General features: G+C 46.4%; 1 protein-coding gene across 4 annotated transcripts; it reads left to right on the top strand.

Annotated features, from left to right (window-relative positions):
* Positions 1 to 37,074: 37,074 nt before the first annotated feature.
* Positions 37,075 to 114,371, top strand: klc3 (kinesin light chain 3). 4 transcript variants are annotated; one of them, XM_060855904.1, is made up of 16 exons: positions 37,075 to 37,222; positions 53,219 to 53,468; positions 56,943 to 57,170; positions 59,310 to 59,382; positions 65,378 to 65,603; positions 71,926 to 72,013; positions 74,661 to 74,762; positions 79,815 to 79,988; positions 84,669 to 84,768; positions 86,525 to 86,577; positions 96,809 to 96,876; positions 97,448 to 97,553; positions 101,010 to 101,144; positions 108,600 to 108,730; positions 110,360 to 110,426; positions 111,228 to 114,371. In XM_060855904.1, exons 2-16 carry the CDS (start codon positions 53,232 to 53,234, stop codon positions 111,315 to 111,317), a joined length of 1,878 nt encoding a protein of 625 aa, XP_060711887.1. In that variant the 5' UTR covers positions 37,075 to 37,222; positions 53,219 to 53,231; the 3' UTR covers positions 111,318 to 114,371. The 4 variants fall into 4 exon arrangements, with proteins under 4 accessions (XP_060711887.1, XP_060711885.1, XP_060711888.1 ...); XM_060855902.1 differs by having other exon boundaries at positions 97,448 to 97,556; XM_060855903.1 differs by lacking the exon at positions 37,075 to 37,222 and adding an exon at positions 42,456 to 42,470 and having other exon boundaries at positions 97,448 to 97,556.
* The last annotated feature ends 29,808 nt before the right edge of the window (positions 114,372 to 144,179 follow it).

Genomic DNA, 144,179 nt, shown 5'->3' with positions numbered 1-144,179 from the left:
TGGTCTTCCCCAACATCGTGGTCAATGACTATCCCTCTGCCAACATCACCAAACAGCCAACCTGCCATAACTGCACATAGGCCGGTATCCCATCACCCTTCAATTACATGGACATGGGCTCTGACCAGCCAGTTCAGAGCTAGTCCCTGGAGCGAGGAGACTCTCTGACACTCCTGCTTATATATTTATTTATTTATAGAGTCATAGAGATGTACAGCACGGGAATAGACCCTTTTAGTCCAACCTGTCCATGCCAACCAGATATCCCAACCCAATCTAGTCCCACCTGCCAGCACCCGGCCCATATCCCTCCAAACCCTTCCTATTCATATACCCACCCAAATGCCTTTTAAATGTTGCAATTGTACCAGCGTCCACCACATCCTCTGGCAGCTCATTCCATACACGTACCACCCTCTGTGTGAAAACGTTGCCCCTTAGGTCTCTTTTATATCTTTCCCCTCTCACCCTAAACCTATGCCCTCTAGTTCTGGACTCCCTGATCCCAGGCCTAACCAATGCCCTGTACAGCTGCAACATGACCTCCCAACTCCTGCACTCAATACTCTGACCAATAAAGGAAAGCATACCAAACGCCTTCTTCACTATCCTATCTATCTGCGACTCCACTTTCATGGAGCTATGAACCTGCACTCCAAGGTCTCTTTGATCATATCTATTTATTGATTTATTTTGCTCTTTTTAAAAATCTTTTAAGTTTTTTTAACAGTGAATGAATGAGTGTGTAAAACTTCATTCACGTTCTACCACCAAGAAGAAAGGAAACTCTCAAGTGGCCAGTGCCCTTCACATCAAAGGGCAATACTGTGTGAACACTACTGTTTATATATTTTTTTTGAAACAAGACAGTCCGATCAAATGAATAATAAAACACAGGTTCTCCTGGTTATATATATTTTTCCTTTTTTTCCCCCTTTTTTTTCAACTGAGGAGATTCTCCTGGGATTTTTTTCCTTTTTTTTTGTTTAACCCCACACTGCTGCTTAACTGCAGTAGTGTTTATTTTTCCCCAGCCCCCATGTCGCTTGTGTGTCAGACGCAGTGAGAGAACAACAGGGGTGTAAATCTTTATTTATATTCCACCACCAGGAAGAAAGGAAACACCCGAGTGGCCAGTGACAAGCAGGGCGCTTCACATCAGAGGGCAATGCTGCACGAACACTCCTGATATATATCTGTCAGCCAGGGTTCCCTGATTGACCCCAGTTTAACAACCCCAATCAGGGAGCTCACGGTCAAGAGGATCCACCTGGTTCCGGTCACTGCACAATCATTGCCATTTGTGGGAGTTTCCTGTGAGCAAATTGGCTGCATTTCCTACAAGTAGGGCATGCAGTGGTGCATTTTGGGACGTCCAATGGTCAGGTGAAAGATGCAGACGTTTCTTTTCCCTTTATCCGGAACGCTGGAGCCTACGGATGTGGGAATTTTGCCTTCACCCCTCAATGTTTTTTTTTGCCTGGGGGTGGGATTTGTGGGAGGAACTGTACCGTGTAGATATGGTACAGCCCTCTCCCATCTCCGGATTCAGTATCTGCAGTTTCAGTGATCCACAGTTTACCGGGGCCCAAATATATGACATGGAACATTCCAGAAATAATTCCAGGGAGGGAGGTTTCCCATTTAAATGATAGATTTAACTACTACCCGCGGTAGGTCTTGGAACGAATCACTCACGGATACTGGGGAGGAGACCTGTACTCGCCACATGGACCAACACGTGGTCATCGGGAAATGTTCCTTCCCATGGCATTTTGATTTTTATCCCTACAGTGTGGAAACAGGCCCTTTGGCCCAACAAGTCCACACTGACCCGCTAATAGTAATCCACCCAGACTCATTCCTTCTACCCTATTATCCTATATTTACTCCAGACTAATGCACCTAACCTGAACAGCTCTGGATACTATAGGGTAATTTAGCACAGCCAATCCACCCTAACCTGCACATCCCTGGGCACTATGGGACAATTTAGCATGGCCAATCCACCCTAACCTGCACATCCCTGGGCACTATGGGACAATTTAGCATGGCCAATCCACCCTAACCTGCACATCCCTGGGCACTATGGGACAATTTAGCACGGCCAATCCACCCTAACCTGCACATCCCTGGGCACTATGGGTAACTTAGCATGGCCAATCCACCCTAACCTGTACACCTGTGGACTGTGGGAGGAAACTGGAGCACCCAGAGGAAACCCACGCAGACATGGGGAGAATGTGCAAACTCCACACAGTCACCCGAGGCCGGAATCGAACTTGGATCCCTGGTGCCGTGAGGCAGCAGTGCTAACTACTGAGCCACACCCTGGGGTAGACCTGGGACATTGCTTTTTTTTGGAAGTGCGGGTGGGTGAGGGGCACCGAGGTGGGTCAGGGTCTCCACACTTAGTCCCTGTTGAACATTGGTATGCTTGGCATCTGCGGGGCAGCTGTTGCCAGTTAAGGAATCGCGCTGAAGGACTGAAACTCAGCCAGAGAGAGGGCAGCTGCGGAGACACATGAATCCCGGCCTTCGAGGCAGCTCAGGACCTCCCCCCCCCACCCCCCACCCTCCCCATTAATCCTGAGGTCATGGTGTCACACGCTCGTGAGCTCTTGTCGGGTCGTTGCAAGTTCCGTTTCTGACAGCTTCTTGCTTCCATGGCCAACCGGGGTGGGGGAGGGGAATCGCCAGGCTCATTCGGGTAACAGCTGCATTTGCATAGCGCCCTTTGGCGTGATGAAACACGCCACAGTGCCTCAGAGAGGCACCCCTAAGGTCGCCCATCCAGCCTCCGACGCTCCAGGGAAAACAGCCCCAGCCTGTTCAGCCTCTCGCCGTAGCTCAGACCCTCCAACCCCTGGCAACATCATGTCAGTGAGGCGCATAAAGCACAACACGGTGACAGACACACACGAGGCTGAAGGAGGAGGAGGTTAAGAGAGGTGGGAAGGCCTAGGGAGGGGACTCCCCAGAGCGTCGGGCCCCAGGCAACTGGCCATCGGGAACGGACTGACAAAATTCCGGGGATCTATAAGGTTTTGGAATTGGAGGCACACGGAGATCTCAGAGGGTATCGGGAGGGAGATGAGAATTGAATTGACCAACCAACCCACATGGAGTCATAGAGATGTACAGCACGGAAACAGACCCTTCAGTCCATCCTGTCCATGCCGACCAGATATCCCAACCCAATCTAGTCCCACCTGTCAGCACCCGGCCCATATCCCTCCAAACCCTTCCTATTCATATACCCATCCAGATGCCTCTTAAATGTTGTAATTGTACCAGTCTCCACCACATCCTCTGGCAGCTCATTCCATACACGTACCACCCTCTGTGTGAAAAAGTTGTCCCTTAGTCTCTTTTATATCTTTCCCCTCTCACCTTAAACCTATGCCCTCTAGTTCCCCCACCCCAGGGGAAAGACTTTGTCTATTTATCCTATCCATCCCCCTCATGATTTTGTAAACCTCTATAAGGTCACCCCTCAGCCTCTGACGCTCCAGGGAAAACAGCCCCTGCCTGTTCAGCCTCTCCCTGTAGCTCAGATCCTCCAACCCTGGCAACATCCTTGTAAATCTTTTCTGAACCCTTTCAAGTTTCACAACATCCCTCCGATAGGGAGGAGGCCGGAATTGCTCGCAAAAGTGGCAATAAGTAAAAGAGAATTGATATATGAATGGGAGACTTTCACAACAGCTGAGGATGGCAGATTGAGAGCTTTCCAATTCCCACAGCCTTCCATTCCTCACAGAAGGGATTGGGACTGCTCTATGATTTTGGACCAGGTTTGCAAACAGTTAATCAATAGAACGTCCAGCACTGTGCAAGCTGGGTAGGTTCGCCACAGAAATGCAGGGCTCTGGGTGAGATGGTCTTCAGAGGCACAGTGTGGACTTGATGGGCCGAATGGCCTGCTTCTACACTGTCACTAGTCTATACGATGCTTGCTTGAGCTGTTTCAGATGACACATTGTTGTGGGTCTGGAGTCACGTGTAGGCCAGACTGGGTAAGGGTGACAGATTTCCTTCCCTCATAGGCATTAATGAACTAGATCGGTTCTTGCACCAATCTTTTTTCCAGACCTAGAAGTGTCAGATCACAACTGAGCAACTTTCCCACCAGCAAATCCCTGTGACCTTTAAAAAAAAACGTTTTTATTAAAATATTAACTGCCACCGGTAAGGACCTGTGTAGTCAAGTAGAGATTTACCCATTCTGGGTGATTTAAACATCACAAGGGGAGGGGGCGGCAGGAGTGTTTAGAGTGAGGGGGAAGGGGCTAAATCAAAATGGAGTTGGAGGGGGAAATAAAACATTGCCTCCCCTGTGGTGCCCACCTGTCTCAAAAAACACCATCATGAATTCCAGAACAAAAACAAATTGCAAGAACAGCAGATGCTGGAAACAAAATCGGAAATTGCTGGAGAAACTCAGCAGGTCATGGGGATATTGTAGAGAGAGCTTTACTCTGTATCTAACCCCGTGCTGTCCCTGTCCTGGGCTGTTTGATGGGGATAGTGTAGAGGGAGTTTTACTCTGTATCTGACCCCGTGCTGTCTCTGTCCTGGGAGTGTTTGATGGGGATAGTGTAGAGGGAGCTTTACTCTGTATCTGACCTTGTGCTGTCCCTGTCCTGGGAATGTTTGATGGGGACATTGTAGAGTGAGCTTTACTCTGTATCTAACACCGTGCTGTCCCTGTCCTGGGAGTGTTTGATGAGGAACGGCGTAGAGTGAGCTTTACTCTGTATTTAACCCCGTGTTGTCCCTGTCCTGGGAGTGTTGATGTGGAACAGCATAGAGGGAGCTTTACTTTCTATCTAACCCCGTGCTGTCCCTGTCACGGGGGTGTTTGATGGGGATAGTGTAGAGGGAGTTTTACTCTGTATTTAACCCCGTGTTGTCCCTGTCCTGGGAGTGTTGATAGGGAACAACGTAGAGGGAGCTTTACTCTGTATCTAACCTTGTGCTGTCCCTGTCCTGGGAATGTTTGATGAGGAACGGCGTAGAGTGAGCTTTACTCTGTATTTAACCCCGTGTTGTCCCTGTCCTGGGAGTGTTGATGGGGAACAGCATAGCAGGGAACTTTACTCTGTATCTAACCTCGTGTTGTCCCTGTCCAGGGAGTGTTTGATGGGGAACAATGTAGAGGGAGCTTTACTCAGCACCGTGTTCTCTGAATCTGAGGGAGACTCGGTGGACCTGGAACATTAGCTCTGCTTTCTCTCTGTACAGCTGCTGCCAGCTCATTAATTCCTGATTTTAAAAAAAAATTGCATTCTATTTCCAACACGTGCCAGGACAGGTTTCGAACACAGATCCCCGAAAACATTAACAAAGACAGAAAATCACTGGAAAAACTCAGCAGGTCTGGCAGAGTCTGTAGAGAGAAAGCAGGATGACTGTTTCAGGTTGAGTGACCCTTCCCCTTCGCTCTCTAGACATCCAGTGACAATAGACCCTGCCTCTATTCCTGATGAAGGGCTTTTGCCTGAAACGTCGATTTCCCTGCTCCTCGGATGCTGCCTGAACTGCTGTGCTTTTCCAGCGCCACTCTAATCTCGACGTCCAGTGACAATAGCACTGGGATATCGCACGGCGAGAATCCCTGTGGAATCTCAGGCCTATGTTTTACACAGAGTTAGAGTGACGAGACCCAGTGTATTGCAGACACAGCAACAAGTGAAGTAAGCGCTGGAGCTGAGTGTAACCAGCTGAAACCCAGTAACTATTAGGCTTCAGGTTAGGTGCTGCACAGACACACAGCAGCAAGGCACAGCTGAGCTGAGCAATGGATGGGATATCATCTGGTTGTGGGACAGGTGGCACAGGGGTTAGTAAATTGACTGAAAGGTCAGAGCTATTCCGAGCGCACACTGCAGCCAACTCTCCACTGTATCAGCACACAGATGTTACAGTCACTTTCGCTAACTCTGGTCGCATCTTCGAACATGTTTTTCTTAAAAGGACAGTGTCCCAGTGAGACAAAAGTGTGAGACAAGCTTTATCTTTTTTCCTTCAGGGACGGGGGGGAATCGCAGTTATGAAACTTGTTCCCCTTCACAGGGACGGTGTTAATCCCGGGGAATGTGGCACAGGGTCGGATTCAGCGTACAGCTCCGTCTGCTTATCTAAACTGAAAATAAAACTCCGTTAACTCTGTCCCCCATCAAACATGCTCAGAGGAGGGACAGCAAGGGGTTAGATACAGAGGAAAGTTCCCTCGACTCATTTAAATCAAAATGACCATTATCCCCTTCAAACACTCCAAGGACAAGGACAGCATAGGGTTAGAGACAAAGTAAAGCTTCCTCTACACCCTCCCCATTAAACATTCCCAGGACAGGGACAACACAGAGTTAGATACAGAGTAAAGCTTTCTCTACACTGTCCCCATAAAACATTCCCAGGACAGGGTCAGCACTCGGTTAGATACAGAGTAAAGCTCCCTCTGCACTGTCCCCCATCAAACACTCCCAGGACAGGAACAGCATGGGGTTAGATACAGAGTAAAGCTCCCTCTACACTGTCCCCATCATACACTCCCAGGACAGGGACAGCACGGGGTTAGATACAGAGTAAAGCTCCTCTGCACTGTCCCCCATCAAACACTCCCAGGACAGGAACAGCATGGGGTTAGATACAGAGTAAAGCTCCCTCTACACTGTCCCCATAAAACACTCTCAAGATAGGGACAGCACAGGGTTAGATACAGAGTAAAGCTCCCTCTACACTGTCCCCATCAAACACTCCCAGGACAGGGACAGCACAGGGTTAGATACAGAGTAAAGCTCCCTCTACACTGTCCCCATCATACACTCCCAGGACAGGGACAGCACGGGGTTAGATACAGAGTAAAGCTCCCTCTACACTGTTCCCATCAAACACTCCCAGTACAGGTTCAGCACGGGGTTAGATGCAGAGTAAAGCTCTCTATACACTACCCCCCTCAAACACAGATCCCTATTTTCTCTCTCTGATTTTCCTCCACCGATATTGCCAGACCTGCTGAGTTTCTCCAACAATTTCTAGTTTCGTTATTTGTCAAAGTTGGATTTAGAACTGTCTATGTTGGGTGTGAATTAGATAAGCCACCAAGCCAAAGGTAATGAATGCAGGAACACCTCCAGCAGAAAGCAAAAGGCATTACATCAGAGAGGGGCAGATTGATGGTGGTGCGGCATGTGGGTGACCCCAGCCTGGGGCATTTGACTGAGGTGCTCAGGACGGGCAATCCACTGTTGGCATTGCCCAGGATCCAGGCGCCAATGTGCAGTGGGAGAGAGAGACAGAGATACAAAGAGAGAGATAGAGAGAGACAGAGAGACAGAGACAGAGAGAGAGAGAGAGAGCGAGACAGAGAGACAGAGATACAGAGGGAGACAGAGAGAGAGATACAGAGAGACAGGGAGACAGAGGGGGGGGGAATAGAGTGAGACAGAGACAGAGAGACAGAGAGGGAAATAGAGTAAGACAGAGAGAGAGATAGAGAGACAGAGAGAGAGATAGAGATAGAGAGATAATGAGAGAAAGAGAGAGAGAGAGATAGAGAGAAAGAGATAGAGAGAGAGAGAGAGAGAGGGGCCAGATTACAGCCAGGCCTCACAGACAGATGTCGATCGGTTTAGTGTGAAATCGGAGAGGGATTACGGCCTGACAGGGTGGACAGTCAGCTCAGAGGCAACTGCTCCAAACACACCAACTGGCTGAGGGGGCAGGCACAGGGAATGCAACAGGGCACAATGCCCAGCTCTGTGTTCAGCCACCTGGGAGTGACGACAGTGGGGGAGGGGGTGCACAGAACAACCCCCCCACGCCCCCTCCCCACCCACCGCCATGGCATTCCAAGGTTAGGGAAGGAGAACAGACGCACTCCAGCATTGTCTGGGTGGATAATGAGGGGGGAGAGGAGTGGGGAAGGGCTGGGCGAAAGGGCCTGGCCCTGATGGAAAAGGCATTTTTGGACACTCTGCATCAGTGTAGAGGGAGCTTTACTCTGTATCTAACCCTGTGCTGTCCCTGTCCTGGGAGTGTTTGATGGGGGACAGTGTAGAGGGAGCTTTACTCTGGATCTAACCCCGTGCTGTCCCTGTCCTGGGAGTGTTTGATGGGGGACAGTGTAGAGGGAGCTTTACTCTGGATCTAACCCCATGCTGTTCCTGTCCTGGGAGTGTTTGATGGGGGACAGTGTAGAGGGAGCTTTACTCTGTATCTAACCCCGTGCTGTCCCTGTTCTGGGAGTGTTTGATGGGGACAGTGTAGAGGAAGCTTTACTCTGTATCTAACCCCATGCTGTCCCTGTTCTGGGAGTGTTTGATGGGGACAGTGTAGAGGAAGCTTTACTCTGTATCTAACCCCATGCTGTCCCTGCCCTGGGAGTATTTGACAGGGACAGGGATCCACATAATGTGCTGGTGATCTGGGTTCAAATTCTGCCAGGGTGGACAGTGGAATTTGAAATTTTTGTAAAATCTGGACTTAAGAATCTAATGATGATCAAGAATCCAGTGCTGACTGTTGGGAAAACCCATCTAATTCACTAATGTCCTTTCGGTAAGGAAACTGCCATCCTTACCTGGTCTGGGCCTACCCGTGACTCCAGACCCATAGCAACGGGGTTAACTCTTAACTAACCTCTGGGGCAATTAGGGATGGGGCAATAAATGATGAGCCAGCCAGAGACACCTTTCTGAATTAAAAGAAAATATAACAGGGAAAGGGCAGCAGGTTAGTGTAGGCAGGATAGGCCAAACGGTCTCCTGTGATATTATGATTCTGTCAGAGGTGTGCTGCATTTTGAAAAGATCTGAAGGGGCTGATTTAACACGGAGTAGCAGAGTTCTCCCTCAGGTCCTGGGTAATGTTTATCCCTTACTCAACACCGCTGTTCATTATCACATTTCTATTTGTGGGATCTTACTGTGCGGAAAGTGACTGTCACATTGCCAGCGTTATTGCAACAATGACCACGCATCAAAAGGACTGTATTGAGCCCTCACGGATGTACACAGACTCCCAGACAAGGATACAGCAGCACAGGGCTGCACCTTATGCCCCTACGCCATCACGTAGCCGTGTGGTAGGGGTTTAACCCCATGACAGAGCGCGCCATCGCACAGCACTCTGAGATCTCTGTGCTCCCTGAGATCCAGCCTCTCCCCTCTCCCCTGGTTTTCACTGCCAGTTTCCCAAGCTCTGGAATTCCCATCCCTAAGCCTCCCAGCCTCTCTCTCCTCTTGGACCAAGCCACTCAGCTACCTGTGCCAATAGCGTAGAGGGAGCTTTATGCTGTTATCTAACTTCATGCTGTCCCTGTCCCAAGAGGGTTTGATGGGGACAGTGTAGTGGGAGCTTTACTCTGTATCTAACCCCGTGCTGTCCCTGTCCTGGGAGTGTTTGATGGGGACAGTGTAGAGGGAGCTTTACTCTGTATCTAACCCCGTGCTGTCCCTGTCCTGGGAATGTTTGATGGGGACAGTGTAGTGGGAGCTTTACTCTGTATCTAACCCCGTGCTGTCCCTGTCCTGGGAGTGTTTGATGGGGACAGTGTAGTGGGAGCTTTACTCTGTATCTAACCCCGTACTCTCCCTGTCCTGGGAGTGTTTGATGGGGATAGTGTAGAGGGAGCTTTACTCTGTATCTAACTGTATGCTGTCCCTGTCCTGGGAGTGTTTGATGGGGACAGTGTTGGGGAAGCTTTACTCTGTATCTAACCCCATGCTGTCCCTGTCCTGGGAGTGTTTGATGGGGACAGTGTAGAGAGAGCTTTACTCTGTATCTAACCCCGTGCTGCCCCTGCCCTGTGTTTGATGGGGGGACAGTGTAGAGGGAGCTGTCCTTTGTATCTAACCCCACCCATGGCTGAGGGTCGAATCTGGCTTTTGGCAAATGCTCTAGTTGGTTGCAGGTTCTAGTTAAATGCAATTGGGCTGCTGCCGTTAGCTGGCTAAGATAGAAATGGAACAAAACCTTTAAACAGGCCCCATCCATCACAGGAAACATTCCCTGCAGGATTGGAACTAAAGATAGCTGTGGAAAATGTCAGTCACCGCTTTTATGACTCCCTAATGGTAATGGGATCCCCCTATCCCAGTGGGCGCATTGCTCTGGCATTGTCAGCTCACCCACTCCAGGGCGTCAGTGTCTCCAATAATAACTGAGGCAGATCAGCAGTTACACAATGGTTGGTGATAATGTCATTGGCTTCTTCTAATTGTAGAGGAGAAAGCGAGGACTGCAGATGCTGGAGATCAGAGCTGAAAATGTGTTGCTGGAAAAGCGCAGCAGGTCAGGCAGCATCCAAGGAGCAGGAGAATCGACGTTTCGGGCATTCCTGATGAAGGGCTCATGCCCGAAACGTCGATTCTCCGGCTCCTTGGATGCTGCCTGACCTGCTGCGCTTTTCCAGCAACACATTTTCAGTTCTTCTAATTGTAGCCTGGGTGAGTGGGTTCAAATCCACCTACTGCTATAGGTGAAGCCTTCTAAAAACCTTAATTCCATCTGCTGTCAATCTGACCAATCTATTAACATCCCCCTACGAGGGGGAGGCAATGGTATTATCGCTGGATTGGTCATCCTGAGACCCAGATAATTAATATTTTGGACAATATGTCTTCATCACAATGACCATGATTGTTGTAAAAGCCATGAGGGTCAGAAATATTGTTTTTGGGAAAAGGAAATCAATTGTCCTACCCCAGTCTGGCCACTATGCTTTTTTTTTGTAAACTCACTTGTGGGACGGGGACATCACTGAATGAACACTTCATTTATCCCGTGAATGAATAAAGAAATAAAAATCTACCTCACATCTTTTCCCTCAGTGTCAATTCCCCTGGCCAATCTTTGCAAACTTACACACCGCCCATCCTACATTGTCATTGATGTCACTTAACGAATTTCGCAAACGCTAAAGGACCCAGCACTGATTCCTGTCCTTTGTCACTGCTGTCCAGGCACCAGTCACACAGACAGCCTCCTGCCATCACCCTCTGCCTCTTATAACCAAATCAACTCTGGATCCCTCTCACCAAGCAAAGGTGATGGCCCTAGTGGTATTATCGCTGGGCTGTTAACCCAGAAACTCAGCTAATGTCCTTGGGAGAAAGCGAGGACTGCAGATGCTGGAGATCAGAACTGAAAATGTGTTGCTGGCAAAGCGCAGCAGGTCAGGCAGCATCCAAAGAGCAGGAGAATCGATGTTTCGGGCATTCCTGATGAAGGGCTTTTGCCTGAAACGTCGATTCTCCTGCTCCTTGGATGCTGCCTGACCTGCTGCGCTTTTCCAGCAACACATTTTCAGCAGCTAATGCCCTTGGAACCCAGGTTCAAATCCTGCCACAGTACAATTTGAATCTGATAAAAGTCTGGAACTAAGTGTCTAACAATGACCTTGAACCAATAGTCTTAAAAAATCCCCTTCTGGGTCACTAATATCCTTTAGGGAAGGAAACTGCCATCCTTACCTGGTCTGGCCTACATGTGACTCCAGACCCTTAATGCTTAACTGCCCTGTGGGCAATTAGGGACCAGCAATAAATACTGCCTATCCAGTGATGCCCTCACCCCACAAGTGACTCAAAAGAATCATAGTGGCTAGATTGGGTTCGAACAGCAGATTTCCTTCACTTACAATGTCCTCTTACAACTATTGGCTCTTAGAACAGTCATGGTCATTGTGACAAAGATATATTGTCCAAAATATTAATTAATACCCAGAGTTCCTGGTCTGACTTACAAACGAACATACTTGTGAATGCAATCCCATACAGGGGAGTACTCTTAAAGATTTAAAACCCTTTCTGTACTTGCGAACAGCTACTTTATATTACTTTGCACTCTGTACAAATTCACTTGCAAACAAACTCCAGAACAGAATGAACTCACCACCCAGGGACTGTGTGTATCATTGACAACTCAGATATAGATACTCTGCAAAACCATATCCACTGGGTACAGCCATGATGTGGAAGTGCTGGTGTTGGACTGGGGTCAGAAGTCACGAGACACCAGATTATAGTTCAACAGGTTTATTTTAAATCCTCTGATGAAGGGGCAGCACTTCAAAAGCTTGTGATTTTAAATAATGGTGTTACTTCTGACTGGATACTGCAGTAGTTGGTACATTTGCAAAGAACAAGTTGCTTGGATGGAGTTATGGAACCTAATTTGACATTATTTTATATGTGGCACAGTGGCTAAATGGTTAGCACTGCTGCCTCACAGCGCCAGGGACCCAGGTTCAATTCCACCCTTGGGTGGCTGTCTGCCTGGAGTTTACACATTCTCTCCCTGCCTGCCCAGGTTTCCTCCCACAGTCCAAAGATGTGAAGACTAGACTGAATTGGCCATGTTAAATTGTCCTAACGTGTCTGAGGATTTGCGGGTTAGCCATGGAAATGCAGGGATACGGTAAGGGGGTGTGTCTGGGATACTTGTCTGAGGACCAGTGCAGATTTGATGGGCTGAAAGGCCCCTACCCACTCTGTAGGGATTCGATGCTCATAAGGAGTGGAATTAGGCCATTTGCAAGTGAGTACTGGAGATTAGAGTCTAGAGTATGGTGCTGGAAACGCACAGTAGGTCAGGCAGCATCCAAGGAGCAGGAGAGTTGGCCCACTGAGTCTGCTCCACCACGCGATTGTGTAACAGAGTGGGGTCACATGACTGTGTTTGAGAGTGGATAAACAAATATTAAGATAACTTCCCTGGAGCAATAGCCTTTACCCCAGACCCTCCCTCCTGTCTCTTCTGTGAAAATTCTCTCATCAGGGTTGGTGAGGTGCAAACCCATTGGAAAGCATCATCACCACCAGGAGGATTTCTAAAGGACAATCCGAAACCTGTTCCTCCAGATAAGGGGATCCAGTCGGACAGAACCGGTCCAGGCAGAAACCCCAGAGCCAAAGGCTTTGGAGCTGAAAATGTGTTGCTGGAAAAGCGCAGCAGGTCAGGCAGCATCCAAGGAGCAGGAAATTCGACGTTTCAGGCATAAGCCCTTCCGAAACGTCGACTCTCCTGCTCCTTGGACGCTGCCTGACCTGCTGCGCTTTTCCAGCAACACATTTTCAGCTCTGATCTCCAGCATCTGCAGTCCTCACTTTCTCCCCAATGGTTTTGGAGCAAAGTGAGTTCAGCTTCAGACCAATGTTTGGATGACTCTTCCACCCACAGTTCCAAAGATGTTCAGGTTGGGGTGGATCGGCGGTGGGAAATGCAGGGTTACAGGGATAGGGTCAGGGTGAGGATCTGGGTGGGGTGCTCTTCAGAGGGTTGGTGTGGACTCGATGGGCCAGATGGCCTGCTTCCACACTGTAGGCCTTCTGTGATCTTCAGTTGCCTCTGAAATGGCTGAGTAAGCCGCTCAGTACAGGGACAATCAGGGACGGATGCCAAATGTTGCAGCCTTGCTGGTGACATCCACATCGCGTGAAACAATAAGTTAAAATACCTCAGACACAATTTCATTAAATTTTTTTTAATGATTATCCATTGTGATAATGCTGCTTCTTCGACAAAGTTATGTTGTCCTTGTCAGGAGATCGTAAAAATACAAGTTCCAAAAAAGGTCTATATTTGGATGGGTTTTGGGGCCAGTTTGATTATAGCTAACAGATACTGCCTCAGGCAAAAGGCTTTCAAGTTTAATAAAAACCATTTGTACTTATCTAAGTGTGAAGGGAATAGATAAGATCGAAGAGGAGATGATGTTGCTGGTGGTGGGTGAAAGTGGGAAAAGAGGGCGTTGTCTCAAAATTAGCGGGAGCAGATTTGGGACTGAATGGAGAAGGAATGTCTTCACCCAGAAGGCTTTGCAACTCTATGGAATTACCTGCCCAGAGAAGCAGTTGACGTTACTTCAGTAAACATTTTTAAAGCCAAGGTGGGTTTTTGTTTTGAACAATAAAGGGATTAAGAGATATGATGAGAGGGTGAGTTAGTGGATAATTATTTGAACAGTGGAGGAATGAAAGGTTATGGTGGGGGGGGGGGGGTGGGGTAAGTGGAGCTGAGTTCACAATACAGATCAGCCATGATCTTACTGAATGGGGGAGCAGGCTGGAGGGGCCAGATGGCCTACTCCTGCTCCTTGTTCCTATGCTCTTATGTCCAATGAAAGGGGAGTGGCCAGTTTTCCCAGCTCAGCTCTTTTCTGGTTTGGTTTGGGTTTTAGCAGGCTGGATATTCACTGAAAGCAGTCAGGCAGGTTTGGGCCTGCCAGCCTAGGAAGAATACACATGAAAGAGGGTGGTCCACACTGAATCCCTCTGCTATCTCTCTCTCTCTCTCTGACCTCTCTCTTGTAAGACCCTGTGTTTGATTTTACCTTTTCGTGCCAAGGAGTGTTATGGGGATTGTTGCATGCATTGCGAACAGCATCATTAAGTTGCGATAATCCTTTGGGTTTTTGGAGAGGTTAAGTTATTCTATAATCTGTTCTCTTTTGTTTGTGTTTCATTCGGTAATCTTGCAAATAAATTCTGTGTTGTTTCAACTAAGTGGTTTGACCAGCTGCATCTCACCAGGAATATCCACTTTACACCTGCAACGAGCAAATGGAGGGTCTGGGCTACTTTCTTGCAATGTTTTGAGGGGGTCTGACCTGGTCCATGACATCATTAACGTAACCAAAATGCTGCAAGGAATTGAATTGTTGACAGACTGGTGGGGAGATACAGAATAAGTTCTCTGAATGAAAGAAATAAAAATAGATAAAAGGAATAGGGAGGAAGAAGTTGAAATTCCATAATACTCATTAACCAAAGAAACATTCTTGAAGGAGATCTGCGCAGCATAGAAACAGCCCATGATGCTGTGGCAAACATGATGCTACATTAAACCAATCCCTTCTGCCTGCCCTTTGTCCTTACCCCTCCAATCTTTGCCTATTCATGTGTTTATCTAAGTGTTGCATAGTGTAAGGAGAGGTGTAATAACAAGCTCCAGACTAGAACTGTGGCAAAGATTAGGAGGTGGACATTCTAGTCAGAAACAGACGCCCAGGGAGATGAGGTGATGCGTAAATGTTAATGAGCTTGTGAGGTACTGCATTGCAACCACATGAATGCAAATGAACAGCAGGAACTCAAGTCAACAATGAGCCCAATGCACCCACAGGTTCAAGGTTTTAAATCCCAGAGAGGTGAGGACCCCGTGCTGCCTGACCGAGGGTGTGTCACACTGCCAGGGGAACTGTCTTTCAGATGGCAGCTTGGGATCCCAGCTCCCCTCACAGGTAAGGAGTCAAACCTTCAAGTCTTGGTCAATAATTAATACCCGACCAAGTAAAGCAGGAAATTCAATTCCTCTATGGTGTCTTTGACTTTATCTCAGCACCTGTACCTGCATCTCTTTGTAATGGTCTGTTATATTTTGGGTTTCCCTCATACCATCTCCATCTCTCTGTCTTTTGTCTATTTCTAAGCATGTCTTTGTGTATTCAGAACTCGATCACGTTCGCTGCATTTCCCCCTGTACAACTCTATGTCTCTTGCTCACTAGCTAATTTTCATCTCTGTCTCACTGTCTCTGTGTCTTGCTCTGTCTCTCTCCCTCACTCTATTTCTCTCTGTCTCTTGCCCATTCTCTCCATCCCACTGTCTCTCTCTCTCTCTCTCTCTCACACACACACACACACACACACACACACCTACCTTTCAGTCTCTCCATCTTCATTTCTCTGTTACACTATCGCTCTATGGATCTCTTACCCTCTCTCTCTGTCTCTCTCTCCTCACCATCTCTCTGTCTCACTCTGTCTGTCTCTCTGCTCCCTGTGCCTCTCTCTTACTCTCTCTCACACCCTGTCTCTCTCTCTCTCTCTCTCTCTCCCCATCTCAATCTCTCTCTCACACCCTGTCTCTCTCTCTCCCCTCATCTCAACTTCTCTCTCACACCTGGTATCTCTCTCTCCCCATCTCCATTTCTCTCTCACACCCTGTCTCTCTCTCTCCCCATCTCCATCTCTCTGTTTCACCCTGTCTCTCTCTCTCTCTCCCCCCCATCTCCATCTCTCTGTTTCACCCTGTCTCTCTCTCTCTCTCTGTCCCCATCTCCATCTCTCTGTTTCACCCTGTCTCTCTCTCTCCCCATCTCCATCTCTCTCTCACACCCTGTCTCTCTCTCACTCTCACACTCTCTCTCACACACACCCTGTCTCTCTCTCTCTCCCCATCTCCATCTCTCTCTCACACCCTGTCTCTCTCTCTCACACACACACACACTCTGTCTCTCTCTCTCTCTCTCTCCCCCCATCTCCATCTCTCTGTTCCACCCTGTCTTTCTCTCTCTCTCTCTCTCCGTCTCCATCTCTCTGTTCCACCCTGTCTCTCTCTCACACCTTATCTCTCTCTCTCTCTCTCTCTCTCCCCCCATCTCCATTTGGGCGGCACGGTGGCACAGTGGTTAGCACTGCTGCCTCACAGCGCCAGAGACCAGGGTTCAATTCCTGACTCAGGCGACTGCCTGTGTGGAGTTTGCACGTTCTCCCCGTGTCTGCGTGGGTTTCCTCCGGGTGCTCCGGTTTCCTCCCACAGTCCAAAGATGTGCGGGTCAGGTGAATTGGCCATTCTAAATTGCCCGTAGTGTTAGGTAAGGAGTAAATGTACAGGTATGGGTGGGTTGCACTTCGGAGGGTCGGTGTGGACTTGTTGGGCCGAAGGGCCTGTTTCCACACTGTAAGTAATCTAATCTAATCTCTCTCACACACCCTGTCCCTGTCTCTCCCCATCTCCATCTCTCTGTTTCACCCTGTCTTTCTTTCTTTCTTTCTTTCTCTCTCTCTCTCTCCCTCCCTCCCCATCTCCATCTCTCTCACACCCTGTCTCTGTCTCTCCATCTCGCTCTGTGTCACTCTCTGCCTGAGACTCTCTCTCTTTCTCCTTCTAGGTCTCTCACTGGATACACAGAGGAAAATAAAAGCCCGATTTGCAGACAGAGGTTCGGGACAATGTTACAGGGAGCTGATCCCTTCTCACACATTCTCCTCACTCCGACGCTGCCTCACTGGGACATTAAGACAAACAGAGTAACATGAAGATTCAGAGGATGATTTCACTGACTGGAGAAAGGACAGAAAACTCCCAGATCCCAAACCCGCAGGGTCCATGCACGGACTGTAATTGTCCTCAGGACCTCGGGCCTGGGGAATCATGGAGAGGGAGGACAAAGAAAATGGCAGAGTTCCTACACCACAGAGGCCTCAGCTGGAAAGGGTCTGTGTGTGTGTGTGTGTGTGTGTGTGTGGTGTGTGTGGTGTGTGTGTGTGAGTGTGTGTCTGTCTGTGTGTGAATGTGTGTGCGTGTGTGGCGTGTGTGTTTGGGTGTGTGAGTGTGTCTGTGTGTGTCTGTGTATGTGAGTGTGTGTGTCTGTGAGTGTGTATGTCTGTGTGTGTGTGAGTGTTTTGTGTGTGTATGTGTGTGTGTGTGAGTGTGTGTGTGTGTGAGTGTTTTGTGTGTCGTGTGTGAGTGTGTGTCTGTCTGTGTGTGAATGTGTGTGCGTGTGTGGTGTGTGTGTTTGGGTGTGTGAGTGTGTCTGTGTATGTGAGTGTGTGTGTCTGTGAGTGTGTGTGTCTGTATGTGTGTGAGTGTTTTGTGTGTGGTGTGTGTGAGTGTGTGTGTGTGTAAGTCTGTGTGTGGGTGTGAGTGTGTCTGTGTATGTGAGTGTGTGTGGGTGTCTGTGTGTGTGTGCCTATGTGTGAGTGTGTGTGAGTGTGCGTGTGTCTGTGGGGGGGGGGGGGTGTGTGTGGGTGTGTGAGTGTGTGTGTGTGGGGGGGGGGTGTGTATGTGAGTGTGTCTGCGTGTGAGTGTGTGCATGTGAGTGTGTGTGTGTGGGGCATGTGTGTCTGTGTGTGTGTGTGTCTATGTGTGTTGTGTGGGGGTGTGTGTGTGAGTGTGTGTGTGTCTGTGTGTATGTGAGGGGTGCGTGTGTGTGAGTGTGTCTGTGTGTGAGTGTGTGTCTATGTGTGTTGTGTGGGGGTGTGTGTGTGAGTGTGTGTGTGGGGTGTGTGTGTGTGTGTGTTAGTTAATATGTGAATGTGATTGTGTCTCTAAGTGTGTCTGTCAGTGTATGTATCTGGGTGTGTCTACAAGTGTGTGTTTGTGCGTCAGAGTGTGTCTATAAAAGGTATAATTGTGTTTGTGTCTGTGAGCGTGTTTGAGTGTGTCCACCAAAGCCTGTCTACAAATGTGTTGTGCATCTGAGTGTGTACTTTTGTTTGTGGGTGTGTCATTGTGTTTGTGTTAGGGCAAGTCTACAAGTGTCTTGTGTACCTGAGTGTGTAACCACCTTTGCATTGATCAGTGTGACTGTAAATGACAGTGTGGAAACAGGCCATTTACCCCAACCAAGTCCACAATGACCCTCCAAACGTTATCTCACCCAGACACTATTCCTGTAAACCTGCATTCCCAATGGCATCCTACACATCCCTGAACACTGTGGGGCAATTCCCCATGGCCAATCCACATTAACCTGCACATCGCTGGACTGTGGGAGGAAACTGGAGCATCTGGGAAAACCCACACACAGACAAGGGGCAAATGTGCAAACTCCACACAGACAATCGCCTGAGGGTGAGATTGAACCTGGGTCACTGGCGCTGTGAGGCAGCAGTGCTAACCACTGAGCCACCACGTGTTTGCATGTGTGTGAATTTTCTCTGTGTGTGTAATTGTGTACGTGTGTGCACATGTGTGTTTGCTCATAGAGTGTGGGATGGATTCAACTGGATAGTTTCCCCCTGTAGGCATATTATACACACACACACACACACCCCACACACACACCCCACACACACACACACACACACCCCACACACACCCACACTCACTCACATACACACACACACACACACCCCACACACACACCCACACATCCTCACTCACACACACACACCCCACACACACACACACACCCCACACACACACCCCACACACACCCTCACTCACACACACACACCACACACACTCATACACACATACACACGCATGCACACACACAGATACACACAACACACACACATACAGATACACACAACACACTCACACACACACTCATACACACACAAACACACACACACACTCATACACACACAGATACACACAACACACACACACACTCATACACACTCACGCACACAAACACACACACACTCGTACACACTCACACACAGATACACACAATACACTCACACACACACACTCATACACAAGCACACACGCATGCACGCACGCACACTTTCACAAGCACACACTCACATACACATACACACTCATGTGCGTATAGACTCATGCACACACATTCGCACATACATGCGCATACGTGCTCACACACACGTGCGCGCACACACTCATACACACACAAACGCACACACTCATGGACACACACACTCACCGACACACATGCGTACACAGACATATGCACGCACATGAGCACACACACACACACACACTCACACTCGCGCACATGAGCACACACACACACACACACGTTCTGTTCAGGGCAAGGACAGTGTCCCATTGTGAGCCGGGGGGTGGGGACAGCAGAGCGGGCTCCGAGTGGTGGGTTGGGTGACGCAGTCTGTCTGGCTGATATTCCAGGGGTTTTTTTTAATCAGTTACTGATCAGCCACGGCATCAAGTGTCCGTCACATTCCACATTCCAGACGGGAGCTGCACCCCACCAGCTGTCAGGTTATGAAACTGGGAAGTTGTCTCCTCACCCAGCTGTCCTCACACATCGGGCTGCCTTTCAATCTCAGCCTGCTGGCTTTTAGACTCAACCCAGTTTAACCCTCCGGTGACCAGTGGAGATTCCACACCCCTCCACCCCACCCCACCCCAACTGCCCCTTTGCTGATCGCTCCCCCTTTGGGTATTGCCCATTCTAACTGAACCCACACTCGTTTCCTCACCCTCTTACTTTGCATTGACATAGCACCCTGGGTGCATTGGCACTGTGTCTCATAGGGTCAGAGCAGTTAACGTGCACATGACAGCTCCCACCAGCAGGTTCACTGAGTGGGTTCAGTATTCACCCATCATCCCAAGCCATCTATGCCAATCACGTTTCCCGAACTAAACTCATCCCACCTGCCTGCGCTTGGCCCATATCCCTCTAAACCTTCCATGTTCATGTCGTTACCCTAATGTTTTTTAACTGTTAAGACTGTTTCTGCATCCACCACTTCCTCTGGCAGCACACTCCACATATGAGCCAGCCCCTGTGTGAAAACGTTTTTGCCCCTCTTGAATCTCCCTCCTCTCACCCTAAAAATAGTTTTGAGATCCCCCCCAAACGAACCACGTGTTACTTAGTTCGGTTTTTAAGCATCTGGAGGATTTTGACTTTGGTCCTCACGGACTGTTGTAGTGATGACAATGTGATCATTTGTCTCTTTTTATTGAAACGAAAAGAGTTTTTTTTGTTTGGATCTTACAACAAGCACAAAAAGAAAACAGTTCAAAACAGTACAAAGTTACCCCCTAATTACAGAAATAAATAATAACTAACAACTAACCATTAAATCATGACAATAATAATAGTAATGTGGTTCAGTGAAACAGAATAATAGCCTTTGATAGCATTGATGGCATAAATTTATATATGTTCATGTGTTCCTAAATCTTCTTCTCTGGATATCATATTCATTAAACAGAATCACCGTGGGGTATAAAGACCCTTTTAAAGGGAAACATGAACCAAGCAGACTTGATAGGAAGAGAAATAATGAGTTCATGGAATGCCCTGCCAGTAACAGTGGTGGACTCACCCTCTTTATGGGCATTTAAACGGGCATTGGATAGGCATATGGAGGAAAGTGGGCTATGGTAGGTTAGGTGGGCTTGGATCGGCGCAACATCGAGGGCCGAAGGGCCTGTACTGCGCTGTATTTTTCTATGTTCTCTGTTCTATGTTCTAAATAATGGCCATGGTACCTTTCACATCCATCTGAGGGGGATAGGCAGGAACTCAGTGTAAATGCTGCTTTCGATAAGACAGCACAGTGCAGCACTCCCCAGAGTGTCCGCCCAGATTCAGAGCTCAGACGGGAGTCGGACTCGAACCCACAATTGTGTGACTGAGGGGAGAGCAGTTAGCGAGTTTTTGTGAAGATCTATAGCTCACTCATATCCTTACATACGGATGAGGAAGGACACCACTTCGACTGGGACAACACATCCATCCTCGGGCAAGCCAAACACGGACACGCACGAGAATTCCTAGAAGCATTCCAACCAAACTCTATCCACAAACACATCGACTTGAATCCCATTTACCACCCACTTAGAAAAAGAGCAGGAAATTGCATCACCGTAGGGAATGATGTCACCACGGGAAATGACATCACCAACCCAAAGAAACCCAAACACATAAATCGAAAGTGGGCTACACCATGCGTGCTTCATCCAGAGGCTCACTGAAGATGTTAGGGTGACAAAACATCTGAAAAAGAACCTTCCAGCTCAGCGAGCAAGCTTACACCTAGAGGAAGGTGGTACCACCCAGTGAGCCATGTCTGCCTCCTTCACTGCTCGGTCTCACTGCACTGAGGATAGCACTACACTTTTCAGATAGAGGCCCTGGATGTTATCTTACTGGAGAAAGACTGCAGGGCAGAGGGATCTGGGAGTCACTGTGCATGAATCACAAAAACAATAGGCATCCAAATCCAGCAGGTAATGGTGGAGTCAAATGAAGTGTTTTCTTTCATTTCAAAGGGAGTGGCGTATAAGAGGAGGGAAATTTCCCAAAACTATACAAGGCACGAGTCAGTAAATGGCTGAAATTCTGTGAAGCCTGTCCCCCATTATCCAAGGAAAGATATACAGAGGAATCTTGATTATCCAAAACACAGGCAGGGAGTATTTCGTTCGGTTAATTGAATGTCAGATAACATAGCTGGCCATGCATCGGGACCTTGTGAGTTTGTTCAGATCATCCAAAATTCAGTTAATCGAACACCGGATAATTGAGGTTCCACTGTATCGGGATTGGCAGTAATCCAGAGAAGGTTCAGTCAGCTGATCCCAGGATTTTGTTTTTCTTTACTCATTCACACTCAGGCAGTATTTATTACTGATCCCTAATTGCCCCAGAGGGCAGTTAAGAGTCAACCCCATCGCTGTGGGTCTGGAGTCACGTGTAGGCCCAGACCAGGTAAGGAGGGCAGTTTCCTTCCCTCCAGGGAAATAGTGAACCAGACGGAGTGTCCCAACGATGGATTCATGGTCATCATTAGACTCTTAATTCCAATTCCACATCTGCCACAGCAGGAATTGGAGCCGGGTCCCTGGGATACTACCTGGCTCTCTGGATTAATAGTCCAGTGATAACACCACTAGACCCTCACCTCCCTCATGGAGGGGATTGCCTTCTGATGAAAGATTGAGTGGACTTGACTTGACATGTTACCTCTGAGTTCTGCATATAAACCGATATTTTCCTAGCTACCGTCAGTCCTGAGGAAGGATCCCTCAACCCAAAAAACGCTAACTCTGATTTCTCTCCAGTAGGCTGGGCCTGTGCTCATTGGAGTTTAGATAAATGAGAGGTGACCTCATTGAAATGTACAAGAGTCTTAGGGGACTTGACAGGGAGACATATGGGGAGGTTGTTTCCCCATGTGGGAAGCAATGGTTTTGTGGTATTAGCACTGGACTGTTAACCTATATAATACCCTGAGGACCTGGGCCAGAATCCCACCACGGCAGATGATGGAATTTGAATCCAATAAACATCTGGACTTAAGAATCTATTGTTGGGAAAAGCCCTTCTTTACTCAAGAGTAGTAGGGGTGTGAAACGCACTACCAGCAACAATAGTAGACTCACCATCTTTAAGGGCATTTAAGTGGTCATTGGATAAACGTATGGACGAGAATGGAATAGTGTAGGTTAAATGGGCTTCAGATTGGTTCCACAGGGTGGCACAACACTGAGGGCTGAAGGGTGCTGTAAAGTTCTATTCTATCTGCTAGGATCCTAGTGAATGGTGGTGCAGGCTCAAAGGGGCTGAATGGCCCACTCCTGCATTCACTGTGATTTATCGAGGGGATGCTGCATTGTCAGAGGTGCTGTTTTTGAGAGGGCGTGTGCGTCGAAGGACCTAGGCCCCTCAGACCTAGGCCAAAGAGTGTTCCTTGAAGAACAGTCGGGGAAGTTACCCTCCCCAGTGTGTTGGTGTTAGACCCTGCTGGTCAGGAGGGGGACTTACCCCCAGCAGGTCCCAGCACATGGAGTGTTCCAGTCCCAGGTCAGGCTGTTGCACAGCAGCTAACGATTACTGATCCAGTGACTTAACCACCACCTCCCTCCCTGTAGAATGGATGATTCTGTGGAATGGTTGGGCTTTTGAGGCTGAGTCAGTGCTGATATAAAATAAATGGACAGGCTTTTGCTATCCCGGGGCGTTATGGTTTCTTGTGAGCAGTTTAGCAGAAAATTGACCTTTCCATGTACTGACTGTCAACTATTGCACACGTCACAGATAGGGAGAGACAGAGAGAGACACACACACACAGAATTTACAGCACAGGTCTGTCTAGTCTAAAGGAACCTCCTTCCATTTCTACGTTGTCCAACCCCATTTTGTGAATTCCTTCACCCCCATGAGTGCATCCACCTACATTTTAGAAATAGGGAAAATAGGAGCAACAGAAGGCCATTTGGCCCTTCAAGCCTGCTCCCCCATTCAATAGGATCATGCCTGATCATCCAACTCAGTCCCCTGCTCCTGCTATCTCCCCCATTCCCTTCGATCCCTCCGACCCTGGAGCTTTTATCACTGGAACATATCGGATGGGGGTTTATAAAATCATGAGGGACATAGGTAAGGTGAATGACGAGGGTCTTTTCCCCAGAGCAGGGGGAGTTCAAAACTAGGGGGCGGTACATTTAAGGTGAGAGGAGGGAGATTTGAATAGGACATGAGGGTCAACATTTTCACACAGAGGGTAGTGTGTGTGTGTGGAATGAAGTGCCCGAGGAAATGGTGGATACAGTACAGTCACAATGTTTAAAAGACATTTGGATAAGTACATGAATAAGGAAAGGTTTGGAGGGATATGGGCCAGGCAGGTGGGACTAGTTGAGTTTGGGATTATGGTCAGCTCGGACTGGACGGGCCGAAGGGTCTGTTTCCGTGCTGGGTGACTCTATGACTAACTCCTGGTTGAAAACATTCAATGTTTTGGCCTGAACTTCTTTCTGTGGCAGAGAATTGCACAGGCTTCTCCCCCCCCCACCCCCCCCACACACACACACACTCTGGGTGGAGACATTTCTCCTCATCTCAGTCCAAAATGGCCGACCCTGTATCCTCACAGCCCCTGGTCGTTGAGAACATCCTCGGAGAAAGTGAGGACTGCAGAGGCTGGAGATCAGAGCTGAAAATGTGTTGCTGGAAAAGCGCAGCAGGTCAGGCAGCATCCAAGGAGCAGGAAAGTCGCTGTTGAATACATCCTTCCTGTGTTTAACCTGTCAATTCCTGTTAGAACTTTACAGGTTTCAATGAGACTCCCACATCTCCTCCCTCCACTTTCCCATCCTTCTAAACTCTTAAATGCTTCTCTGCTTTCCACTTCAAGGACTCCCTGCAGAAACTTCTGGAAACATTTTCTATTCTGCCAGTGAGGAAGGACAGCATTAATTTTACGCAATCCAGCTGACAGGAGTTTTACTCATTCCTTAAGAGTTGAGGGATTTCTTTAGCCTACGAACTGGCAGATAGGGTCTCAATTTGACGTCACTTTCGACAGCACCGCACACCCTCAGCACTGCGCGGCGAGGTCAATGCCTGGGCCTCATGTTCAAATCTCCCGACTGGGACTCCCACCCAGCATGGTTCTGACCGACTGAAACTGCTTCCCACTGAGCCACCGACTTCCGGAAGATTCCCAGGGTTGACGTTCTGGTCTACCCTGAGTTGGTTCAACTCAGGTGGACACAGAGAAAGCGAGAGCACACAGGGAAACAAATATGGGGCGAGGGGCCGTATGGACTGCAGATGCTGGAAGTCAGAGTTTATAGATGTGGGACTGGAAAAGCACAGCACGTCAGACAGTGTTGGGGAGCAGGAAAATTAATATTTCGGCCTGAAACTATTGACCATGGAGATTGAGGCCCTGGGTCTGACTGTGCGACATTCATTTTCCTTTATTCTTTCATAGGATTTGCTAGTTGCTGGTCAGGGTTGGACATCTCCAACTGCCCTTGGAGTGGGTATCTGTGGGTCTGGAGTCACACATACACCAGGTCAGATAAGGATCTGTAGTTCTCCTCACAGCCACCCACAGTCCTGAAGATGGGTTACATTCAAAACGTCGACTTCTCCCCCTCCTGATACTGCCTGGCTTGCTGTGTTCTCCCAGCCTCCTCCTTGTCTACCTTGGATTGGAACAACTGCAGTCTTTTTTTGTCTCTAAGCCAGTCACAGCATCCTTATGGTGTGCAAAAGCAGGCCATTCAGCCCATCAACGCCTCACCAACTGTCCAAATAGCAGGCCACCTGCCCCTTCCCCAACCACATGCGTTTCCCATGGCCAATCCAGCTAGCCTGCACATCCCTGAAAACTGTAGGTAATTCACCTTACCATACACAGCATTAGGTTGTAGTTTTGACAAAAGTTTCATGGTTGCCATCACTGAGTCTAGCTCTCAACTTTGGATTTGTTCAAATGGACCTAAATGGGATTTGAACCACATCCACAGAGCGTTAGCCTAGTCTCTTGGACGGCTAGTCCAGTGACATTACCACCATGCCTACCCATTGCTTCTTGGGCCATTGACAGACATGTAAGTTTATGTACAATCTTGACTTTGGGATTGGTCAATGAAGCCATCCTGCTGGGATGGTCTTTGTCTTCTATTGCTCACGTTCACCATCTTGTGGCTGGAGTAGGTAATACCACCTGCAATTCCTCTGTTCACCACAAGGCAGAGCACTGAGTGGCAGAGCAGAGCCAGGAATCAATGTCATCATTTCTACTTTTTACCTCTAGACATTTTGACACATAATGGATCCGAAATCCTTATTTATTTCCCCCAGTCTGCCCAAAATAGACAGCTAGGTGGTATTGTAGACAGTGTACGTGATGGTATGAAATCACAAAAGGATATTCATGATTTGCAGATGCCGGTGTTGGACTGGGGTGGACAAAGTTAAAACTCACACAACACCAGGTTATAGCCCAACAGGTTTATTTGGAAGCACTAACTTTCGGAGCGACGCTCCTTCATCAGGTGGTTGTGGACAGTAAAACTGTAAGATCCAGAATTTATAGCAAAAGTTTCCAGTGTGATGTAACTGAAGTTATATTTTGAAAAAGACCCGAATTGTTTCAATTCAAGACCCAAACAATTCAGGTCTTTTTCAATATATAATTTCAGTTACATCACACTAGAATCTTTTGCGATAAATTCTGTGTCTTGCAATCTTATTCTCCACAACCACCTGATGAAGGAGCGTCGCTCCGAAAGCTAGTGCTTCCAATTAAACCTGTTGGACTATAACCTGGTGTTGTGTGATTTTTTTTAACAAAGGGATATTGGTAGACCCAGTGACTGGGCTAAACTGTGACAGGCAGAGCTCAATGTAAGTAAGTGTGAGGTTATCCATTTTGGACGGGGAAAGCATAGATCAAGTACAGTGCTCTCCTCGCCAGTAGACTGGGTGACCTCTTCGCAGAATACCTACCCTCTGCCCGCAAAAAAGACCCTGAGCTTACAGTTACCTGTCAGCTCAACACCCCACCCTGCTCCCTGGCCAACATCCCTGCCTCAGGCTGGCTGCTGTGCTCCAGTGAAGCTCAGCGTAAGCTGGAAGGACAGCACCTCGTTTCCCCCTCGGGAACCCGGCAGCTTTCTGGACTCAGTGACGGATTCAACAAATTTAGAGCTATGGAGTTAGGCCACAGATCAGCCGTTGAATGGTGGAACAGACCCAAAGGGCTGAATGGCCGCCTCCTATGTTCCTACATGTGAAAGGGAGACACCCTTCAGTCGGGAACTGCCGACACTCCGCGTCAGGGATCGCCTCCGAGATCACACGGATCTCAGTCAGTCAGCCACTCAGGACGATCAGGGTCGGGTTTACTCTCCTCGTTAGGGGTGAGGAGTCAAAGGTCAGGCAGCCCTCCCCCCGCCGTGACTCTTTCTGCCCGGCTGTGGGCCCTCTCCCCCAGGAACGAGGGAAAGGGATGGATGAAGTGGGATGAAATAGGGGTGGGGGGTGGGGGGAAACTACAGCTGGTGGGGGTCGGGGGGTGGGGGACTACAGCTAGTGGGGGTGGGGGTGGGGGGGGACTACAGCTGGTGGGGGTGGGGGGGACTACAGCTGGTGGGTGTGGGGGTGGGGGCGGGACTACAGCTGGTGCAGGTGGGGGTGGGGGGACTACAGCTGGTGAGGGTGGGGGTGGGGGGGACTACAGCAGGTGGGGGTGGGGGTGGGGGGGACTACAGCTGGTGGGGGTGGGACTACAGCTGGTGGGGGTGGGGGAGGGGTGAGACCCTCTGAGTGTTTGAGTCAGCAGCGCAGTGGGCACATGCAGAGTTGGTAGCCTGGGGTGGGGAGGGAATTGGATGGGTAAGAGAGACCAAAGGAAGGTGTTGCGGATGGGGGTGTGGTGGTGGGGGTGATGAGCGGGGGAGATAGTGAGAGTGTTTGAGGCGGGGCCTTGGTGGGAGACGGGTTGAGTGTGTGGGATAGCGCAGAGATGATGGCGACACGTCCCTGGGCAGTGAGGAGATGGTCATTGATTGCAGCTGAGACCGTATTGACCCGGGGCGGGCACAATCCCAGACCAGGTGGGCATGATGGCCTCCTCTGTTGGCCCTGGGCACGGAAAATACCCCTCAGTTGAACTATCCATTCACCAGGATCTCCAGCTCTCTGTCCGCAAGGCCGGGCGCCAACATACCTTCGTTTTCCAAGCTCAGGGCCCCGAACCAATCAGTGCTGCCCTGGAGCACCAACTTGTGACCGAGTGCACGACGGCCTTTCAAGGATGGTGCCTGGCGTTCTGGAATATACCGGCAGTGTCCAGTAGTTCCAATTACAGTGAGTGGGAAAGGCAGGAGAATATTGTTTAAGAGGGCACGGTGGAGTATTTACTGAGGCAAATTTGGCACAAGATCTTGCCAGGTCTCACAGAAAGATACCCGCCCTGAAACTCAACTCAAGTGACACTTGACTAAAAAATGGTAAAATTCTGAATGAACTTTATTGCTGCATGAGTGTGTGAAATGTTTATAAAGCATCACCTTAACGGCCCCATCTTCAGCACAAGATACAGATTCTTCTGGACACGTTCTTAGGAAAATAATTAGAAAAGTAAAGAAACAAGAATGTCCAGCATTACGGATTGTAGGAGTAAATTAGAAACGTTAGAGAAATAAATTTCAGACTAAATGTCCTTCCAACCCACTGACACCTTGCCTCCAGTCTGCACGAGGCCTTGAATCACCTCCGGGCTTGAGTTCCACGCTGAGACCATGTCAGGCCAAAGAATCACCACATGTCACCGAAAGACAGGGCTGAGAGAATGCCATGCCAGGGAGAGAGAACACCACGCCGGGCAGAGAGAACACAACACCGGGTAGAGAGAACACCACGTCGGACAGAGAGAACACTACGCCAGGCAGAGAGAACACCACGCCGGGCAGAGAGAACACCACGCCGGCAGAGAGAACACCACACCGGACCGAGAGAACACCACGCCAGGGAGAGAGAACACTACGCCAGGCAGAGAGAACACCACGCCGGGCAGAGAGAACTCCACGCCAACAGAGAGAACACCACACTGGGCCGAGAGAACACCACGCCGGGCCGAGAGAACACCACGCCGGCAGAGAGAACACCACACCGGACCGAGAGAACACCACGCCGGGTAGAGAGAACACCACGCCGGGCAGAGAGAACTCCACGCCAACAGAGAGAACACCACGCCGGGCCGAGAGAACACCACGCCGGGCAGAGAGAACACCACGCCGGGCCGAGAGAACACCACGCCGGGCAGAGGGAACACCACGCCGGGCAGAGAGAACACCACGCTGGGCCGAAAGAACACCACGCCGGGCAGAGAGAACACCACGCTGGGCCGAGAGAACACCACGCCGGGCCGAGAGAACACCACGCCGGGCAGAGGGGACACCACGCCTGGCAGAGAGAACACCACGCCGGGCAGAGAGAACACCACACCGGGCAGAGAGAACACCACGCTGGGCCGAGAGAACACCACGCCGGGCAGAGAGAACACCACGCTGGGCCGAGAGAACACCACGCCGGGCCGAGAGAACACCACGCCGGGCAGAGAGAACACTACGCCAGGCAGAGGGAACACTACGCCAACAGAGAGAACACCACGCCGGGCAGAGGGAACACCACGCCGGGCAGAGGGAACACTACGCCAACAGAGAGAACACCACGCCGGGCAGAGGGAACACCACGCCGGGCAGAAGGAACACTACGCCAACAGAGAGAACACCACGCCGGGTAGAGAGAACACCACGCCGGGCAGAGAGAACACCACGCCGGCAGAGAGAACACCACGCCGGGCAGAGAGAACACCACGCCGGGCAGAGGGAACACCACACCGGGCAGAGAGACCACCACGCCGGGCAGAGGGAACACTACGCCGGGCAGAGAGATCACCACGCCGGGCAGAGAGAACACCACACCGGGCCGAGAGATCACCACGCCGGGCAGAGAGAACACCACGCCGGGCCAAGAGAACACCACGCCGGGCCAGAGAGAACACCACGCTGGGCCGAGAGAACACCATGCCGGGCCAGAGAGAACACCACGCCGGGCCAAGAGAACACCATGCCTGGCAGAGAGAACACCACGCCAGGCAAAGAGAACACCTCGCTGGGCAGAGAGAACACCACGCCGGGCCAGAGAGAACACCACGCCGGGCCAAGAGAACACCATGCCTGGCAGAGAGAACACCACGCCGGGCAAAGAGAACACCTCGCTGGGCAGAGAGAACACCACGCCGGGCCAAGAGAACACCATGCCTGGCAGAGAGAACACCACGCCTGGCAGAGAGAACACCACACCGGGCAGAGAGAACACCATGGTGAAAGTGAGGATCGCAGATGCTGGAGATCAGAGTCGAGAGGGTGGTGCTGGAAAAGCACAGCAGGTCAGGCAGCATCCGAAGGGCAGGAGAATCAATGTTTCAGGCAAGGGCCCTTCATCAGGAATGGGGTTTTTGACCCATGGGTGTGGTGAGGTAAATGGGAGGCAGTAGGGCTGGGGGGGGCGGGGCGAGGTAGGTGAGAATGCGATAGGGAGATGGAGGTGGGAGTAATGGTGATAGGTCAGAGATGGAGCAGATAGGTGGGAAGGAAGATGGACAGATAGGACAGCCATGAGAGGTGGTGCTGAGTTGAAAGGTTGGAACTGGGATAATACAGAGAGAACACCACGTCAGGCTGAGAGAAAGCCACACTGGGATGAAGGGAGACCTTGCCAGGTCAATGCTGAGGCCAAGATTCTGTCCTTGGATCCACTTCTGCCAGAGTGTCACTTATCTGAGATAGACCATTCTCCCGTAATCAACGCCCTCTCCGATTTATCGAAAACTCCATTCCTTTCAGCAATCTTCACCTTTCAGGTCCCTTCCCCACCTCACAGTTCATATTCACAACTTCTCAATTTGATTTGATTCTATTACGAATTGCAGCGAAAAGTGGTGTTTGGTTTCACCAATCTCTGGTTCCATCTTAAAACACAGAAGAGTGTGAACATAAGGCACAGAACATAAAAGGCAGAAAATGAAGAAATAAAGAAAGACACTTTACAGCCTGTCTTGTTACTGGCTCCATCATAGAACACTGAACGGCCTGGACAGTGGAGATGTTGGGAAGATGCATCTATTGCGAGGAGTGAATTGGACCCGAGGACACAGGCCAAGAGTAAAGTGAAGACCCTTTAGAATGGGGATGAGGAGAACCTCTCTTCAGCCAGAGAGTGGGGAATCTATGGAATTCATTGCCACAGAAGGCTGTGGAGGCCAGGTCACTGAGTACATTTAAAACAGAGATTGATAAGTTCTTGATTACCCAGGGGATCAAGGGTTATGGGGAGAATGGGTATGAAAAACCTATCGGTCGTGATTGAATGGTGGAGTAGACTCGATGGGCCGAATGGCCCAATTTCTGTTCCTGTGTCTTATAGTCACGGGCCTGGTGGCCAGGCACGTACCTCCTTCGTGCCATCATCACTAGAACGAACATCCCCACTCTTCACCACAATCTACCGTTAACTTCTTGAGCTTCTCCAGTCATCTTGGCAACTCATCCTGTCTCTCAGAGACAGCACTATCTGCCTCACCCATTCGTTGTTGCTGCAACTCTCCCTGTCTCCCAGCTCGTGGTGACATTCTCCTGCCTCCCTCCTCTACACCGTAAGACCCAGCTCCTGATTCCCGTCCTCTATTCATCCCACCCTATCCATCCCCTTTCTCTATTCGTTCAGATAGTGTGCCCACTCACCACTGGGTGAGTCAGCATTTATTACCCATTCCTAATTACCCTTCACAGGATGGAGATTTGTTAGAAATCCATCTGTTGTAGGGACGCCCAAACAGCTACTAGGGAGGGAATTCCGGGGTTTAGATCCAGCGACACCGTCGGAACAGGCGATATATTTTCAATTTCTGGATCAGTGGTGCTGGAAGAGCACAGCAGTTCAGGCAGCATCCGAGGAGCAGTAAAATTGACGTTTCGGACAAAAGCCCTTCATCAGGAATAACGATGAGTGAATTGGAGGGGGTGGTATTCTCTCATTCCAAGGTCATGTGTTTGGAAAGTACTGTCTGAGGTGTTCCCATGGATCTGCTGCCCTTTGTCCTTTCAGATGGAAGTGGTCCTGGGTTTGGAAAGAGCTGTCTCAGGATCTTTGGTGAACTCCCACAGTGCATCTTGTAGACGGTACACACCGCTGCTAGGAATGGGGAGAGTGAATTTTGTGAGTGTGGTGCCAATCAAGCGGGGGCTGCTTTGTCCTGGACGGTGTTGAGCTTCTAGAGTGTTGTTGGAGCTGCCCCCATCCAGGGCAAAGTGGGGAGTATTCCCTCACACTCTTGACTTGCGTCTTGTAGATGGTGGACAGGCTTTGGGGCATTATTTGCCGAGGAATTTCAAGCCCCTGACCTGCTATTGTAGCCACAGTGCTTGTGTAGCTAATCCAGTTCAGTTCCTGGTCAATGGTAAACCCAGGATGTTGACCCAGGATGTTGACACTGGGGGGAGTTCAGTTTGAGTAGAATGCAGTGGAATGTCAAGGAGAGATGGTTAGATTCTTTCTTGTTGGAAATAACCATTCCCTGACACTCATGTGTCGTAAATGTTATCAGTCAATTTTATGTCAGGTGCAATCCTCCATCCTCGCCACTCATTCTGATTGTGATTTGGAGATGCCAGTGTTGGACTAGACTAGACTAGACTAGACTTACAGTGTGGAAACAGGCCCTTCGGCCCAACAAGTCCACACCGACCCGCCGAAGCGCAACCCACCCATACCCCTACATTTACCCCTTACCTAACACTACAGGCAATTTAGCTTGGCCAATTCACCTGACCCGCACATCTTTGTGACTGTGGGAGGAAACCGGAGCACCCGGAGGAAACCCACGCAGACACGGGGAGAACGTGCAAACCCACACAGTCAGTCGCCTAAGTCGGGAATTGAACCCGGGTCTACAGGCGCTGTGAGGCAGCAGTGCTAACCACTGTGCCACCGTGCCGCCCACTCGTGGACTGGGGTGTACAAAGTTAAAAATCACACAACAAGAGGTTTTAATCCAACAGGTTTATTTGAATGAGCTGAAAAATGTGTTGCTGGAAAAGCGCAGCAGGTCAGGCAGCATCAAAGGAGCAGGAGAATCAACGTTTCGGGCATGAGCCCTTCTTCAGGGCTCCTAGGAAATTCTCCTAGGTTTATTTGGAAGCACTAGCTTTCAGAGCGCTGCTCCTTCACCAGGTGATTGTCGAGTATACAATTGTAAGACACAGAATTTATAGCAAAAGTTTGCAGTGTGATGTAACTGAAATTAAACATTGAAAAATATCTTGATTGTTTGTTAAGTCTCTCATCTGTTCGAATGACCATGATAGTTTCACTTCTTTCATGTGTAAATCACAAAACTTTTTTAAAAAAGTTACATTCTCAGGTTCACCGTAACAATTGGCGTCAGCCAGATAAGATGTTAAAGGTGTTAGCCCCCTGTGTTCCCTGTCTGTGCCGTAATATTTAGACTGATTCTATCTAAAAAATTAGTTAATAGAGCCTTACATGGATTCATGCAGTTTTTGAGCAAAGTACAATGTAATTCTGTAAGTACAAATTCATCCCACAAACATATATGTGTCTGTGTGCATGAGGGTTTCCAATAATGTGCGTGTTGTTCGTGACCTGCAATACATTATCAATGAGGATGAGCATCTCGCCAAGACCTTCCCCACACCTCCACTGCTCGCCTTTAAACAACCGCCAAACCTCAAACAAATCATTGTTCGTAGCAAACTGCCCGGCTCTCAGGACAACGCCATACAACTCTGTCACGGTAGGCGCTGCAAGATGTGTCAGAGTGTGGACATGGACACCACCATTACGCGTGGGGACGTCTCCCACCATGTACTTGGCAGGTACCTATACAACTCAGCCAACATTGTCCAATAAGCTGCTGGCAAGGATGCCCTGAGGCATGGTACACTGGGGAAGCCAAGCAGAGGCTACGGCAACAGATGAATGGGCACCGCACAACAATCGACAGACAGGAGGGTTCCCTCCCAGTTGGCAAACACTTCAGCAGTCCAGGACACTTGACCTCGGACCTTCGGGTGACTATCCTCCAAGGCGAACTTCGGGATAAGCAGCAGCGAAAAGTGGCCGAGCAGAGGCTGATAGCTACGTTCCGTACCCATAGGGAGGGCCTCAACCGGGACCTTGGGTTCATGTCACATTACAGATGACTACCATTGCACTACACACACAGACACTCCTACACACACCTATACACAGACACTCACACACACACCTATACACAGACATGCACCAAGACACGCACACAGACATTCACACACACACTTACAGACACACACACTCCCAGACTCACACATGCACCTTCTTAAACCTCTTTACACTCACACACACACATATACATTCTATCTCACAGAACTTACAAACCCCCACCCCAGACACACACACACACACACACACACACACACACACACACACACACACACACACACACACACACACACACACACAAAAACCCATATGCACACATATACATAAACGTTTGTGGGGTGAATTTGTACTTGCAGAATTACATTGTACTTTGCTCAAAAACTGCATGAATCCATGTAAGGCTCTATTAACTAATTTTTTTAGATAGAATCAGTCTAAATATTACGGCACAGACAGGGAACACAGGGGGCTAACACCTTTAACATCTTATCTGGCTGACACCAATTGTTACAGTGAACCTGAGAATGTAACTTTTAAAAAAGCTTTTGTGATTTACACATGAAAGAAGTGAAACTATCATGGTCATTCGAACAGATGAGAGACTTTACAAATAATCAAGATTTTTTCAATGTATAATTTCAGTTACATCACACTGTAAACTTTTGCTATAAATTCTGTGTCTTACTAATGTGTACTCCACAACCACCTGGTGAAGGAGCAGCGCTCTGAAAGCTAGTGCTTCCAAATAAACCTGTTGGACTATAACCTGGTGTGGTGTGATTTTTAACATTCTGATTATGGTTCTGCCCAGGGCTTTTCCCACTCCATGCCAGTGTGAGTGGAAGAGAATCCTTCCTCCTGGATGGCATGGTTTCTGCAAGTGTTGTGCAGCAGTTGTGAGCCCATCTGTCATTTGCAGAATTGCATGGAGCGTTATCTGCATTTAAATAGTGCCTTTCAAGCAGTAAAACATCCTCAACTGCTTCATAAGAGCGATTATGAAATAACATTTTACACTGAGCCATATAAGGAGATTTTGGGACCAATAACCAAAAGTCTGGTCACAGAGCCATGTTTTAAGGAGCACCTTTAAAGGAGGTAGGAGGTAGGGAGGGATAGTGGGGTTTAGGGAGGGAATTCCACAGTTTTGAACCCTGAGTCGGTATTTGTGGAACAATGGAACTTGGAGACAAGGGGTCAACATTAGCACACTGCAGCAATACAGCAAGGTTATAGATCTCGAGGAGATAAGAGGTGCAAATGCTTTGAGAGATTTGAACCTGAGGATGAGATATTTAAAATAAAAGGAAGTGACTGCAAGCATTGATACTTGAAAGCAGCGGATGTGACTTGGAATAGGATCCCAGAAGTTCAGAATCACAGGTACATGAAGATGTCAGGTAGGCAATATCTGAAACTACAACATGTCTCACTGCCTGAGTCAGAGGTGACGGCACTGTGTCCTGCACTAAAGACAGGAGTATAAATCCCATGTGACACCTGTAGTATTGTACTGAGCAGGTGCTGCACTGTCAGAGAAGCCACTTTACAGGGAGGTGATGTTAGCCCCACATTTTGCCCTTCAGGTGGACATCGTTTGCCCTCGCTGATGTTTACTCCTTGACCAACGTCCGGAAAGTGGATGAACTGGTCATTGATGGTACGTCATGTGTTTATTCGCGATAAGGCACCAGCAGTCAGTTGGTGGAGGTAATCTAGCTTATCTCTCCACGCTTCAGGCTCACTGCCTTTATTCCTGATGAAGGGCTTTTGCCCGAAACGTCGATTTTGCTGCTCCTTGGATGCTGCCTGAACTGCTATGCTCTTCCAGCACCACTAATCCAGAAGTCAGTTGGTGGAGCTGATCACTCAAAATATCTTCCTGGTAGAACCAGGGAAATGATACACCACACAAAAAGGCCATTTGGCCCATCTTGTCCTTGCCTCAGAGTTCTCTTGGTCATTTTGTCAAAGGGTCAATGACAAGGGGACATTGTTTACAATTAAAAGGTAGGACGTTTAGAGGGGATTTAAGGATATTTAGCACCCAGAGAGTAGTGGGGGTCTGGAATGCACTGCCCAGGAGGGTGCTGCTGGCTTGTTGTGTTCTTCTAGCCTCCTGCTTTGTCTAATTTGGGAAGGTAGTTGAAGTGGGAAACCTCACCCTTTTAAAAAATATTTCAATGAGCATCCAAAGCATCATAACGTTGAAGGCAATGGGCCTAGGCAGCATGGAGTGACCAAAGTGTGTGTGTTACCATGCTGCATGGCTGTTTCTGGGATCTTGCTGTGCCTCAATTAGCTATCACCTTTCCTACATTACACCAGCAATAACACTTTGGAAAATAATGTATTGCAGCTGTATGTGAATTGCTTTCAGGCTGTAAGAGAGAGTTGACACTTGCAGAGCATCAAGGATTAGCATGGTCTGTGAGAAAGGCAACATGACAGATCACGTGACGGGAACGACCTGGCAGTCACACATCATGGAACATAAACCACGTGACCGTGAAGGGGGCGGGCCTGATTACATCACCGCGCCGAACCATGTGACGAGAATGGGAAGCCTTCCAGAACCCGCCCCTACGTCAACCGAGACCCTTGACCACGCCCCTCCCACCAGGCTCCTTCAGACCACGTGATGACATGTGGGGGCCCCACCCACCTCCTGGCCGCGCCCCTCCATCCAAGCCCGCCCACCCGCGCACCTTGACCACGCCCCTCTCACTCGGCGAAATCGTCCTGCCGCCGGATCACGTGATGAGAAGGCACGGCTCAGCCGCACCTCTCCATCCGGGTCCCGCCTTGGCCGCGCCCCCCCTGCTTGGGCAGCCCTTTCCACACCCCTTTGTCCTCACCCCGTCCGCCGACCTGAGCCGTCAGACCACGTGACAAGATTGGACCGCCCTCCACCCCCTGGCCACGCCCCTCTATCCCCAGTCACGCCCCTCCATCCCCGGTCACGCCCCTCTATCCCCGGTCGCGCCCCTCCATCCCCGGCCACGCCCCCAACCCTGGTCACGCCCCTCCACCCCCGGCCACGCCCCCATCGATGAGGTAATGGGCTGTTGGGTGAGCAGGAGCAGTTACCTAGCAACGGGGCCTTGGCGACGGAGGTGGAGCGGGTACCGGCCCATCTTTTCCTTCATCCCGGGTACCACCGGCACCGGCCCCTCAGCTACTGCAGCCCGGCCGCCTGTCACGGCAGATAGACAGCGGGAGAAAGCGAGCGGTGAGTGCAGCTGCAGGGGAGGCCGCAGGCTCCGAACACCCTCAGGCCCCTCCCCAGGGATGGACTAGAAAATACAGGTTATCCATTAACTAGCGCCTAACCAAACAATACACAACCATCACCAGTTAGACACGTAACGTTTGCAGTTTATTATTTACTATTTCATACTTTATAATTTCAATTTATTCAGGATGTAGCCAGGGTTGGAGGGTCTGAGCTACAGGGAGAGGCTGAACAGGCTGGGGCTGTTTTCCCTGGAGTGTCAGAGGCTGAGGGTGACCTTATAGAGGTTTATAAACTCATGAGGGGCATGGACAGGGTAAATAGACAAAGTCTTTTCCCTGGGGTCAGGGAGTCCAGAACTAGAGTTTAGGGTGAGAGGGGAAAGATATAAAAGGGACCTAAGGGGCAACTTTTTCACACAGAGGGTGGTACGTGTGTGGAATGAGCTGCCAGAGGATGTGGTGGAGGCTGGTACAATTACAGCATTTAAAAGGCACCTGGACGGGTGTATGAATAGGAAGGGTTTGGAGGGATATGGACCAGGTGCTGGCAAATGGGACTAAATTAATTCAGGGTATCTGGTTGGCATGGACGGGTTGGACCGAAGGGTCTGTTTCCGTGCTGTACATCTCGATGATTCTATTTAGTTCTGTGTTTTTAAAATTATTGGATTGCTTTTGCTTATTTGTAATATTAATTTTGCATTTCTGTCTATTTAATGCTTGTTTTCAGTTTTTAAATGTCATTTCTATTTTAAGTCTGTTTAAAATGTTTTTTAAATCTCTTGTGATGTTAGTGTATTTTAAAATTTTATTTTTAATATTTTTGTCTTGTGGTTTTTTTGTACTGTTAGAAGTTTTCATTTTACTATCTGATTTTCTTTATGTTTCTATACTATACTTTGTTTAATATTCTTGAGATTTTGCTTTATCTTTGTCCTGTAATATTTTACCTTTTGGGCATTTTATTTAATTTCATTCAGTATTTTGTTTTACATTGATTTATTTTTGGCTATTTAATTTTATTTCATATTTTAATTTTTTCATGAATTTTGCATTTATCATTTTTAAATATTTTTATTTGCTTTATTTTAATTTATTTCTGTTTTATTTATCCTAACTTGGATTAAAATTTCTTCACAGAGAATATTGTAAATCTTTAGCATTCTCTTTACTGGAATGTTGTGGATTATCAGTTGTTGAAAATATTCAAGATTAAAATTGATAGAATTTTTGATTGTGTACAAATTAGGGACTGTGGGGATTCAGCAGGTGATGTAAATCAAAGATCTTGCTCAGCAAAATCTGCATTTTCAAGCAATTATGCGAGTGACCAGCATTTCAATTTAATGAAACTATGTTTGGAAGGAATGACCAGTAATACCTGCTGCTTTCTGGGGCTCAATATTGACCATCCTCCTGGCTGAGAGATCAAACCATCTCCCCATGATGGCTATTGAGTGCAATGGTCTAAATCTAAACAATGCCTTAAACTGTGCCTTCATCAGGACTGTGTCTCAATGTTACTGGACAGCATTGGGTGCAGTTAGTCACTGATCGTCTTCCAGTTAGTGATGTGAGCAGTTGTATTAGGGTGTGGGGAGCATTCTGGTTTGTGAGATGCCCAATAATGAGAATTTTACTGGAAATGGTAGCACAAACTTGAGAAAGTGGATAGCAAATACTCTATTTTTGTCCTCCTTATCTAACCTATAATTATTCTGTTAGTTAACAGATTCACTGACTTAACACCCTAGGCTTATTAAACAATTAGGGAGCAAATTAGATTGTGCTAATTAATTTAATTGCACATCTATTCACTAAATTTGTAATCTCATACCAAATGCATGACACATTCTCTGCCTCTGTCCAACTGCTGAATAAGTTGTGATCATTTCTTTGATTAAGTTTAACTGTTCACCCAGATAATAAACAAACATTTCATTCATCATCAGTTAATCTTTGCCAAATTCAGTGTGGAAAGACAATCTCTGCTGAAAATTTGTAAAGTTATGATGCAAACAATAAATTAAGTGGATTTGTGCCTTTTGAGGATCACTGTGGTTAATGAACTGAAGTCTAATGCAAGTTTTCATCTTTATGAAATTAACTGGATTTTCATACAGTACATCAAGAATTGCTACAGTTCACTAATGTCATTTAGAGAAGGAAATTTGCCAACGTTACCTGGTCTGGCCTATATGTGACTCCAACCCCACAGCTATGTGGTTGACTCTCAACTGCCCTTTGCAGTGAGGGATAGGCAATGAATACTGGCATGGACAGTGATGTCCACATAGTGTGAATGAGTCCTTTTGCTCAAAAAAAGGAAGGCTATTCAGCCTATTAAGTTAAAAATCACATAACACCAGGTTATAGTTCAGCAGGTTTATTCGAAAGCACTAGCTTTTGGAGCATTGCTCCTTCATCAAGTGACAACCACCTGATGAAGGAGCAGCGCTTTGAAAGCTGGTGCTTTCAAGTAAACCTGTTGGACTATAACCTGGTGTTGTGTGATTTTTAACTTTGTCCACCCCAGTCCAACACCAGCGCCGCCAGATCATTCAGTCTATTGTATTTGCACAGGATTCCGAATGAGCTTTTCACTAGCTAGACAGAGACAGGTTGGTCAAATTATTTCTACTTGCAAAGAAGATACAGCATAGAAGCAGGCCATCCATCCCTACTGTTCAATCCTGATGTGACTATGAATACAATAGAAACTACAGTGAGCCCTGTGGCCTCTGAAACCTGCCTTACCATAAAGCATTGTAGTAGATCTACGTCCAAACTTTCCCAACCTGTTCTTTGATTTATTTGAATTCAGTAAAAGCCCTTTGCCTCCTGTCTTTATCTCACTCCGTCCTCATTTCATCAGCACCTCTATATTTCTTTCTATTTCAGGGACTTGTCCAGCTTCTCTTAAATACATGAACACTGTTCAATTGAACCAGTTTCTGTGGTTGTAAGTGTGATGCTGGAAAAGTACATCAGGTCAGGCAGCATCCAAGGAGCAGGAGAATCAATGTTTCTGCATAAGAAATCCTGATGAAGTGCTTATGCTCGAAACGTCGAGTCTCTTGCTCCTTAGATGCTGCCTGACCTGCTGTGCTTTTCCAGCACCACATTCTTGACTCTGATCTCCAACATCTGCCATCCTCACTTTCTCCCAGTTTCTGTGGTAACAACTTCACATTTTTAACCAAAGTATGTTTGTCCCACGCGCTCTATTTTGACTGTCTTCTATTTTATTGTGCAAATCATAAATTACTGGAGGGACTCAGGTCTGGCAACACCTGTGGAGGGATGGCAGGGTCAATGTTTTGGATCTGGTGAACAGTTCTGATGAAGGTCACTTGACCTGAGCTTTGACTCAGTTTTTGTCTTTACGATTCTGCCAGAACTGCTGGGTTTTTGTAGTGATTTCAGTTTTTGTTACAGATTTCCATTCCAGCATCAGCACTCCTTTGTTTTATTCAAATTATGATCATTAGTTTTGGTCTCCATTTTAACTGGAAGCATTTCTCTGTTTATACCCTATCAAACCCCTTCATGATTTTGAAGATTTCTGAATTTTGAATACATGACTACTCAACTAGGAGAAAGTGAGGACTGCAGATGCTGGAGATCAGAGCTGAAAATGTGTTGCTGGAAAAGCGCAGCAGGTCAGGCAGCATCCAAGGAACAGGAGAGTCGACGTTTTGGGCATGAGCCCTTCTTCAGGAGAATAGCCTGAAGAAGGGCTTATGCCCGAAATGTCGATTCTCCTGCTCCTTGGATGCTGCCTGACCTGCTGCGCTTTTCCAGCAACACATTTTCAGCTTTTCTGGAAGATCTTGAAGATCAGGTGGTTGTCACTTGATGAAGGAGCAATGCTCCAAAAGCTAGTGCTTTTGAATAAACCTGCTGAACTATAACCTGGTGTTAAGTTAAAAATCATATAATAGGCTGAATAGGTGAAAAAGAAAAATTTGCATTTATATAGCGCTTTTCGTAACCACTTGCCATTTCAAAGCACTTTGCAGCCAACATAGAACTTTTGAAGTGTAGTCACTGTTGTAATGTATAAAATGCAGCAGCTAATTTGCTCGCAGAAAGTTCCCACAAACAACAATGTCATACATAACCAGATAATCCGATTTCTAGCATTGATTGGCGAAAAGTTTGAGCAGCCCCGAGCAATCTGGTTTATTAACTGTGAAACCAAAACTGGAGAAACTCAGCAAATCCAGCAGTGTCTATGGGGAGAATACACAGTTAATGTTTCTCATCTGGTGACCCTACTTCAGAATGTAATAATCGACATTTTCCCTGTGATCCTGTTGTGGAATGTCCACATCAGGTTAACATAAATAGAAGTAGCATCCGAGAGTAGAATGGGTTCTTTTGTCCTTCTGAACTCAGGATGGGAATTTTCTTCATGGCCAAACGTGATTGTGAATTATGAATTGTTACATGGCTGTCCTTTGTGTTAGGATTGTATTGGTGTTGCAGGAAAAACATACTAGTATGACGCACAAAGGCAGTGGTCTCTGTACAGCTGGTTATAATACTCTAACTGGGTGTAATAATAATAACCTTATTCCCTAATTTGCTGGTATGTGTTTCAGTCCCCATCAACAAAATATGCTGTATCTTCCGAATTGTGTGTACGCCCCGCTGAGATTAAACTCCCACCTTGGGGAATTCCCTGTTTACTTAAGTTTACCTCAACATCTGTTGGGATGTGTGCTATCAAGTTCCTCGTCCATTTTCTCTTTTTTATTTGTTTTCTCCCAATCAAAACAGAATGCTGTCTGTAAGTGAGTGTGTTGACGGTGGAAGGTGGGGCATTCAGGGTAGATCTCCAAATATATCTTTTTCAAGGCTTCTGCACAGTGGTTCTTCGGGGAAACATTAATGCCTGTAGATAGGGAAAGGTGATTTTGTTTTTTAAAAAAATCTAGTTCTGTAAGAGAAGCCTTGCAGAAAAGGAGGTGCTGTTAAAACATCTCTTTGCATTTAATTTACATGCCTTCATTTGCCTGCATTTTGCAAGTTGATGTCTGCAAGGTTGTGCTAACTTGCTTGCCATTTAATCAGTCGTTTTGTGAAGCTGTGACTGAGTATATAATGATATGAATAATAATTATACATTCCAATGTCAGCACTTCTTGTAGAGCTGAGGTGTTTTGCTCGTTGATCTGCTAAGAACGGCTACTTGGCAGCTTCGCCGAGGACTGAGAAGCAAAGCAACTGTTTAGCTTGTGAGTAATGCTGCTGCTTTTTAATTCTGTCATCTCTACTTCGTAGTGGTGGCAATCATTTACCCTGTGGCTTTTATCTTCCCTGGTTTCAAATTGGTATAACAGCAACAGAGTCGAGAGTGTGGTTCTGGGAAAGCAAGAATTCCTGATGAAGGGCTTATGCCCGAAACGTCGATTCTCCTGCTCCTCGGATGCTGCCTGACCGGCTGTGCTTTACCAGCACCACACACACTCGACTCTGATCTCCAGCATCTGCAGTCCTCTCTTTCTCCTTAGCAGCAACAGATCTTGACAATGTGCATGCATGTGCTGTTCATTGTCAATGTACAATGCAAATGTAGAGTCCAGGAAAGCTACCCCCAGTCGCTGCCAAATTAACCGCTCTCACTTGGGTGGTAATGGGGATGAAAATATGGGGTAGAGGACAAGAGGGCAATTTTTAATTTCCAGTTGGATAGCAAAAGAATGGGGTTTGTCTGTGACCGCGTTCAGTCAAATATTCCACTCGCTCAGTTGGTATGCAAGGAAGGCTTCTCGGGTGAAAGACATGGGTTGGCTTATGGTGCTTGTGAAACTGTACTCCAGTCATCAACAGCAGCTGGAGAGGGATAGGGCACAAAACAGCAGGAGAAGGAAATATCAGTCTGCCGATAATCCGTTTTAAATGTGTGTGTGCATCTGTTCTTAACTGAGACTCCTGGCGATAAAATATTCTGGAACGGGCACAGTGTCAGTGTGCATTGTAGCAACTGTTACTACCCAACCCCCCTCCAGAATGTCTCAGCAGAAACACAAGGACCAAGAATGGAAAACAAGTGTCCAAAGAGAGGCCTCTTAATCTGTTGATAATGAGATTCCTGTTGATTTTCTTTTCCCGCAATCCCTCTATTACTGACTAATCATGTTGCGGATGTTCATGGAGTCAATAGCATAAAAATATATTTTTTTAATTTAAAATAAGCTGCTTGAATCTTTATGATACAGAACTTATCATGGGTTTACTAAGGGGAAGAAGGGCAGAAACAGTTTGCAGTTAAACCTGTTTTGCTAACCAGCTTGTTCAGAGATGTTATTACACATCTCTGGAGCAGATGGGACTTGAACCCATTCCTCCCGCTTCGGGATAGGGATACTACCTCTGTGCTGCAAGGGGACCCAATATGCAGTTGTATAATGTCTTTCACAACCCCCGGATGACATTGAGCACTTCACACCTTAAGAAGCACTCTTGAAGAGTAGTCATTATCTCACGCAGGAAGCGTAGCAGCCACTTGTCACACAGCATGCTGCAACAAATCCTTATGAAAGGAATAAGTATACATATCAGGACATCAGGGAAAAATCCACTGCTCTATTTCGAGAAAAGCCAAGGCACTTTTTGCACTTGACCTAAAGAGTAGACAGGGCGCTGGTTTAATGCTTCATTCATTGCATGGCACAGCAAATTTGACAATGTTCACTTCCTCTATTTTGCATTGGAAATGTCAGCCTGCATTTTGTCCTCTGGTCTCCATTATGAAATTTGAACTCTCAATCTCTGACTCAAGTTAGAACGAGACAGCTGACCCAAGGAGCCATAGCACAAAGCATTCTCATTGAAGAGCATCTTTTGTTGTGGTTCTGTTCACCGAGCTGGGAATTTGTGTTGCAGCGTTTCGTCCCCTGTCTAGGTGACACCCTCAGTGCTTGGGAGCCTCCTGTGAAGCTCTTCTGTGATCTTTCCTCTGGCATTTGTAGTGGTTTGAATCTACTGCTTCCGGTTGTCAGTTCCAGCTGTCCGCTGCAGTGGCCGGTATATTGGGTCCAGGTCGATGTGCTTATTGATAGAATCTGCGGATGAGTGCCATGCCTCTAAGCACATCGACCTGAACCCAATATACCGACCACTGCAACGGACAGCTGGAACTGACAACCGGAAGCGGCAGATTCAAACCACTATAAATGCCGGAGGAAAGATCACAGAAGCGCTTCACAGGAGGCTCCCAAGCACTGAGGATGCCACCTAGACAAGGAACAAAACGTCTGCAACACAAATTCCCAGCTCGGCGAACAGAACCACAACAACGAGCACCCGAGCTACAAATCTTCTCACAACCTTTGAGCATCTTTTGTCTTCAAGAATTCTTCTGTTTGGAATGTTTGTGATATCTTTTTCAGAAATACAATGTGTTGAATGGAGTTTGAGTGAACAGTTTTGTAAATCATTCAGAGGATGTGAACATTACTGGCTGGACCAGCATTTGTTGCCCCATCCCTAATTGCTGTGGCGAAGATAATGGTGATCCTTTTTGATCCACTACAGTCTGTATGGATTAGGGAAACATGCAGTGATGTTAGCGGTGAGAGTTCCAAGATTTTGATCCAGTGATTGGAAAGGAATGGTGAATTTTTTTTAAGTGAGATTTGTCAGATTTGGACAGGAATATTCAAATGTTGGTGTTCTTGAGTGTTAGAGGTTGCGTAGGTCAGTTCTGCGTAGCCTGCTTCATAAGTTAAATTAGTCAGTGTGCTGGATTAATTTTAACTTATTCTTTTATGGGACGTGGCGGGATTATTGGCAAGGCCTGCATGTGTTGTTCATCCCTAATTATCCTTGAACTGAGGAGCTTCTGTGGCCATTTTACAGGTTAGGTAGGAGTGAACGGCATTGCTGAGAGTCTGGAGTCTCATTGACCAGACCGGGTAGATCTCCTTCACTAAAAGGGATGTTAGCGAACCAGATCAATTTTTAATGATGAGTTAGCAAATGTTATGACTTTTAGCTTGAAACCAGCGTAATGCTTCAGTAATTTGTTTTTTTTTGGAAGACTCACTTCTGTTCATTGCTTGTCACCTAAGGTTCTCTCTGTATAGGTATGTGTTAGACTTCAGCACATATTTGCAATGTAGCCCATGTAGCCAGTTTCAAGGCTAGTGCCCAGTTACAAGTTGGTAAACATGCATTTGTCAGGTGAAAGATTAAGCTTCACTACTATTGAGTGTAGCATAGTGGGCAAACAAGAGGGTCAACTTGTACGCCAAGAATGTACAAATATTATTCTCATGGCCATAGAAATGCATATTGTTTCCTCTCCAGTCTGTGTAGATAACACTTTGTGGGATGTGGATTAAGCCTAGTAGCAGGATGTTTAATGTGGGCACCTTGTCCGTTGTGTCTGACTCCTCTGATATAAATGTAGCAGTGGGGACATATTGCGTTGTTGGAGTCACCAGTCTTGGTTTGTTCATAATCTGTCTGTTCCGCTGGGCGTTGAAATTCTTCAGTACCAATTTATGACATTTGATATTTGTTGCTGAGAGATGTAGTATCTTTGCTTCTAAAATCAAAATGTTGTGGGTTCAAACCCTGTTTGAGAGAGATGAGCATAAAAGATCAAGGTGGAAATCCATACATTCCTGAGGGAGTATGAGCATAATTCTATTTCATTGAGCTCCACTCTCTATTCTATCCATCTCCCTCAAGGAACGTCACTGTCATGTACAGATGATCTGGTCAATTCTCTCTCAGCTCTTCCCGGCTGCTGTAGTTACCTAAATCATTGTAATTTCAAAGATATTGCACAGCTTGGAGACAATTTAGTTTTTTTTTTAAAAAACCTATCAATTTCAGGCCTCTTTGTTATGAAATATTAATTTGTGTGAAATGGGGCAAATTATCGTTTCCCTCCCATTGACTGTTGAAACAATTCTTTTAAGAAAGTTTGTTTTAAAGTATGGCTTGTTACAGTAGCGCTTTTTGGTAAGGGATAAACAGAGCAGCCTTTGTATAGTTGATAAAATATTGCGTTTTCAGGATAGTCTGTAATACAACCATCTGATGCACAAAACTTGTCTTGCTTGTTTGTCTCAAGGGTTGTCATAGTTATAGATGTACAGCAGGGAAACAGACCCTTTGGTCCAACCCGTCCATGCCGACCAGATATCCCAACCCAATCAGCACTTGGCCCATATCCCTCCACACCCTTGCTATTCATCTCCCCATCCAAATGCCCTTTAAATGTTGTAGTAGCCTCCACCGCTTCCTCTGGCAGCTCATTCCATACACATCCTACCCTTTGTGTGAAAACGTTGCCCCTTAGGTCTCTCTTATATCTTTCCCCTCTCACCCTAAACCTATGCCCTCTAGTTCTGGACTCCCCACCCCAGGGAAGAGACTTTGTCTATTTATCCTATCCATGCTCCTCATGATTTTATCATGTCACATTGGTGAATGGGTGCAATGCTAATCAGAGCTTTATTGGATGGAGTAGTTAAGATAAGATACCACCTGCTACCCTCCTAGTGGCTCACAAGATGACACCACTGACCAGTAGAGCAACAGATTGCTCAGTTCTTTTGTATTCTGGAATACTTCTTTTGGAAACATCAATTTCTTTTTGCTTTGTGAGACATCGGACTAGAGTTTGCAGTCAGGAATTCTCTGCTGAGGTCCTAGAAATGGAATCTCCACTCTATTTGTGCTAGAACTAAACTTTGGTAGGGGAAACAGACCCTATATTGGCTGTTGCAATGGTTTTAACCTGCAGGAATTGGCATCAGGAATTGCTGGAGTAGATATTAATGTTCTTGCACATTAAGTAGGGTCTGTATAACTGTCATGGACTGAAGTTTTTTTTAAATAAAACGTCCAACCATTAAACTGTTCTATGTTAGAAAAACGTTTTCAGCTGTTAGGGAAAGCAACCTTTTGTTGGACTGCTTTGATAGATATAGATTGGGGGCGGGGGATTGGGAGGAGGAAGCTTTAGTAGTTGGTGCATTTTCAGTAGAGCTCTTTGACGTATCCCCAAGAGCTATCATGTCAGAGCATTTCTTAGCTGAGTTCCAAAAGGTTCAGTTATCAAAGCAAAGGTTTCTGAGTTCATAATTTCATTGAAAATTTTGAACATAATTAAAGGGTTCACTTTTGTTTTTGATGTCAAGTCTGAATAGGAGTTTCCTTTTATAAGGAATGAACTACTTAAGACTTAAAAATGTTGAGTGGATTTTATGAATGGGAGTTCTTTTTTTCTTCAGTCGTGTGTAGGAATGAAAATGGTATGGTTCTGTTAGAAGTTTGTTACTTTATCTCTGTGTGGCTCCCTAGGCCTGCCCAAGATGGACGCTGGGAAAGACATTGAGGGGTAGGAGGATGGGAGGTATGCATGTGCATTGAGGCTATGAGGAACAAAGCAGGAGGGGTGCATGGAATGCCTCAGTTGACATGGAGGATCTGGAAATGGGTCAGATCATGTGAACAGTGAGGGCTAGAGATCCTATCAATTTCCAAAGTAACTGGAATGAATTTCCAGAGAATCCAGGCTGACCTTCTAATTAGCCTGTTGTTCCATTGGCCCAACCTTGTGTCTGCTTTTGCCCTGCCTCTAGGGTTGAAGATCTGACTTGATTCCTGACTCCCAGAATCAGGTTTCAGGTTGGATTTTACTAAGATGGTTCCAATGAGTCAGGAAATCTCCTAACTTGAGCTATCCCCTGTAGCTAAACTCCAGCCCAGAATGGTCTGCTTATAGTGTATCCTCTCCCACAATCTCTCTTGTAACGAATTACCCTGTGAAATATCTGACATCATGTTAACCGTCTATGCTGCTGTATGTCCACATAACAAGGCAGTGGCACCACCAGGATGTTTAATCAATGCAGCAAATGTATGCCTGGCATCAAAAAGAGAAAATCACCTTGACATTTTGAGTAGGGCCATTTGCGAGGATCTTGGGAAAGCTGTCATGTGGAACTTCCTCTGCTAAGAACGCCTGCCTGTGATTTTAAACTCTTGTCGCTTATACCCAGCTGTGCATCCCAAATGTTTTCTGTTCTTAAAAATTCTGGTCTTGCACATTTGAACAGTTCACTGTTAAGTAACTGCAGCGGAGTCTCCTTGCTCATTTCATAACATCTGTGTGTGTTGTGATAGTGGAGGGGGGAAGGTTAAAGTGAAGGGAAAATAAGCAATGCCATTTTAACATTCAGTTAACTAAATTTGGGCTGTTTTGAAACATTCACCTATTTCCCTTTCTTTATTTTAACAAGGTCACAACTCCTAAGATTACAGAAAATGCCAAAGACTGACAAACCCCTTTATATGTTTTGGATGAGTCCTGTCCAATTGCATTAGACAGTCTGTCATTTCCATTCCAGTGCTGTCCCCTGGTTGAGAGGGTTGCCTGCAGGATAGGTTTTAAGTACTCAGTGGTTCCAGTATGCTCAAAACAATTTTCATTCCTCCAGGGACTTTTTTAGTAGGGTGGGAAGTGGGAAAGATTTTTTGATTCAGATGGTGGAAGCTGGGTCTAGTGAAGAAGAATGATCATTAAACTTATCCATGTTTTTGCACAACACCCAAAAACCTACTCCTTCTTCAAGGATCATTGGATAGCCACGTGTCACCCGGGGGTTGGTGGTGCTCAGTCGTTGTGAACAGTAGTCTCTACAATACTTGATCTACTCTGTTGTGATTTCCCAACTCCTCAACATTAATAGCAAGCAGTAGGCTATTTACCCCTCCCATTTATCTCTCCACCCCCGAGACTTCCAACCTCATTCCTGATGAAGGGCTCCGGCCCAAATTGTTGATTCTCCTGCCCCTCGGATGCTGCCTGACCTGCTGTGCTTTTCCAGCAACACACACTCAACTTTGATCTCTAGCATCTGCAGACCTCACTGTCTCCTATTAATCCACCATGTTTATACAAACAGAAAGTTCTGGAGAAATGCAGTAGAATCTGTGGAGAGAAACAAAGTTGATGTTTTGAGTCCAATATGACTCTTCATTGGATCATTCCTATCCTGTTCAAGAAAGTGCAATTCGACTCAAAATGTTAATTTTGCAACCGTCTTCACAGATGCTGCCAGCCCTGCTGAGTTTCTCCAACACTTTTTCGGTTTTTATTTCAGATCTCCAGCGTCCGTAGTATTTTGCTTTTAAGTTTGGAAAGTCTCTTCACCAGAGCAATCCAAAAACCTCACTACCCTGCTGTTTCCTCATTTCCCCAATGTTTTTCTCCACCCGGAATGTCTCTTCATTTTTTCCTTTATAATACACTGGTCTTTGGCTCATTTCATCCCTAGTTCGAAAACTTCAGTCTTTGACAACTTTGTAAGTGAAGTGTTTTATCCTCAATCTCTCTGTCTGTCTGTCACTGGAGGGAACGCGATTACAATTGGAAACGCCGCTGCCTGGCCAGAATCATTAAGTAGCACCGACTAGGAGATGGTAAAGTCTGTAGATGTTGGAGATCAGAGCTGTGTGTGTTTTTGGAAAAGCACAGCAGGTCAGTCAGCATTCAAGGAGCAGGAGAGTCGACATTTCAGGCTGGAGCCCTTCATCAGGAATGAGGCTGGGAGTCTCATGGTGAAGAGATAAATGGGAGGGGGGGTGTGGGGCTGATCGAGAAGGTGGTAGCTGAGAGTGCAGTAGGTGAATGGAGGTGGGGGTAAAGGCGATAGCTCAGAGAGGAGGGTGGAACCGACTGATTGTAGCTGTAACCTTATTGATACCTCCAGCCATTTCTAATTATGAATTATCAGACAAATATATTTCAAGTGCATTGTGATTACTAAAATGCAGAGCTAGACAGCCAGGTTATTTTCTGAGCACAGCTAGTTTTTAACAAAGTTATAATTTCTGTGTTTTACCAGGTGAGGTGCCTGGGGACCTTGCTGTCTGAGACACTCGGTGTAAGCACTGAGTTCATGATAAAGTTTATTTGGTAGCACTCTCAACTTTGATCAAAAGGGTGGCGTGGTGGCTTAGATGGGTAGCATGGTGGGGTGGCTTAACAGTTAGCACTGCTGCCTCAGCACCAGAGACCCAGGTTCGATTCCACCCTCGGGCAACTGTCTGTGTGGAGTTTGCACATTCTCCCCACATCTGCATGGGTTTCCTCTGGGTGCTCCGGTTTCCTCCCACAGTCCAAAGATGTGCAGGTTAGTTGGATGGGCAATTTATCATGGCCAGTAGTGTCCAGGGATGTGTACTCTCTGTAAATTAGACATGGGGCATGCAGGGATAGGATAGGGTTGGTGTGGACTTGTTGGGCTGAATGGCCTGTTTCCACACTGTCGTGATCCTATGATTCTAAGTTCACATCCCACTCCAGGGCTTGATTACAAAAACCAAGACCAATGCTCCCTGTGCCAGTACTGATGGACTGCTGCACTCTGAGATGCTGTCTTTGAGACAAGTTAAACCGAGGCCTGGCTTTTTCAAGGTAAATGATCCCATTGTTCTATTATTGGGAAGGGAAGGAAAATTTTTGCTTGATGTTGTGTCCAATATTTATCCTTCAGTCTGGTCTAGATTATCTGGTCGTTAATCACCTTTTATAGAAATTTGCTATGTGCAAACTAACCGTAACTCCTTTTCATGGGGCATAAAGTGTACTGATCTGCAAATGCTCATGAATAGGATAGCCAAGTTAGCAACTCATCATTGTAGCTTTGCAAATGTGGGGCAGCATTGTGCTATTTCTCACTGAAACCTGGTGATTTTAAAATACCCTGATGTTAGAGGATAATGTTATATTTGAGTCAGGCTCTTTATTCTTCAATGTTCACCTTTTGAGTCAGGATTTTATCTCGTGGAAGAGCGATAGGTAGAAATGAATGGTCCAGGGTTTACACAGAAACTGGAATGGAATGGCAGAAAGCACCTTAATGTACCCTTCCATAACTCATGATGATGTAATCTATCAGGGATTACAGTAAAGTAGAAAGAGTTGCAAAATGAAAATTAACACAGAGGTAGCAGGGTGAGGAACTTAACCTATTTACTGTATGTTCATTCTTTACTATTGCTTTCCTCAGCCACTCTCTGCAGTTAATATTATAAATAACTTTAACAATGTTACTACAGGTGATCAGGGTAACTCTGACCTGCGTACTGCCTTTCTCTGCTTTACTTACTCAAGTGTCTACCACATCTATTTGTGGGTTCCAGTTCTGATTTGGGGACTTGAGCACAAAAGTAGAGGCTGACCCTCTATTGCCCGCACTGAGGAGGGCTACTCTGATGAATAGATTAGTCTTTTGCAAGTGGTAGTTTCTTGTCCCCTAAGACCAGACTGAAGATCCCACAAAAGGATTTCAAGGAAGAGCAGGGGATTTATTCCTGGCCTTTTGGGCTGACGTTAATCCCTCAATCCATATCACTAAAATGGATTATTTGGTCATCCTTCTCCTGTTTATAGGAGCATACTGTGTACAAGTTGGCTGCTGTATTTCCTACTTCGTAACAGCATTCACATCGCAGAGCACTTCGGAACATCTCGAGATTGTGAAAGGCAATATATAAGTGCAAGTTCTTTGTATACTGCTCCACAGTCAACAGTTCCTCTATTGTATTTAGTGTTTGCACATCTTCAGCTGTTTTACCTGGAGAAGTCTGAGGTAAATCACACTAAAAGCAGTTTATTTTTCACTTTCTGCCCCGCTGACAATTATGTCTCTCAATGTGGTAGGAGACAACATTTTATTTTCAAAAACATGTTGTTATTGTTTGTAATGACAACAAATTTTAAAATTTAACGGTGTTAGTAGAACCACAGTTATTGCCCACCCTTTTTGTCCTAAGGCAGTGGTGTGTATGTAATTGCACTTTACAGTACCTTGCTGTAAAATGGCTGCCACTAGTCCATGATTGCCCTATTGTCTTGAATCCTTCAAGATACAATAAGATGACTTTTAAATTTAAAAGTCTTTCAGAAATTTAGGAATGAAATTTCCGCTTGACCCTTGTTCCCAGGTCATTCACCATCTCCTAATTTTATAGCCCCCTGTTGTGAAGGAGCTGACTTCCTACACTTTTAAATTTCCCTTGCCCTTCATTGGATTTGAGTGTCACTGACCAGACTAGCATTGGTTGCTCAACCCTCGCTGACATTGATTGGAATGGCTTTCTACTGTCATGTCTAAGGCTAGCCCAAAGAGACAAACAATCTGAGGATTCACATGTAGGCCAGACCAAGTAAGGACAGAGATTTCCTTTGCTAAAAGGCATTAATAAGTCAGATAGGTTTTTGACAACAATAAACAATAGTTTCAGGCTCGCTATTGCTGAGACTAGTGTTGTATTCAGATTTTGTTTTGTTGTGAATTAGGGCCAGACTGTTGAGGAGAGATGTTAGGATGGGAGATGTTTGGAACACTGCTGTTTGTGGATCAGTTGTTAATTTTAAATCTGAGGTAAACTTTTGTTAAACAAAGGCCTTAAGGAGCCTGGGCCAAAGACTGGTATATGGAGTTGGGCCAGAGATCAGCCATGATCTCATTGAATGATGGAACAGTCTTAAGGGGCTCATTGGCCTACTCCTGTTCCTGTATTCCTAACTGAATTTGAGGCCTGACATAATGGAATTTTAAACCTGTGTCTCCAGAGAATTTGTCGGTAATAATAATTCAGTAATAATACCGCTATGTCACAATGTTCCCTTGACTGCATTGTTTGATCTCTAGGATCTTGTTTACATGGGCATTCCCAAGTATGGGTGAAGTAAACCATTTCAGTTAGTTTTTGGCTTATGAACAGTTTATCTTTATTTTTCTTTTCCTATTTGAAGATCAATTTTAGCTGTTTGTTCTCTTGCTCAACTGAGATCAGCTGACTTACTCTAAATCACAAGTACAGTGAGCAATGCATACATTCATTAAACCTTTTACGAAATTTGAGGCATTTTCTCTTCCGTTGAGGGAAGATCACATTAATGCAGATGAATAATTAATTCCCACTAATGGACTTCACCTCCTGCACACAGGGACCATAGCGTCATGTCCACAATGGTGCAGTTAAATGAGAAACTGAGTACAGATGAGATCATTACCAGCACCAAGCAGGTCATCCAAGGGCTGGAGGCACTGAAGAATGAAAACAACACCATCCTACAGAACCTGCAGGAAACACTGCATGGTCTGACTGAAGATGAAGAAGCTCACTTGGTGGAAGAGAAGACTGGCCTCATCCAGAGGTCACTGGAGATGATTGAATTGGGGCTAAGTGAAGCACAGGTAAGACTAAAGACTAAAGATTAAATGACGGGTTGGGAATGCATAAAAGGGGTTTGTATTCCCTGGAATTTATAAAAATAGAATGGTAACATGGCATAAGCAGGCCTTTCAGCTTGTTACCATGCTGGCTGTCTGAAAGTGATTTAGCTGGCCCCCCGACCTCCCTTAGGTCTCTTTTATATCCTTCCCCTCTCACGCTAAACCTATGCCCTCTAGTTCTGGACTCCCTCACCCCAGGGAAGAGACTTTGTCTATTTATCCTATCCATGCCCCTCATGATTATATAAACCTCTATAAGGTCACTCCTCAGCCTCTGACACTCCAGTGAAAACAGCCCCAGCCTATTCAACGTCTCCCTACAGCTCCAATCCTCCAACCCTGTAAATCTTTTCTGAACCCTTTCAAGTTTCACAACATCCTTCCGATGTTGGCCACTGTTGGAATATTGCGTGCAATGTCCTGTACAGCCACAACATGACCTCCCAACTCCTGTATTCAATACTGTGACCAAGAAAGGAAAGCATACCAAAAGCCGCCTTCACTATCCTATCTACTTGCAACTCCACTTTCAAGAAGCTATGAACCTGCACTCCAAGGTCTCTTTGTTCAGCAACACTCCCCAGGACCTTACCATTAGGTGTACAGGTCCTGCCAAGATTTACTTTCCCAAAATGTAGCACCTTGCATTTACCTAAATTAAATTCCATCTGCCACTCCTCAGCCCATTGGCCCAGCTGATCAAGATCCCGCTTTACTCTGAGGTCACTGTCCACTACACCTCCAATTTTGGTGTCATCTGCAAACTTACTAACTGTACCTCTTGTGCTCGCATCCAAATCATTTATTTAAATGACGAAAAGTAGTAGTGGTCCCAGCACCATTCCTTGTGACACTCCACTGGTCACAGGCCTCCAGTCTGAAAAACAGCCCTCTACCACCACCCCCTGTCTTCCACCTTTGAACCAGTTCTGCATCCAAATCGCTAGTTCTCCCTGTATTCCATGAGATCTAACCTTGCTATCCAGTCTCCCGTGGGGAACCTTGTCGAACGCCTTACTGAAGTCCATATAAGATCACCTCCACTGCTCTGCCATCATCAATCCTCTTTGTTACTTCAAAAAACTCAATCATGTTGACTATCCCTAATCAGTCCTTGCATTTCCAAATACAAATCTTATCCCTTAGGATTCCCTGCAACAACTTGCCCACCACCGATGTCAGGCTCACTGGTCTATAGTTCCCTGGCTTGTCCTTAGCACCCTTCTTAAACAGTGGCACCACGTTAGCCAACCTCCAGTCTTCCAGCACCTCACCTGTGGCAATCGATAATACAAATATCTCAGTAAGAGGCCCAGCAATCACTTCTGTAGCTTCCCACAGAGTTCTAGGGTACACCTGATCTGGTCCTGGGGATATATCCACCTTTGTGTTTCAAGACATCCGGCACTTCCTCATCTGTAATATGGACATTTTTCAAGATATCACCATTTATTTCCCTACATTCTATGTCTTTCATGTCCTGTTCCACAGTAAACACTGATGCAAAGTACTCATTTAGTATCTCCTATGGCTCCACACAAAGGCCGCCTTGCTGATCTTTGAGGGGCCCTTTTTGCTCCCTAGTTACCTTTTGGTCCTTAATGTATTTGTAAAAACCCTTTGGATTCTCCTGAATTCTATTTGCCAAAGCTATCTCATGTCCCCTTTTTGCCCTCCTGATTTCCCTCTTAAGTATACTCCTACTGCCTTTATACTCTTCTGAGGATTCACTCGATCTATCCTGTCTATACCTTACATATGCTTTCTTCTTTTCCTTAACCAAACCCTCAATTTCTTTAGTCATCCAGCATTGCCTACATCTACCAGCCTTTTCTTTTACCCTGACAGGAATATGCATTTGGATACAGAACTGGCTCAAAGATAGAAGACAGAGGGGGATAGTGGAGGGTTGTTTTCAGAGTGAAGGCTTGTGACCAGTGGGATGCCACAAGGATCGGTGCTGGGTCCACTGCTTTTCATCAGTTATATAAATGATTTGGATGTGAGTATAAGAGGTATAGTTAGTAAGTTTGCAGATTACACAAAAATTGGAGGTGTAGTAGACAGCAAAGAAATTTACCTCTGATAACAACAGGATTTTGATCAGATGGGCCATTGGCTGAGAAGTGGCAGATGGAGTTTAATTTAGACAAATGTGAGGTGCTGCATTTTGGGAAAGCAAATCTTAGCAGGACTTATGCACTTAATGGTAAGGTCCCAGGGAGCGTTGCTGAACAAAGAGACCTTGGAGTGCAGGTTCATAGCTCCTTGAAAGTGGAGTCAGAGGTAGCTAGGATAGTGAAGAAGGCGTTTGGTATGCTTTCCTTTATTAGTCAGAGTATTGATTACAGGAGTTGGGAAGTCATGTTGCGGCTGTACAGGACATTGGTTAGGCCACTGTTGGAATATTGTATGCAATTCTGGTCTCCTTCCTATCGGAAAGATGTTGTGAAACTTGAAAGGGTTCAGAAAAGATTTACAAGGATGTTGCCAGGGTTGGAGGATTTGAGGTATAGGGTGGGGCTGTTTCCCCTGGAGCGTTGGAGGCTGAGAGGTGACCTTATAGAGGTTTATAAAATCATGAGGGGCATGGATAGGGTAAATAGACAAAGTCTTTTCCCTGGGCTCGGGGATTCCAGAACTAGAGGGGCATAGGTTTAGGGTGAGAGGAGAAAGATATAAAAGAGACCTAACAGGTGACTTTTTCTTGCAGAGGGTGATAAGTGTATGGAATGAGCTGCCAGAGGAAATGGTGGAGGCTAGTATAATTGCAACATTTAAGAGGCATTTGGATGGGTATATGAATAGGAAGGGTTTGGAGGGATATGGGCCAGGTGCTGGCAGGTGGGACTAGATTGGGTTGGGATATCTGGTCAGCATGGACGGGTTGAACTGAAGAGTCTGTTTCCGTGCTGTACGTCTCTATGCCTCTGACTTGTGCTGTCTCTGGACTCTGGTTATCTCGTTTCTGAAGGTTTCCCAGTTTCCAGGCGTCCCTTTACCTGTGAACATCTGCCCCCCAATCAGCTTTTGCAAGTTCTTGCCTAATACCTTCAAAATTAGCCTTCCTTCAATTTAGAACTTCAACTTTTAGATCTGCTGTCTCCTTTGCCATCACTATTTTAAAACTATTTGGAGTATGGTCCTTGACCCAAAAGCGCTCCCCCACTGACACCTCAGCCACCTGCCCTGCCTTATTTCCCAAGAGTAGGTCAAGTTTTGCACCTTCTCTGGTAGGTACATCCACATAAAGGCAATGACAAACTCCAAACTCGTACTGAATCAAACTTTGAATCTGAAATATTTACCGTTTAATGTTTATTGTTTGTTCAAAGATTCAGGAAATAGAGAAGCCATTGACATCCGTTTCTGGAGAGGCTGGGAGCGTTTGGATTTGAATTGCCCGTACGTTTTAACTCTTGACCTGTGTTTCAGGTGGTGACCGCTCTGTCTACCCATCTGAGTACAGTGGAGGCAGAGAAGCAGAAGCTACGAGCTCAGGTGCGCCGGCTGTGCCAGGAGAACCAGTGGCTGCGGGATGAGCTGGCTGGCACCCAGCAGAAGCTGCAGAAGAGCGAGCAGATGGTGGCACAGCTGGAGGAGGAGAAGAAGCATCTTGAATTCATGAACCAAATTAAGAAGTACGATGAGGAGGAGGCAGCGGTATGTTGCTGAGCAGTGTCGCAGTTAAATACTGGAAAGAGAAGAAATTTGCATGGGATTTAGGGAGGTGGATGGAGGACTGAGATGAATTGAAGCTATTTCAAGGAGCTGGTATGGGCATGATAGACAGAATGGCCTCCTGTGTGGAATGGATTTCTGATTTGAATGCTTCCATTTTCTCTGGTTGGAAGGTGCTGACTACGCCAGATCTCTGATAGCACAGGGGCAGCATCCCTCTGGCCAATTCTTCATTTGTGAACTTGGCGCCAGTCTTTTCCTTCGTTATGCAACATAGGTGTCGCAGGCTGGGCCAGCGTTTATTACTCATCCATTGTTGCCCTTGAAGGGGGTGGTGAGCATCAGCGCATACTCTGCACTCTTGTAATGTTCATGTTCGTATCATGTCTGTATTTTAAAGTGTACCTCTTATTGGGCTGGAGGGCTTATAGTGCAGTGAATTGGCCAAATGGTCAATGAAAAGATACTGGTCCCACCATGTGTGACTAATTCTTTTTGTCCAACAACAAGTAGCAACTTTATTTGATAAGAATGTAAAAGATTTAAAGTAGGACTAGCAATTCAGCCCCTCAAGAATGCTGTGCCATTCCATCAGATCATGGCTGATCTGCCCTTGGCCGTGAGTCCTCTTTCATGCCAGCTCCACAACTCTTCAATATTTCAAAACTCTATCTGCCTCCTTTTAAATATTTCCAATAATCTAGCCTCCACATCTGAGATAAAGAATTCCATTCATTTACTGTCCTCTGAGAAAAGAGATTCTTTTGCAGCTCAGTTTTAAATGAGTGCCTCCTGTAACTTTGTCTCCTAGTTCAAAACTCCCCCATTTGTGGAAATATCTCAATATCAACATTGTCAAGTCACCCTCAGAATCATACATGTTTCAGTCTTCTAAACTCTGATGAATGAAGACCAAACCTGTTTCACCATGCTTGATAAATCAGCCTCATCATTCTCGGAATCAGCCTTGTGGATCTCTTTTCAAATGCCTCCAATGCCAGTATATTGTGTTTTTTTTTAAAATATGAAACTAAAACTGTCCACAGTATTCAGTTGTAGTCTTACCAACACCCTGTACAGTAGTAACAAGACTTTGTTTTTAAAAAGCTCCAACTCCCTCAAGGCAAAATTTCCATTTGCTTCTTAATCGCTTGCTGTGCCTTTATGCAACTTTTGTGTTTCATGTGCATTATCACCCAGATACCTCTCTCTATCTGTGTATGTGTGTGTGTGTGTGTGTCTCTCTCTGTCTGTCTGGCTGTCTGTCTGTGTCTCTCTCTCTCTCTCTGTGTCTCTCTCTCTGTCTCTGTGTCTCTGTCTCTCTCTGTCTCTGTCTCTGTGTCTCTCTCTCTCTCTCTTCCCCCTTCACCCTTCACCCTTGGAGTCTCTCTATTTAAATATTAGTATTCCTTTTGATTCTTCCAACCTCCATGAAGCTCCATCTGCCAAGTTTTTGCCCACTCGCTCAACCTATTTCTGATACTGATTGTCACCATAGTCTGTCCAGAACCATAGGGGCTGCTCTCTCATTAAAGAGGTGAACCTAAGGGCCACCACACCTCAGGCGAGGGGAGAGGTTGAGAAGGCAGGACCTTCGTGGTGCTCTCAACTGGTGTGGGAATTGAGCCTGGACTATTGGCATCTTGTTGCATTGCAAACCATCCAGCCAACTGTCCTTACAGATTCCTTATGTCCATTTTGTAATGGCTGTCCACATCGCCATCAACAGTTGTACAACTAACAGCCGCTAGACTCTTCCTAGTCTGTGATTCAAAAATCACTTTAGCCTTCCCCATTTCATTTACAAGCTCCTCAAGACGTTTAGCAAACAGTTGGACATAAGTGGATTGCTGACTTCCCCTGCTGACCCCCTTCACCTTCCTCCCTTCGCTCTGAAAATATCACCATGTTCCAGTGGCTTTGGAAGACTGACATGCATCCAAAGATGTTATTTTTAAAGTATGCTCATATTTGTTCTTGCTACTGATGGGCTACTGAAAATTGAGTTCTTTAGTTCTGAGGCACAGGATATCTGCAGTGTATTTTGAGGTATAGCCACATTGTAAAGTGTTTCTAAACTTCTCACGACTGTTCTTTCTGATTTCCTTCTCCATTTGACAGGAAGATAAAGACAGTGTATTCGCCAAGGTTCCACTGGATGACCTATTCCCGAATGAGGATGAGCAGACTCAATGTATGTATTATGTATATATTTCAGGAACTGATTTTAAAATTCTATTGCCTTCTCTCTTTAGATATAAAAATTCAGCATAGAGTCATAGAGATATACAATACAGAAACAGACCCTTTGGTCCAACCCGTCCATGCCAACGAGATACCCTCACCCAGTCTGGTCCCACGTGCCAGCTCCTGGCCCATATCCCTCCAAACGCCTCCTGTTCTCATATATTCATCCAGATGCCTTTTAATTATACCAGCCTCCACCATTTCCTGTGGTAGTTCATTCCATACACGTACCACCTTCTATGTGGAAAAAGTTGTCACTTTATCTTTCCCCTCTCACCCTAAACCTATGCCCTCTAGTTCTGGACTCTTTCTCCCCCGAGCCCCCCCCCCCCCCCCCCCCCACCATCTCAGAAAAGAGACTTTGTCTGTTTATCCTATCCATGCCCCTCATGATTTTATAAATCTCTAAGGTCACCCCTCAGCCTCCAACACTCCAGGGAAAACAGCCCCAACCTGTTCAACCTTCAATCCTTCAATAGCTCAAATCCTCCAATCCTGATAACATCCTTGTAAATCTTTTCTGAACCCTTTCAAGTTTCACAACATCTTTCTGATAGGAAGGAGATCAGAATTGCATACAATATTCCAACAGTGACCGAATCCATGTCCTATACAAGCGCAACTTGACCTCCCATCTCCTGTAATCAATACTCTGACCAATAAAGGAAAGCATACCAAACGCCTTCATCACTATCCTATCTACCTGCAGCTCTCTTTTCAAGGAGCTATGAACCTGCATTCCAAGGTCTCTTTGTTCAGCAGCATTCCCTGGGATCTTACCATTAAGTGTATAGGTCCTGCTAAGATTTGCTTTCCCAAAATGCAGCACTTCACATTTATCTAAATTAAACTCCATCTGCCACTTCTCAGCCCATTGGCCCATCTGATCAAGATGCAGTTGCAATCTGAGGTAGCCTTCTTTGATGTCGTCTACACCTCCAATTTTAGTGTCATCTGCAAACTTATTAACAGGGCCAGTTCTGTATCCAAATGACTAGTTCTCCCTGTATTCCATGAGATCTGACCTTACTAATCAGTCTCCCATGGGGAACCTTATCGAATGCCTTACTGAAGTCCATATAGATCACATCTACCGCTCTGCCCTCCTCAATCCTCTTTGTTGTTACTTCAAAAAACTCAATCAAGTTTGTGAAACATGATTTCCCATGCACGAAGCCATGTTGACTAACCCTATCCAAATAAATGTACATCCTGTCCCTAAGGATTCCCTCCAACAACTTGCCCACCACCAATGTCAGGCTCATTGGTCTATAATTCCCTGGCTTGTGCTTACCACCCTTCTTAAACAGTGGTACCATGTTTGCCAACCTCCAGTCTTCTGGCACCTCACTTGTGACTATCGATGATACAAATATCTCAGCAAGAGGCCCAGCAATCACTTCTGTAGCTTCCCACAGAGTTCTAGGGTACACCTGATCAGGTCCTGGGGTCTTATCCACTTTTGTGTTTCAAGACATCCAGCACTTCCTCATTTTTAATATGGATAGTTTTCCAGATGTCACCATCTGTTTCCCTACATTCTATATCTTCCATGTCCTTTTCCACAGTCTCCGACCTCCCTAAATCATGTGCAAGTCCCCCCGTTGTTGTTCTGATTACAACACAACTGACGTGAACTGCCACTTCCAGTACGACTCCTTCAGACAAAGGGCTCATGTGAAACACGCCATCAATTCCAGCAAAGTGAACGCGAAGCCTTTTTGGAAAAATGCCAAAAGCAAAGCGGATGAGTTTCTGCACCTGAAAGATGAAAGATTTTATAAATTATATCAAGGCATCTCACAGAAAAAGGGTGGAGATAGTTGCAGGAGATTGTCTGCAAAACACTGCAGTTATTTATTTCCATGTTTGATATTGGTTAGCTTTGATGAGGGCATGAGATCAGGGTGGCTGTCTCACTTAAGCTTTTTAAAAATTTATAGATTGTGTTTTTCCTGTCTTTGCTGAACAGTCTCTCTTGACCTAGTGAACGTTCCTCTGCAAAATATTGCTGTCAGGGTTTTGGGGTGATGTTGACGAAACCACCATTAATTGCAGGTAGCCTGAGAAGGTGGTCATGTTCCAATCATTATACAGTTGAGTACCTGTCTGACCACTTCATTAAGAGCCAATGACATGACGTAATACTAGAGTCAAATACTAGTGAACACCAACTAGCCACGAAACGACACGACCAGCTATCCTTAGTAGCCACACACGCAGATGACCAGCAACATGAATTCGACTGGGACAACACTACTATTATAGAACAAGCCAAACAGAGAATAGCCAGGGAATTCGTAGAGGCATGGCATTCATCCGTAGATTCTATCAATAAGCACATCGACCTGGACCCAATATACCGATCACTGCAATGGACAGCTGAAACTGACAACTGGAAGCGGCAGATTCAAACCACTATAAATGCCGGAGGAAAGATCACAGAAGCGCTTCACAGGAGGCTGTCAAGCACTGAGGATGTCACCTAGACAGGGGATGAAACGTCTGCAACACAAATTCCCAGCTTGGCGAACAAAACCACAACAACGAGCACCCGAGCTACAAATCTTCTCCCAAACTTACAGTCAAATATAATCCAATTAAAAAGTTAAGAGTAACTACAGTGAGCTTTGGTCTCTTTGGAGAGTGAGTAAAGAGCATCAATGGAAAATAAGGAAATGGTTTGAGTTGGTCAGATATCTTGCATCTGTCTTCACCCTGGGTGATACAAGTAATTTCCACAAATAACTTTTCAAAATTCCCTTGATTCTAGAGAAGTTTCATCAAATTCTCTATTCAAGAACAGAGGTAGACAGAAAGCAAGAAACCAACCACAGACCAGTTAAGCTTGACATCTGTCATAGGGACAATGTTGGAATCGGTTATTCACAGGGTTTTCGCTGGCCAACTGGAACTTCTCAGCATAATCAGGCACAGTCATCATGGTTTTGTGAAAGGAAATAATGTGATTAATTTATTATTGACGAAATAATAAGCAATGTGTTTCCGGGAGAGCTTCTGGATGTGTTGTACTTGGATTATCAAAGGCACAGAGTATGAGCTCATAGAGTGCAGGGTATATATTAGTATTGATTAGTGAAAGGAAACACTGTATGGGCATCGATGGGACATTTTCTGGTTGGTAACATGTAACAAATGTTACCACAGGCGTCTGTGCCAGGGCGTCAACTATCTATACCCTGTGCTAAAGACTTGGATGTTGAGACTGAATTATGGTTGCTAAATTTGCTGATGATGAAAAGATAGTTAGGAATATGTGGGGAGAATATAAGATGTCTGTCAAGGGATATAGATAGGTTGTGGGTAAAGCTTTGGACATGGAATTTAATGTGGGAAATTGCGAACTTGACTTCTTTGGCCAGAAGAATATTAAATATAGAGAGGTAGCAGAACTCTGAGAGGCAGAGGGATCTGGGTGTCCCAGTACAAGAATCACAAAAGTTCATTTTTAAGTATGAATTATGAAGGCGGCATATGGAATGTTTATTGCAAGGTGAATGGAATCTAAACCCTGGGACATTTTGCAGCAATTGTATCGGATATTAGAGAGATCGCACCTGGAACACTTTGTGCAGTTTTCGTCGCCTTATTTAAAAAGAGACTGAATGAATTACATCAGACTCTGGATCTGTTTGTCTGAGGCAGCTCCTTACCACCTTTTCAAGGGCAATTAGGAATGGGTAATAAATACTGGTCTAGCAAGCAATGCCCTAAATTCTGAGTGAATCCAAACAAAACTGCAGTTTGAACAAGATTGTCTCAATGCTGGGGTGAGGGGCCCACCTTATGAGAAAAGGTTGGATGTAAATACCAATCCGGTGGAGATTTGACTTGGTAGATGCAGAAAGGGACGCAGTTTAAAAATAAGGGATTTCCCATTTAAGACTGAGATAATCTTCCTTCAGGCGGTCATGAATGTTTGGAACTCTCATCCCCAGAGAGCAGTCGAGGCAGCGTCATTGAATATTTTTAGGTAGAAGTGAATAGATTCTTGACCAAAAGGGAATTAAAGGTTATCGGGGGTTAAGCAGGAAAGTGGAGTTGAGGCCACAGTCCAATAAGTGGTGATGTTATTGAATGGTACATCAGGCTTCAAGGGCAGTATTGGCTACTCTTGTTCCTAATTCATAATGGAAGGACATTGTCTCCTCTAGATCCTAAATATTCTTGTTCTGAAATTCCTTGAAGCAGAAAAAGCAGATGCTCTATAATTGAACATTCAGTACAGAGTACTGACAACATCGGGGAATAGGGTGGGGCATTGGAATTCATGTAGAAGTTCAGCCATGATTTGATTGAATGCAGGAGCTATATGGCCAACGTGAGGACTGCAGATGCTGGAGATTTAGAGTTGAGAGTGTGGTGCTGGAAAAGCACAGCAGGTCAGAGCAGCATCCGAGGAGCAGGAGAATCAACATTTCAGGCAAAAGCCCTTCATCATTGATTTTCCTGCATCAAAAGCCCTGATGAAGGGCTTTTGCCCGAAACTTTGATTTTCCTGCTCCTCGGATCCTGCCTGACTTGCTGTGCTTTTCCAGCACCACTCGAATTTAGACTTGCATGGCTAGATGGTTACCCTATATCTTTCAAAGGTGTGAGTGAAGTGGTTTAGATTTTGTGACAACCCATACTTAGCGTGAGGTTTCGTTTGGTGTCACCCCACAAGTTACTGGTTTGATTGCTTTCAATTAGATTTAGATTTTATGTCGTCATTTCCCAGACTGAGGCTTGAAATCGGACATCTGAATTATTATCCTCCACCATAACTACTCAGTATCATGCCTGGACATCATCTGTGTCAAAAGTTGATGCTTAATTCCCCTGATGGCTTGTTAGTAGAGGTGTGGAATGCTATTGTGGCTTATCTACCCTTCACAGTGAAGATGACAGCGCACATCAAATAGATTGTTTGATTTGAGTTATGAACAAGTCACGGATTTGATATTGAATCTTTTTGCGTTTTGTCCTTGCTTCTGATATGCACTAGCTTCCAGTGTTGCCTATTCTTTATTTTTCATTTCATTGCACCAGGGGAGACCCTGGGAGAGCTTCTACTTGGCTTTGAAGTCAGTATCAAAACTCCTGATAAGCTGCATGTACCAGAAAGGTTCCATGTTTAATCCCTTTCTGTGCTGAATTAATGAGTGTTGGCATTGGGACTTGCTTCTCTTTGACAAGTTGGTGGTGAATTACCTTCTTCAACTGTTACAGTCCCTGTGATGTGGGTGTACCAACAGTACTGTCATGGGAGTTTCAGCGTTTTTGACTTAGTGTCACTGAGATATATTTTAACTTGGGACGCTGTATGATTTGGGGGGGTAAACTTTCAGATGGTGGTGTTCCCCTGCACCTGCTGCCTTTGTTCTCTTTTAAGTAGTGGAAGTCACACTTTTGGGAGGTGCTGTTAATGGAACTTCGGCTAGCTGCTGTAGTGCTTCTTAGAAATGGTCAACACTTGCAGCCTCTGTGCACCTATAGTGATGGAAGTGAATTTTAAAGCTGGTGAATGAGGTATTCATCAAGTTTTGGATAGTATAAAACTTCTTGGGTGTTGGGGCAATTCTATTACACTCTTAACTTATGTCTTGTGGACTTTTAGAAGCCAGGAGATGCATTACTTTCTGCAGGATTCCCAGCCTCTGACCTGCTCCTGGATCTTCAAAGTCTATATGGCTGATCAGTTAAATTCTGGTCAGTGGTCAGTTTAGACTGAGTATATTGGCTCAGCTGTCTCTGACTGAATAATCTGTCAACATTTGTTGCCTAAGCTACCAGCCATCTTGGAAGAGGGAGGAATAAGGACAACCTGTGAATCTTGCAGGGAAGGAAGAAAGTTTAGTGTAAGAAGTGAAATGTTCAATGATCAGCAGAGAGGAGTCTGGGTACTGAAGTGTTTTGATTTGTGTCCTTGTATATTGCAGTGCACCAGCAGCACAGCAGTGCAGCAGCAGCAGCCCAACAGGGCGGATATGAAATCCCAGCACGACTGCGAACACTGCACAATCTGGTGATACAGTACGCTTCACAAGGCCGTTATGAAGTGGCTGTTCCTCTCTGTAAACAAGCACTGGAGGACCTGGAGAAAACATCAGGCCACAACCACCCTGATGTGGCCACCATGTTAAATATTCTCGCCTTGGTATACAGGTATGATTAACTTGGAGCTTACTTAACATGCAAATATTAGGGGCAATAGAAATGAGAACTTTGGGCAAATCTCCTTTTAATGTATTAATTTGCATAGTATAGGTTATGGAGGGAGTTCAGGAACCTTACCCAGCAAACTGAAGAATGGAGTTTGCATTTGCTGCCCTTGTTCTCCTGAGCAATTCTCTTAGTTCAAGGTTTCCAAAAGTGGTGATTGGTTCCCAACTAGAGTCCTGAGCTGAGCTTTTGGGGCTATTATCACTGAAACAACAGTAGTTGCCCTGGATCCCCCTCACTCTCACAGGTCTCTGCTTTCCCATTCCCTTGTTTTCATAATGTTCACTGAGAACCCTCGAAGTGGGATCATGGTGAAAGCAGTTTGGGAAGCTTCATCACGGCTCATCACTTTAACTTGCTTGTGTTACTCTGATCCCGAGTGAACATTTAGTACAAATGCAGAGTGTGCAGAATGTATCAGATTTCTGCATCTCTCCTCTCTCTTTTTTTTGTTTTTACTGACTTATTTGCATGTTGCCTGTATTCATTGAAAAATATTTTCACAACCAATATTTCCTGTTTATTTCTTTTGATACAGCACACCACTGCACCAATAGCAAGGGTAATGATTTTTTTTAAGTGAAAAAATGTGACACCCCTCAGGATCTGATATAGAGTTCCCAAGAATGTGTCAGTATTTGCAGGAGGACGTTGGAGCGAGTCAGTATTTCTAGACAGCAAGTTGTTCACCTGTGTGGGCACCTCTGTTTGTATCTGTGTGTGTCCATATCCATGTGCATGTGTCTAAGTGCTTGGCTGTGTATGCTTGAACATGTGTCCACAAGAATCAGTGCTTTTCATCATTTATGAAGATGATTTGGATGAGAACATAGGAGGTATAGTTAGTAAGTTTGCAGATGATACCAAAATTGGAGGTGGAGTGGACAATGAAGAAGGTTACTTCACAATATAACTTCACAATGATCTTGTACCAATGGGCTGAGAAGTGGCAGATGGAGATTAATTTAGATAAATGCAAGGTGCTGCATTTTGGAAAAGCAGGACAGGACTTGTACATTTAACGGTAAGGTCCTGGGGAGTGTTACTGAGCAAAGGGACCTTGGAGTGCAGGTTCATAGCTCCTTGAAAGTGGAGTCACAGGTAGATAGGATAGTGAAGAAGGCGTTTGGTATGCTTTCCGTTGTTGGTCAGAGTATTGAGTACAGGAGTTGGGAGGTCATGTTGCGGCTGTACAGGACATTGGTTAGGCCACTTTTGGACTATTGCGTGCAATTCTGGTCTCCTTCCTATCAGAAAGATGTTGTGAAACCTGAAAGGGGTCAGAAAAGATTTACAAGGATGATGCCAGGGTTGGAGGATTTGAGCTATAAGGAGAGGCTGAACAGGCTGGGGCTGTTTTCCCTGGAGCATCGGAGGCTGAAGGATGACCTTTATAGACGTTTATAAAATCATGAGGGACATGGATGGGATAAATAGACAAGGTCTTTTCCGTGGGGTGGGGGAGTCCAGAACTCGAGGGCATAGGTTTAGGTTGAAAGGGGAAATATTTAAAAGGGACCTAAGGGGCATCCTTTTCATACAGAGGGTGGTACGTGTATGGAATGAGCTGCCAGAGGATGTGGTGGAGGCTGGTACAATTGCAACATTTAAAGGAGGGGTATATGAATAGGAAGGGTTTGGAGGGATATGGGCCAAGTGCTGGCAAATGGGATTAGATTAATTTAGGATATCTGGTCAGCATGGATGAGTGGGACTGAATGGTCCGTTTCTGTGCTGTATATCTCTGGCTGTAATTTTCATTGTATTTCTACAATACAGCTGTCTCTGTGAATTGTCATACAGAACTAAATATAGTTAGTATGCTAAGAGGATCATGAATACCTGAAGGAATTAGTTATGTTCAGGGGTTTACAGAAGGTCATCAAGATTTTGAAAGGCTAGCCCGATCCACAAATTGGATTAGTGCTTTTCAATTCACTTAGAGGCATATTGCATCGTTTCTAATATATGTCAAGAAGCAAATGTTGATCTTAAAAATAATTTTTAACATGACACTTGTTACTGAAGATGCTTTTACATCTTGTTTCTGTGATTCTTTTACCCGTTCCATCTCAAACCTGCCAACATGGGTGGCCCACGTTCTTCATTTCAATGTAAAGTCACTGGGACTTCCTCAGGCCAGCAGCTGGGATGCAAACACCATTGTAAAGGCAGCTTTAAGCCACGTGGGACAGAATGTAGCAAAGAATGAAGAACCCCCTCTGCCCCACCGTGTGAGGGCTTCAGGGCAGGATGAAGGCAAGGCCAACCACCACCTTCAAGAAGGGGAGGGGGTGGGGAAGAAAGATTCTCCAGCAGTAAGAGAGCAGGTCACGCCAGGAAACTCTCTTTCTTATTGCAAATGTTGTTCTATTTTCTCTGCTGTTCATATTTTGTTTCCTCTCTTTCTCTTCCCATCTCCCATCCCCCTCCTAAGAAGGCTCGTGCAGCATGTCTCAATGACTACTGCCCAGTGACCCTAACTTCATTGGTCATGAAGTGCTTTGAAAGGCTGCTCATGGCATTAATCAGCTCCAGCCTCCCCACTACCCTTGACCCACTCCAATTTGCCTATCGGACCAACAGATCCACGTCAGATGCCATATCACTTGCCCTTCACTCCTCCCCAGAACATCTTGACATTAAGAACAGCTACATAAGAATCCTACTCATTGACTACAGTTCAGCCTTCAGCACTATTATCCTTTTGAGACTGATTACTCAACTTAGCGATCTCAGACTCAGCCCCACTCTCTGCAGCTCGATCCTCAGTTTCCTGACCCACAGGCCACAATCAGTGAAGATTGGGGACAATATTTCATCGTCACTAACACTCAACACTGGAGCCCCCAGGGGTGCGTACTCAGCCCCCTACTGTACTCCCTGGGTACCCATGACTGCATCACCTAATACCAGACTAATGCCATTTACAAGTTCACTGGTGACGCCACCATAGTTGGTTGAATCTTAGAAGGCGATGAAACAGACTACAGACAGGAGGTGGAAGACCTGGAAAAATTGTGCACTGAGAACAATCTAGCTCTCAGTGCTGGCAAAACCAAGGAACTCCTTATGGACTTTCGGTGGGATGTTACTCATGACCCCCTACACATTAACAGCACAGAGGTGGAACGAATGAGAGTGTCGAGCTCCGGGGCCAAGAGCATTCTGTCTGGATGTATCACTACCTAATATGGCAACTATACCATTCAAGATCGGAGATGGTTACAGAGAGGGGCGAACTTTACCCAGACAATCAGAAAGGGCAACCTCCCATCTATAGAATCCATCTAACAGGCCCGCTGTCAAGGAAAGGCTGCCAGTATTCTCAAAGATCCATCCCACCCTGGCAATGTTTTTCTGCAAACTCTACTATCAGGGAGAAAACACGCACGCCCACGCACACGCGCACGCGTACACGCACACCAGCCAGTTTAGAAACAGTTTCTACCCTACTATTGTTCAAATATTGAATGGACTCACCAACTCTTAACATTCGCCTGTACCTGTGTTTTTGTTTCTGCTGCTGTTTACCTTTTATTTCCTTATCTATGCTACTTGATTCTGTGATCTGCCTGTATTGCTCACAAGACAAAGCCTCGGTACAAGTGACAATAAATTCAATTTGATTCAATTCCACATCTCCAGGATGAGACTGTGCATGCACGTGGGCTGCTGCCAGAATTTTGCCAAGATTAATATCTGCTTCTCATTGTGCTCCCAAAGACTGAAATTATTACGTTTCCCACCTCCACCTCACCCAATTACTCCAGATTATGGCATCATTGTAAAGTGGGGAGATCAGATTGGAACTTTAATTCTTTGGTTTGCTCTGGACTTCTATATCACCAGGTGTGATCGGTTTGCTTTAGTAGGAGTGGGCTAGGGCTTTGTTACTGGATTTCCATACCTAATGGTATCATGGGAACAACTTCACAGTGCAGACTGCTGCCCTTCAAGACGGCATCCCATGGTCACCATTTTCATCTTAAGAGCAACAAGAGGTGGAGAGCTTTAGAGAATTAATTCCAGAGTTTGGGGCTAAGGCAGCTGAAAGTGAATAATAGATCGATAGAAATCCAGGATTGGGAGAGTGTTCAAGGGCTATAGATTATAGAGATGGTGGGGGGGGGGTGGGGGGGTTTGTGGATTTGGTTCACTCACTCAGTCAGTTCTTCCCAACTGTTGCAGTAACCCTCCACTGTATTAGGGAAAGTTACATTAACTGAAGTCATTGCCCAGGGGCTGTTACTGCAGTTGTAGGTGTAGGGATAGGTTAGGCTTCCACTGTCAGTTCCTTCACTAATCCAGTGTCACTCTTGTATGAATTTTTTTCTCTTTCAAGGGCACGTGTTCAGACTTTCTCGGGGGCTGCTTTTATTTGGGTGGCACAGTGGCTCAGTGGTTAGCACTGCAGCCTCACAGCACCAGGGACCCGGGTTCAATTCCCGCCTCTGGTAACCGTCTGCGTGGAGTTTGCACATTCTCCCCGTGTCTGTGTGGGTTTCCTCCGGGTGCTCCGGTTTCTTCCCACAATCCAAAGATGTGCAGGTCAGGTGAATTGGCCATGCTAAGTTGCCCATAGTGTTTGGTGCACTAGTCAGGGGTAATTGTAAGGGAATGGGTCTGCCCTTCGAAGGGTCGGTGTGGACTTGTTGGACCAAAGGGCCTGTTTCCACACTGTAAGGGAATCTAATCTAATCTAATTTTTGGAGGCTACCTTTTGTTTTTGTTTCTCATTAGCTCATTTATTGGGTGGTGCAGTCACGAAGTAAAAATACTTCTGTTATTTGGACTCTTACAAAGCAGAATTAGAAGAATTCAGCAATCTCATCAATAATTGTTGCTGCTCAATTAAACTAAATGTCATGTTACACAAGGAAAGCAATTCTCTAGAAATCTCTAAAGCAATTTTCTAGAAATCTCTAAGTACCAAGTGTTTAAATTAGTATGAAATGGGCATAAGTTAACAGTAAATTATTTTTAAAATAATTGAGATATGCCTATTGACCATAAATTCCCTGTCAACTGGTGAGGTTGCAATTAAATGGTTGCATTAATTCACAATATATGAGATGCTTTGAGTTGTGATAACACACAAATGTGAGTTTTTATGATTTAAAACTTTTCAGTAATAAATTAGCCACTCAAATCGTAAGGTCCTGGGGAATGTTGCTAAACAAAGAGACCTTAGAATGCAGGTTCACAGTTCTTTGAAAATGGAGTTGCAGGTAGATAGGCTAGTGAAGAAGAAAAGAGAGGACAAAGATGTAAAAGGGGGAACTTTTTCACACATGTATGGAATGAGCTGCCAGAGGAAGTGGTGGAGGCTGGTAGAATTACAGCATTTAAAAGGCATCTGGATGGGTATATGAATAGGAAGGTGTAAGAGGGATATAGGCCAAATGTTGGCAAATGAGACTAGGTTAATTTAGGATATCTGGTCAGCATGGATGAGTTGGACTGAAGGGTCTGTTTCCATGCTGTACATTTCTATGGTTCTCTGACAATATTATTCACAACAGCATCCACTACAAATGCATTGAAGTAATTAAGACTTCTATCTCCCCTTGGCAGTTGCCTCCATCACTCTGCACAACTCCCCCCTCCATTTCCCAACCCCCACATCTAAGCTACCCTGGGATGCAGAGAAATATCCTACCCAAAAGTTAATGAATTTTTGTAATTCTCTAGCCTGAAGGATTGTGGATGCTCCGTTGTTGAATATATTTGAAGCTGCAGTGGCCAGATGTTTTGTCTCTTTGGGAATCGAGGGAAAAGGAGCAGAAAGGAAAGTGGAGTTAAAGGCCAGGGTTGTGTTGATTAGTGAAGCAGCTTCTCTGGGTCAAATAGTCTACTCCTGCTGCTACTTCCTGTATGTTTATCTGGGGATGGGGCGGTGAAGACAGCCCATCACACTATATGCAAATGCTGCTCTCTTAAAGGATGCTTTAATTTGAGAGTTATTACAAATGTCACACTCTGTCCTTGTAATGAGGGAAAGCAGCCCTTTGTATCTCGGTGAAAGTCCAAACACTCGGTTTTGGGAATGTAAATGTCCGGAGGCAAGAATGATCCCTCAAACCCATCAGCGCTGTTTGCAAATTACAGCTCCACATTGTTGTTTAATTAAAAACAGAATGCTTTGTTTGTTGCCTGCAGTTTCTCAGCTGCTGCAAGGAAAGGCAATAGCAGAGTCTCGGTAACCCTAACTTCCACCATTCTCAGAAATCCTCCTCATGATCCTTTTCCCTGTGTTTTACAGAGATCAAAACAAATACAAAGAAGCTGCAAACCTTTTAAATGATGCCCTGACAATCCGGGAGAAAACTCTGGGCCAGGATCATCCAGCGGTCAGTTTATTATTTTTACTGTTATACTCTTTAACTGAGCTGCTTAGTAGAGTAAATTACTTGAGCCAGAAAGGTTGGATTGTCAGCCAATACTGCAATTGTACTTGCATAGCACATTTAATATAGCAAAACATCCCAAGACTACTTTCAGCTGCATTATCAAGCTAAATTTAACGCAACAGTTTCTCAGTAGTTAGTACAGCTGCCTTATAGCACCGGGGATCTGGGTTTGATCCCACCGTCTGGTGACTGTCTATCTGGAGTTTGCACATTCTCCACATGCTGCGTAGGTTTCCTCTGGGTGCTCCAGTTTCCTCCCACAGTCCAAAACTCTGCAGGTTAGGCAGATTGGCTATGGGCAATGCAGTGCTACAAGGACAGGGTAGGGGTGTGTCTGGAGAGTCGGCGTCGACTCAGTGGGCCAACTTCCACACTGTGGGGATTGGATGACAACACATAAGCTGTATTAAGGTCCAATGCCTAAAGCTTGGCCCAAATAGTCGATTTTCAATGAGGTGAGTGCAATTAAAGAGATTGAACTACAGAGCTTGGGCACAGACACCTGAAGGCAATGATGAGTCAATTAAAATTGGGGATGCATGATGACAGGATAGGAGGAGTCCAGGGACCTTAGCAGACTGTAAGGATGGAGGAAGTTAGAAAACTATAGAAACACATCACCATGATGGATTTAAACCCCAGGATTGACAGGGTGCAGACAGATGGTTGGTGCTATGCAGGGATGTGGTTAAAAGAGAAGGACGTTGCATCCCTGAGTTTTCTTTCTTCTCTGGAATGTTGTTCACACTTGCTGAAGTACACTCCATAGAGACAGCAGCAAATCTTTAAAGCACCACGACATCCCGTGCTGCCTGAGTTTCAGCAGCTGGTACTCTCTCACCTCCTTGGTGCAACTGCAACAAGTCGACCATGTTTTCCAGTATGACAGTACCAGTGCACTGCTGAGAGAGTGCTACAGATCCCATAGAGTCATGCACGGAAATAGGCACTTCGGTCCAACTCATCCATGCTGACCAAGTTTCCTAAACGGAGCTCATCCCATTTTCCTGCATTTAGCCCATATCCTCTAAACCTTTTTTTTTCTATCCATGTACCTGTCGTTAAAATGTTGTGACTGTACCCTCCTCTATTACTACTTCTGCCAGCTCATTCTATATGCACACCACCCCATGTGTGGAAAAGGTTGACTCTCAGGTGCCTTTGAGATCTGTCCCCTCGCCTTAAACCTATGCCATCTAGTTTTGGACTCCCCTACCCAGGGGAAAAGAGCTTATCCACGCCCTTTTATATTTTATATATTCATTACGTTTTCTGAGTGATATGTAAACCAAAGTTCTCTCAGATGATACAAACAGTCCAGTGAGTATTTGAAGAAAAGCAAGGGGACGCAAGCAAATTCTTCAACTAGGAATAAAAGCAGATTATCTGGTGTTTATTGTATGAATTTTGTGGCATCTTGCTGTGCCCACATTGGCTTCTACATTTCTAACTGTTTCAAAAGTAAATAAATAGGCACCTTTGGTGTATCAGTCTTTTTTTTAAAGTTTTTTTTTAACAAAACATTATGTAGGTTAACCTAATGTCTCCTGACCTGGCAAATGCTTTCAGGGTAAAGAGAGGCTTAGCAAGGTTCGATTGGAGAGTCAAACCAGAACTAGGATCAGATGGCGACCAATAAATCCAACTGCAAACTCAGGGGAAGCTTCTTTACCCAGAGAATGGTGCGAATGTGGAATTTGTTGTCACAAGGAGTGAGTCATTAAGGTGAATAGCATAGATGAATTTAAGGGAAAGTTTGATAAATACATGAAGGAGGAGGGTGTGGAAGAAAATGCTGATTGGGTGAGTTGGCGAGACATTGAAGAAGGCGCATAAGATGCCATCTGTTGAGATGAATGGCCTCTTTCTGTGCGTTAATTACCAGAGACATTGCAGTGGTTGGTGTAGTGCGGAGTCGGTTAACTTTCACCTGACCAGCAGCAGGAGCCTGCAGTGATGGTGAACACTTCTTGATTAGGGAGGGAGGTTTGGAAATAGGCTAGTGTTGTAGCTAGCAGGTCTATGTGAGATCACTTGTTGCAGGCTAATTCCTCTGACTGATGATCATCGAGGCCAACGGTGACCCTTATCGAGGTTTATAAAATCATGAGGGGCATGGATAGGGTGAATTATCAAGGTCTTTTTCCCCGGGTAGGGGAGTCCAAAACTAAAGGGCATAGATTTAAGGTGCAACAGGAGAGATTTGAAAAGGACCTAAGGGGCAATGTTTTCACGCAAAGGGTGGTGAGTGTATGGAAGAGGAGGATGTGTACAACTATAAAATTTAAACAGCATCTGGGTGGGTACACGAATAGGAAGAGCTGAGCGAGGGGTATGGGCCAGGTGCTGAGAAACGGGACTGGATTAATTTAGGATATCTGGTCAGTATGGATGAGTTGGATCGAAAGGTATGTTTCTGTCTGTCCATTTCTTTGACTCTGTGATGACCCCTTGCTGAACTGCATGCATGTTGGGCTCTGAACGCTGTAAAAAAAAGAGCCGTTTCATCTTCAGGATTGGGGAAATTCCAGAAACTAGATTAAAAAGCGTCGTGTTCTAACCTGGCTTTTTAATTCCTCCTGTGCAGGTGGCTGCCACTTTGAACAATCTTGCTGTGCTATTTGGCAAGCGGGGTAAATACAAAGAAGCTGAACCGCTGTGCAAGAGAGCTTTGGAAATCCGAGAAAAGGTGAGGGGGAGGCGGTCGGAGTAATGGTAATTCACAGCGGTAATAATCCAGCTAATACCTTCGGGACGTGGGTTCAAATCCCGATTGACATCTGGCGCAATCTACTTCGAATAAAAAAAATCTAGAAATGAAAGCTAGTCTCGATGGTGGCCATGAAATGAGTGTCATAAAACCTGTCTGCTTCATTAATGTCTCTTTAGACAAAGAAAATCAAACATCTTTACTCGATCTGGCTTGCATGTGACCCACAGCAATGGACAACTGCCCTCTGAAACAGCCTATCAAGCCAATTAATTCAGGGGGAATTGAGTTTGGCTAATAATATTGCGTGCAATTCTGGTCTCCTTCCTATCGGAAAGATGTTGTGAAACTTGGAAGGGTTCAGAAAAGATTTACAAGGATGTTGCCAGGGTTGGAGGGTCTGAGCTACAGGGAGAGGCTGAACAGGCTGGGGCTGTTTTTCCCTAGAGCGTCGGAGGATGAGGGGTGACTTTATAGAGGTTTACAAAATTGAGGGGCATGGATAGGATAAATAGGCAGTCTTTTTCCTGTGGTCGGGGAGTTCAGAACCAGACGGCATAGGTTTAGGATGAGAGGGGAAAGATATAAAAGAGACCTAAGGGGCAACATTTTCACACAGAGGGTGATACGTGTATGGAATGAGCTGCCAGAGGAAGTGGTGGAGGCTGCTACAATTGCAACATTTAAGAGGCATCTGGATGGGTATATGAATAGGGAGGGTTTGGAGGGATATGGGCCGGGTGCTGGCAGTGGGAGTAGATTGGGTTGGGATATCAGTGACTAAATGCTCTGACGCTTGGGACAACCATCACAGAGGTGGGAGGTGGGAAACGCTTTCTGCCTAAAGCCGTTCAACCATAGTACACCAAGCGGCTGGACATTGTAGGACCCCACTGGCCCTAGCTTACAAAGAACGTACATTATAAATCAAGAGCATCGAAAATTTAGATTTAGATTACTTACAGTGTGGAAACAGGCCCTTCGGCCTAACAAGTCCACATGACCCGCCGAAACGAAACCCACCCATACCCCTACATTTATTCCTTACCTAACACTACGGGCAATTTAGCATGGCCAATTCACCTGGCCCGCACATCTTTGGACTGTGGGAGGAAACCGGAGCACCCGGAGGAAACCCACGCAGACACGGGGAGAACATGCAAACTCCACACAGACAGTCATCAGAGGCGGGAATTGAACCCGGGTCACTGGTGCTGTGAGGCAGCAGTGCTAACCACCGTACCACCGTGCTGCCCACAAATATATATTGATGTCCCTCAGAGTGGGACAAGGTGTACAGAGAAGAAACTGCTGCACTTTCTGTAATTTTCAATATGAATCGTTTTGCCCCTGGGCTGTATACCTGACGTGGTATGTATTTGTTTAATATTCTAGACAAAATGTTTTGCAATGTCTTTTTTTAATAAATTTTATGAAGAATGAATAAGCCTTGGAAACAGGGGTTGCAGGTGCATTCTCGTAAAATGCTTGCTGCATTATTCTCCCAGGCCAGGCCTTCCCAAACCATGGGGTGCAACCTCGAAGTGTCACAAGTTGAGATTTTGGGGTCTTGAGTTACAGAGTCCTAGAGCTGAACAGCATGAAAACAGACCCTTTGGTCCAACTCGTCCATGCCAACTGAATAACCTAAATTAATCTAGTCCCATTTGCCAGTATTTGGCCCATATCTCTCTAAAAGCTTCCTATTCATATACCCATCCAGATGCCTTTTAAATGTTGCAATTGTACCAGCCTCCACCACTTCCTCTGGCAGCTCATTCCATACACACACCACCCTCTGTGTGAAAAGGTTGCCCCTTAGGTCTCTTTTAAATCTTTCCCCTCACACCTTAAAGCTGTGTCCTCTAGTGTTGGATTCTCCTACCCCGGGGAAAAGACCTTGGCTATTCTTTCCCATCTATGTTCTCATGATTCTATAAATCTCTATAAGGTCACCCTTCAGCCTCCGATGCTCCAGGGAAAACAGTACTAGCCTATTCAGCCTCTCCCTATGGCTCAAACCCACCAACCCAGGGCAGCATCCTTGTAAATCTTCTCTGAACCCCTTCAATTTTCATAACATCCTTCCTATTGCAAGGAGACTGGAATGGAATGCAGTATTCCAAAAGTGGGTGAATCAATGTGCTGGGCAGGTGCAATATGACCTTCCAACACAGTACTCAATACACTGACCAATAACGGCAAGCATACCAAGTGCCACCTTCCCTATCCTACCTACCTGCGACTCCTCTCTCAAGGAACGTATACTGAGGCTACAACAACTGCTTTCAAACATGGACTTGATTTCTGCAAGGCCCCTTTAAATCCTGGTGATTCACTGGTGGATGTGGCCAGATAATACAAACACAAAAAAAGCCTGTAATAAGGTAGGTGTTCATATTCTCGGACGGGGAAGCCTCCACCACATCCTCTGGCAGCTCATTCCATACACGTACCACCCTCTTTGTGAAAAAGTTGCCCCTTAGTCTCTTTTATATCTTTCCCCTCTCACCCTAAACCTATGCCCTCGAGTTCTGGACTCCCCCACCCCAGGGAAGAGACTTTGTCTATTTATCCTATCCATGCCCCTCATCATTTTGTAAACCTCTATAAGGTCACCCCTCAGCCTCCGACGCTCCAGGGAAAACAGCCCCAGCCTGTTCAGCATCTCCCTATAGCTCAAACCCTCCAACCCTGACAACATCCTTGTAAATCCTTTCTGAACCCTTTCAAGTTCCACAACATCTTTCCGATAGGAAGGAGACCAGAATTGCACACAATATTCCAAAAGTGGCCTAACCAATGTCCTGTCCAGCTGCAACATGACCTCCCAACTGCTGTACTCAATACTCTGACCAATAAAGGAAAGCATACCAAACGCCGCCTTCACTATCCTATCTACCTGCGACTCCACTTTCAAGGAGCTACAAACCTATATTCCAGGGTCCCTTTGTTCAGCAACACTCCCTAGGACCTTACCATTAAGTGTATAAGGCCTGCTAAGATTTGCTTTCCCAAAATGCAGCACCACGCATTTATCTGAATTAAACTCCACTTCTCAGCCCATTGGCCCATCTGGTCCAGATCCAGTTGTAATCTGAGGTAACCCTCTTCGCTGTCCACTACACCTCCAATTTTGGTGTCATCTGCAAACTTACTAACTGTACCTCTTATGCTCACATCCATCTTTGGGCTGTGGGAGGAAACCAGAGCACCCAAAGGAAACCCACGGAGAAGGTGCAAACTCCGCACAGACAATCGCCCGAGGGTGGAATTGAAGAGGTCCCTGGTCCTGAGAGTCAGCAGTACTAACCACCAAGCCACCCTGTGACCCCTTAGAATTGCTTTCCTGTCGGATTTTAAAAATCCCAGACAACTTTCAGCCTCACCCAATTGAGGCCTTAAATGAGCAGCCTACAAATTAGGTTTAAAAATGAATATGCCTGTTTTCCTCTTCATGCTTTGGGGGTATAGTTAGCAGCAGGACTCCAGAGGTGCATTGTGTACAGCAATTAGAGCCATAACCGTAACTGGTTATGTTATCTCGGCACTTACTTGTCCTTATTAATTGAGGATGAGAATCCCCCCCCCTAAATTAAAGCATATTTATAATATTACATCCTTGATACTTTCCTCCCCTCCTCCTCTGAAGCCTTTCGACATCAGAGTGACTTGATCATTAGTCAATGTATATGTCAGAGTTTATGCATGTGTGTGTTGAATGTGAAGACGAGCACGTGTGTGTGTGTGTGTGTGTGTGTGTGTGTGTGGGTGGTGTGGATATTTATGTTAGAATGTGGAAGTGTTCAAAGGTTGTGAGAAGCTCGGGTGCTTGTTGTTGTGGTTCTGTTCGCCGAGCTGGGAGTTTTTGTTGCAAACGTTTCGTCCCCTTTCTTGGTGACATCCTCAGTACTTGGGAGCCTCCTGTGAAGCGCTTCTGTGCTGATTCCTCCGGCATTTATAGTGGTTTGAATCTGCCACTTCTGGTTGTCAGTTGCTGTCCGCTGCAGTGGCCGGTCTATAGGGTCTAGGTCGATGTGTCTGTTGATAGAATTTGTGGATGAGTGCCATGCCTCTAGGAATTCCCTGGCTGTTCTCTGTTTGGCTTGCCCTATAATAGTGGTGTTGTCCCAGTCGAATTCATGTTGTTTGTCATCTGAGTGTATGGCCACTAGGGATAGCTGGTCGTGTCGTTTCGTGGCTCGTTGGTGTTCATGGATGCAGGTTGTTAGCTGTTTTCCTGTTTGTCCTATGTGGAAGTGTGCGTGCTTATCTGCATGTCTGTTTGCATTTGTGTGTCTCTGTGTGTTTGCTCACTTGTTGATTGGGTGTGTCTGCATGCACGCGCACTTGTCAGTGTGTCTGTCCCAGTGTGTGTCCATGCCCAGTTGTCAGTGTGCATCTGTGCATATTCTCATGCTTGTCAGGGGGGTGTGTGTTTGCATGTGACCCGTCAGTGTGTGTTAGTTGCATACCTGCCAGCATGTCGTGTGTGTTGTCTGAAAACAAACAATGGAGTGTTGCACTGCCAGGTATTCACCTATCCCATTGATGTTAAAGATTCAGAGAGCAGAAATAAAGAATAACTGTCATAACTGGTGCGAGGGACAGAGATTTAAGACCATTGGCAAATTAAGTGAGACACACAATTCTTTTATTTTACCCATCAAGTTAATTTGACTTGCCTGATAGGGAAATTAGATTTGGTCATAACTTTCAAAAAACAGTTGGATATAGAATTCCAAATAGAATTTCAATGAAAGCAGGACATGGAGTGATAATAATTAGAAAAGTGTTTCAAAGAACCATAAAGAGTCAAACACACTATCTGTTGTGTGACTGTAAGAACAGAGAGTTATCGTGGTGTATGAACCAGTGTTCTTCTCTGAACCAACATTTCCAGAAGTAAAGCCATTGCATTTCAAAGCAATTCATGATCGTGAGACACTTTCCGATGGGTGTATGAAGCATTGCATGTGTGCAAGTCATTCTTTAGAGAGCTTCACTAACTTTGGTGTTCTGAATCCTCAGGTACTGGGCAAGGACCACCCCGATGTAGCAAAGCAACTGAATAATCTGGCTCTGTTGTGCCAAAACCAGGGGAAGTACGAGGAGGTGGAGTATTACTACGAGCGGGCGTTAGAGATCTACCAGACCAAGCTGGGATCAGAGGATCCTAATGTAGCCAAGACGAAGAATAACCTGGTGAGGAAATCAACTTGCTTTAGTTCTCTGGAGAAGAGAGAAATTTGCAGTCAGTCATTTCTGTTCTTCATGTATGAGCATATCTGACTGAGTGCTAGGAGCAACACAGCCTATACCAATCTCTCTATCCTCGCATGATATCCATAAATATACATGACGCACCAGGATGTCCGTCATCAGGAGGGCACTTGAAGATAGGCAATACATGTTGGCCTGGATAGTATCGCCCACATCATCGAACATGAGAAGGAAATCAGTGGCTGAATTTTATCCCTCTTGCCCATAGTCACTGAGAGCATTCATGGCACATTGCCAGTCAGCAAATCTGGCACAGACTCGGCACCATTCCAAAGATCTCCCTTGGTCAGTATGGCTCAGTATTACATCTAGGTAAAAACAATGACTGCAGATGCTGGAAACCAGATTCTGGATCAGTGGTGCTGGAAGAGCACAGCAGTTCAGGCAGCATCCAACGAGCAGCGATTTTGCTGCTCTTCCAGCACCACTGACCCCGAATCAGTATTACATCTGTCTGAGAGCGTTCCTGTAATTTATTTTAATGGAAACAGGCCAATCTCAAAGAGCCATACTAGAGTTTGCCACGAAAGAAACCGGAGGGAAGTTGGGAGAAATTTCTATTTGGGCAAACTTTAGTGGAGTAATAAAAATCAGAAGTTGCTGGAGAAACGCAGCAGGTGTGTGGTGAGAAAGCAGAGTGGATGAGTTAGACCGAAGGGTCTGTTTCCATGCTGTACATCTCTATGATTCGATGTTGACTGTGGAAAGCTTTTGAAGCATGCAGACTGTTGTTATCTTTTTAAGAGAGAATTAGATCAACATTTCAAGGGATCTTTGGGGAAAGTGCAACTCATTGAATTGATTCTGGTTGCTGAGGAGTGACCTTAGAGAGGTATATAAAATCATGAGAGGCATAGATAGGGTAAATGGAGAAGGTCTTTTCCCTGGGTGAGGGAGTCCAGAACGAGAGGGCATAGATTTTGGGTGAGAGGGGAAATATTTAAAAGGGATCTAAGGGGAAACCTTTTCACGCAGAGGGTAGTGCATATATGGAATGAGCTGCCAGAGGAAGTGGTGGAGGCTGGTACAATTACAACATTTAAGAGGCATTTGGATGGGTATATGAATAGGAAGAGTTTGGAGGGATATGGGCCTAATGCAGGCAAATGAGACTAGATTAATTTAGGACATCTTGGCATGGACGGATTGGGTCTGTTTCCATGCTTAATGACTCGATGGTCATTCTAAAGTTGAATGGATTGCTGTAAATCCCTCCCGTTTTTCAATTTTATTTAGATTAGAACTAACCTTACTGAAGTAGAGTGCTGTTAAACCACAGATTTTCCACCTCGAATCCAAATTTGATTCCTGCAGAGATCAGTTGATTAAAAGGCACCTTTCTCTGTCGATCATTAAAGTTCCCATGTGGGATCAGTTTGGAATAATCTCTGTGCAGTTTGATGTGGGTATGATTTGGCTGCGTCAGTTGTGATTCATTTGTGAAATTGCACTCTTAAAAGTTCTTTTGTGGGATGTGTGCGCCGCTGACCAGCCCAGCAATGGTTGCCCGTCACTAAATGCCCTGGAAATTGAGAATGAGACGCTTTCCTGAACCCACCTTGTTAGTGCATTTGGGATGTTTTATGTTAGGTTTAAACACATTGTCCGGGCAGAGTAAGTATTATCCAGGCTTGAATGACCTGGATGAGCAGAGCTTAATGCTAGCACCAAAAAAAAAGCATTGAGCTGCTACCTTCCAGAAGATATTTCATTTGGTCCTGATGTGATAGCACACTTTTCTCTTTTAAGAAACTAAGTTAAAGTTTCACAGCACCATGGTAGTTATGTTATTGGACGCGTGATCCAAAGACTATCGATTTTAGAGATGTTAATTTGATTCCTAACTTGGCAGCTGGGGGAATTTAAATTCAATTAACTAAATAAATTTGGTAATGAAAACCAAGTTCCCAGCATTGGTGACCATGAGTCACAGAATTGATGAAGTTCATAAGAAAGCCATTTGTCCTAGCTTTCTGACTGAGCATCATGCCCTATTGTGCCAACCTCCCCCCACCCTTCCACTCCCTGCATATTATTTCTATTTAAATAATCATCTAATGCCCTCTTGAATGTCTCAATTGAACCTGCCTCTATCACACTTCCAGGAGAAAGTGAGGACTACAGATACTGGAGATCAGAGCTGAAATTGTGTTGCTGGAAAAGCGCAGCAGGTCAGGCAGCATCCAAGGAGCAGGAGAATCGAAGTTTCAGGCATGAGCCCTTCTTCAGGATGGGGCGCATGCCTGAAACATCGATTCTCCTGCTCCTTGGATGCTGCCTGACCTGCTGTGCTTTTCCAGCTACACATTTTCAGCTCTACCACACTTCCATACAGTCCATTCCAGACCTGAACCACTTGCTACTCATAAAAGTTTGTTTTTGCATCACATTTGCTGCTTTTGCAAATCACTTTAAATCTGTACCCTCTCGTCCTTGATCCATTTATAAGCAGGAATAGTTTCTCGCTGTCTACTCCATGAGGTCCTCTCATGGTTTTGAACACGGCAGTTGAATTTACTATTAGCCTTTTCCTCTGAAAGGAACGCAGTCCCAACTTCTCCAACCAACAGACGAAGTGGTGGGGGCTGATACAATTACAACATTTAAAAGGCATCTGGATATGGGTTTGGAGGGAATTGGGCCAAATGCTGGCAAATGGGACTAGATTAATTTAGGACATCCAGTTGACATGGATGGGTTGGTCCAAAGGGTTTAATTCGGTGCTGAATATCTCTATGACTTAATGACTCTACTGGATTCTTAAAAAGGCCACCTAGTTCCCTACTGTCCTGGAGGGAAGGAAATCTGCCATCCTAACGTGGTCTGGCTTTCAAGTGACTCCAGACTCTTCAGCAATGTGGTTGGCCACTAGCTGCTCTCTCAAATGGCTTGGAAAGACTTTCACTTCAATGACAGTTAGGGTTGAGCAACAAATGCTTACCTTACCAGAAAAGATTGAAGGGAAAAAACAAGGTTATGTAAAACTCCCGCAGCAATATCCTGGAGCTGAGGTGACTGAACTCCAACAACCTCTGCCATCTTCCTTTTGAGCCAGCTATGACTCCAACTATTGGAGAGTCTTCTTCCTAAATTCCAGTGACTGTAGTTTTGCTGAGGTCACTTGATCTCGCAATCAGTCAATTTTGACCTTGTTGTTGGTCACATCTCACCACCCTGACCTAGAAATATATCTCTGTTCCTTCAATCTAGCTGTGTCAAAATCCTGGAATGTCCTCCCTAAAAGAATGCTGCCGTTCTTCGCCAGGCCCACAAATGGACGAGAGAGATTCAAAAAGGCAACTCGCTATCACCTCCTTAAGGGTAGTCAGTAATGGGCAATAACTGCTGACCCAGTTAGTGAAGCCTACTCCCTAAAGAATGAATAACCAAGAGGATTTTGTGTTCACTTCAGAGGTGGACACCACATATGTGCCAGCAATGCCCATGAATACAATGGCATCATGATTGATGTTGCTGGGTAGGGAGGTTTTCGGCTATAAAGAAAAACTGGATAAGATGGGACTTTCTTCACTGGAGTGTAGGAGGTTGAGGGCTGACCTTAATGGAGGTTTATAAAATCATGAGGAGTAGAGGTAGGATTAATGGCAGGTGTCTTTTCCTTAGGATGGGGGAATTTCAAAACTAGATTTAAAAAAGACCTGAGGAGCAAATCTTTTATGTAGAGGGTATTTCGCATGTGGAATGAATTTCCTGAGCAAATGGTGGATGGAGTCAGTTATAACGTTTAAAAGACACTTGGATAGGTACATGAAGATGAAAGATTTGGAGGGAAATTGGCTAGGGGCAGGCAGGTGGGACTAGTTTAGTTTAGGATTATATTCTTTGCAGACTGGTTAGACCAAAGAGTCTGTTTCTGTGTTGTATGACTGAGATTAAACAAATCCCCAATTAGAAAGCTCCTCACCAAAGCCTTAAAACCCAATTATAAATGGGGTGTGAAAGATGTTATGTATTTTTGGGAAGGTGGGAGTTGGAACTGAAACTGCAGCAAGAAGCCCTTGGTTTCACTGTGTTGTGTGTGACAACAGGAAAGGAAGAGGCCAGGGAATTTAGACCTTGGATGAAACCATAAAAATCAGAAGATGTTAGTGACAGCAGTATTATTCAAGATTATATGGGTTGATGGTTTTGTAATGGTAATGTCATTTGACTAGTAATCCAGTTGCCCAGACTGGTTCCAATCCCAGCACCATGCCTGACTGAATTTGCAGTCAATTAATCAATTTTTTTTTTGAAATCTAAAATTGAAAGCCAACATCCGTAATGTTGACTGCAGAACTATCATTGATAGCTGTAAAACAGCAGTTCCTTAGCTGGTCTGGTTTACATGTGAGTGCAGACGCACAGCAATGAGGCTGATTCTGAACCACCCTCTGAAATGGCTTATTGTGACCACTCACTTCAAGTGCAATTGAGCTGACTTTGCTAGTCACAGTCACTTCCTGTGAAGGATAAATTGCAAAGGAGTCGCCTTGCAGGGGACATTTGTCATGTAAATAAAAATCCAGTTTGATTGTAGTTTGTGTAGATAAGTTTTTCCCTGAGTCTGCAGATCTCTAATTCTCACCTCCTGCGATCTAGGCTTCCTGCTACTTAAAGCAAGGAAAGTACAGACAGGCTGAGGCTCTGTACAAGGAGATCCTGACACGAGCCCATGAGAGAGAGTTTGGCTCTGTTGATGGTAAGTTAAATATTACAAATGGACTATTCCTTCTGACTCCCTAGGGCTAACAAGGTAGTAATTTAAACAGAAGCTAGTGATAGCATTGAATCAATAGCATAAAAGTGCACACTCTCTTGTGAATTGGCAGGTATAAATGTTTGCTGTAGGTGGTAACCATTATAATAATATGCATAAATCTTAGAAAACATGAAGCTAGATACAGATCATCTAGCTAACTCCCTCCATAACAATTGTACAATCTACTTTGTCACTGACTGCCCTGACGGATGGGGGTGTGTGTATGTGCGTCCGCCAATCCCCAAATATAGTAAAGTTGCAGAATAGTCATCTCCGATCAAACCTATCACTACAGGAAACTTATTCCATCTCACCTGTTCCATTGTGTATGTCAGCATCTGCCAAATCCATGACTTTTACCACTAAGAGGGACATGGGAGCACCACCACCTCCAAGTCACACTCCAACCTGATTTGGAATTATATTCTGTTCTAATGCAGTTACTCGGTCAAATTTGTGGAACTCCCTTTTGAACAGCACTGTTGGTGGACCTGCACCGGGTGAACTGTAAAAGGGTGACTCACTACCACCTTCTCAAGGACAGTAAGGGATGGGGAATAAATGCTGGCCTAACCAGCATTGCCCACATCATGTGAAAAAAAACTAACACTTTGTGTATCTCGCTGTAATATCAAACTCTAGAAGTTATTAAAGTTTGAAGTACAATACAGTACAGTAGCACCTCGACATACGAACAAATCGGTTTATGAACAGCATTGTACATAAAATTTTTCTTCAACATACGTACAAAATTCAAGGTACGAACGAAGGTACGAGCAGTTCGTCTTTGGCACGTGCGCTGTAAACATGGGAAAAATTGATTCAGTTCACGAACCAGGTCCCAGAATGGATTAAGTTCGTAAGTCGAGGCGTTACTGTATTTTAATCTATGATGTCTTCGTGTCTGACAAGAAATGTCCAAAATAATCTGACTGTAGTTAATGTTTTTTTAAAGAGGAAGATCTAATTTCTTTAACATTGTTTTGCTTCAAGTCACAATTTTCAAGAATATGACTTCTTTGCTCGCCATGCACACATCTGCCCCAGGTGATCTCTGGGATTGCAGATTGGTTGTGATAGGGAAGTCAACTAGGCCTGTATTCACTAGAGTTCAGAAAAATGAGAGGAGATCTGATTGAAAGGAATAAAATCCTGACAGAACTGGACAGATTGGATGTGAGGGGGGTGACGTTCCCCTTGGTTTGGAAAGTTGTCCAGAAAAGGAGTCACTGTCTCTTTTATGACGTAAAGCATTGAGGACTGAGATAAAGACAATAAAGAGTGGTGTACCTATGAAATTCTCTACCTTATGAAGCTATGGAGACCAAGTCACTAAATATATTTAAGAACTTAAACAGATTTATATACACTGAAGCCTTACAAAGAGATAGTGACAGAGTCAAAAAGACTGGTGTTGGAAAAGCACAGCAGGTCAGGCAGCATCCGAGGAGCAGAAGAATCGACATTTTGGGCAAAAGCCCTTCATCAGAAATGAAGAGGAGATGGTGGCAGTATAGTGTTGAGTTAGAGGATCAGAGATGACCATATTGAATGACTCAATGGGCTGAATTTTCCCTATTTTCTATGTTTCTACGTATCAGTATGTAAAGATTCGCATGAATTAAGTGCACCCATAATGAGGTGCAGAAAAGTCAAAGTGAGAATAATGTTGAATCTATTATTGCATCCTGTGCAGGTGACAACAGACGGGTGTGGATAACGTCTGAAGATGGGGACGATTCAAACAAGGTAATAGCCACGCATCCATCGCAATATTCAGCCTCCGAACTGTTTCTGTTTCCCCGCTGTGGTCGCTGTAAGCAACGCCACGGGAGACCAGTCAGTATCTATCAGAGAAAACAAATAGGAAATAAAGCCACAAATGCTGCAAAGTTGAAATAAAAACGTAAAATTCTGCAATTAGCAAAGATGGAGAAGTGTTTCAGATGTAGGCGTTTTGTGAGTCTTCTGTTTCACATCCAAAATCTTGACCAACATTTTCTTAGATTTGTTCTGCATTTTCCAGAGTCTCTTGTTTGGTTGTCTCTCCCTGTTTTTTTTTGTTTTGCTTCTGATTTATTTAATTTTGGAGTGGAAGTTTTGTTTTGCTCTGATTTTTTTTTTTAACTGACCCTTCCGTGCCTGTCAATGCCACAATTGTTTATAGCCCACCTGTTTTTCCTGTGTAGATTGACACAACGGGACAATATTTTTTGTATGCAGCAGAAATATTCATCAGCTTTTCAGCATATGATGAGCAAAGTGCCCAGCTCCCCTCCTGCTTAAAGATCAAAACCCTTGGATTTCCTTCCATCATAGAAGGTCACCGGGATTTTCTTTCATCACAGGAAGAGTCTGGAGCACACTACTTGGAAATGTGGTGAAGGCAGGTTCAGTTGATGGTGAAGGAGACGAAATTGAAGCATTCAAGAGGGAATTACAAAAGACAATGCAGGCTTATGGAGAAAGGACGAGAGTGACTCCAAACCAAAACGTTTAGGGAGCTGCTGTAAGCACATTGGACCAACTGGTCTCCTTTGCACCATAACAATTTTGTGATTCAGTCTCATCGCCCACTAATCAGATGGTTCTGCCAGAGGGCTGGTACAGGCAGGGTGGACTGTATGGCAGCCTCCTGCACTGCACACGTGCGAGGTGTTTAACTGCCTTTCGACTTTCAAGTCACCTCGCCTGATCACTCTCCACCTTCTGCCGTTGAAGGAGAGAGAGCAGAGAGTCCCACGATCCAAAGGGTGGATTGACCATTCTAAATTACCCATCGGGTCTAGGGATGTGCAGGCTACATGGGTTAGTTGTGGGAAATGCAGGGTTGCAGGGATAGTGTAGTGAGGGTTGGTTTGGGTGGTAGGCTCTTTGGAGGATCAGTATAGACTGGATGGGCCAAATGGTCTGCTTCCAAACTAGTGATTCTATGAAACAAAGAGTCCGAACCCATTTTAACTCCCATAAAACTCCTGTTAACACTGTTGTGGAGAATTGGGAGCAGACAGAATCAAAGTTTCAATGCGTCACTGTAGAGCAGGAGATCTACACCATGTCTCCTCAGGATTAGTGGGTTTTAATCTGTATCCTTATATACTTTCGTTGCACTTCTAGTCCTGGGTACAACAAATGAGATAATTTTACATTGGACATTTTTAAAAAAAAAAGAATCCTAAAAATCTTGGCAGCAGTCATGTTTGGACAGTCTATCTTCAGGTATTTTGTTTTGCATTATCGACATGTATGTTGATCCTAAATCGCCCAGGGACCGCTGGTCCCCTGCCAGCTTCAAATTGTCAATCAAGGTGAACTGCAAGGACAGAACTTATATCGAGCCTAATATACCTGGAGCCAGGCAGTGAGTGAATAGAGTAGCAGCCTTGACCTGCTTGCGTGTGGTCTGAATTCCAAGGTCCAAACTCCCAAACTGAAATAAGTAATGAGCTGAACTCCAGGCAAAGGATCCTAGGGCAGAGCCAGAATTGACTGACATGCAAGGTACAGGATCTAGTGCTGAAATGAGTAAGTGGCCCTTTAAGTTTCAAAGTCCCCAATCTTTGGGCCAACACAGCTTCAACCTTTTTAATGTAGTTGAAAGTGGCCATTCTGATCACTAATGCATAGTTCATGTTTAAGCTGAGAAGATGGTAAAAGGAGGTCCATAAAGGTGGTTCTGAATCTGAGGGCTGGGAAAGATCAGAAAAACTAGAACACTTCAGCCTTCGAAGGGGGATCCTTGCAAAAGCAGCTATATTTGGGGCGGCACAGTGGCTCCGTGGTTAACAGTGTTGCCTCACAGTGCCAGGGACCCGGGTTTGATTCCAGCCTCAGGCAACTGCCTGTATCCAGTTCGTACATTCTCCCTGTGTCTGTGTGGGTCTCCTCCAGGTGCTCCGGTTACCTCCCACAGAGCAATGATGTACAGGTTAGGGTGGATTGGCCATGCTAAATTGCCCATTGTGTTCAGGGATGTGTAGGTTAGTATGGATTGGCCGTGCTAAACTGCCCCATTGTGTTCAGGGATGTGTAGGTTAGAGGTAAGTGTAGAGTAATAGAGTAGAGGAATGGGTCTGGGTGGGGTACTCTTCAAAGGTGGGTGTGGACTTGTTGAGCCAAAAGGCCTGTTTCCACACTGTAAGAATTCTATTCTATTAAACAGTCAAGGAAGTGCTCCTGGCTAGCACAATCCTGTAAAGTTTGATTGTAAGGCTAGGGGCACAGATTAAAATGGTTTAGGAGAGAATTTCTGGTTATGTTTTTCGGTCAGTTTTAAATTCAGACCACTCAAGTTTTTTAATAAGCATCCCATACACTGAAGCCAAATGTTCAAAACCCAGGTGGTTGGTGTGGTACATAAAACAATGTACTTTTGTTTCTGGGAAGTATAAGCAATGTAGTGATCTTGTAGATTTTATTCATTCAAGATGCAGATGAGTCGAGCAAGCTCATTTTAATGTGTAGAAAATTACTTTGTGAATAACCTTGACCTTTTTGCAGTGGCATCTGGATATAGGTTTGCTCACTGAGCTGGAAGGTTCATTTTCAGATGTTTTGTCACCATACTAGGTAACATCTTCAGTGAGCCTCCGGATGAAGCACTGGTGGTGTAGCCCGCTTTCTATTTATATGTTTGGGTCGATTATGTCATGTCCTGTGGTGACATCATTTCCTATGGTGATGACATTTCCTGTTCTTTTTCTCAGGGGGTGGTAAATGGGATCCAAGTCAGTGTATTTGTTGATAGAGTTCTAATTGGAATGCCATGCTTCTAGGAATTCCCGTGTGTGTCTCTGTTTGGCTTGTCTGAGGGGATGTGTTGTCCCAGTCGAAGTGGTGTCCTTCCTCATCTGTATGTAAGGATACTAGTGAGAGAGGGGCATGTCTTTTTGTGGCTAGTTGATGGCATACTGAGTTGGTGGGAGTGACAGCAGCAATTTCCATCCAGTAACATTTTTGAAAGCTAGGGAGCCATTACTATAAAATGGCCACCAATAAATTCATTGGGAAATTCAGGGGAAACATTAGCCAGAGAGTGGAACTCGCTAACACACGGGATAGTTGAGGTAAAACAGAATTGATGTTTAAAGAGATGACTAGACGACCAATGAGGAATCGAGGTTATGTTGATAGAATGAGGTGGGGGAGGACTTTCATTGTAGTGATTGGAACCACTGGCAGGTGGATCTCATTGACTGGGAATCTTGATTGGGATTGTTAACCTGGGCCAATCAGGGAGCCCTGGCTGACACATAAACAGGAGTGTCAGAGAGTCTCCTCGCTCCAGGGTCTAGCTCTGCGGTGGCTGGTCAGAGTTTGTGCACTGTGCACGTGTAAATAAAGAATGACTAGGATAACGGCCTCTCTGCAGTTATTTCAATCATGTAGAGATAAAACTGCATGAGCTGCTGATGTGCCGTAAACTGTACAAAAATACCCAATTGTAAGGACTTTAGCTCAACTCAGTCACAAATGGCAAGACTCAACAGTCAAAAGCATCCAAAACTAATCTGCATCTGGGCAAACTGGTTTTAATTTCTGCTCTGCAATTTTCAGCACTTGACAAAATGTGTCTGTCTTACTGTAGGCATTTGAAAAGTCGAGTTGTTTGTCTGATGCAGTGTTTGTGCTACTTGGATCGTGTTATTTTGTGAAGTGTTGTTGTTCTGTCAACAGTAATGAGGTTTCTCTGTTCTTTCACAGGTTTTGTGCAAAAGTGCTTCTAATACTTAAAAAAAAAGTAATTCTGTGTTTTGTCTTGCTACCCTCACCTCAATCTAGGTTGGGTTGTACCATACTGTGTCCATCTGCAGGCAAACCACCCGCAAGATGTGTCAAATGTCACTAACGTTTGTATCACAAAGATCCCATGATGATTGACACTTCTTTATGTGACTGTGCCTTTGTGTTCTAGTCGAGGTGAGGGCTCTTGGTGAGTCAGGTGGGTTTCCATGAATCAACCCAATAGTTGTCACGATCATTCCTGAGACCAGCTCTACATTCCAGTTTTATTAATTGAAATCAAATTTCATCAACTTCTATGGGATTTGAACTCTGGTCCTCAGAGCATTAGTCCTGGCCTCTGGAAAATTATACCTGTACCACTGCCTCCCTTCTGGTTAGATGCAAAGGGAAGCTCTCACTGCTCTGGCTCAACTTCAGAATAGCTTCCTTTCACTGCCCTTGGCTTCATTTTGTTTTCCATTTTCCCACACAGGCAATCAGGTCCCTTTTCTGAGCGACACTATTGAACCGTTCACACGAGGAGCTGGACTGAGACTCCATTCACTTTGGTTGTTCCCAACTAGAGGTTTTCATTCTCTCTGTTTTGAGCTAAATCCAAACCCAGACTGGAGTGTTCATGAGCTGGTCCCCTAACTAACCACTGCCAGCCAATTCCAGGGGCTCACCATGGCCTCCGTTTGTCTCCCCATGTTAGAAAGTGCCTGTTCATCAGCTGATGTGGTGGCAGGCCAGGTGCAGTCTACAACTACCTGTCTGAGCAGTTGTGGTTGTGTTCTCTGTGCTTTGTCCATGCTCTCAAGAGTGCTGCAGTCCCCACAAATGGCATTCATGAGTTACCTTCCACTCTAAATTCCCTCTCCTCCCTAAAGTTTTGATTTCAGTTCCAGTCCCACCATTCACAGGTGACCTCTCTTCGCCCAACTCTATGTCAAGGCCTGGCTGCTGTGCTGAGACAGTTTTTATCCCAAGAACAGCATCAAAACCAACTCTGTTTCCTCCTCGTGATCCGGTTGAATAGCAGAGCAAGCTCGAGGGGCTGAATGGCCTCCCATGTTTGTTTTCCTGTTCTTTCTCAATGAAAACCAACTTAACATTTTCAGAAAGATTATTTTTTGATGGTTGGGAAATAACACTGAGTTCCCCATCCTCCCAGTCTTTGTCATTGGATATGAATGAGCCTGTTAGTAGCACTCCCGTGACAGCACATTAATGTGCTTAGTGCAGACCAGGAATCTGATCAGAGAGCTTACAAGGTAACTGGATATGAGAATCATTCCATTCTGGTACAGTGCTGAACAATTATCAACCTGATCGGTGTCCCTTTAAATTACTTGGAACAACACATTGGCACAGTGGTTAGCACTGCTGCCTCACAGCGCCAGGGACCAGGGTTCAATTCCCACCTCGGGCAACTGTCTGTGTGGAATTTGCACATTCTCCCCGTGTCTGCGTGGGTTTCCTCCAGTTTCTTCCCATGGATGTGCAGGTCAAGTGAATTGGCCATGCTAAATTGCCCGTAGTGTTAGGTGCTTTAGTCAGGGGTAAATGTAGGGGAATGAGTCTGGGTGGGTTGCTCTTCAGAGGGTCGGTGTGGACCTGTTGGGCCGAAGGGCCTGTTTCCACATTGTAGGGAATCTAATCTAATCTAAATAGTCAGGTTGATAATTGTTCAGATTAGAGTGGATGCTGGAAAAGCACAGCAGGTCAGGCAGCATCCGAGGAGCAAATGCCGAATAAAGGAAAGCAGATCAAACGCATTCTTCACTATCCCATCTACCTGCGACTCCACTCTCAAGGAGCTATGAACCTGCATGCCAAAGTCTCTTTGGTTTGAAGATCATGACCAATGCTCCTTGAATGCTGCTAGACATGCTGTGCTTTTTCAGCACCCACTCTAATCTAGATTCTGATCTCCAGCATCTGCAGTCCTCGCTTTTGCCTGATAATTGTTCAGCACAATCCCATAATAAGGCTTCTCATTGCAGGAAAGTCACATTACATCACCCACTCAGTGCCCCACAAGTTGCCAGAATCTGAAATCTGTAAACGTGTACAAAAGTCCACTTTGGCATCACTGTGCTTGTCGACATACGCTAACTGTATTTTCTCTTTTTTTTTAAGTGTACTTTAGGAAGGTATTTCTTGAACTGCCTCTTTCTCTGCCTGTCGGGACTCTCCTCTCCAATTCGCTGTTTCCTTATGCTGTGTCTGCACTATGTTATTGAACCCCTTGAGGTCTAGCTCACCTGATTTTTCAGAGCCAAAAACACAAATCCTAAGTATTTTATTATATGATGCCAATATTTGGTCCCTGGCAGTGGAAATTCTAGTCCCCTGACTCTCATTTCGAAAGTCAACTATAACAGAAACAACGTTCGGCATCACTGTCAACAACAGCCTGAGCCTCTGCTGTGATTACTCTTCGAGGTTTTGGAGGTACAGGGAGTATAGAGTCATAGAGATGTACAGCATGGAAACAGACCCTTGGGTCCAACTAGTCCATGCCAACCAGATATCCCAACCCCACCTGCCAGCACCCGGCCCATATCCCTCCAAACCCTTCCTATTCATATACCCATCCAGATGCCTTTTTAAATGTTGCAATTGTACCGGCCTCCACCACTTCCTCTGGCAGCTCATTCCATACACATACCACCTTCTGCATGAAAAAGTTGCCCCTCAGGTCTCTTTTACATCTTTCCCTTCTCTCACCCTCAACCTAGTTCTGAATGAGACTAGTAAATGAAGTTTTAGCTCCACAGTGTGACCGCTACTTGTTTTGGGGAAAGAAACCCATAGGCCAACAGATGACACAAGAACAAGTAAATTTATTTAGGAAGCAATTCACTCGGCTAATTCCTGAGATGTGAGGGAATTTGTAAGGAAAGATTGAATGTGCTTTGAGCCTTTACTCCTTGGAGATTTGAAGAATGAGAGGTGATCTTAGTGAAATGTAGAATTCTTAAGGCGAGCTTGGCAAGGTAGGTACTGACAGGGTGTTACTCTTCATGGTGGAGATTTGGACCTGCGGATACAGTTTAAAACTAAAGACATTCTCCCTGTTAAGTGGCAGATGAGAAGGAATTTATTCTGAGAGTCATTGATCTTTGGAATTCTCTACCTCCAAAAGCAATGGTGGCTTGGGCACTGAATATATTCAAGGCTGAATTAAGCTGTCACCACAGAGCAGACGGCATTATGGGGGCAAACAGCAAAGTTGAGTTAAGGCTTCAAATAGATCTGTCATGATTTTTCAAATGATGGAACAGACCTGTTAGGTTAAATGGTCTATCCCTGCTCCTGTTGGTCATGATCTTAAACCAAAGAGACCTTGGCATGCAGGTTCATAGCTCCTTGAGAGTGGAGTCGCAGGTGGATGGGATAGTGAAGAATGCGTTTGATCTGCTTTCCTTTATTGGTCAGAGTACTGAGTACAGGAGTTGGGAGGTCATGTTACGGCTGTACAGGACATTGGTTAGGCTACTGTTGGAATATTGTATGCAATTCTGGTCTCCTCCCTATCGGAAAGATGTTGTGAAACTTGAAAGGGCTCAGAAAAGATTTACAAAAATGTTGCTAGAGTTGGAGGATTTGAGCTATAGGGAGATTTTGAATAGGCTGTTTTCCCTGGAGCAACGGAGGCTGAGGGATGACCTTATAGAGGTTTATAAAATCATGAGGAGCATGGATAGGATAAATAGACAAGGTCTTTTCCCTGGGGTCAGGGAGTCCAGACCCCAGGTTTAGGGTGAGAGGGGAAAGATACAAGGGGCATCTTTTTCACACAGAGGGTGGTACGTGTATGGAATGAGCTGCCAGAGGAAGTGGTGGAGGCTGGTACAATTGCAACATTTAAAAGGCATCTGGATGGGTATATGAATAGGAAGGGTTTGGAGGGAAATGGGCCAGGTGCTGACAGGTGGGACTAGATTGGGTTGGGATATCCGATCGGCATGGACGGGTTGGACCAAAGGGTCAGTTTCTGTGCAGTATGTCTCTATGACTCCGAGTCTATCTGCAGATTAGAAGTGGGGTGGAAGAGTAAGGATGGTGAGAAGACCTTGTTTAAGGATCCTGGAAAAGTAGGGAAAGGTGAGATAGTCTTGAATACAATACAGGGAGCAGGTAGTGTAAAACGTTTGGATATTAAGAAATAGATGTTTGAACAGATTGTCCTTTTGTGCTTGACTAAATCCACAGTGGAATATGGGTCCCCAGCTGATGTTGCTCTTGAGGTTTGGGCATGCAATTGTCTGCACCCAAGAGCAGCTCGAGGGAGATCTGCACACAGTACACTTCAATCTGTTTCTCGGAACTGAATTGTAAAGTTAGGATTGGTGCTGTAAAGCTCGCAGCTTTGCGATCTGCAGCAAGACTCCACACTCATTGCCATTCGACCCTTGCAAATAGCTGGAACAGCAGTGTTGTTGCTGGATGCTCATTGTGAAAAACTGATTCCTTATATTTCGGCACTTTGTCTCTGATGTGGCAGTAATACAATTCTAACTGGCATAACCTTGTGATGATTTTAACTATTATTTTGTAAGGTTTTTTTTTAAATGGAATATTTTATTCTAACTTTTATTTGCCCGAAATAAAGATGAAAACAGATTCTTGGGAACAGAAAAGGGCCCTTCAAGCACACTCACCTCTACTTCCATTCAACGGGATCATGATTGATCTATCACAGTCCAAAGATGTGCGGGTCAAGTGAATTGGCCATGCTAAATTGCCCGTAGTGTTAGGTAAGGGGTAAATGTAGGGGTATGGGTGGGTTATACTTCGGCGGGTCGGTGTGGACTTGTTGGGCCGAAGGGCCTGTTTCCACACTGTAAGTAATCTAATCTAATCTAATCTATCACTCAACTCAACTCAACTTACTGCTGTGGGTTTCATTTCTCCCTAAGAAAAATCTATTTGTGTCGACATTTTCCATTGAATTCCCCCCACCCTGCCTCAACAACCTTTAAAGAAGAGCATTGCCCACAAAGCTTTCTGACTTTCCCCTTGAGCAAGCTGGCTGGAGGTGCTTTTAAATCAACCTGTTCAGGTGTTTTGCAGCAGCTGGGAATTGAACCTGGACTTTCCGGCTCTGAGGTAGGGATGCTACCACCTTCAGACTCCTTCCGAACCTGGCTGTAGTTTTACGCTTACGCCCCTTTGTCCTGGACTTTGTCTACCAGATGCATTGGTTGCTCTCTTTCCTCGTTAAATACTTTTAATCATCTTTAAACATCTCAGTTAGATCACCTTTTAATTTTTATACCTGCTGAGACAATGGGGGAGTGTTAAGTAGAAAGTGATAAGGTTCCCTGATAAACATGTAGTTTCCTCTCCGTTTATTAAGCATTTTATCATTTCTCTTGCATACTCCAAATTTCTTAATGGATAGTGAATTATTGTGAAGTGATTAGCTTACATAATTAGATATGATTGTTTTGCTTGCAACCCAATGATACAAAGCAGCATCATGAGTTAAACTCTGTTGGTTACAAGAGAAGCATTGGCCATGATGGAATCTTTCCCACTTTTGCATGTCCTCCAGGTTATTTCTGATAGTGTTAGGGACTGATGAGAGTATCTTGGTCAGTTGAGATAGCTACCTGATAGTTTACTCACAGCAAGTTCTCTTCTGTTTGTGTCTCATCTCTCACTTCCTTGCTTGGTTTGGTTTCCATCCAAGTTTTAATCTTGGGACCTCTGCTTCTATGTTTCAAAATAATTTGTTCAAGAAAAGTTGAGCAAGGATTTAGCAGGACCATGGTTAAAGCCATTTCTCCTCCCTTTCCCCAAACCTTTGCTGTCATTCATGGTTGATCTGTATCTCAACTCATTTTTGAAGTGTCTCTACTTTAATCCCTTCCATCTTGTTTTCTCTCTCTCGCTTTCTCGCTCGCTCGCTCGCTCTCTCTCGCTCTCTCTCTCTCGCGCGCTCTCTCTCTCTCTCTTCTTTCCCCCCCCCAGCTTCCCCTCTATGTGTCTGTGTCTTTCTGTGTCTGCTTCTCTCTGTCATAGGCACATGGTCTCTCGGTCTCTTTTGCTCTATTTCTTTCCTCCCGCTAGCTCGCCTTTCCTTCCTTGCTTCTGGATCAGTGGTGCTGGAAGAGCACAGCAGTTCAGCACCACTGATCCAGCATCTGCAGACATTGTTTATACCTAGTTTTTTCCTTTCTTGCTGCCAAGTGTAAATGAAATGGGACCCTTTGAAGAGGATTCCGCATTTTCTTACATTTAGGGCAGACTAACTCCTGCGGACAGCTACTGGGAGCATCTTGAGCCTTCAGTCTACTGCACAGCCTCCAGGTACTCTTACTTCAGCTTCACTTTCAATATCATCTCATTTTGGTATTGTGGGAACCCAAGTTAGATTTTTAACTATTATCTGTTGTTGATGAAAAGTTCAAATTGTCAGAATTCAGTCAAGGGGGTGGAAAGACAGAGTGAGAATCCACATTGGCAAGTCCTGCATATTCGATCTCTGTGGCTTTGTGCTGCTATGATTCTCACAATTTCTGTTGGAAACCAAGCTGTCTGTTCTTGGTATTGTCAAACCCCTCCAGCAAGCGAATCCAGCGCCTCAGAAATATATTCCTGTTGGTTTTTACATTATTGTGCAGACCTCTGGGTTCTGTTAACATCGAGCAGAGCACAGAGAGAAACACAATGTGAAAGGCAGCCGACCAACCACCCTATGTCTGATCCAAGGCTTACGTCTTCCTCACAATGGCGGGGGGGGGGGGGGGTGTTTATCGGAATGATGGCGGGAGTGGGAACTGGGATCATTTGCATTATAATGCGAAATGTGTGCTAATAATGTTTTTGTTCTCTTAACTAGAAGCTGGATTTAAACATTGACAGAATCTACCCTTTTCAGTGACACCGCAGGACTGCCAGATGGTGACAGAACTCTGCAGTTACAAAAGGAAGGGACTGAGATTGTTCTGATCCACAACAAAAGGGACCCAGGTTCTCCGCTGAAGGTAGTTGTAACCAGCCCTGACCCAGTTCTAGTCGCCACTTTGCTAATCCTGAAACTGATGTGGTAATTCTCCTGGGAATTGGTCCCAAATTGTTGCCGTCCTTTTCCATCTCAGTGTCAGATTACACAGTAAATGGCAGGACCAGTGCATGCTGCCAATTGTGACTGGCAAGGTCAGCTTTTCATCAAATGTGTTGTGAACCAGACCAGACCCCCTTAAAATATATTGAGAAGGTAGCCTACACCCTAACTACTAATTTTAAAAGTAAATGTGAGGTGCTGTGTTCCAGATGCAATTCGATTAGTCAAATTCTTGACATTAGGCAAGCCACAGTTTATTCAAACACTAGTTAAAATACAATGAAAGAAAGAGGAACTTGGAATAATTTAACTCTGTTGGAAAACTTATCAGAATAATAGATTATTTTACTACTAAACAGTAACTTTTTCAATATAGTAACATCCCATAAACACAACTTTGGCAAAAGGCATATTCAGAAAACAGAATTGTCTCATAAGCATCTCCTGCAGCAGCCCAAGATGAAAAACGTCCAAAGAAAACTCAGGAAGAGAAAGAGAGAGTGTAGCAGTCAGGAGAGATTCATTGCCATCCAGCCCTGCTGAGACCCCAGCAACAACAGCTAGGGTTAGCTAAACCTAAAATCCCTGGTTCTATGGGGAGCTTGACCACACCCATTCAGGCTGCTTCTATTCTTCTGGCTCTACTTGGGGAAAAAAAATCCAAAGTTTCACAATTTGCTTATCTTCTCATAGACTGTTTGTCACCTGTCCCTTAGTCTCTCTCTAAAATAAATGAAGACCAAACTCACCTCTTAAAGCCCCAGTATTGCCACACATAAATGATTAAGCTCATGACTCCGGTGTTGCCGTTTCCCCTCATGATTCAGCCCTTTGGTTTCACACAAGAAACAGACGATCATTTGGCTCCTTGAGTCCATTGTCCCTTAGTTAACCTGCAGTGTGGCTCCATTTGGCCTTCAATTATCATTCCACCTGTGACTTTTCAGTTTAGGGGAAAGAGTTCCAGGTTTCCACTCTGTTCTGGGTGAAGAAGATCTTCCTGAAATCACCCCTGAATAGCCTGGCTCAAGTTTTAAGCTAATGCCCCTTTGCTTTGAACTTCTTTGCCCATCTGCTCAGCAACTAGTTTCTCTCTCAATACTGGGAAAGTTTTTAATCACCTTTTAATCAATTACACCACTGCTTTAATCTTTTATACTCCAGGGAATGCTATCTTAATCTGTGCAACCTGTGCTCATTATCTAACCCCATAATCTCCCTTTTCTTTGGTGAATGTACACTGCACCTCTTCCAAAGCCATAGTAATGGATTTGTACATCATAGAAACAGTCCCTTCAGCCCACCATGTCTATACCAATCAACAAACCCCAGACTACATTAATTCCATTTCCCTGCACTTGGTCCATAGCCTGCTATGCCTCGGCTTTTAAGTGCTCATCCAGATGCTGCTTAAATGTTGCGAGAGTACCTGCCCACACCACCACCTCAGACAGCACACTCCATATTTCTGGCACCATCTGGGTAAAAAAGATTTCCTCGGGTCCCCTCCAAACCACCTCCTCCTCCCCTTAAGCCTATGCCATCTAGTGAGTTCGCCCTTCCTGCAGGGCAGTGCAGAGACACAACGCCGAGCTATCAAGTGTCGAACTGAACCGTGGATACCAGAAGGAAATACTGAGCCCAAGTAATCCAGCTTGGGCAACCATGTTTGTTTTAGCCTTCCTGTACTAGGACTGTGGAAAAAAAAGTCATGTGGGCGGCACGGTGGCATAGTGGTTAGCACTGCTGCCTCACAGCGCCAGAGACCCGGGTTCAGTTCCCGACTCGGGCAACTGACTGTGTGGAGTTTGCACGTTCTCCCCGTGTCTGCGTGGGTTTCCTTCAGGTGCTCCAGTTTCCTCCCACAGTCCAAAGATGTGCGGGTCAGGTGAATTGGCCATGCTAAATTGCCCGTAGTGTTAGGTGAAGGGGTAAATGTAGGGGTATGGGTGGGTTGCGCTTCGGCGGGTCAGTGTGGATTTGTTGGGCCGAAGGGCCTGTTTCCACACTGTGTAAGTAATCTAATCTAATCTCATCTAATCTACCTGCTTCTAAACTATGTCCAGTGACAATTCTTCCTCCCTAGATGCAAGATGGACAGGTAGACTTTGGGCTAAGCAGTGAAGCCCTTCCTGTTGAATAGCCAACTTACTATTGAGACTTGCATTTGAGGAAGATAGAAGAGTATTGTCTTGTTGTACTCCAATACCAGATGACACCTGCATTTAAGAGAAATCTGGCAAGTTGGTGCAATTATCTTCTGTAGTCCGTGTTGGGTAAATGTATCTAATCTAGATACTAAAGAGACACATGTATTAATTACCCAAGTATGTGTGACTGGATGACACTTAAATGTACCGCAGAAATTAATTATGTTAACACAACAGAGTAATCAGACACTGAGAAGGAATCATTTACCTTGAATTAAATGGAAACTGAATAAGCCTTGCACACTGCCACAAATAGTGCTGTAATTGTTCAAGAGCTACAAAGCACAAGGGTCACAAACACAGGATGTAATCCTCTCCTACTGAATATAGTTGCTCAGTTACTGGTCAGCCTGTATCTTGGCTCACTAATCACAATTGTGGCATATCATCACTAACCTTCACTGTGCCTGTACTTCATTGCTGAAGAAGGGTTTATGCCCGAAATGTCGAATCTCCTGTTCCTTGGATGCTGCCTGATCTGCTGCGCTTTTCCAGCAACACATTTTCAGCTCTGATCTCCAGCATCTGCAGACCTCACTTCCTCCTTCATTGCCTTTGGGCCATGCCAACTCTGTGAAAGGCACGAACGAAATGCAGGTTCATTCTTTCTCTGCTTGCTGTCACATACTTCCTTTTTGCTTTCTTATTGGATTTTATTTGTTTACTCCTTCCCTAACTGTGGGCACAGAGGGCAAACTGTGGCATTGTAATTTCCACCCTGACTGTGCTATTAATCCAAAAGCCAAGGCTAATGTTCCAGGGAAATAGGTTCAAATCCTGGTGGATTTTAAGTTCAGTTAAGAACCAATCTGAAATTGGAAGTTACTCTGAACAATAATGACTGTTGATTGTCATTAAAAACCCATCTTTGGGGAAGAAAATCTGCCTTGCTGTCTGAGTCTCCAAGCCACAGCGATGTGGTTGTTGCTTAACTGCCCTTTGAAATAGCGCCACTCAGTTCAAGGGCAATTAGGGATGGGCAGCAAATGCTGGCCTTGTCATCACTGCCCACATGCCAGAAATACAGATATACACCCCCCAGGTATATCTATCAAAGGGACACATGAATACAAATGTGTCCAGTTAGTTGAAGTGACATGGCAGCATGGCACCTGTCCCTGGTGTCTGCAATGCCCACTTACTAATCTATCTGTGTTCCTGTACAGGTACCAGGCAACACACCTAACACTGGTCCCTGGAGGCAGCCCTTCCACTGTGACTACCTGGATGCCACCACTGTGATGTTTGCAAATGGGCCAGACGGCTGCGAGGAAGTGAGTATGGGGCTGGAGTGGAATGGGGTAAGTATGATTTAAAAATTCAACATAAAGTACCCTGCTAGTACTGGAATAATCAAAAACTTAAGGCCCGACTTTTACCATGTTGGAGCAAGGGTTTGAGGTGCACCCAGGTTGGGATGGGGCGGTGGTGTCACAGAAATTAACTCCTGTGTTGATGTGATAGCTGGTCAGTGCCAGGCTTGTTCCAGGTGAGTGTATCCTTCAAGATACAGTGCAGAGTACAGGGAGTCCCGACTTGTAAATATTTGTACTTAGGAACACTATCTCACACAGGGGTGTAATGTTAAAGATCCAACAAGTGAAAGTTTCCTGGTAGTTACGAATGGCTATTTTATATCGCCTTGCATTGTGTTTTCACTTGTATACAAATCGACTTGCAAATGGACTCAAGATAGAACTCATTCACCGCCTGGGGGCTACCTGCAAAGTGCTAAGTTTGGGAGGTAAAGTGGGGAAGTTAACTTGACTCTTGCTATCATTATCATTCATCTCCCACTGCCATAGCCTTGCTAATATCTTAATCACAAAATCCCAAGGGAGGGACTTGAGGCCCAGGATACAGGAAACCAGCAAGTTTGAGAAGAATGGAAGGGAATGCAGGATAAATGTGAGGATTAGTAAGTTTAAAAAGCCAGAAGTGAAAGCCACTGGAAGAAAGGAAACAAAGAAAAACCTGGGATAGGAGCGTAAAAAATTACAGATGCTGGAAATTTGAAATCAAAACAAACATTGCTAGAAGATGCGAGGTGCTGCATTTTGGGAAAGCAAATCTTAGCAGGACTTATACACTTAATGGTAAGGTCCTAGGGAGTGTTGCTGAACAAAGAGACCTTGGAGTGTAGGTTCATAGCTCCTTGAAAGTGGAGTTGCAGGTAGATAGGATAGTGAAGAAGGGTGTTCAGTATGCTTTCCTTTATTGGTCAGAGTATTGAGTACAGTGTTGGGAGGTCATGTTGCAGCTGTACAGGACATTGGTTAGGCCACGGTTGGAATATTGAGTGCAATTCTGGTCTCCTCCCTATCGGAAAGATGTTGTGAAACTTGGAAGGGTTCAGAAAAGATTTACAAGGATGTTGCCAGGTTTGGAGGATTTGAGCTACAGGGAGAGGCTGAACAGGCTGGGGCTGTTTTCCCTGAAGCATCGGAGGCTGAGGGGTGACCTTATAGAGGTTTATAAAATCATGACGGGCATGGATAGGAGAGATAGATAAAGTCTCTCCCCTGGGATGGGTGAGTCCAGAGCTAGAGGGCATAGGTTCAAGGTGAGAGGGGAAAGATATAAAAGAGACCTAAGGGGCAACTTTTTCACGCAGAGGATGGTACGGGTATGGAATGAGTTGCCAAAGGAAGTGGTGGAGGCTGGTACAATTGCAACATTTAAGAGGCATTTGGATGGGTATATGCATAGGAAGGGTTCGGAGGGATATGGGCCGGGCGCTGGCAGGTGGAACTAGATTGGGTTGGGATATCTGGTTGGTATGGGCAAGTTAGACCGAAGGGTCTGTCTCCGTGCTGTACATCTCTATGACTCTGTGATTCTACTCAGCAGGTCAGGCTGCGTCGACAGAGAGAGAAACAAAGTTTGTATTTTAGGATGATAACTTGTCATCAGAATGAAAGGAAGATAATCATTTGGTAGTATAGAACTAGAGTATTGCTGATAAGTCATGTTTTATCAACAAATGTTGGCTTCCACTGAGGGCAATTCACAAGAAATTTCAGAGTAAAAGGGTAAAAAACAGTGTGGAAGTAAATTGCTGATTGGTTGGCAAGTGGATTCTGACTGAGGCATTGCCATGGCGAATGCACCCGCCAATGATAGGTGATAGTTAACCGCCAAGTTTTATTTGCATCCTAAAACAAGGCAGGTTGACGTTGATTGATCAAGGTGTACCCTGAGAAATCAACCAGAGCTGTCACCAAATTTTAAGTTGAAATTGATGCAATGTGTGTAAATATTCTTTCAGTCTGCAAATAACAGAGCCCTGTGTGTTAAAAATGTTGCCAGTCCACCACACTGCAAACCCAACTAACACTCCTAAACTATTTGTACACCCTCAGGACTATTTAGCAAATGGCGTTTGGTAATGAAACCATGTCTAATGTTGGGCACTGTTTTGCAAACAGGGTCTGACCGGGTGCAGTGAGCACCTTGCTTGATGCAAACAGCCAAAGATAGAAGAGAGGTAGATGGAATTGTCCAAGCACTCTGGGTGTGCTTATACCAGACAGACTGCAGCTCACCCACCACAAACATCAGTACTGGCCTAGCCAGCAAAGCCCACATTCCTTGAATACACGTAAAAAGTAGTTTTTCGGCCAGGAGGAGCGGGGTAGGGGGGGGAGGTGGGTCTGTCCGTTTCACTCCTCTGCTCTTACCCTGTAACCCTGCAAGTGTATTTCCCTTAACTTCCCATCCAGACTCCTTTTGAAATCATTCATCATCACCATTTCCACCTCCCTCATAGGCAGATATTCCAGCCATTACCACTCGCTGCATAAATATCTCTCACCTTCAATCTGTGTCCTCTCTTTCTTCCACCAGCAGCGAATAGCAACAGTTTTGCTTTCAAGAGTATAGTGCTGGAAAAGCACAGCAGGTCAGGCAGCATCCGAGGAGCACGAAAATTGACATTTCGGGCAAAAACCCTTCATCAGGAATGAGCCCTTCCTGTTGAAGGACTTTTGTCCAAAACATCTATTTTCGTGCTCCTCGGATGCTGCCTGACCTGCTGTGCTTTTCCAGCACCACCCTCTTGACTCTAATCTCCAGCATCTGCAGTCCTCACTTTTGCCTTACAGTTTTGCTTTGTTTATCCTTATCTAAATATTTCATAATTGTATGCACCCTTTGTCAAATCCCTCCTCATACTCCTTTTCTCCAATTTCTCACAGCTGGCATCCTAGAAGAGTTGTGCAGATATAGGCGTAGGAATTAATTCTATATCAGCTTTGCCTTTAAACAGGATATAAGCGTTGTTGAGGGGAAAAACGCTGAGCACAATTTGAGGGAACCAAACTCATTTTGTTTAGAGTGTCAGCCATGGAGGGGTTGGGGGTGCAGTGGGATGGTGGGTGGGGAAACTGGAGTCTTAATTTTTGCTATAAGTATATGGGAATAGATAAAGAAGCTCTAAAATTAAGCCAACGACAGTGAGAGTGTGGGGAAGACAGAATCTTCCAAGGAATTGAAATGAATTAGATTTTTAACACTTCATTAAAGTGCAGGAAGGAGATTCAATCATTGTGCCCCAATAACTGGGGGTCTAATCTGAGGAACCCACAATAAAAGCGTAGATTGGCTTTGGATGTTACTGGAGATTGTTGATTTAATGGAGAAAGTGAGGACTGCAGATGCTGGAGATCAGAGCTGAAAATGTGTTGCTGGAAAAGTGCAGCAGGTCGGGCAGCATCCAAGGAGCAGGAGAATCGACCTTTCAGGCATAAGCCCTTCTTCAGTAATCCTGAACAAGGGCTTATGCCCGAAACGTCGACTCTCCTGTTCCTTGGATGCTGCCTGACCTGCTGCACTTTTCCAGCGACACATTTTCAGCATTGTTGATTTAATACTAGCCGTGGCTCCGCTGTCAGCACTCTTGCCTCTGAGTCAGATGTTTGCGAGTTCAAGTCCCACTTTAGAAACTTAAGTACTTAGCACACTCAGAGGTGTTGTTTTTAGATAAGATGTTAAATCGAGGGCTTACCTGTTCCCAAACAGGTAGAAAGTCGATGTGACTCAGTTTTGAAGGAGAGTCTTCCCTGGAGACTTAGAGCCATAGAGATGTGCAGCACAGAAACAGATCCTTCAGTCCAACTTGTCCATGTCCCAACCTAATCTAGACCCATTTGCTAGGACTTGGCCCATATCCCTCTAAACCCTTCCTTATTCATATACCCATCCAGATGCCTTTTAAATGTTGCAATTGTACCAGCCTCCACCACTTCCTCTGGCAGCTCTTCCATACACACAACACTTTCTTTGTGAAAAAGATTTGGGCTAATATTAAACCCTTCGTCAATAAATGTTCTGGTCCTTATCTCAGGTGGTTGTGGGAGTTTTCTGTGTGTAAACTGGCTGCCACATTTCTCACCAACATAATAGTGGCTACAGTTTAAAAAAACATCTCCATTTGCTGCAAAGTGCTTTGAGATGTCTGTTTTGGATAGGAAGAAAGGAAAGACTGAATTTAGAAGATTAGAAGGTAAAAGCCTCGAAGGTGGCATTGAGAAATAGCCAGATAGCCACAGACAATGCTTTGGTATTCCCAAGGACGGGGCTCTATCAAAAAAATGACAACTTTAAGTTTTCTTCATTCACAAAATATGGGTGTTAATGACCAGGCTATTATTTATTTCCCATCCCTAATTGCCCTTGAAGATGGTGGTGGTGATCTGGTGATGATAAAGGAGTGGCAATGTAGTGACAAGGGGAACTTCCAGGTAACAGTGTCGTGGGTTTGGAAGGTAGTGTCAATGGAATCATCGTGAGTTGTTGCAAGGTTTCTAGTAGATGATACACACTGCTTACATTGTGTATCCAATTGGAGGAAAGACTTAATAAAAAATATTATTACTACACATTGTGTAAAATAATTTATTGTAAATAGCTGCAGTGCGTTAAGCATCTCCCTTTAAATTCTAGGACATTTGGTATAAATTTGCATTAATGATTTAAAAAAATTGCTTCTGCATTCTTGCTGTGTTAAGATCCCAGAGGTAGCATTCTTCCAGCACCTGGAAAATGGACAGGTGTCGATGAGCAGCCCAGGCAGTGGATCGAAAACTTGCCTGGGATTGTAAACTGGCAACTGATCCACAACCAGTTACTGCCCTCGCCAAAGCACAAGATTTATCAATTCCCCCATTAGATGTGTTCAGGCAGTTCTGGGTGGGCATTGGTCATAAATACAAAAGCACTCCTATCTCAGCCCCAAACTGTCAATCTAACAGTGCAGAAAATAGAGTCAAAAATGCCACACCGAGGTACGTGATTTGGACACAAAGGAGCTTTACTCTGTATCTAATCCTGCGCTGTACATGGCCTGGGGATATATGACAGGTACAGTGTAGGGAGAGCTTTACTCTGTATTGATTAATTGCTGAATCTGCCCTGGGAATTGTTGGAGACCGTATGGGTCGAGGTTTACTCTGATCCCAGTACTGGTCATGAGGTGAACGGGGCAGCCGAAACCCTGTGAGGCTGCAGGTATAATCATTTTTGTTTTGGGATCCAGTCTTCTGGAGTTCTTTGAGGAAGTAACACACACTGCGGATGAAATGGAAACCAGTGGGCATACTGAGCTTGGATCCCCAGAAGGCATTTGATAGAATGCCTAAGCAAAACTTAATGACAAAAATAAAAGCTCATGGTACTGGAATAATATTTGTCATAGTGAAGATTGGCTGGCTAACAGGACATTGAGAGAAGGCATCAATGGTTCTTTCCCTGGTTGGCAAGAGGTAACAAGTGGGATTGGTGCTAAGATTGAACTATTTATTATTCATGTAAATGATTTTGGATGAAGAGGTTTTTGGTGTGGTTGCTAAATCTGCTGTTTGATTCAAGGATAGTTAGGAAAGTAAGTTGTGACAAGGACATAGGGTACAGCAGAGGCTCATAGGTAGCTGTTTGAGTGGAGAAACATCCATCTAATGTAGTATAATGTGGGGAATTGTGAAATTATCCATTTTTGACAATAAGGCATACTATGCAAATTGTAAGAGATTTCAGAGCTCTGATACAGAGGGATCTGGTATGGTAATGCACGAATTACAGAAGGTTAGTGCAGAAGCTTAGTATGCACGTACAGCAAGTAATTAGAAAGGCTAAAAACTAACTTATTGTGTAAAATAGAGAGGTTACGCTTCACTTATGCAAAGGCACTGATAAGGCCACATCGAGTGGATTACACTCAGATCTTCGGCCACCACAGTTTTAAGGACGGATGCAAACGCAGTTCAGCTAAGTTTTTCCAGCCTAAAAGCCAGAATGGGGAAAGGTTAGGCAGGGTAGGCCTGTACCCACGAGAGTGTAGAAGATGAAGATGAGACTTGATTGAAACAGAAGATCCTGAGAGGGTTTGACAGGATTGATGTGGGGAGCATGTTTCCTCTTGTTGGTTAATCTGGACTAGATTCAATACTGTATCTGTCAGACATCCTAAGACAGCTCTAGCACAGGGTTAGATACAGAGTAAAGCTCTCTCTACACTTGCACCTGTCAAACATCCCAGGACAGGGACAGTGTACAGTATACAGTTTAACAATTAGGAGTTGCTCACATTAAGAGATGGAGGTGAATTTGTTTCTCACGGAAGGTTGAACACACTTCCTTAAAAGCTGGTGGAAGAGGAGTCCTTGACTATCTTTTTAAGGCAGCAGTAGCTGGGTTCTTGTTAAACAAGGGATTGAAAGGTTAATGGGGCTAGGCAGAAATGTTTCCTGAGATTAAAGTCACATTGGCCAAGTTATTGTGTGACCAAGCACACTCAAGAGGCTGAATGGCCTACTGCTTCCTGAATGTTCAAACATCATATCTGATTGAATTGACAAACTTGTTGGCTGCTGGGCAGGAAAACTAGCAGTGGGATCTCCTCTTGCCCGTCAGTTGGTGAGGCTGGTGTGTGATGGGGAGAGGGTGTGGTGTGGAATCAATATATCATAAAATTGGGTCCGTCAGTATATCTGTTTGTAACGCCTACTGCACCAGACTCAGTTGTGTTTGTTGAGCACAAGAAATAACTGAACAAACATTATTTTTAAAAACTCTGTTATGATCCACTCTTTCTCCAGCCACATTAACTCCCTTTCTTTTCTCTTTTTCAGTCTCTTCGATGCAGAGACCTTCCTGATACTAACACTAACCACCATATGAAGACTGTATAACATCTACCTCTGTTCCTTCCCTCCCACTCTGTGACTGATGGCCTTTTTTGTGTTAAGATTCAAGGGGTGGGCGGGAGAGGGTGTGTCATATACTGTACATATAATGCTTGTTTTTACTGCCTGTAATGTATTGAGTGTCTGCCAAGTGACTGAGTAGGGATAAAGCTGAATTAACCTGGGCGTATGCGCTCTGAGAACCTGCCTCAGTTGAAGGTGACTGTAAATAGACCTGTTAATGCAAGGTGTTTTTTCTTAAGGGTGTAATGAGCAACAACTAATTAACCCCGTATAAACTGTTCTCCTGGGAAGCAAACAAGAAAGTCTCCTAAGATTTAGTGGTCTTAGCTGTTTGCTGATGAATTGCATAAGGCAGCTAAGTGTGTACCTTCTTTACTGAAGTGAAAACTGATTTTACAAACATATTTCTACCAAAATTATTGTTCTTGAGGGATGTTTGTGAATTTATTTTCTTCCGAATGTTTTGTTTTAATGTTTGACCTGTTGAAGGTTGGCGGGATATAATGAAGTGATGCAGTTTTCTTTTTCCCCTTGGAAAATATTCTGCTGCAGGACACGCTCGGGAACCTGAAGCGCAGCGGATCCTTCACCAAACTCCGCGAATCTATTCGAAGAAGCAGCGAGAAGCTTGTCCAAAAACTGAAAGGGGTCACAGCACAGGACACCAGGCTGAGAAACCCAGGGTACGCTCAGTCATCCCCCTGATTTACAGGCTGGAAACCCCCATTCCGCTTCCTCGAGGTCTCTGTAAACTCCACCACTCCCACAAGTCTCCTGTTAGGCTGTCCTGGGAGTGTTTGATAAGGACAGGACAGAGGGAAGGATTTTCTGTATCTAATCCTGTGCTGTCGCAGTCCTGGGAGTGTTTGATGGGGGACAGTGTAGAAGGAGTTGTACTCTGCATCTAACCCTGTGCTGTTGCAGTCATAGAGTCATAGAGATGTACAGCATGGAAACAGACCCTTCGGTCCAACCCGTCCATGCTGACCAGATATCCTAACCCAATCTAGTCCCACCTGCCAGCACCCGGCCCATAGCCCTCCAAACCCTTCCTATCCATATACCCATCCAAGTGCCTCTTAAATGTTGCAATTGTACCAGCCCCCACCACTTCCTCTGGCAGCTCACTCCATACCCGTACCACCCTCTGTGTGAAAAAGTTGCCCCTTAGGTCTCTCTTATATCTTTCCCCTCTCACCCTAAACCAATGCCCTCTTGTTCTGGACTCTCCAACCCCAGGGAAAAGACTTGATCTGTTTACCCTATCCATGTCCCTCATGATTTTGTAAACCTCTATAAGGTCACCCATTAGCCTCCAATGCTCCAGGGAAAACAGCCCCAGCCTGTTCAGCCTCTCCCTATAGTTCAAATCGTCCAACACTGGCAACATCCTTCTAAATCTTTTGAAGTTTCACAGCATCTTTTTGCAAGCAATATTCCAAGAGTGACCGAACCAATGTCCTGTACAGCTGCAACACGACCTCCCAACTCCTGTACTCAATACTCTGACCAATAAAGGAAAGCATACCAAACACCGCCTTCACTATCTTATCTACCTGCGACTCCACTTTCAAAGAGCTATGAACCTGCACTCCAAGGTCTCTTTGTTCAGCAACACTCCCTAGGACCTTACCATTAAGTGTATAAGTCCTGTTAAGATTTGCTTTCCCAAAATGCAGCACCTCACATTTATCTGAATTAAACTCCATCTGCCACTTCTCTCCCCATTGGCCCATCTGGTCCTGGGAGTGTTCGATGAGGGACAGTGTGAAGGAACCTTTAGTCTGTAACTGACCCCATATCCTGGAGTGTTTGGGGTCAGTGTCAAGAGATTTTATTTTCAAATTAAGAGTAGATGGAGCTGTACTCTGTATCTGACCCCATACTGTCCCTGTTTTGGGGCTATTTGTTGGGCATAGTATAGAGGGAGCTTTACTGTTAATCTAACCCCACGCTGACCCTGTCGTGGGAGTCTTTGATGGTGACTGTGTCAAGGGAGCTTTTACTTTCAGTTTAAAAGCATAGAGGCAGCTTTACTCCATATCTAACCCGGTGTTGCCCCTGTTCTTAGTCTTCCCGTGGAGTGTTTGCCGGCACCTTCCAAGTGTGCATGTTCAGTACGACCTCCGTTCCTACTTTTACTCTGTATCCTATTTAGAGTTATCCATCGCTTGGCATTTTGATGGTGCTGGGCTGGAGGTGCTGGAGGCTGTCAGTGAGTTAATACCCTGGGAGCTTGTCAGGGACTGGCTGGTGAGGCTGGGAACGGGACAGCAAGACTAATATTGAAGTCCTGTTTGTTTCCCTTGCAGAATGAAACGAGCAAATTCGCTGAATGTTCTGAATGTGAGCAGCAGAATGCCTGGAGACACATACCAGGTAAACTTTATCACGACAATACCATGTCTTTGTACAGGCAATTGATATTCCTGTTGATAGTCCTCCAACTCTTAAAGTTATTTGATAATACGGTCTCTCAGGCCTCGCAGCCATCTCCCCAGGCTGAGGAGATAGCTGCAGCCTCTGTGTCTGAAAGCACAGGCCCTGGGAGCGGCTGCTCACTGTTCACATAGCAATACAGTACTGAGTGAGTGCAGTGTGGGTCTGGGCCCACAGTGCAGTACTGTGTGTGTGCAGTGTGGGTCTGGGCCCACAGTGCAGTACTGAGTGAGTGCTGTGTGGGTCTGGGCTCACAGTGCAGTACTGAGTGAGTGCTGTGTGGGTCTGGGCTCACAGTGCAGTACTGAGTGAGTGCTGTGTGGGTCTGGGTCCACAGTGCAGTACTGAGTGAGTGCTGTGTGGGTCTGGGCTCACAGTGCAGTACAGAGTGAGTGCTGTGTGGGTCTGGGCCCACAGTGTAGTACTGAGTGAGTGCTGTGTGGGTCTGGGTGCACAGTGCAGTACTGAGTGAGTGTTGCGAGGGGCTGGATCCCACGGCCAGAGCAGCACTTGGAGTCCCTGAGGACCCTTCGATTGTGGGTTTAGGTTGCACCCCAGCCCATAAGCAGGAATCTCTGGACCACTGTTCCCAGTTTTCTTGTTTGTTCACAGAATATGGATAATACTGACAGACTGTGATTTGCTTCCTTTCCTTAACTGGCCTTGTAAAGGTGGTGATGATCTGGCTGTATCTCGGTTGTATTCACAGCCCACTGTTTTCTCTCTCTCCCTCCGCTGCAGCAACCTCCCAGCAGTCTGACGGATTCCCGCATTCTGAGCACCAGCCACACTCACTTGGCACGTCGCAGCTCTCTGACCGACTCGGGCTAGGACACATCAGGAGCGTCTGAACTGACTCAGGACTCTGCCGTGTATTCTCCATCTGCCCCTCCCAGCTCCCCATCCCACAGCGCAAGTACTCTCCAACCCCCTCCTGGAACCGCACTCGCAGACCCTGGTGTCCGGTGCAGCCACACCCCTTCCTTCAGCTCTGAGGGGTTTGTCTGCATCGTGTAGCTCCTTAACGTCAATAGCACAAAGACCATTCAGCCCCTCCAATCCTTGCTGTCGCTTACACTCCACATCAATCTCCCAGCTTTCTTCACATCGTACTATCCCATCAACCGATTCCCTTCAATTCCTTTCCCTCGTGTTTTCATCCAACTTCCCTGGATCTATACTTGAAGATTGAAAATATGTAGCACCGTATAACCTTGAATCTTTTTTGGGTAATATCCTGTATTTGGAGCCTCTGCTTTCCTCTCTGTGCCGCTGTTGCAATTTGCCCCTCTCTCTCTCCCCTTCATTTGCGTCAAATTCACAACCAGTTATTTTTTGAAAGTGGAAACAGGCCATTCAGCCCTGCAGGTCCATACTGGTGTTTTTGCCATGCCCAAGCCTCCTTCCACCCCATCTCCCCTCATCCTATTCCTTACCTCCTCGTACTGATGTAACCCCCTCCCAAAATGCCCCTGGGACGCCCCAAGATAGCGAGTCCCACAGTCTAGTAGCCAAGTAAATATTGTGCTGAGTTATCAAGGGACATCCATCCCACTCCTGATCACTGCTGCTGACAGGGCAAACAGGGCCATCGCTTGGATCTCTTTCCAGCCCTTTGAGATTTTCGTCATGACAAGCGTTTATGGGCACTGGTTCCTGGCTCCCAGTTTGCTCCTCCCCAGGGCTTCTCATCCTACTGGAATTCCATAATTCCGAACCTAGAGGCAAGTGCTTATCCAAGTTAATCAGCGAGGAGTCTGCCCGGACTGAGAGTCAGTTTCACTGTGATACCTGCGACTTGCTGCAGCAAAGGGTCCCATCTATCCCCACCCTTGGTGGGGGTTGGGGAAAGCCCAACACATCCCCACCCTCAAAAGGGATTGGGGGGGGGGCAGTGGGGAAAAGAAACAGTCACGTTCTGATGAAACGGAGCTCCATTCTGAAGTTTGCAACACGGGTTGGACCAGTGTGTCTCAGTCCCCACTTTACTGGATTTGCCTTCTGATCTGCTGGAGTCTTTACAATGGCAACCCCCCAGGGAGGAAACCACCTGGCAATCTGAAATTGAAACAGTAGGGCACCCAGTCACCCCCAGCTGGTCAAGGAGTATCTGAGCACGGGGTGGTGGGAACGAGAGGTGGGAGTTGTGGGTGGGGGGGATGTGGATACAAAGGAAAATTCAAGTTGTCAGCAGAATTCTCATCTCTTATCTGTCAGCCCTAGGGGTAAAAATGGCACTGATCTGAGACATCAACACTGATACACTCTCTCCCCCTTGTTTTCCAACTTTCTCAGTGTTGGTTGGGGAAGCACCGCGCAGCTCCTGCTCGGTTTCCCCTCGCCCCGTCGAAATCTCGAGGCAGCCTCTCTGCTGCCATTCGTGCTGAGATTTGTCACCAGCCGACGTCGCTTCGCTCCCTGTACCCGAATGTCAAGCACTGTAAGGTGTGCCGCAGTCACAGAGCAAGCTCCTGCAGGTGAGCTGCCAAGCGCCCGGAACGCCAGCGCATGTCCAAACTCTGCTCCAGGCTGCTCCAACTCCTTTTCTCGCTGAGATTGCAGCGTCTGATAGGAAACAGTGTCTGAAGGAGCATCTCCCCTCATTTGCACCTGAATGTTTAACCTGCCCCTTATTGTTGCTTTGAGATAATGAGCTGAAAGACCCACAACGGGACTGGCAGCATCCACCTCTGCATCTCCTTCAGGGAAGCCCAGTAGAATCAGGCCTCGTCCTCCAATGGAGACCGTCAGGCTATTTAACTGTATCCTGTGACATAATCCAATCAACCCACCATTCCTGGGATCCCCTTTGAAACACTGCCTCCGTACCCAGGGAACACCCATTAAATACAGTGTCTCTCTCCCCTGGAAATTACAGCATACTCCCCAGAGGGGGCTCTGTAATTGAATACTCCCCCTAGGAGCTCAGTAAATGCTGAGACACTCAGGACAGCCCTTTCCCCATTGGGGAAGATTCAAGTATCCAGAAGGAAAGGTATACCTGCCCCTCAGTCTGGGGCATTCCCACATTATCTGACTCCATTGATGTACTTGGGAGGGGCCATAACAGTGCGCCCAGGTAGCTCTTAGCCTGTTACCTGTATAAAGGTTAATCCATGAGCAGTTTTGATGTTTAGAGAGATCTCTCACAGAGCACAGGGTCTTCACAAAATGTCTTGGAGGCTTTGCCTGGACGACTCTATGCATTTCAAGGTGGGCGGGTGTTAAATGCAAGTGCCTCTGCGTGAGAGACGGTATGAGCGCACAGGTCACCTGGGCCAGGATGGGGATGGCGGCGTTTGGGGTGGCTCTCCCATTGAAGGGTGCCAGAGTCTTTGAGTCAGGAGAGCCTTTAAGCTGCGGTGAATCGGTGCAGAGGTGTGAGTGCAGCCCACAATGTGTTGGAAGGGAGCCTCCTGACGTAAGGAGAACTTGGGATACGTCAAAGGATGTGTATATGTAGGGTCGCAGGGAGGAGGGGGATGATGCAGAATGGAGTTGCTGGCAAAATGGAACTGCAAGTCATTTAATGGTGGTGAAGCCGAGGGGGGCCCTATTTCTACAAAGCAATGTTTTGTGCAAGTGTTTGATTGGGTTGAGAGAGACGGGCGTGCCTCAGTAAGCACTCTTTCTCCGTTTTACCAAATACCTATACATTCTGTCTGTAGCCACATCAAGGCCATTTGGAAAATATTTTATCACTTCCTCTGGCCCCTCAGGGCCTGAGCTTTTAGTACGTCTCTGGTTAATTGTTGTGAGGTGTCTAGTCGTGTTCTGCATACTGTACCAAACTCCTGAAAATTGTGACTTTTTTTCAATGTTATTTATGTTTTGAGGAACAAGAAATAGTACAATAAAAATTTACTTAGGATTTATTTTAAATAAAAGTGGAACCATGATTTTGCTGATGTGTCCAATCCATGCCCGGTGTAGGAATGTTTTCAGTGAGCTCGCAAGAATGATTAACGTAAGTTGGAGCACTCTAGCTGGCCCTAGTCTGCAGGTGGAGACTGTAATCAATTGCTGCTGCTTGTCGTCTTCACCATCCCTGGGCATTGGGAGATCTCAGCAACAGAGGGGACAGATGCTGAACACTTGACATCATCTGAACTCCTCCTCATTGTCAACTCCAATAGAAGCAAGATACTGCAGATGCCGGAAATCTGAAATACAAACAGACAGGGCTGGAGAAACTCAGCAGGCCTGGCAGCATGTGTGGAGAGAGGAAAAACAGGAGTTAACGGCTCCAGGCCAGTTGTCTTCAAAAACCTGGGGCTGGGCTTCCACCATGAGGAGACACTGAAGGGAGTCTGTCAATTTTAATTTAAATGGGCAGCTCCTGTCATGGAGCGTGCACATTAACATGTCTGTGCCACATATATCTCTTAAAGAAAAGCCATAAGCAAAAGCCTGGAAGATAAATTATAGTGAATTTTATCTTTGTTGAGCACTTCTCTGTTGGTTATAAACATAATGCCCTTTAGGTTTGGACAGTGAAGCTGTTTAAGTAGAAGGTGCAGTTGGAGGCAAAATGTTGTGTGACAAATACTCAAGGAATTCACCTAGCCTGAAGTCAACAAGAAACCTGGATCGTAGCTGTTCATTGTTAAAATGCCAGTGGGGTGTCAATCAAATGTCAAAATCTGCTGCTCAAATCTAGCCTGCTAAGCCACAAAGGTAACTCACTTTTTAAAATTTGTTCATGGGATGTGTGTATCACTGGCTGGGCCAGCGTTTATTGCCTGTCACTAACTCCCCCCTGGAGCCCTGTGGTGAGCTGCCCTGTGAACTGCTCCAGTCCGTGTGCTGTGGGTTGACCCACAATGCTCTCAGGGAGGCAATTCCAGGATTTTGACCCAGCGACACTGAAGGAGCGGCGGCATATTTCCGAGTCCGGATATTGAGTGGCTCGTAGAGGAATCTGCAGGGGGGTGGTATTCCCATGTATCTGATGGACCTTGCACTTCAAGGGATTAGAGGTCATAAGTTTGAAAAGGGGCTGACGATGAGCCTTGTGTATTGTGCACTATATCTTGGCGATGGTACACACTGCTGTGACTGAGTGTCAGAGTGGATGTGGTGCCAGTCAATGGGTTGGTGTGTCCTGGATGGTGCCGAGCTTCTGGAGTGTTGTTGGGGTTTGCATGGCTGCAGACCACGTGCTGTAGGGGGACACAAGGCCCTTTAAGAGGGAATTCCTGGGTTTTCACCCAGCGACACTGAAGAAACGACCATATATTTCCAAGTCAGGATGGTGACTGGCTTGGGGGGGGAAATTACTGGGTTGGATGGTGTCTGCTTTTCCTAGCCATCCCTCTGGAGCAGGGCTTTACAGTGTGAGGGTCGAGACTGCCATTATTGTGGATTGCAAGTTCTGAGGTACAAATGGCCAACTCCACCCCGCACTGGTAGCCTTCCGTCTATCAGTCACCAAAGGGTTATGGTACTTTTCAAATCTCAAAATAGAGTCACACCAGGGACAGGTTTGGGAAACACAGTTCCAGGGGCTAGAGACTACAGGTTTGGGGCGATGCTGTTAGTGGAATTATTGCTGACACTTTTTTGCCCAATGAGAATGGGGTTAGAGGTCAGAGTTGGGGCTTGTAGGCTCAGGTTTAGATTAGATTACTTAGTGTGGAAACAGGCCCTTCGGCCCAACAAGTCCACACCAACCCGCCGAAGCACAACCCACCCATACCCCTACATTTACTCCTTACCTAACACTACGGGAGATTTAGCATGGCCAATTCACCTGACCCACACATCTTTGGACTGTGGGAGGAAACCGGAGCACCCAGAGGAAATCCACGCAGACACGGGGAGAACGTGCAAACTCCACACAGTCAGTCGCCTGAGTCGGGAATTGAACCCGGGTCTCAGGCGCTGTGAGGCAGCAGTCCTAACCACCGTACCGCCCACCAAACCTGCACAACCTTGTTAATGTGAATATGATAGACAAGAACATTATCCCTTTAAATGTGAATACTCTCTCCAGGTCAACTTTATTCACCAATGCCCTAGGCTTGAATGTACTGAAAGGCAGCAAGTTGTGCTTAACCTTCTTAAAATCACTGGTCAGTCCTTAGCTGCAGTGTGGCTCTCATTAGGAGAGATATTGGGGTCTTGGAGGAGGACCAAGTGAAGTTGGAGTTTACAGGAATGAGAGGTCACCCTATTGAGGCACAGGATCCAGTGGGGACTTGACAGGATGGATGCTGCAAGGATGTTCTTACTCTTGGTGAGAGCCTAGAATTTGTGAGCACTATTTAAAAAATATCTCGATCTAATTTCAGACGAAGACAAAATATTTTATTTTGGTCTTTACAACTCTTCCCAGAGAGCAGGGGGATGGGGGTCATGAAGGCAGATAGAGAGAGATTGTTGACCAACGAGAGTGTGGAAGATTATCAGGGAGAGGTGAGAATGTGGAATTGAAGTCCCAATCAGACCAGCCATGATCTCATTGAATCATGGAGCAGGCCTGAGGGGGCTGAATGGTCTACATCTGCTCTCAATGTGTGTTTTCATACTAGGCTGTTACCAGGGTTAAACACATGCAGTTACTTCCCTCCCTCTCTCCCTAACCTTTTGTGCTCTGTGATGCCCTGAACGGGATTTGTGTGTAAATTAATCGTTTGGAAAACACAGATGATTTACTGACTGATTAATAGATTTACAACAAAAAAACCACAAGTGATTTGGTGATGGGGGAATAAAATGTTCAACTGTGTGTAAGAGCCCTTCTGGATTTAAAAAAAATGAATTAAGAGCAGAGTAGAGAAGATTGAGGCAAAATTAGATCGAGATATTCAAAATCATCAGTTTTGAACGAAGAAACTTTTCAACTCAAACTTTGATGGTTGGTAGTTGGAGGACAGATTTTAAGAAACTTGGCACAAAATCAAAGTTGGCAGCTTTATTTTTAATGTGGTGTGGCCATACCTCGCACGTAAGAGTAGTGTGGTATTGAAGTTCCCGCACATCTCTGCAACGGTTCCTCGGGGCAGAGTCCTCAGGCCAACTATCTTCAGCTGCTACATCATTGACCTTCTGTCCGTCATAAGGTCAGCAGTGGGAGTGTTTGCCAATGATTGTGCAATGTTCACCAGTTGTGGTTCCTCAGATCCTGAAGCAGTCCATGTTTAAATTCTGCAAGATCTGGATAATATCCAGGCTTAGGCTGACAAGTGGCAAGTAACATTCGCACTGCACATACGCCAGGCAATGACCATCGCCAATAAGAGACAATAGACCATCGCCCTTAGAATTCAAGGGGTTTGTCATTAAATCCCCCACTACCCACATCCTGGGAATGCCATCAGCCAGAAACTCAACTGGACAAGACTAGACCAGAGGCTAGGACCGCTATAGCAACCAGCTCTGACTCCCTGAAGCCTATCCACCATCTACAAGGCATAAGTCAGGACTGTAATGGAATACTCCCCACTTGCCCTGGATGGGGGCAAGAACCTTGACACCATCCAGGACAAAGCAGCTTCGGCTTGATTGGTACCACATCCACAAGTATCCTCTCCATCCACCACCGACGCTCGGTAGCAGCAGTGTATTATTTATAAGATGCACTGTAGCAACTCACCAATTTCCTTCGACAGCACCTTCCAAACCCGCGGCCACTTCTGTCTAGAAGGACAAGGCAGCAGATCCATGGGAACACCACTCCCTGCAAGTTCCCCTCTGAACCACTCACCATCCTGACTTGGAAATATATCACCGTTCCTTCAGTTTCACTGGGTCAAACTCCTGGTATTCCCTCCCTAAGGGCACTATTGGCCCACCTACAGCATTGGCACTGCAGCAGTTCAAGAAGGCAGCTCTTCACCACCACCTCAAGGGCAACGCGGGGATGGGTAATAAATGCTGGCCCAGCAGCGGTGCCCACGTTCCCATGAGTGAATTTTTGAAAGGTTATGATGTAGAATGCACCATATGAAATGGTGTTGGAAGCAGATAACTTTCAAAAGGGAATTGAATAAATCCATAGGAAGTAAACATTGTAGGACTAATTGAACAGCTTAATTACGTATCTCCTTAACTCAGACCAAGTCCCATTTACCCAGCACCTCTGTGCTACTGCAGCAAGTAACTCACCACCTGACACCCCAAAACTGGGCGCCTCCTAGCAGAGCGCTTTAGGGAACATCTCCGAGACACCCGCACACCCGCACCAATCAACCACACTGCCCCGTGGCCCAACATTTCAACTCGCCCTCCCACTCTGCCAAGGACATGGAGGTCCTGGGCCTCCTTCACTGCCGCTCCCTCACCACCAGATGCCTGGATGAAGAACACCTCATCTTCCGCCTTGGAACACTTCAACCCCAGGGCATCAATGTGGACTTTAACAGTTTCCTCATTTCTCCTTCCCCCACCTCACCCTACTTTCAAACTTCCAGCTCAGCACTGTCCCCATGACTTGTCCAGACTTGTCCGACCTGCCTAGCTCCTTTTCCACCTATCCACTCCACCCTCTCTTCCCTGACCAATCACCTTCATCCCCTCCCCCACTCACCCATTGTACTCTATGCTACTCTCTCCCCACCCCCACCCTCCTCTAGCTTATCTCTCCACGCTTCAGGCTCACTGCCTTTATTCCTGATGAAGGGCTTTTGCTTGAAACGTCGATTTCGCTGCTCGTTGGATGCTGCCTGAACTGCCGTGCTCTTCCAGCATCACTGATCCAGAATCTGGTTTCCAGCATCTGCAGTCATTGTTTTTACCCCAAAACCTGTCCATCTATCAGGCACATGTCAGAAGTGTGAGGGAATACTCCCCACTTGCCCTGGATGGGGGCAGCTCCAACAACACTCAAGAAGTTCGACACCATCCAGGACAAAGCAGCACCCACTTGACTGGTGCCACACCCACAAACATCCCCTCCCTCTGCCACACCATCTCCTGGTTATAGTCACTCTTAATATTTCTTCACAAACCCCTCCATGATCTCACCCAACTTTGCAACCCTCTGTAATCTCTGCATTAATCTAGCTTCTTGGACATCCCTGGGTTTACTCGCACTGCTTCCAGTGCCTTCAGCTGCCAAGACTTCAAGATCTGGAATTCCCTCCCTGAAACCTCTCAATCCATCCTCTCTCCCAGACCCCTGTTGTGCATCAGCTTTGTTTTGTTGAAGATCACTGTGGGATGCTTTATCGCCTCAAAGGCGCTGTGTAAATGCACATCATTCAGAGCTGATGCCAACTGATTAGTTGGTGCGATCGGAGACAGCACCGATAATTATTTCCTGAGGCTTTCTATCCGAAGGGAGCACAGACGCGGATTTAACCATGTCTCTGTTAGAGCAGTTCAGACATTCCTTGACACAGAGAGGAGATAAATGTTGAGATGGGAGAGTCAAGGAATTAGTCAGCAGGCAAACTGAACAGAATTTGCTCTGATCGGATGACTCACTGGCAACTGCAAGCTTAATTTGATTCTCACTGCCAGTTTGACGTCAAAACCTCTGAGTTTCTTTGCAATACATTCCTTCATCCATTACTTTGTCAGAGGTATCAACCCAATCTAAATTCCGGTGAAATTTGATCGGGCACCAATATCAAGAGCAATTTTGAGTTTTCTAACACTATCTAGCTATTTGGTATTCTCAGTCTGTCTCACAATTTTTTTCTTGCTCTCCCACTCTGTACTTGAGGCATTTTATTTGTCTAATTGACTGGTTGTCTCTCTCAGACTCTTGTACCTCTCTGTTTCTTCCCTGCCTCCCTCCTTCAGCCCTCGCTTTCTCCATCTCTATTAGCTGTGGTTCAGTGATTTTTCCCTCAAGAGTCTTAGAGATGTGCAGCACTGAAACAGACCCTTTGCTCCAACTTGTTCATGCCGACCAGATATCCTAAATAAATCTATCCCCTGTGCCAGCACTTGGCCCATATCCCTCCAAACCCTTCCTGTTCATAAACCCATCCAGATGCCTTTTAAATGTTGTAATTGTACCAGCCTCCACCACTTCCTCTGGCAGCTCATTCCATACACGTACCACCCTCTGTGTGAAAAAGTTGCTCCTTAGGTCCCTTTTAAATCTTTCCCCCTCACCCTAAACCTATGCCCCTCTAGTTTTGAACTCCCCACCTCCCCCCCCCCCCAACCCTGGTGAAAAGACCTTGATTATTCAGCCTATCCATGACCCTCAAAGTCACCCCTCAGTTGCCGAAGCTCCAGGGAAAACAGCCCAGCATATTCAGCATCTCCCTATAGCTCAAACCCTCCAACCCTGGCAGCATCCTTGTAAATCTTTTCTGAACCCTTTCAAGTTTCACAACATCTTTCCGATAGCAGGGAGACCAAAACTGCTTGCAGTATTCCAATAGTTGGAGATTTTTGGAAAAGGTTTGTAGCTGAGGTTGTAAGTTTGCTCACTGAGCTCAGTGGGTTAGTTCTCAGATGTTTCGTCACCATGCTCGCTAACATCATCAGTGAGTCTCCAGTGCAGCGTTGGTATTCTGTCCCACGCAGTCTTTACGTGTCTTGGTCAGCCTAAATGATGAAGTCATTCAGGTGATATCATTTCCCATTCTATTTCTGAGAGATGGGGTGCAAATCAATATGTTTGTCAATGGAGTTCCAGTTTAAATGCCAGGCTTCAAGGAATTCTAGCTACCCTCCTGTACATCAAAGACATCTCAGAGAGACCAACCAGACTATTCTGGCCCCTAGGCAACATGGTATCCCACAAACAACATATCCCACAAACATGGTATCCCACAAACAAGATCTCCCACCAACATGGTATCCCACAAACCTACCACCACACTGAAACAGCTCCTGATGAATCTCAAGGACTGCTAGAGGAACAACTGTCATTTACAAAATACCCTGCAAGGACAGCAACAAACATTCCATTGGACAGACGGACAGGAAACTAGCCACCAGGATACATGAGCACCAACTAACCACCAAAAGACATGACCAACTATCACTAGTATCCTTACACACACAGACGAAGAGGGACACCAGTCTGACTGGGACAACACCTCCATCCCGGGACAGGCTAAACAAAGACATGCGCGGGAATTCCTAGAGGCTTGGCATTCAAACCGGAACTCCATCAATAAACACATCAATTTGGACCCCGTTTACCAACCTCTGAGGAACAGAACATGAAATGATATCACCCACCACAACAGACTGCGAGTCATAAACTGCATGTGGGACAGAACACCAGCACTTCCCCGGAGGCTCACTGATGATGTTACCGAGCATGGTGACGAAACATCTGAGAATAAACCAACGACTCAGCGAGCAAGCTTGCAATCTATTATAATAGTGGCCCAACCAATGTCCTGTACAGCCGCAATATAACATCCCAACTCCTGGTACTCAATGCACTCCTAAGACTTGGGGGGCCCAGTCCCACTCCAGAGACTGGAGCACCTCATCATTTAGACGCGCCACACTGTCAGAGAAGTCGTATTTCAGATCATGCGTTCAACTCTGCCTTCTCCAACAGACGTAAACTAACCCTTCACACAAGTCAGAGAGGAACTAAAGGATTCCACTCAGTAGCCTGGTCAACCAACATCAGCAAAATTGGCCATTATCACATTACTGTTCGTGGGATACTGTCAGATTTGAAGCCAGAAGTAGGGCATTCAGCCCATCAAGTCTGCTGTACCATTAATTGAGATTGCAGCTCATCTCCTCATCCTCGACTCCACTTTCCCCATAACCCTCTATTCCCTTCCTGATTACAAATCTACCTCAGCCTCGAATAAACTTAATGACTCCATGTCTACAGCCCCTTCTGGGGTGGCATGGTGGCTCAGTGGCTAGCACTGCTGCCTTGCCGCACCAGGGACCTGGGTTCGATTCCACCCTCAGGCGACTCTGTGTGGAGTTTGCATGTTCTCCCCGTGTCTGCGTGGGTTTCCTCCGGGTGCTCCGGTTTCCTCCCACAGTCCAAAGTTGTGCGGGTCAGGTGGATTGGCCATGCTCAATTACCCCGTGATGTTCGGGGATGTGCGGGCTAGGTGGATTGGCCATTGGAAATATGGGGTTACAGGGATAAGGTGGGGGGTGGGAGGGTCGGTGTGGATTCAGGCTGTATTATCTGCTTCCACACTGTACGATGTCAGTAAATAAAAAGTTCTACAGCTTTACTTCCCTCTTTTATTTTTAAGAATTTGATTCCCTACAGTTTGGAAAAAGGCCCTCCAACCCAACAAGTCCACATTGATCCTCCGAAGAGCACAGCAGGTCAGGCAGCATCCAAGGAGCAGTGAAATTGACGTTTCGGGCAAAAGCCCTTCATCCCAAAACGTCGATTTCGCTGCTCGTTGGATGCTGCCTGAACTGCTGTGCTCTTCCAGCACCACTGATCCAGAGTCTGGTTTCCAGCATCTACAGTCATTGTTTTTACCTCCGAAGAGTAGTCCACCCAAACCCATTCCAATTCCCCTACCCTATCTTTACCCCGACTCACGCACCTTCCACGATGGGAAATTTAGCGTGGTCAATCCACCCTGACCTGCACATCTTTGGACTGTGGGAGGAAACCAGAGCACCCGGCGGAAACCCACATAGACACGGGGAAAATGTGCAAACTCCACACAGGCAGTCACCTGAGGGTGGGAATCGAACCCAGGTCCCTGACGCTGTGAGGCAGCAGTGCTAAGCACTGAGCCACTGTGCCACCCTTGACAGAAAAAATTCCTCCTTATCTCCGTCCTAAATGTGCAACCCCTTATTCTGAGACTTTGCCCTCTGATACTAGACCAGAACGTGCTGCACATAAATTGGCTGTCCCATCTCCAGTTAAAAAAAGTAACTTCAAAATAAGTTGATTGCAGTAAAGAGCTTTGGGACACCCTGGAGCTTTGAAAGGGGCTATATCAATGCAATGTTTGATACCATCGGTCTCCGTGTTTTTTCGCTCTTAGTCTCTGGCGCTCCTTCTCCCCCACCTTCTCTGCCTCCCTCTCCTTTTAATGTTCTTTTAGTGAACAAACCAAAATCAGATCAAACGCTGGGATCCAGAGGACCTTAGTGTTTTATTAATGAGCATTGTTGGCTTGGCTGGCAGGTTATTAGCACGTCCCTCTAGGTAGTTAAGAGTCAACCCCATCACTGTGGGTCTGGAGTCACGTGTAGGCCAGACCAGGTAGGGATGGCAGATTTCCCTCCCTGGAGTGAGCCAGATGGGGATTTGTCCCTAACAATCATTTTGTGGCCATCGTGTCTCATCATTGATTTCAAATTCTGCCATCACCATGGCGAAATGTGAAGCCAGGTCCCCAGAATATTAGCTTGAGTTTCCGGATTAATAGTTTAGCGATAATACCACTTGGCCATCCCCTCTCAGAGGATTCACGTTGTAACATTCTGAGAAAAATTCACTGTCCCTCCCCTCCCCCCAGTTGAACATCAGTCCCTTAAACCGGTGTTAAGTTTGGGGGAGGGATTTCCAGCAGCTGCCCTGCTTGGGAACCAGTCTTCAAAGCTTCAACATTTGAGAATGTTCTGGAAGGAGCGAACCATTTGAAAGTAAGACAATTACAACATTTAAAAGGCATTTGGATGGGTATATGAATAGGAAGGGTTTGGAGGGATATGGGCTGGGTGCTGGCAGGTGGGACTAGATTGGGTTGGGATATCTGGTTGGCATGGATGGGTTGGACTGAAGGGTCTGTTTCCATGCTGTACATCTCTATGACTCGATGAGTCAGAAATCCTAGCACTCAGGGATCTGAAGGTCTTGCTCTTTGTGTGAATCATCCCTGTCTGATTCAATCATGTATTTTGCTGAAACGTAGAAAATTGACTGAACCAGCCAAACATGGGCTACCCTCTGAACCCACTGTCCACCTCTGCCTCGGTGGACCTGTGAATGAAGCTCATTCAAGTTCATCTCCAACTGTAGTTTCAATACAATGAATGTTTCTACTGTTTTAGCTCAGGTTGTGATGGCTGTCAGCAGGGGTTCGATCCCCACACCAACTGAGGTCATCTTGATGGTTCCACCTTCTCGACCTCCCCCCTCACCTGAGGTGCGGTGACCCTCAGGTTAAACCACCACCAGCTTTTTGCTCTCTAACGCTGAGAGAGCGGGACTGTCACGACTTTAACTATGACCCTTTCAGACAGTGATTTTGGTGGACCCTCTGGATGGCGATAGGCCCAGCCTGCTCTGATGTGAGAATGTAGATTCATCCAGCACGGAAACAGACCCTTCAATCCAACCAGTCCGTGCTGACCAGAACCCCAACTAGTCCCACCAGCCTGCATTTGGCCCATTTCCCTCCAAACATTTCTTATTCATGTACTAATCTAAATGTTGTTTAAACGTAACTGTATCCACGTCCACCACTTCCTCTGGATAGTCTGTGTGTAAAAACGTTGCCCCCCAAATCCTTTTTAAACTTTCTCCTCTCACCTTGAAAATGTGTCCACGCGTCTTGAAATCTCCCACTCTTGGTGTGGAGTGTGTGTGCGTGGGAGTGTGTGTGCGTGGGAGTGTGTGTGTGTGGGAGTGTGTGTGCGTGAGAGTGTGTGTGCGTGAGAGTGTGTGTGCATGAGAGTGTGTGCGCGTGAGAGTGTGTGTGTGTGTGTGTGGGAGTGTGTGTGTGGGAGTGTGTGTGTGTGGGAGTGTGTGTGCGTGGGAGTGTGTGTGTGCGTGGGAGTGTGTGTGTGTGTGGGAGTGTGTGTGCGTGAGAGTGTGTGTGCATGAGAGTGTGTGCGCGTGAGAGTGTGTGTGTGTGTGTGGGAGTGTGTGTGTGGGAGTGTGTGTGTGTGGGAGTGTGTGTGTGTGGGAGTGTGTGCGCGTGGGAGTGTGTGTGTGCGTGGGAGTGTGTGTGTGCGTGGGAGTGTGTGTGTGTGGGAGTGTGTGTGTGTGGGAGTGTGTGTGCGTGGGAGTGTGTGTGCGTGGGATTGTGTATGTGTGGGAGTGTGTGTGCGTGGGGTTTTGTGTGCGTGGGAGTGTGTGTGCGTGGGAGTGTGTGTGTGTGTGAGAGTGTGTGTGCGTGGGAGTGTGTGTGCGTGGGAGTGTGTGTGCGTGGGAGTGTGTGTGTGTGAGCACTCCCACCTCATACACACACACACACCCTTATCTACCCTCGGGATTTTATAATGCATATCCACTCCTGAAAGGAACACTCCTAACTTTTCCATATGATCCCAATAGTGTGGAAGCAGGCCATTCAGTCCATGTCGAACCTCCATAGAGCATCCCACCCAGACCCACTCCCGTATCCTATCCCTGTAACCCCATATTTCCTACAGTGAAAAATCACACAACACCAGGTTATAGTCCAACAGGTTTAATTGAAAGCACACTAGCCTTCGGAGCGACGCTCCTTCATCAGGTGGTTGTGATAGTGACAATCACCTGATGAAGGAGCGTTGCTCTGAAAGCTAGTGTGCTTCCAATTAAACCTGTTGGACTGTAACCTGGCGTTGTGTGATTTGTCCACCCCAGTCCAATACCAGCATCTCCAAACCATATTTCCCACAGCTAACCCACCTAGCCTGCACACTACAGCACGGCCAATCCACTCTAACCTGCACATCTTTGGACTGTGGGAGGAAACCAGAGCACCCGGAGGAAACCCACGCAGGAGAACGTGCAAACTCCACACAGTCAGTCGCCCGAGATTGGAATCAAACCCGGGTCCCTGGCGCTGTGAGGCAGCAGTGCTAACCACTGAGCCACCAGGTTGTGGGGGGGCAAAATTTAGCACAGCATCACATTTGGAGATTCACTGATGTCCGCCCCCTCGTGTGGATGTTTGGAGGGGGAGGAGTTGCCTGTTGTTGTACAAATGTCTGGCGTTTGTCCTCACCGATATCCTGGAGGGAGACATGTATCCCATCCCAGAGACGGAAACATCAAACACAGCAAGCTGACAGTGCAAGTGAAAGACATCTCTTTGAGTACAAAAGTGTAATATTGATTTTATTTGGAAAAAAAAGAGAATAATTTATACACTTAAAGTCACCTTCAGTGGAAACGGCACAACGATTGTGCCTTGAACAAACACTGCAACATCTCACTGTCCCAAACACCCACACACCACAGCAACGGCCAAACTTTGACAATCCCCTCCATCCCAAGGCATCTCGAGGGGGGTCACAGTTGAAGACTTCAACCCATTCCCATGAACATCCAGTTGCGAATATCAAATAGACCTAACATGGGGAAGGGGGGTGGGCAGAGAAAAGGGGAGGGGGTAGAGGCAGTGTTGACCAAGACGCAAGTTTCATCGCCTAGGGGTTGGGGGGTGGGATTGGAGTTACCACCAATCCCCAGATGACTGCAATTTGGACTCTGTTACAGAGTGGGGTGCACAGCGAACATCAGACCACAATGTGGACCAAGGGCACAGACTTGGCAGAACAAACAGGTCAATTAAAATAAAGGCTTCCACTGTCATTGGCTCCAAGAGAGACTGAACGTCTTCTGGCAGATGGATATGAGATCAGTCCCACCCCTTGGTGCACACTGTGTCAGACCAGGAGTTATCCTACTCACGTTCAGACCAACACACACACCTCCCACCCATCCCCCCCAAACCCAGACTTTGATAGATGCCAAACACCCCAACACTGATCTGGTCCGTTCCGCACTCATCCTCGGCATCTGGCGTACATGCGGCAGGTCCTCCAGCCCCAGGAGGTTTCGTGCGGGAGTTGGAAGACCGGGTGTCGAATGATGGCCAGCACAATGGATGGGGAAAAGGCAAGGTTTGTTCAACATGGTCCAGCAGGTCATCAACTGGGAATGGGAGGCTGCTGGAAAATTGCTTCTATCGTTTCTTGATAACTTCTGTTCGTTGAAGGGATGTGGGCACCATTGGCAAGGCCAGGGTTTGGCACTCATCCCTGATTGCCCCTTGAACCGTGTCTTGTTCAACTAATTGGGCAGGTAAAAGTCAACCCCATTACCGTGGGTCTGGAGTCACATGTAGGCCAGTCCAGGTAAGGACAGCAAACTCTCCCCCCACCCCAGTGCAAAAGGCAGTAGTGAACAAGATGGGTTTTGAACAGTTTGGTGGTCACTATCATTGAGTGTGCCTTTCAGTTCCAAATTTTGTTCACTGAATTTAAACATCATCCTGGCCTGGGCGCAGAGGTTACATATCCAGTTACATCACCCACACCCCCCCACACACACTCACACACTCACTCCCTCCTGTACCCAACCCATAACCAAATCTACAGCCAACCCCATACTTATCCCACACCTAAATCCCACACCCAAACCAGTACTCACAACCCATACCCACATTCACACTCCACACCTCATGCTCACAATCCACATCTCACACTCACGCTCACACTTACACTCACACACTCATATTCCCACACACATACATCCTCACACTCCCACCCCACACACACACTCCCACCCCACACACACACACTCCCACCCCTCCCTCCCTCACACTCCCACCCCACACACACACACTCCCACACACACACTCCCATACACACACACTCGCATACACACATTCCCACACCCACACTCCCCACTCACACACCCACACACCCCACTCACACTCCCACACATACACTCCACCCCTCCCTCACACACACACACACACACTCCCACCTCACACATACACTCCCACCTCACATTTCCATACACACACACTCCCACCTCACATACACTCCCACCCCTCCCTCACACACACTCCCACCCCTCCCTCACACACTCCCACCTCACACACACACACTCCCACCTCACACTCCAACCTCACACACATACTCCCACCTCACACTCCAACCTCACACACACTCCCACCTCACACTCACACTTCCCACACTCACCCCCAAACCCAACACAGACCCTAGAATGGGTGGTCTCCTGTGACTCCTGGTCTGGGCAGTGTGTACAATGGACCAAGTTTGCCACAAAGTTCAAGGAGGTTCTTTGAGATCTCCTCTTCCACCCGCACATCCACCGGGAATGGGGCACTTGGGAGCAGGAAGGTAAACGCTGCTGTTCCCTTTGTCTCAAGGATTGGAAGAAAAGACAGCAGTGTGTTCTGCACAGAGGACGCTCTCCTTTCTCCCAGCTCCTTGTATTAACCTCCCCTTCCCTCTCCATGTATCACATCCTCCCTAAAACCCACCCACTCTGGGCAGGGGGAGGTAGGATAGAGGCATCTGCTCCCCTAGGCAAGACACGAGCTGACAAGCAGACGCTGGGGTGCATGACAGTAAAAGTCATTGTCCATCAACAACCACATGTGCATTTTCCACTAGGAATCCTGTTGACACTATCCCTCCCCCCTCTTCCAGCCACAGTTTGGGGCAAACAACTCCCTCTGCTGCAAACCAGAGAGGGGCTACTTTACAAATCTTAGCTGGATCAGCTCAGTATCTGAAGGATAACCACAGAGTTTACAGATCCTACGATAGATTACATATTAGACATGCTTTGAGGTCTAGTATGATAGAATCTGAGACTTAGACATAGGATACAGCTTTAAAAATAAAAAAAATGTCCATTGTTTGGTGTGGTCTTGAATAAAATGCTTGTTTTTTTAAAAAAACCTGCCATTTTTCACAGAGGTGACAGGACCAGCTATTTCAAGTTCTATATATTCCTTCTGAAAGTCCACAACTGAAAAGGTCTCCTTTCCACTCATGTATTTTTTTTTGCAGATTTGGCCACAACGGACGATCTGGTCTTAAGCTATCTGAGGGTAATCGTCAGGACGGTAGGTGGAGAGTAGGGTTTGTAGTGGCAGAGGTGGTGTCAGGAACTATAGAGGCCACAGACTGATAGAGAGAGAGAGAGAGAGAGAGAGAGAGACGGCGAAAGTTGGGGAGGTCCCAGGGAGAAGGTGAGATTTTCATTTGAAAGGTGGTGAGTTGTTGTTTGATCAGGAACACCTTGCCTGAAAGGGCAGTGAAAGCAGGAGCTTTCACACAGGGAATTTGTTAAGCCATTTGCACAGAAATGGGCAAAGGATCATTACCGTCTGAGGGATGAGATTCCTTCTTGTTTTCGTCTTAAATGGGTGAGTCTTTATTCTGAGGTGATGCCCTCTGGTCCTAGACTTACCCACAAGGAGAAACAATCTCCCCGCATCTACCTCGTCAAGTCCTCTAACAATCTTGTATGTTTCAATGAGATGGTCTCTCCCAATTCCAGTGAGTACAAACCCAGTATAGTTAACCTCTCTTGAAGACAGTAGCCTTAGTGAGTCTAGAGTTCGGTGCTGGAAAAGCACAGCTGGTCAAGGTAGCATCCTGATGAAAGCAGAATTCCTGATGAAGGGCTTATGCCCGAAACGTCGACTCTCCTGCTCCTCGGATGCTGCCTGAAACCTGCTGTGCTTTTCCAGCACCACGCTCTCGACTCTGATCATCTGCAGTCCTCACTTTCTCCTACCCGTCCTAGTGAACTTTCTCTGGGACACAGTAAGGACTGCAGATGCTGGAAATAGACGTGAGGCTGGAAAAACACAGCAGCTCAGACAGCATCCCGAAACGTTGACTCTCCCGCTCCTTGGGTACTGTCTGACCCGCTGTGTTTTTCCAGCCTCACGCCTATTGACTGAACCTCCTCAGGACTGCCTTCAAGTATGTCCTTCCTTAGTTACAGATCCAAAACTGATCATAGCATTCCAGCCATGATCCAGCCAGTGCCCTGGATAGTTTTATACTGTGTGGGACTAGATGCGTTTCTAAAGGGATAGCATGGCTAAGAGGTGCCAAATGGCCTTGCCTTTTTCAGAGGGATGGGGATTTTCTGATAAACACAGACCATTTTTTGAGGAAAAACAGTTTTTTCCACTCTCGGCCAGAGTTGAACCCCTGCAGTAGGAGTTGCCTCTATCAGTGTTTCGGTCCACCACACTGACTCTTGGGATAGCAAGACTGAAAAGGGAAGAGAGACTGGGTGGGTTAAGATTATATTCACTCAGGTTTGGGGGAATGAGGGCGATGTCTCGTAGAAACCTGTAAAATTTGTACAGGATTAGACAGGATAAACGCAGGAAGATTATTCCTGGCAACCAGGGATGGAGGTCACAGTCTAAGGATAATGGGGAAGGACTGAGATGGGGAGAATTCTCTTCACCCAGAGAGTGGGGAATTCTCTTCACCCAGAGGTAGAGGGCAAAACATTGAATGTTTTCCAGAAGGAGTTGGATACAGTTCTCTGAGCAGAAGGACCGAAAGGGTGAGGAGGAGAAAGCAGGAACTGAATTGGATGAAAGGCCATGAATGGGGGAGCAGGCTCAAAAGGCCGAATGGCCAAACCCTGCTGCTATTTTCTACGTTTCTAACCCTTCCACTGCAGAAATTTGAGAAGGGTTGCTTTTCAAGGACAGGACAAGACGTGAGGCAGCTTTGTGAAGGCGTCCACCCTGGCTTTGCTATGCTGCAGGAGAACCTATTCACCACCAGAGGGCCTAAGCGAGCCATGGCAGCCCTTAAAGCGAATGTTGCATCATCTGAAGAGAAGTCTACCTTGTGTTGGGTTCATCTCCTTCTCTTGGGGGGGAATTTGGCTTCACCTGGGAAGACCCCAGAGTTTACTGTCAAACCCTCTGAGATGGGGAGAGTGGGCATCCTCAGGGACTTTAACTTCGATACCACTGCCTGGGTCTCACTCGGGCAAGTTCTTCAGAGACACCCAGGCTGGTCTGGGACTGGAGTCACTTACAAACCCACACTGGGCTCCAGAGACTAAGGCATTTCTTTCCCACAGATCGTCACTCGGCGATCATTAGTTAGTAAACCCCCAGCTATCGAGGGAGGCCCGTGCTCTGAAAGGGCCAATTTTCACAAGGACACGTGTCTCAACGTGAATAATTCCACACGTTATGGCCACCACCGGCTGAGAACCTCAAAAATTCGAGCCGTAAGAGCCAATGGGAGGCTCAGTAAGCTTGTGTTGTGAAGGTCAGAGGTCACGGCTGTGGGCGTAAGAATTCAAGATGGTGCCCATTGCCACTTTTCAGAGGAAATCCACAGTCCACAGGAGGAGGGTTAGCGTGGAGAGATAGTTGTTCTTTCAGAAGATGTGCCCATCTCTTATTGCCCTTTTGGAGGGCAGTTGAGTTACCCCATCACTGTGGGCCTGGAGTCACGTGTAGGCCAGACCTGGTAAGAGTGGCAGATTTCCTTCCCGAAAGGGACGCTGGCGAAGGCTTTTGATGACAATTGACGATGGTAGTCATGGTGTCCGTGACTAGCTTTCAACTCCCCCTATATATTAATTCGGTTTGGATTCCACCATACGTCCCTCAGAACATTAGCCTGTGCCTATACCACGGGGCCGCCATCTCCCCATAATTTAGCGAATCCGTAGCGCAGAAACAGGTCGTTCGGCCCATCTGGACTGGGTGCTAAATTCGTGCTCCCCACCAGCTTCCTCCCTTGGACTTCCTCAGTCTCTATAATGGCGCGACAATCGTCTGTGAGGTGAAGCAGAGGTCTGTCGCAGATTTCAGTCGATAATCCTGAAGGTAGAATCACAGCCCGTGACTGAAAATCACGATAAAATAAATGGACAGTGCGGGAAATGAACTCAGAATTCTGACCAAGACCCTTGAACCAGAGTAGCAGACTGGCCTGTCAGCGAGGGAGTCACAGCGTGAGATGAAGGAGTGCTACCATCCAAGTGGCACTGTAATCGTTGCCATGTTTAACCTTCTTTTTCTTATTGACACCCATAGTTCAGTTCGATTTCAGACATGGAATGGGCCGAGGATGGAAACGACTTGTCCAATTATTGTAGTCCTGTTTTCAGTTGCACAGCTCAGTGAGTCAGTCTTGGCAACTTTTAACCACCTTCAGAGACAGGAGACCCTTTTTAAAAAATTTGGGAATTCGGCATCGCTGGCAAGACGAGGCTAGTTGCCCCCTTGAGAAGGTGGGGGTGAGCTGCCTTCTTGAACCGCTGCAGTCTGTGTGCTGTGGGTAGACCCACAATGCCCTGAGGGAGGGAATTCCAGGATTCTGACCCAGCGACACTGAAGGAACGGCGATATATTTCCAAGTCAGGGTCAGGAGTGGAGGGGAGAGGACCTTACAGGGGCTGGTGATCTGCTGCCCTTGTCTTTCTAGGGATTAAACTTTAACAATTTGGAAGGTATTGCCTAAGGAGCCTGGGTGAGTTGCTGCAGTGCGTCTTGTAGATGGTACACACTGCTGTTACTAAGCAGCTAGGGGGGAGGGAGGGGATGTTTGTGGATGTGGTGCCAATCAAGCCAGGGCCGCTTTATCCCTGGATGGAGTTGAGCTTCTTGAGTGTTGTTGGAGCTGCCCCCATCCAGGGGCAAGTGGGGAGTATTCCCTCACACTCCTGACTTGTGCCTTGTAGATGGTGGGACAGGCTTTGGGGAGTCAGGAGGGGAGTTACTCACTGCAGGATTCTGAGCCTCTGACCTGCTCTTGCAGCCACTGTGTTGATGTGGCTTATCCAGTTCAGTCACTGCTCAATGGCAACCCCAGAATATTGATAGTGGGGGATTCAGGATGGTAACACCATTGGGCAGATTCAGTGATGGTAATACCACTGAGGGATTTAGTGATGGTAACACCATTGGGGCATTCAGTGATGGTAATGCCATTGGGCAGATTCAGTGATGGTAACACCTTTGGGGCATTTCATAATGGTAACATCAATGGAGCATTCAGTGATGGTAACACCATTGGGGCATTCAGTGATGGTAACACCATTGGGGCATTCAGTGATGGTAACATCAATGGAGCATTCAGTGATGGTAACACCATTGGGGCATTCAGTGATGGTAACATCAATGGAGCATCCAGTGATGGTAACACCATTGGGGTATTCAGTGATGGTAACACCATTGGAGCATCCAGTGATGGTAACACCATTGGAGCATCCAGTGATGGTAACACCATTGGGGCATTCAGTGATGTTAACATCAATGGAGCATTCAGTGATGGTAACACCATTGGGGCATCCAGTGATGGTAACACCATTGGGGCATCCAGTGATGGTAATATCAATGGAGCATCCAGTGATGGTAACATCAATGGAGCATCCAGTGATGGTAACACCATTGGGGCATTCAGTGATGGTAACATCAATGGAGCATCCAGTGATGGTAACACCATTGGGGCATTCAGTGATGGTAACACCATTGGAGCATCCAGTGATGGTAACACCATTGGGGCATCCAGTGATGGTAACACCATTGGGGCATTCAGTGATGGTAACACCATTGGAGCATCCAGTGATGGTAACACCATTGGGGCATTCAGTGATGGTAACACCATTGGAGCATCCAGTGATGGTAACACCATTGGGGCATTCAGTGATGTTAACATCAATGGAGCATTCAGTGATGGTAACACCATTGGGGCATCCAGTGATGGTAACACCATTGGGGCATCCAGTGATGGTAACATCAATGGAGCATCCAGTGATGGTAACACCATAGAAGGATTCAGTGATAGTAATGCCATTGAATGTAGCAGGGAGGTGGTTGGTCTCTCTTTTGTAGGAGATTGGCATTGCCTGGCACTTGTGTGGCACAGATACTAGTCACCACTGATAAGCCCAAGCCTGGATGTTGTCCAGATCCCGATGCACATGGACATGGACGTTGCACAGTAATTAGCAGCAAGAAGCCTGGCTGGAATGACTCGAGTTCTTAGGCACTTACAGGGAGTATTGTCACCTGTACTGGGAACAACGGCTGCCAATGGGGTTCACCTTGCGGTTGTCAGGTGCAAAGCAAGACTCGACTGTCCAGAGGTTGGTCCATCAAGGGTCGATTGTTGGGTCGATGGTAGCCGTCTCACAGATGACAAGGAGACGGGGAACAGGACTGAGTCTGTGGGAGTTATCCTGGGAGTGAGCAGGTGAGCCATGAATGACTTGGAGGGTGTTGGCAGGATGGGGAAGGGTGGGTTTGCAGTGTGGGGATTGGGGTGGGGGGGTAATCTCTCACTTCAGACTCAGTCAAACCCTACTCCCGAGGGTCAGCTTAGGGTCAAGAATATCTCAATGAAGGCCAGAGCCTAGTCTTCATCAACCAACCACCGCTGGAACCCAGGAGACATTCCCAGTTCCCCATGAGCCATAGCTGATTCCCTCTCCCTCGTTCAGCGCCCCCAACCCCCCACATCCCGGTGAAGCACCCCTCACTGGTTGTGTCCGTTCTTCCCCTCCCTCACAGAGTGGATAGGTACAGATAGGTTGGGGGAGGGGGGGGAGTTAGGGATTGAGTAAATTGATACGTCTCTAGGGGGAGAGTGGCACTGGATTCTCGCTCCCTCGGCAATTCTGCACCACCCGGGAGGATCAACGAGAAACGGAAATCATCTGTCGCCCCGTGTGGAAAAGGTTTGGTCCACACCCTTACCGCCTGCCCCCACCCAACCCCCTTACCCATGCCTGTTGGGATCTAGCGACACCCTCCCTTCCCCCACCACCCAATCCCAAATCTGAGACCCCTCTTAGCGACTCCCTAAGATCCCAGCAATCTATCCCACCCACCACTCTCCCTACACCCCCACTCGCCTCAGGAAGCCAATCCTCCTGGGTGATCGACCGGATCTCCACCTCCACACTCCAGCGGAGCCAGATCTCCCCGTAAAGGGAAGGGGGGTGGCGTTGTGCCCTGCCTCCCCAACCCCCTCCCCTACCCCACTTTGTGCTTTCCCAACACTCGTCCCTCGCATGGGGCACAAGGGGGCATGGGAGGGGTGGGGGTGAGGGGGAGGGGGAGGAGGGTTGAGGGGTGGGTGTGAGGGGTGGGGAGGAGGGGTATGGGGTGGGTGTGAGGGGGAGGGGGAGGAGGGGTGAAGGGTGGGTATGAGAGGGAGGAGGGGAGGGTTTGAGGGGTTGGTGTGAGGGGGGAGGGGTGAGGGGTGGGTGTGAGGGGGAGGGGTGAGGGGGAGGGATTGAGAGGTGGGTGTGAGGGGCAGGGGGAGGGGTGAGGGGTGAGTGTGAGGGGGGCGGGTGTAGCTGGAGGGGGGAGGTGGGGGGCTAATGGCGGAGGCAAAGATTGGTGACAGGCCAACTCAACCGCAGTCAGGAATCTGGAGGGAACGGGGCCCAGTCGGATCCCCCTTTCCAACGCGACCTCTGGAATTCCGAACTCAGGCCTCTGTGATCTCGGAACACCCGGATAAACCGTGGGCCCATGTCGAAGGCAGGAACGATCTCAACGTCGCTCGACCTCAGCGGAGTCTCCAGTTCGCGCACCGCCGTTTCCAGAAGCTAAAGCCTGGGGCCTGGTCGCCGGTTTCCACGGAGACCAGGAGGAAGGCCCAGGCTCCTGGGAGTTTCCAGTTCCATTTGTTTCCGGACCCCCACAGCCATCTTGCCATGACCCCCCTTCCCCGACCACTCCCTCTCTGTCTCTGTTTGCCCTTCCACACCTCCCAGGCTCAGGACGTTACAAGGTTGTGTAAATGTATACAAATATAATGACCAGGAGATTGAGGATTGTTCCACTGATCCCGAGCATGGCCAGAATCCTCTCCTCCTTGTCTTCATCCTCAGGCTCTGGAAGGCAAACAATCCTTGTCTCCTCGATGTGTTCGACGATCACCATCTTTACGAGATTCTTAAAATCGAGGCCTTCCCGATCTAGAAGGAGGGAACAACACGATAAGAAGCTCAGCAAATCAGATCCGGGCCCTGTCACCCAATGGAGAATGGGGTTGAGAAACACGTCAACCATGACCAAACAGCGGAGCGGACTCGATGGGCCAAGCGGCCTGATTCTGCTCCGAGATCCTACAACCCTTGTTCTCTCGTCTTCCCCGTGCCGCTGCAAGTTCGGAGGGGAGGGGGTGGTGCAGCTCATCCTGAGAACCAGCCGAGTCCAAAGATGTGCAGGTTGGGTGAATGGGCCGTGCTAGATTTGCCAGGGGTAAACGTAGGGTAAGGGGAACAGGTTAGGGTGGGTTAGTCTTAGGAGGGTCGGTGTGCACTTGTTGGGCTGAAGGGCCTGTTTCCACACTCCTGACCCCACCCACCTAATTGGCTGGCGGTAGGCTATGCAACATTGAGAGGCATCGCCCAACTTTTTCCCTCATCTGAAACGCCCACCGATAGAGGAAGGTGGTTGGTGGGGGGGTGCCGTGTTGTGGGGGGATGGTCATGGGGGTTGGTGCAGGGGGTGTCTGATTGTCTTTAATCTTCACTTCCCCAAGACCGTCCCTTCCCTTCCAAAATATTGACCAACCCCGGGGCCTTGCTAGACTGACCCCTCACCCCTGGGAGCTAAGAGGGGGTGTGGGAGGTAAACCCCAAAACCTGTGTTTCCACTGGATTGGTTCATTAACTTGAAATGTGTGTTGGGGGTGGGTTGGGGGAAGGGGTGGGGGGTGGGGTGGGGCTGGGGTACTATACAGACAGGTTGTGGGTTCAATATGTTCCATATGGTAGGGGAGGGAGCAGGAACGGGAAAGGTGGTGATGGAGGGAGTGTGGAGAGAGAGAGAGCGAGAGGGAAAAGTCACGGGCAAGTGAGGGAGGGGAGAGGGAAGGGTAGGGTAGAGAGTGGGAGGAGGCAGCTGCTGGGAGGGGGCAAAGGTGAAGAGTCAAGGGGTTTTGGAGAGGGTGATGGTGAGGGAGCACAGGGGAGGAAGGGGAGGGAGGGGATGGGAAGGGGGATTGAGGTGGAGGGAGAGGGATGAGGATGATGAGGGACACAGAGGGGAGGGAGGGGGTGAACGGATGGGGAGGGGGATGAAATGGAGGGGGAGGGAGGATGAAGAGGAGGGGGACACAGAGTGGAAGGAGGGGATGAAGGGATGAGGAGGGAGGGGATGGGGAGGGGGATGAGGTGGAGGGAGGGGGATGAGGATGATGAGGTACACAGAGGGGAGGGAGGGGCTGAAGGGATGGGGAGGGGGATGAAATGGAGGGAGGGGGAAGATGAAGAGGAGGGGGACACAGAGGGGAAGGAGGGGGTGAACGGTTGGGGAGGGGGATGAAATGGAGGGGGAGGGAGGATGAAGAGGAGGGGGACACAGAGGGGAAGGAGGGGGTGAAGGGATGAGGAGGGAGGGGATGAGGTGGAGGGATGGGGATGAGGATGAGGGGACACAGAGGGGAGGGAGGGGGTAAAGGGAAGAGGAGGGAGGGGATGGGGTGGGGATGAAATGAATGGGGGGACAAAGAGGAGGGGGACACAGGAGGAGGGAGGGGCTGAATGAATGAGGTGGAGGGAAGGGGGATGAGGATGAAGGGGACATAGAGGGGAGGGAGTGGGAGGGAGAGGGGGGCTAAAGGTGGAGACAAATGGGGGGGTCAAAGTGGAGGGAGTGGGGTGAGGGTGAGAGGGATAGAGGGGAGGGGGAAGAGAATGGAGGGAAGAGGAAGGATGGGGTGGGAGGTGGAGATGGAGAGGGAGCAGGTGGGAGAGGGAAGAGAGGAAGGGAGGTAGAGGGTGCAGTGAAGAGGCTAGAGGGGGAGGGACAGAGCTGAGGGAGGAGGTGGAGGGAGATGTGGAGTGGGGTAGGGAGGAGGCTGGGCCGGAGAGGAGGGGGCAGTGGACTCGGTAGTCCGGGATTCTCACTCGCATTGCAGCCCCCCCACCCCTCCCCCCAGGTGCTGAAGGGAGTGAGACTGTGATGCCTTCTGCAGTGGATCAGCCCCACATTTCGTGCACTGGGCTAAAGGACACTGGGGCCAGGGAGGAGATGGAGATGCATTCCTGAGCTCCCCCACCCCATCCCCGCTACCCCCCCTCCAACCTGGAAAAAGTTAGGTCACAGGAACTGTCTACACCTGGAGCTGCATTTGACTGGCGCCCTGTTTAATTTAGAGACCAGCCTCCCCCTGCATAAACAGGAAGCACAGATACAACCCGGGGGTGGTCACATCATGGGAATCCCTTCAGCACAGAACCAGAACTGGTTTCGAGCCTCCTTCCCCACCTCCCCCAGACCATGTTTAATTCAGCTTATCAATTCCACACACACACACAGGGGAGAGGGAGAGCAAGATCCCAGCAAATCAAGGGGGGGGGGGGGTAAACTGACAGCAATGGGCTTATATTTTCCCCCTCAGAGGAAATGACAGTGCAGCACAGAGACGGGGAGATGCAGAGGCGAGGGAATTACTTGCAACTTTCGGATGGTCCCCCCCCCCCACCCCCCAGTCACAATACTGCAACAGCAGCGTTAATGTTCTACCGCATAAGAGGGTGTTCGGCGTGAACTGGCCCCTGCAATACTCAAGACTGCAATATCTGCAGCTCCATTTTGCACTGGCCCACGGTAACAGGTGTGAAAAAATATCTAACATTCACTTTAAAAAAAAATAAGGAGGTTTTCTGAGGGGGTGTGTGTGGGGCTGGGGTGGGGGTGTCACTTTACCAGGCTACAGTGGGGGTCATAACAACACCTCCCTGCTTCCAGATTCAAAATGTGATCCGTTCCTCCAGTGACAGAAAATCCAGCACCCCCCCCCCCCCACCCCCAAGAAAGAATCAGATCTCTCTCCTCCTTACCCTCTCCCCACCTCCCCCATCCTTAGCCAAATCCTGTCCAAAGGTACATTAAACACACAGTCAAAATGATTACAATATCTGCTGCAGTGAAAGGGGTTTTTTTGATGTACCTTTAGCTGCAAGAATAATCGTGCGTAAATCTTACACACACACACACACACACACAAATAAATCTCACCCTCTTCCAGTTCAGCCTCCCATTTGTCTCCCTGTTGGTGTAAGGATCTTTCCCAGTTGTGATCAGAATCTCTCTGGCGATGCTGTTGTGTGTATGCTTCTGTCTCCCTCTCTCGTTAAAATCCAGCAGTGCTCCGTGCCCATCTTCCCAACAATAAATCAGGTGTATTGCACTTGGCAAAAGCTCCCTCCATACAGTCAGAATCTGAATGTAGCTGCAGTTACACACACAGGCATGTACACAGTCACACAAACACGCACACCCTCTCTCAAACACACATAATATTTACACACACACACACACACACTGGCATGTACACAGTCACACAAACACGCACACCCTCTCTCAAACACACATAATATTCACACACACACACACACACACACACAGGCATGTACACAGTCACACAAACACGCACACCCTCTCTCAAACACGCATAATATTTACACACACGCACACACACACACAGGCATGTACACAGTCACACAAACACTCACACCCTCTCTCAAACACACATAATATTTACACACACACACACACACACACACACAGGCATGTACACTGTCACACAAACACTCACACCCTCTCTCAAAAACACATAATATTCACACACACACACACACAGGCGTGTACACAGTCACACAAACACTCACACCCTCTCTCAAAAACACATAATATTCACACACACACAACTACATTAAGGCACATATACACATACAAACCCAGTTACAGACTCACAAAATGTACATTCAAACACTTATGCATATTCTCTTTCATTCACACATACACATACACTCAGACACCCACACATACATGCAGTCACACACAGGCTATTCAAAGACTCACAATATACACATTGAACACTCACGCACACTCACACTCACACAAACGTGCACATTCATTCAGATACACACATTAAGGTCAAACTGCACACACAAGCATTCAAACACGCTTACATTCAGACACACACATGCACACTCCTATTCAGATACTCAGATAAATACACATACATTCAGACACAAACACGGACCCATTCAAAGACTTACAAAGTACACACTCAGACACACTCTCTTACACACACATTCAGATTGAGATACACACACAGCACTCACACACATATTCAGTCAAATGCACACATACTGAGACTTATTCATGTACAGTCTTACACACAGACATGCATTCACAGCTGTATACACACACACACACACACACCATATTGCAATTCAAGCTGAAAGTAAGTCTTGACACATCTGATCCCAGAGTGATACCTGTTTTGATAGACCATAAGTTTCATTTTTTTCTTTTTCAGAAACTGAACATGAAGGTCAGTTACTGCACAAATTCATAAGAGGCTGCCGATGTACCTTTAACAAAATAACAAAAAAATGTTCTACAAAAGAAAAAAAAGCTATGTTATACATGAACTAGTTAAAATAGTCAAATTACAAAGATGTCAATGGCTACTTCTGAGACCCTTAAACAGGCTGCTAACTCAGTTCACTTACTTCATAACATGGGTTTCCTCAACTTATTTCCTCAACAAAGTTGTGGGGGTGTCTTCCCAATGACTGCCAGTTCCTGAAGTCTTTCTCTGAGACATCTAAGACACTGGGACTTCATTCCAGCCCAGACTGCTTGGAGTCAGTAAATAACAGCACCCCTGCTGAAAGATGCATGAGGTATTCGTTTTTGAGCACAGGCAGTAGGATGCCAAAGAAAGAAAGAAGATTGGAGCCAAAAAGTGATTGTCAGAGAATCATAGACATAGAGATGACATAGACAACAAGCACTTAGAGTCATACAGTCATGGAGTTGGACAGCATGGAAACAGACCCTTCCTGATGAAGGGCTAATGCCTGAAATGTCGATTCTCCTATTCCTTGGATGCAGCCTGACCTGCTGTGCTTTTCCAGCACCACATGGTTTGAAACAGACTCTTTGGTCCAACCCATCCATGCTGACCAGATATCCTAACCTAATCTAGTCCCATTTGCCAGCACTTGGCCCATATCCCTCCAAACCCTTCCTATTCATATACCCATCCAGATGCCTTTTAAATGTTGCTATTGTACCAGCCTCCACCAGTTCCTCTGGCAGCTCATTCCACACGCACACTACCCTCTGTGTGAAAAGTTTCCCCTAAGGTCCCTTTTAAATTTTTCCCCTCTCACCCTAAACCTATGACCTCTAGTTTTGGACTCCCCTAACCTGGGGAAAAACCCTTGACTATTGACCTAATCCATGTCCCTCATGATTTTATAAACCTCTATAAGGTCACCCCTCAGCCTCTGATGTTCCAGGGAAAACAGCCCCAGCCTGTTCAGCCTCTCCCTGTAGCTCAATCCCTCCAACCCTGGCAACATCCTTGTAAATTTTTTTCTGAACCCTTTCAAATTTCACAACATTTTTCCGATAGGAAGGAGACCAGAATTGCACACAATATTCCAACAGTGGCCTAACCAATGTCCTGTACAGCCGCAACATGACCTCCCAACTCCTGTACTCAATACTCTGACCAATAAAGGCAAGCATCCCAAACACCTTCATCACTATCCTTTCTACCTGTGACTCCACTTTCAAGGAACTATGAACCTGCACCCCCAAGGTCCCTTTGTTCAGCAACACTCCGCAGGACCTTACCATTAAGTCCTGCCCTGATTTGCCTTTCCACACGCACATGAAGACCATGAGACATAGAAACAAAAATTGGGCCATTCAGCCCATTGAGTCTGCTCTGCCATTCAATCATGGCTGATACACATCTCAACCCCATTTTCCCACTTTCTCCCCATAACCCCTGATCCCCTTGACAATCAAGAACCTATCGATCTCAATCTTAAATATCCCCAGTGACCCGGCCTCCACAGCCTTCTGTGACAGTGAATTCCACACCTTTCCCACTCTCTGGCTGAAGACGTTTCTCCTTATCTCCATTCTAAAGGGTCTTCCCTTCACTCTAAGGCTGTGTCCTTGGGTTCTAGTATCTCCGACCAATGGAAACATCTTCGCAACATCTACTGAGTCCAGGCCATTCAGTATTCTGTATGTTTCAATCAGACCCCTCCCCCACATCCTTCTAAACTCCATCGAGTGTAGAACCAGAATCTTCAAACGTTCTTCATACGTTAAGCTTCTCATTTCTGAGGCCAATCTTGTGCACCTCCTCTGAACATGCTCCAGGGCCAGTACATCCTCCCTGAGATCTGGGGCCCAAACTGTGCACAATACTCCAGATGTGGTCTGACCAGAATCAGATAGAACCTCAGAGGTACGTCCCTGCTTTTATATTCAAGTCCTCTCAAAGTAAATGCCATCATTGCATTTGGCTTCCTAACTACTGACTCAACCTGCAAGTTTACCTCGAGACAGTCCGGACTAGAACTCCCAAGTCTCTTTGCACTTCAGACTTCCGAATTTTCTCACCATTTAGAAAACAGTCCATGTCTCTATTCTTCCGACCAAAGTGCATGACCTCATACTTTCCCACGTTGTACTCCATCTGCCACTTCTTTGCCCACGCTCCTAATCTGTCCAAATCCTCCCCACCTCCTCAATGCTACCTGTCCCTTTGACCTATCTTTGTATCATCTGCAAACCTAGCCAGAATGTCCCCAGTTCCTTCATCTGGATTGTTAATGTATAAAGTGAAAGGTTATGATCCCAACACAGCCTTGCGGAACACCACTTGTCACCAGCTGCGATCCTGAGAAGGGCCCTCTGCTTTCTGCCAGACAGCCAAGCTTCTCTCCATGCTGGCACCTTGTCTCTGACACAGTGGGCCCTTATCTTACCCAGCAGCCTCCTGTGTGGTACCTTGTCAAAGACTTTCTTGAAGTCCAGGTAGGTAACATCCATTGGCTCTCCTTGGTCTAACCTCCTTGTTACTTCCTCAAAGAATTCTAACAGATTTGTCAGGCATGACCTCCCTTTGATAAAACCAAGTTGACTTTGCCCTATTTATCATACACTTACAAGTATTCAGAAATCTCATCCTTCCCGATGGATTCCAGGATCTGATCCATGACCGAGGTTAGGCTAATTAGTCTGTGATTTTCCATCTTTTCTCTCACTCCCTTTTTAAATAGGGGCATCACGTTAGCGATTTCCAGTCCACTCGGACCCTCCCTGATTTGAGCAATTCCTAGAAGGTCACGGCTATCTCTTCCTTAGTACTCTGGGATGTAGTCCATCTGGTCCAGGCTATTTACCCACCCTCAGGCCAGTCAGTTTTTCTAGCACCTTCTCCTTGGTGATGGCCACCATACTCAGCTCTGCCCCCTCATTCTCTTGAATCTTTGGGATATTATTCGTGTCTTCCACTGTAAACATGACACAAAGTAATTATTCAGTTCCTCAGCCATTTTCTTGTTCCCCACTACTATACTTCCAGTGTCATTTTCGAGCAGCCTAGTGTTCACTTTTGCCTCTCTTCTGCCCCCTATATATCTGAAGAAATTCTTACAGCCTTCCTTTATATTACTAGCTAGTTTACCGTCATATTTAATCTTCTCCTTCCTTATCCCCTTTAGAATATAGAGCAAAACAGCACAGAACAGGCCCTTCACCCTCAAAGTTGCACTGACCTGTGAACTAATTTAAACCCATCCCTCTGCACTATCCCATCATCATCCATGTGCTTAGAGTCATAGAGTCATAGAGATGTACAGCATGGAAACAGACCCTTCGATCCAACCCGTCCATGCCGACCAGATATCCCAACCCAATCTAGTCCCACCTGCCAGCATCTGGCCCATATCCCTCCAAACCCTTCCTATTCATATACCCATCCAAATGCCTCTTAAATGTTGCAATTGTACCAGCCTCCACCACTTCCTCTGGCAGCTCATTCCATACACGTACCACCTTCTGTGTGAAAAAGTTGCCCCTCAGGTCTCTTTTATATCTTTCCCCTCTCACCCTAAACCTATGCCCTCTAGTTCTGGACTCCCCCACCCCAGGGGAATAAAGACCTTGTCTATTTATCCTATCCATGCCCCTCATAATTTTGTACCAGAGGGGCTATCCATCTCCTGACATCTTCCCCAGCAGCAGCCATCATGCACTTTGAGCTCATTTTGTGTTT

The sequence above is a fragment of the Hemiscyllium ocellatum genome, chromosome 47 (genome assembly GCF_020745735.1).
Source record: "Hemiscyllium ocellatum isolate sHemOce1 chromosome 47, sHemOce1.pat.X.cur, whole genome shotgun sequence".
NCBI lineage: Eukaryota > Metazoa > Chordata > Chondrichthyes > Orectolobiformes > Hemiscylliidae > Hemiscyllium > Hemiscyllium ocellatum.
This window is presented reverse-complemented; position numbering and strand designations above follow the sequence as displayed.

Coding starts and splice junctions, on each gene's coding strand:
- klc3 (XM_060855902.1), top strand. CDS start 53,232: ATGTCCACAATGGTGCAGTTAAATGAGAAACTGAGTACAGATGAGATC. Junction 79,989..84,668: donor CCAAGACGAAGAATAACCTG/GTGAGGAAATCA, acceptor CCTGCGATCTAG/GCTTCCTGCTACTTAAAGCA. Junction 101,145..108,599: donor TGGGGCTGGAGTGGAATGGG/GTAAGTATGATT, acceptor ATTCTGCTGCAG/GACACGCTCGGGAACCTGAA.